This window comes from Ooceraea biroi, chromosome 11 (assembly GCF_003672135.1).
Source record: "Ooceraea biroi isolate clonal line C1 chromosome 11, Obir_v5.4, whole genome shotgun sequence".
Classification (NCBI taxonomy): domain Eukaryota; kingdom Metazoa; phylum Arthropoda; class Insecta; order Hymenoptera; family Formicidae; genus Ooceraea; species Ooceraea biroi.
Window position 1 is genome coordinate 9,757,894 of NC_039516.1, and position 102,643 is coordinate 9,860,536.

Consider the following 102,643-nt stretch of genomic DNA (forward strand, 5'->3'; position numbering starts at 1 on the left):
GATAGGATCGTGGTGACGGGATAAATATGAGATTAATCGACGTCGTATTTATGGCGATAAGATGCAAAGAGTCTCCAAACAGCGACTATTGTAAAAGATTCTAATGTACACTGATATCGGCGCTGCACATACGTGTATCCACAAAGTGAATGCTCTTGATCATCCTAGCCTTGATCTAAAGTATAATATTGTCATGGATAAGGTTGCGCTTATTCTGCGCCTACTCTGCGTCTCTTATTGTTTTCAATTGCTTTATAATTACCCTTGTAACACTTTATGGTTACTACGATAATTACCAATTCAAATCAGGAAGACAAGAAGATGCTTGAATGGGGCACAATTTCATGAGCAAGAATCAATGCTGGACCAATATTTCTATCATCTTGTAGCAAATGAAACCTGAACAACATTGTACGGATTGATTTACATTTAATTAAGGAAGAAAGTTCATTGCCTTATCTTTATCGCTTCCTACATGTTGCAATGTTAACAAAAATATATTATAAGCAAGTAGGTACATTTGATTAGCATTTAAATTAATAAACTTGATCTCAAATGTGAACTAGAAATAGCTCTCTCGAAAGCCTAAAATGTCACAAAACTGCACGAGCGTAAACAAGTGTGTAACTTTTGACATTTGCATAAGTCTACCATTCACCAGACATTGTCTTGTGCCTGCCTCAGCACAGCGCTGGCACAAGCTTCAAAGCAAGATCGGAAAAAGTAAAACAGAATTTGGTCACCTGCGCGCCGTCAGGAATCACAGTAGCTTGCTTCAACATTCTTCCAACGACACTAAAAGTTTCTGGCGCTCGGCAGATTCCGAGGCGGACATTACGACAACGTTTTCCCTCGAAGCACGTCGTCCCATCAAGATTTCCCCCGAAAAGACGAATCGTGTCAATACGATCGTTCGATATTCTCGGAGCTGGCTTGCGGATTACCATAGCCTGGCCTGGTCCTAATGGATCGACATTCTTCTTGCGCAACGAGACGCAAAGACCTTTAACGCCGCAGCTGCCTTCTGGTTCTCGACGCGACGCTCCAGGCTGGATAATTTATACGGCTGTCGGTTTCACTGGGCCTTGACACCTACGACAACGACGGACGCCTCGACATGCTTGCAAATTGTCGTTAGAAAAATTCCTGCCAAGCGTGATTCCCGAGTAACGCGAGCGTCAAACTCGGTCCCTCGAAGCATTTGTTTATCGCGTTTCTCGTGAACGATATTATTTTATTGCCCCGCTTTAAGAGCGTTAACTAAAGTGATCTTTTTTAATTGGAGCGTGACGATCAGGGTGCGACATAGTCGAACGAAAATTTATTCCGACTTGCGAAACGACGGCTTAACGCTGTTCCGTGGTTCCCAGTGTGCGGCGATTATTAGAAGCATGCATTATAGGGTAAGAAAGATCGTGCTTTAAGGAACAAGAGAATACTTTATGCTCAACAAGTGAATTCCGAGTCGAGGAGAGATCAGCGACTTCACGAGGATGATAGTAAAAGTTGAGCGCGCTGAAGATGTGGAGCCTGCGAGGAGATATCGCTTCGCCGAGTGTAGGAGGAAGCGAAGATGCTGCAGCGGCTTATGCAATGGCCCCAATAAAGATTATCGATCCTTTCGAGCGCGTTTCGCTCTTGGTATTCCCGCGGCGGTGTAGCGGAATCGCGCTCCGCTAGTTTTGTCGCCTCTGAAAAAAGACGAGCTTGTCGAGGAAGAGACACTGTTTCACGGTCTCGTGGTCCGCTTCCTTCCTCATCTTGTCACCGTTCTGCGGAGGATTGTTCCGGCTCGCGACCGACTTCGTATTCCTAATGTAATGTAAGAACCGCCTTTTTGATGTACCTCGCCATGATTCAGATGAAACTGCATATTGTGAAAACATTCGTGCTAACCCGAATGCTCCCAGAAACCTTCGTGAAGACTCTATATTGGCGAGTCCTTGAAAAGTCTCGGAAGAAATTCAAGAAGTGGAGAAACGAAACGCACCACATGGATAACATGAAATTGCATCAGCAACGTTGACCTTACGTCACGATGAGGAAAGTTTTTAGGGTCATCCAACAGCAGTGGCAGATAATGGATGAAGAAATGATCTAAGAAAACTCACAAATAATACAGTACATTGCCGAAGCAGTGGACTCTCATGGGGTACCATGGTTTCCAGCTTGGGAACCTCGGCTGACCGAGATTGCCAGCGTTTACTTGAAACCCTGACGCGAATGTGAGGCAATACGCGAGCAACACGGGACCTCGCATCTCGATACACCTTGCAGAAGCGGTGTTACCGCTGGTGCTTCGCAAAGTTGGGTCAGACATCGAGCTGGGCCGCCGGGCGAACGTGCAGCCAATCAGCCCACCAGTCAGTCGGCCAGCGAGTCAACCCAACCGGGACCTCTCGGGTCCCCGATGGCCCCCGATCTGTAGATCGAGTGTAGACCGAGCCGAGTCGAGAGTCGAGTTCGACTACGCGGTGTCCACTTTTCATAGGCTGGTGGGGTGCTCTCCAGGTGGCCGTGGTGGGTGGCGGTATAAGTAGAGGCCTGCCTTCGCCACCGTTCTCATACCCTCACCACGTCCTTCGGCTACCTCTTACTTTTACTTAGTGCCCCTTTTTCCACTTTTTTTCCTCTTTCTCTCTCTCTTCCTGTCGCTGTCTGTCTGGCGCGCGAGCGCGCGCTCTCTTTCTCTCTCTCTTTCCCTCCGCCTGTCTCGGTGCATTCGCCTGGCCATACGTACATTCGTGCGTTCGTTCATTCGTCCCAACCATCTCGCGCCTCGTCGGCGAAACCGCGTCACGGAGCTGGACGGAGGTCACGTCGACCGGATCACGTACAACGCCACGTCCCGGGGATATCGGCCCACCCGGTGATCACATCAGCGACAGCACGACCAGATCCCTCTGCGCGCGGCTGGAGGACGAGTGTCGGTCGCGGACGGTCGAGAAGAGGGCAGAGATGGTCGCGAGTGTCCGGTGATGATATACATATATATACATAAGAACACGTAGAACGCCGGTAGTATTCGCAGCTCAAGAAAGAGAGAGTACGTATCGATATATCGTCGAGTGTGCCGATATACGGAGCGTACATATCAATTCCGTCAAGAGGAAGTTCTGTACGAGATTCTTCAGCTAAGCAGCTGTTCGCGTATCACGAAGCAAGCAGGACAAGGAAGAGCGAGCGGGACGAGCAAAAGGACTGTGTACAGTGCAGACATGTGGCTGAGAAGCGTACTTCTGTGAGTACTCCAGTCGCATTTCCGGTTAATCCTCCACGCGTCTCGGACATCCTGTCTGACAACGAGAGAGCGTTCTCCACTTGCGGTAAACGCGTGTGAGAGTCGGAAATCTTCGTGGGATCAGATTTATCTCTAGAAAATTAATAACGTAATTGGCTGATCATTTGGAAAGGAAAGTTGCTTCGGCTCCTGGTCATCCTGGACACGCGAGAGTAATTTGATAGGATATTGTGTGCTCAAAGACGCTTTGTTACTCTTCTAAGTAGATACGAATATTTAATTAATAGTATAAATAATTTTTTATGTTAAATTTCGGGTTGTATTTTTATAGTATAATTTTGCAACATTACTTTTGCGAAAGAAGAGCACTTTGCAACTGGTTTCCTCTCGGAAAACGAACGGTGAGCATGCTAATTTATCGCGCGCAATTTTGATTATCTTCTAATATAAAGTTTTATGTTAATGAGGGTTCGAGAGTACGATAGTTAAGATATGCTAATGTATCTGGGAGATCAATCTCATACACACACGCATATATAACACTTGAAAATCTTCATCAATCTTCTACGTCAGTTCTCGCAGCTTACAGGAACAGCATAAAAAATCTCGTCGGCTCTTACAAAATTGTGATTAATGATTATAAATAATTATCGATTCGAAAGAAAGTCTTTTCATGGGCAGGAGATATTACGCTTCTGAGTTACGAAAATTATCGTAGCGAGAGGTACACGCAATCCGCGACTCACTCTCTTAGACGCCGACTATTCGGAGTTTCATTGAGGAGAGGATGTGCATGATTTATTCGAGAGAAACCACCAGATAATTTATCCTCAATTTCAAACTGTTGATCAAAAAATAAAAATTAATCCAGTTGAATCTGCAACGACTGTATCTACTGAAAATTCTTCAAAACGAGATTTTTTATCGCGAGATGTAATGAGTGGATAATGAGAAATGACTGTACGCACTTTGGATTCACATTACTTTCAAGTTTGGCGAGAGCGTCGCAAATACAGAAATTCACTGCGCTTTTCTCAGTGAAGCACGTCATTAGTTGCATTCTGATTTCATAGTACCGTTTGTAACAAGCCTCCATTGTTCGCCGGTAGAGAGAAGAAAGCTGTAACGCGCGATATGTGCGAGAAGTACTTCTAATAATATCCATTCCTCTAAATAATGTATGTAACGTGAAATTTCATGTAATTAAATTATTGTATATTTTTATATAATGGATACGCTCGTACGTAATTCGAGACATCAGGCAGAACGGACTGCATGCGATAGAAAGTTCGGGTCAGTGGATTATTGCGCCTCTAAAAACTTCAATACTCGCATTTCAATTTCGTGGTACTATCTACGAGAAAAGATCACAAATGTGGCAATATTCCTGTCGAGGAAAACAAAGTTAGCCCACTTTCGCAAACGAAATTTGATTAGTAGCAAATTACTAATATTTTTCGATTAGCTTCATCTGATATTCGTACGAAAATCCGTTTTACGGTGAATTACAAACTATTTATGCACCTTGCGCTGCACGATATCATAGATGCTTTCAGCAATTAAACCGTTGCATGCATTTTTATCCGATCATAGATAACTATTTTTGCGCAAATCGAGATACTAAATAAGAGCGATGAAAGTTGATGGAAACTCTAAATCACTCTTTTTATTTTCATGATACCCAGCAGATTTATAGTGTAGCGGAGTGTAATGTAGTTTGTAGGCGGTATAAACAAAAAAAGTTTTACGCGTTGGTAATAGTCTTTTGCGGTAATGTTGTGACTTACGTAATGCCAATGCCTCGTGCCACTGGAGATACCTACGTATGCGGTGTGTTTATGCAGATACGCCTTTAAGCGAGACCGCTTTCTCCATATGGTTTCGCGAATAAATTCCTGCATTAAACCGCTATTTTCATTTTCTAAGATTGAGCTTTCATCCTTCCCGAGGTGTTCAAAACCATAATATTCACGGCAAATGATAATCTTCGTTGGTGGGTGCGCTCTTTCAGCGTACTTCGACAACCGGTCGAAGAATCCATATAAGTGAAAGATGGTTCGCCACCTGCGGAATCTCACACGTATCCGCATGAATATTTATGTGCGTATCCACCCAAGTGAAGCGTTTTTTCAAACTCCGTAATGAAGTAGAAAGCCGCAATTTCGAATTGCCGCGGAGAAAAATGCGAAACTGGAAAAACGTCCTCTGCAACCGCGGTCGAAAAATGCCACGACAGGCTCAAATGCTAGTCAATCAAATACAACCATTTACCAATCTTATATTTGACTCGCTCGCGAGCGCCGATCGCTACACCAACGAGGGAAAGAACGTGTCTTGTAATTCGTTCTACTTTAATTGCAAATGTATTCCGGTTGCAGATTATTCTCGTACCGGAAGATCGCTCGAACGGAACGGTCTGTGTCGGCGCACAGTTTCCTGTCTGTGGACTTATTTCTCTTTCACGAGCATAGCTCGGATTAATGACAGAATATCGAATTTACGTTGGCGTGTCGTGAAACCAAAACGTCCCGTGCGTGACCAAAAACTAGAGAGAGCAATTATGATGAAAAAGAGAGAGAAGCTGCGAGTCACGCGCGCGCGATGAAAAGCGCGATAAATCTCGTGAAACTTCCATGCGATTTTCAGAGAACGTGGTTTGGGAACTGCGCGCGCGTGCAGGAAATTTGCATATTTTTAACGTAAAAATGATAATGTGGCGAGTCAGTTTAATTGACGATACAAAGCTGGCGTGATATTAAAATGCATGAATCATCCTAACAGTTCTGCAATACCCGAACATATTTGGCGTTACGTCAGGGAGACCACTTTTCGAAATGTCAATCCAGTGATCACACAATACCCTTGTCGTATTTTACTCAAAGAAAAGAAAACGCTGGGGCATTTGTGCTAATTTCAGAAGCGGCTCTCCTTCGTGTATGGAGGAAATTGATCGTAACCGATCGTCCTTGCGAATGCAACGTCGGGAATTCTCGAACAATTCTCATTGTCTCGTTATTCTTTCTCCGACCTCGTTTAAAACATGTTCACTCTTTTTAAACGAAAGAAACCTTCGTCACGTGAAATTTCAAAGATCTGTTTAAAACTAGTGGCATTCTTTTCACTGCGCATTTAAATAAACGACGAATAACTAACACTTTCTAAGCAAACAAATTTCCGTCTTCGCAATACCGCTACAAACAAGAATATTGCTACGTTAAGAGTTCACTAACTTTGGAGGCGTTTACTATCTCTCGCAACAACCAATTTTGACAACCTTGAAAAAAATTGAGAACGAGGTCGCACAGTGGAGGCTTGTCGTTAAACGACCTTGGTTTTTGCAATCAAATTAGTAACGAAATTCTTGGAAACATCAAAATACTTCTTTTTGGTCAATTACAATAGCTTTCGCTTCAGGCAGCTAGATCTTTCATATGTGCGAGCATTAAGCTATATTCGTGTCTGTGCAAAATTGTGAAATTGTTTAGATATTGCTGATAAAAATCTTGTGATAGGTGAGTGCGTTTCGCGCTCGTGTGGGCGAACTTTAATTTTCGCGCAACGCACGCGATGAATCGAGCATCGAGTTCGGTCCAGAGAACCGGACGAGTTGGATGCAGCCTGCGATCCGAGGACCAGATGTGAACTTTCACCACGTCAAGCTTTGCATTAGCTATACGCATTCCGCCGTCGTTTACACATCCGCCTCCTTGCGTCTCACACGCCTTATCACTTTCGCTGATGCTGTCGTTATAGTGCACGAGATGAGATAACTCTCTCTTTCTTTCCCTCTCTGTCTCTCTTGGCATTAGCCGTGTATGAATTTGTACAATACAAGGCAGATATGGCGCGAAAATTAGCAGTAAAATGATATCAATGTAAAGAAATATTTGAATATTGTATATAGAATTATCAATTAATTATAGCAGAAATATTTTAAAAGTCATTCTTCCGACTTTCCTCACGTATTACTATTCTATTATATTTTATTGAATAACATCAAATAGCTATATAAATGGTTTTGATATTAAATTTATATAAAAGTTTTGTGAAACTTTGCAGAATATGCGGCGTCATTGCATGCACGCTAGCCGGTAGTCCATCAAATAATGCGCAGATATCTGGCGACAGTTTGATTCGAGCAAAAAATATTGCAATAACGACATATCAGCCTCCCCGAGCAGTTCCTATTGAAGGTATTTATAATTAATTTAAATGAACATGTAAAAATCATGTATCAACTCGTTAAGTTTAATTAATCAAGCACAAAATACTTAACTTAACATTTAGCAAATTAAGAAAAATTCATATCTTTTTACGAATTTCTGAAATATGTAAAACTTAAACTTAAATGAGTTTTATAAATTTTCGAAATTGTAAGCAAAAGTACGCATAATTTGAACTTCCAGAATTTGTGACATCACATAAATTGCCAGAGAACGTGGCAAGACCATTGGATGAAGATGATGAAGAATACATCGAGGAGAAGAAAGTTGTGTTTAAAGATAACAGGTACACTAAGAAAGCCACTCAGAGATTCGAAAATGTCGAGAAAAAGATCATTCTCGAGCCCATCCGACGTTTAGACTCAGATGAGGAGGAAGATTTGGACAGACTCGCTCCTAGAAGACAAGCACGAGTGGAACTCGAGAATTTCAGCGACACTGGAAAACTTGTGCAGGAGGAGCAAATAAAGAAGATTGACTCCAAAAAACCTCGGCCGAGCGAACAGGATGAAGTTATTCCGGGAGTCTACGTCAGGTAGAACATTCTTGCGGCTCATTTGATCTCGCGAATCCTTCCCCATAAATAAAGTGCATGTTCATATAAATTTGTGACAAAAGATTAACAGACATTAAATAACAATGTGATATTTTTAGTGCGGAATATCCAACAACCATGCTACCGATTTTGACAACTCCGCGTGAAGCACGTGGTAAAGACAGTTCCTTTGACTTTGTTCCTGTGAACATTATTCGCGAAGACAGCAAGGATGGTTTCGCGCGTTTTTCCGATGCAAATTTTGGTGACTTGAGCGACGTGAGTTTGGTACCAGCTGGTACAAATTCTCGTATTCAGGTATATATCAAATTATTAATATTACTAAATCAAATATATATTTTCATATTTACACTTAATAATAATATAATAATTTTAATCGCGTCTCTTGAGAAATATTTCTATATAAGATCATTAAGTATAAAATGATTGACTATATTTAAAAAAATAGAGTTTTGCTTTATGGAGTTTTCCAACTAGTGTTATCTACTGCTCAATAAAATTAATTAAACCACAACTTGATTTCTTTTATTGTGCGATAGGTGAAGAAGGGACCGAACGGCAAGGACTACGAATATGAGTACTTATATTATTACTATGATGAGGAGGATGAAGGCAAACCGAGTTCGGCTGGTTCAGCTGTAACGAATTCTTACGACATTCCTTCCAGAACAACTGCCGTGCCGAGAAGAGCAGGCACCGCTAGCAATAGGAGCAAGTATAGCACCGTCGAGAGATCGACCGTAGAACCTAGCAATAACGAGGTCATACCGAATAGAAACGGTAACAGAGGCAGACAACTGGTCGAAACCGAAGACGTCTCCGAGGAAAGACTACCCGCAAATACTCGTTTCCCACCAAGGTATTCATTACGACATCAATATGTAGTCTTTAACAATAAAGCACTTCATAGAAAGATAACATCCTCAATACAATTTTTTCTCTGTGAAGTAATTTGTTTTAATTCTTATGCACTTTTTCAAATTTCAAACATTGTAACGTGTATTTAATATCCGTATCTAAATGCAGTTAATATGGTTTGCTGGTTAACAGATCGCGATCGAATCACAACACGGGTACAACAGAACCTTCGCGAGCTCGTAGCAACCGACCGCGTCCAAGCCTGGACCTAGTCGATTCCAGCAGTTTCCGAACTCATCAGGAGGGCCCTGAGTTTCCGCAAACTTTGCCAAAAGGTCCGGTTAGATTCCTGGGCGTTACTCCTAACGAGGACAACGAAGAGAAACCATTGACCAGAAGCCGTGGAAGACCACAGCGAGTTCAAGAACCCGCTCCGGTCGAAGAAGTAGTTGACGACTCACCAACACCTACCATTAGAAGGCGCCCGGTCGCCACGGGAACATCTGAAGTAATTATAGGCTACCGAGTAAAATTATTAATTTCATTAATTGTTTCATTTTTGAGACAATTAAATTTATAATTTAGAAATTATTCCACTTTTTAAATTTCATGATACGTTTCGATTAAATTGATGTCAAAACCAAGAATTGTCTCTTTTGATAATGAAACATAGTTACTTTAATTTGCAAGCACCTATTTCATTAGGCTCTCATTATGAAGAATTATTATATCAATTAAAATCGTTTTTTTCTTTTCTTTCTTTTCGGTGTATCTTCGAAGTTACGGAAATATTCTCTGATAGGAAAATCTGAAGTCAAAAGAATAAATTTTCAGATCGGAGCAGAACTGAGCAGAGGTCAACCATTACGCTCCAGCGAGGAGGACGACGAAAGAGAGATCATCGCGCCAGAGAGATCCGGCAACAAGCGCATATCTTTAGAAGACAAGACGCAAGAATCCGGCGAGACGGAAGCTGCGATCTCTTCCAGCACTCTCGCTGACACCACCGACAATCCAACGACAGAGTATCCAGTTATGGACAAAGTCGCCCTGGATCTTTACGCGTTCTTACAACAAGGACAGAGCAACCTGATAGACGCGTTCAGTAGCGAGGCTGATGGAACTGGCGACAGCACGACACTTGCTGATGACGAAATCACGACTGACTTGACGACAATGGAACTTGCTACTACATTGGTCACCGAATCCAGCAGCACGTCGACGACGACGACGACGACGACGACGACGACGACCGAACCAACGACCACTACAACCACTACCACAGAACCACCGACCACTACCACTCAGGCAACTGTGGGAAGAGGGAAATTCCGACGACCTGGAATTGGTGGTCCGGCTATCTCGAGGAATCGGTATGTTCTAAGAGATTTACTTATTTCTTTACTCTTGCTTCTGTGTGATAAATTTCGAATCTCTAAAACCTCCTTCTGAATTTTTCAATCTTAAATTTTCAATCATATACAGGGTGTTTCCTAAGTAAGTAGACAAACTTAAGGAGGATATTCCTTGGCTTATTTTAAGAAGAAAAGGTCATATAAACATATGTCCTAAACTGGTTTGTTTTCCAAAAAAAGTACATCACTGTTTTCGTTCACTTTTCGGATAGCGTGCTTTTGCAGTACGAGTCAACAGCGGTGGGGATGGAGTGGGGATGGTCTCGCGGCGCCGCAAGTGAACACTCGTTTCAGACTGCGCCGCGCGGCCGCCGCGAGACCATCCCCACTCCATCCCCACCGCTGTTGACTCGTACTGCAAAAGCACGCTATCCGGCATCACTGCTATCACGTTATCTTTGACGCAAACTTTATTAGTTCCTATTAAGTTTAGTAATTTTATTAATTATGGTAAATTACACAACGCCGAAATGGCAGATATGCATTTCGTATACGGTCTTGCTAATGGAAACGCTCGTCAAGCAAGACGTATTTACAATGACAGATACTTTTTTTTGGAAAACAAAGCAGTTTAGGACATATGTTTATAAGACCTTTTCTTCTTAAAATAAGCCAAGGAATATCCTCCTTAAGTTTGTCTACTTAGGAAACACCCTGTATATCGTGAAATCATTGAAGCGAACATATTGAGTCTCCTCACGAGTATCAAATAGAAAAAATATTCAGAAACCTATATTAACTTCTGATTTCTTCCGGACGTGATCTTTTACTATAGAATTCTCGCTTGCTTTCTCTATAAACAGTACTAATTCTACGATTTCATTTCCTTCGACAGCTTCAAGACCAACGGCGGTGCCAGCACGACCACCGAAGCGCCGGAACCGACGCAGCGGACCCGCGGCCGTTTCGGTAGTGGCGGTTCGAATGGAAGCGGATTCAAGCGACCACGACCAGGCGGCGGCCACAAACCGATTGAAGAGGATACCGTGCAGAAGGAGAGTGCCAGCTCGGTGAACGCGGCACCCGGTCGCGGGAGATTCCGCGCGCCCACCGGCAGCAGGTCAGCCATCTCGACGACGACGTCGGCGCCGTCGAACGGTGGTTCAGCAAACGGCGCCGCGGCGGCACGACCGACCTTCAGCAAATTGAATATTAACCGGAGACGCGGACGACCGACTACTGCTGCACCGGGCGATGAGCCCCACGAAGCAGCACACTCCGAGGCCGGACAGGCAGCTGCTCAGACCGCACCGGAAACCGCCCCGAAATCCGCCGTTCGGGCGAGACTTCCTAGTGCACCAGCGATCAGACCAGGTGCCATCCGACCGGGTGCCAGGGTCAACCTGAGGCAGAAACCGGGTCAGACAACGACCACGACCGAGGCGCCTGATGAATCCGCCGAGGAGCCGGCTGGAGAGGGAACGGAGGAAGAAACGCACGAGGTTGGTGCAGGAATGATTTGCACTTGCATTCTTAGTAATTCCGAATGTATCTCTGAGTCGTCTCTGTGTGTGTCAAAGCTTAGGATTTCTCTTTGAAGAATGTTGTCAATCTGCCAATGTGTTCTTGCTTGTAAATATTCGAAAATTTTTATTCGTACACGTATTTTAGAATACTTGTGAGAAAAATATTGACAGTAATAGTATGAGTGCAAACGAATGTAAAATATATTAATTGACTATAATAATTATATTCATTATTGTGATTCAGTGTCCAGAAATATTTAATTAAAGCTATTAGATGAAAAAAGAAATCAAAAATTATTAGTCGAGTAATTCACATTTCTGAATTATTTTCAAGACATTATTCAGTCCACGTATAGGTGCATATAAATTACACGATCGCGCAAATACCGATCGACACGCGACTCCACGTGTCAAAGGTAAGGTCAAATCTGAAACTCCGTTTCGAATACGTGTGTGCAAGACGACTGAGCGAGATTAGGCACGAGGACACCGTGATGTCACTCGACGGAGTTCTCTCCAAGTTTACTTTCACTGGATGGCCTTTCAAAATGTCATCGAGACAGGCCAGTAGAAGACGGAGCACGACCGCTTTTCACCTTTCGAGTTCACATGAATAACGGATGCTGAGTACCACCGTGATAAGCGCGCGAGAAAACAAACTGAAGATCACGAGAAAAAGAAAGAAAAATTAAGCTTGCACTTGAAGACGTCACATTTCGATAAAAGAAACAATTATAATGATCTGCATAGCAGATCTCGATAATATCTCAATAGCTGCAAATCACGAATGTACAAATGATTCGATTTTGGACAATTCCTTCACGAAACTTATAATGTCAGAGATGACATCATTTATTCGCGGCGCGTTCAAACTAAACTTCTCCCATATTTCCAAGATACAATTTACTCGGTGATTAACCATTCAATTAACAATCCCTTGTTCTCCAGGCACCAGCGGAGACCAGCCCACCGACACGAGCGACCACATCAAACCCTCTGAACAAGCTGCGCAATCGTAACCGTCTGCAGGTGCACCCGAAGACGACAACGAAGACCCCGTTACCACCAGCGATCAGGAGATCGCCGCTGCTACCACGACGCAAGGTGACCGAGGCACCAGCGACCCAATCGAGCCAGGAGGATACCGACGCCTCCGAAGAGGAGACCGCCGCATCCGGTGAGACGGAGGTCACCGAAGCGATTTCCGCCGAGACCAGCACCGCGGCCAGCACGAAGCACGAGGAGACGCGGGGCCTGAGCGGCCTCCTGGCACCCCGACGCAGGATACCAGCGAGACGTCCGGGTCAGATAGTCGCGCGGGAGTAAAGGACGCCAAGATCAGATGCCCCTCCGAGGATTCCGAGAGCGATTCCCGCGACTGACGAGACGCGGGGTAGTTTTGCGTGTTCCATTTTGCTTCCTCGAGGCGCACCAGACATCCTCGGAGGCAGATCTCGCGTGTCTCCCAAAAAAGGTTTTCGCGTATTCAAACTTGTTCAGCCGACAAAGCGGCATCTCGCGCGTTACGACGAAAATGGCAGGTGTACATAGTGTCCCTCAAGAGGATGGCTCTTCTTGAGGGAAGTCTTAAGTTTATGATACTGCTCTGCGTTCCCGAACATGCGTCGATACGACTTCCGTCCATCACGGTGTAATTAAAGTAGAATGACGACATCGTGTGATAGCGTGCACGATGACGTGGTAATAACGGTTTGGGACGAAGGGTTGGTCTTGGGATACCTTCTGGAGCATTATTAGAATGTCATGCTACCTGACAGCTCTGCGAGATATCCTCAGGCTATCCACAGAATCTTTTCAGTACCCGTTTAGCTATCACCGGCATTAGATCTGATGCGTAGAAGATAATGGTAATAAATGTGTACGATATCTGTATCAGTGTTTTCCGATCAATGTTGAGCGTGATGATATTATACTGTTTTACGTTACTTATATGATGTTAATTCCGTCAAGCTTGTACTTTGCTAAATTACATCGTTCTCTCAACTTATCGTTGAATGAATATCTGGAAAACATTGATGTCAACTATCATTTTATCCTAAGAAGTCATTAGACGATTGTTTCTGTCTTATCGTTTACTTAGATTACTTGTAAAGTGATAGTTTAGGTAAAGTGCACATAGGCAACGCGTAGATGTTCTCAACATTGATACGATTTGATCATTACGTCGGCCGATGCGTTTATCACGTTATACCAATCTGTAACCACGGTGTATCATCTTCGCATCGGGAATCACAATCATAATATAGTAATGAGACGAGTGAGTCCCTCGGTATACTGCGACGATCGTAACTGTATCGTATATTTAATTTGGCGGATTTTTTATTTAATTTTATTAGCGCTTGCGAGAAGTTATCAAAGTACTATCTCTAACGTGATGCATATATGTGTAATGTCCTCCTCCCACGAGGGACATACTTCTAGGACTATCGCGTGCGTAATGTGCAAGGGTACTTTTTGTAATTACAACGTTCCAAGATACACTGTAAATACTACAATTAAACATGTGTAAAGTAAATTATGCGTTATCTTCTTCCTTTAGTTTTATCCCACCAAAAACGTATAATATTTGCACAATGTAATGTGCATTGCATAAAATTGCCTTTATGTTAAACTGATATATTTTCTTATCGAAAGAGAGTTGGCAGACGTCAAAATAAAGAGAAATATTAGGGGTGTGATTTAGTTTTGAGGGTTTTTTTTGCTCAAAAACGCATGTATTTAAATATGATAATGAATGAATACCTTAATCAAAATATTTTCCTTCGTTTTCTATAACTTTTTCCCATCTTTCTGGCAAGAGATGGATTCCACCACGATAAAATCACTCTTCTTTTCAGTTGATCCATTCGTCGACGAATTTTCGCACTTCTTCCAAATTATCAAAGTGTGTATCCTCTAAAGCGTGTTGCATCGACCGGAACAAATAATAATCGCATGGAGCAATGTCCGGAGAATACGCGGGGTGCGGTAAGACTTCCCATTCGAGCTCTAATAGTGTTTGTTTCACTGATAACGCAACGTGAGGTCGAGCGTTGTCACGAAGAAGAATCACTTTCCGTCGTTTACTCGCAATTGGTGGTCGTTTTTGGTTCAATGCTTGCTTCAACTTGTACAATTGGTGTCGATAACGATCAGCCGTGACAGTCTCATGCGGATTTAACAGCTCATAGTACACTATCCCACCAAATACAGAGCATTACTTTTCAACCGTGAATATTGCGTCTCGGAGTGGATGTTGATGGTTCGCCTGGATCCACCCATGATTTTCTGCGTTTCGGATTATCAAAATAGATCCACTTTTCATCCCCAGTAACAATCCGAGACAAAAGACTCTTCTTTTTTGCCTGGCGATCAACGAAATGCAAATGTTCAACCGGTTCGCAATGGCACTTTCCGATAATTCATGTCGAACCCATTTCCCTTCTTTCTGAATTTTTCCCATTTCATGTAAATGTTTCGTAACTGTTGTACGATCAACATTTAATGCTCTGGCAAGTTCTGAAGTGGATTCTGTTGGATTTTCGTGCAATAATGCTTGCAAATCTGCATTTTCAAGCTTTCTTGGTTGTCCCGAGCGTTCTTTGTCCTTCACATCAGTATCACCACTTTTAAAGCGTCTAAACCAGTATTCACACGTCTTAATTGATGGGGCAGAATCACCATAAGTTTCCACAAGAATTCTATAACCGTCAGCCGCAGTTTTCTTTTGATTAAAAAACAAAAGCGACGCATGTCGAAAATGCTCTTTCGGAAGTTGCATTTTTACGATGATATAAACACGACTGTTATTGCATCTATTGCTATAATGCTACTAAATGTCATGGATAATGTCAACACTGTAAGAAACAACAGTTATCGGAAACAGCTATTGGAACAAACTGACACTACAGCCATCTGTTGCAAAACCCTCAAAACTAAATCACACTCCTAATAATTGATTCATGTACCTAACCATGTGTCTCTTGATTTTTGTTTTTTAATATGAAAAATAAGATTCAAGACCGCATAATTATGGCTGTGAAGGAAAGCTATATAAAGTGTATAGGATTTTTGTCTTTTTGAGATACAAGTGTAAAAGATATCTAGTTCTTTCATTGAGAATCAGTGCGATTTACAAATTACTTCATGCATTATTGCTACTCTACAAACGAAAGAATTCAGCACTCACCAATGCGCGATGAAATCCTATAGAATCCATCACAGCCACTGATGAAATTGGCCATCGGTAATTCCTTCAGCTGGGAATCTCTCGTCATGTGCATTTCTCATCGGTTGCTCTTCAGTTTTCACTTGTTTTTATATTTTGCACTTTTTACTTTACTCTTTACACTTTATACTTTGTACATGCATTCGCGACGCGATACTATTGTTAACGATATTTAAAGAATATTTATGTCGGCACAAAATTCACTTCACTTTATTCACAGGCGGCGTGCGATGATTCCACGATGAACTGCTCCACATTATGATAGCGAAGCTAATTTGCGGACATTGCTTCGCAATATATTTGCGAAGATTGCACGGCTTATTTTAAAACGTAATTTAAATTTAATAAAATAATTAATTTATAATAATTTATATATTTATTTATAACAATTAAAGAATTTAAATTTAATTAAACATGTTTTATGTCTTTCTCAAAATGTATAATAATTTATAACGCGATTTTGAAATCTTGTAATATGTAGGCGAGCAAAATATAATCGCGCCTTTCAATGCAATAAATGGGATATCAAGATAAAAGATTATATAGTAAAATTGAATAATTAATTATAATTATGATTACAAAATTTGCTCCAATGAACGCGAATAAAATAATTTTTAAAAAACTCTAATCCGATTTTTCTTTGACCGCGTGTCTCTAATCACGAATAATGGCGAATACGTATATATAATTAATGAGAAACAAAATATAATTGCATCATAACGCGAGTAAATATTCGTGAAATTTATATAACTTAGAAAATTAGGCGCCTTTGTTTCGCGAATTTGAAATACCATCCTTTTCGATAGTATTTGGACAACGATGCACGGCAAAAGATAAAATTATTCAGTAATATGATATAAATAAATAATATATACATATATTTTAAAGATAATACTTAATTAAATAACCGAAGAATCTTTTTCATTAAGGAAACATGTAATTTATAAGTTAGACTTAAGGACGAATAAGTTATGATTTATATAATTCTTCAATCAATAATTCACATATGCATGCACAAAACTACGTGTCTACTTCTATATGTATTATAAAATATTGTAAATCACACTGATTATTGCGAAAACACCGTAATTCACCATCATATACAAACTATTTTTACTTTAATTGTTTCAATTACTCACCCTACGATGCTTTGGCATTACCCGATGCAACAACCTCTTGCTCCTTTTAATTCTTGATGGCACCCGCGAAAAAATGACACTCCTCAATTTCGCAATCATATTCCTTTACAAATTTCAATATAAAATTAATTTATTAAGTTATTGTCTTATTCATATTTTTATTGCATCGAATTATATAAATATATGTGCAAAAATGTATAATTAATAATAATGGAAGCTAACGAAATATTTGAAATCGCGCGCACGTCTACGTCGAGAATAAATTTAATTAAATTAATGTGCTCGAGAAGAATAAACATCTGCTTGTATGCATCACATTTTCGAATAACACTTGGAATATGAAATTTAATTTAATTATCAATTAATAATATCTTATAGAGAATATTACTTGTGTCGATATTCGTCAACGAACAATAGAATATTGCGCGATCTTGAGTCGAAGGTTGTTTTTGTTTAATAAGACGCCGGTAATTTCAAGGATACACAACATTGATATGTGTGTACAATATATAAAATTCTCATTTAAAATTATATAATTTTACGGTTGTATTTGTCCAATACAATGCGAAAAATGAGCTCCACACACTAAAGTGCATACATAATCGCGCCCGTTAATAGCTCGCAGTAATATTTTAATACGAAATATTTATATCAATTTAATGAATATAAATGTGATGTTTCTCGACGGCGAAGAAATTAAAAAGATTTATCGATTTACCTTCGAGCCGATCCTGCTTGGCCTGAACTGGATTTTTCGGTGCCGTGAATTTGCAATCTTCGCAGGATCTAGAAACAGAAAATATTTCTCTTTCTATTATATTTTTATGCAATTGTTAGATTAATTATACAACGTGTATAATTCTTACATTCGCATGCGCGAGTAACGCGATACCACGTAGAAATGATCGCGACAAAAGCGTATCGGCCATTACGCGAAAGGGTTAGGAACGCGACTCGATATTCGCGAGCTTTTATCTTTATAATATTTAATAGAATCGCGGCGCTAATTATCACAACGGGTTCGCGAAATCCACGCGCGTGCAATTTCGACTCTAATAGTTCAAACGTAAAGCCTAGCGCATCAAAAAATGGATATAAAAATGGATTACAAAGTACCTAATGCGATTTGTATGTGGCGCGGAGCACAGTGAAGTTGCCGCGGTCACGTGATCATGCGCGGGACAATGAGAGAGCGAGAAATGAAATAACGAGAGAAATCGCATAACGTATTAATTTTATTTTATCTTTTAATGCAAAAACTAGACTTTGGTGGAATCTTAAAAAATTTCCTAGTGAAAAATGTACGTTCATAAATAGCTGCATCGCCTCAACATGTTTATACGAGCAGTTATTCGTGAGAATTAATTAATCGCGCGCGTTAATAGCTCGCGGCTATTTTAATACGAAATATTTGTGTTCGTTTAATGAACATAAATGTGATGTTTCTCGACGGCGAAGAAATTAAAAAGATTTATCGATTTCCCTTCGAGCCGATCCTGCTTGGCCTGAACTGGATTTTTCGGTGCCGTGAATTTGCAATCTTCGCAGGATCTAGAAACAGAAAATATTTCTCTTTCTATTATATTCTTATGCAATTGTTAGATTAATTATACAACGTGTATAATTCTTACATTCGCATGCGCGAGTAACGCGATACCACGTAGAAATGATCGCGACAAAAGCGTATCGGCCATTACGCGAAAGGGTTAGGAACGCGACTCGATATTCGCGAGCTTATATCTTTATAATATTTAATAGAATCGCGGCGCTAATTATCACAACGGGTTCGCGAAATTCACGCGCGTGCAATTTCGACTCTAATAGTTCAAACGTAAAGCCTAGCGCGTCAAAAAATGGATATAAAAATGGATTACAAAGTACCTAATGCGATTTGTACGTGGCGCGGAACACAGTGAAGTTGCCGCGGTCACGTGATCATGCGCGGGACAGTGAGAGAGCGAGAAATGAAATAACGAGAGAAATCGCATAACGTATTAATTTTATTTTATCTTTTAATGCAAAAACTAGACTTTGGTGGAATCTTAAAAAATTTCCTAGTGAAAAATGTACGTTCATAAATAGCTGCATCGCCTCAACATGTTTATACGAGCAGTTATTCGTGAGAATTAATTAATCGCGCGCGTTAATAGCTCGCGGCTATTTTAATACGAAATATTTGTGTTCGTTTAATGAACATAAATGTGATGTTTCTCGACGGCGAAGAAATTAAAAAGATTTATCGATTTCCCTTCGAGCCGATCCTGCTTGGCCTGAACTGGATTTTTCGGTGCCGTGAATTTGCAATCTTCGCAGGATCTAGAAACAGAAAATATTTCTCTTTCTATTATATTTTTATGCAATTGTTAGATTAATTATACAACGTGTATAATTCTTACATTCGCATGCGCGAGTAACGCGATACCACGTAGAAATGATCGCGACAAAAGCGTATCGGCCATTACGCGAAAGGGTTAGGAACGCGACTCGATATTCGCGAGCTTATATCTTTATAATATCTAATAGAATCGCGGCGCTAATTATCACAACGGGTTCGCGAAATTCACGCGCGTGCAATTTCGACTCTAATAGTCCAAACATAAAGCTTAGCGCGTCAAAAAACGTTATAAAAATGTATTACAAAATACCTGCGATATGTATGTCGCGCGAAAAGCAGTGAAATTGCCGCGGTCACGTGATCACGCGCGCCAAGAAACTACTCTAGTCATGAAACATAATTTAGCGTTTAACGACTTTAAAACTTGTTATCAAAATATTTTCAAAGTTCAAAATAAGTTCAAAATAACAAGTTTTAAAATAGCTATTTCAAGGATGTACAAATATATGCTATTTAACATTTTGAAATTGTAATTTTCTTTTATCAGTTTTTTTCTTATTTTGACGAGACGCTACTCTTTGTACAGATAATGAATTAATCGTAAATTCAGTATGATATTTTATATAAAGATATTTATAACAATTTATTCTTTAACATGTAGTGGTGAGCTGCTTCTTTAAACTTGACAACTCCATCATATACATAAATTTTCGTAAAAACTTAATATACATGCACGTGTAATATCCACTTACGTAAATTACGAACCGTAATAATGAAAATTGCCCGACTTAAAACGATCAGGAGATGTTGCTGCTTCAACCATATTTTCGCATTCCCACCGAATAAAGTATTCACGCAATTCCATGTCATCAAAAGCAAAAATTCATTATGATATTATACTTGCAACGAAGCCTGATATTAGAGAAATAAATTGGGGAAGTATTACTACGTACGCATGTACGTACATAAAATCGAATCGATGAATGCTTCATCGACTACAATAAGTTTTGTGCTATTGTACTACATTGTTCACGTATACATGTATCTCATATAGGTATATCGTAATTAGAGATGTATAATAAGACTATATTTATATCCAGATTTTCAATAAAGAAACAAGGTTTACAACTATTTACAATTATTAAATTTATTAATACAACTACAATAGTAAATTACTCGGTTCAAGTATAATCCATTGCTTAGGCTCTCAGGATCGTTGTAAAATATTGAATGCTGAATACGAAGTTTTCAGAATCTGAAAGAAAATTCTAATATACAATCAGACACATTAAATTAAAGCAAGAGATTACTATGAGATGATAATTTTTTTCAATAGAATAAATTGTCAAAATTTTCAAAGCTTTAGTATGCAATAAATCACGATACATTCTTATAATTATAAAACCAAGAATGTACATATACTTCAAATTCTATATCATAATTTAAATATCAGTACTAACATTACTGTAAGATTCGAGAGAAAAAGTAATCAAAAAACTGCTGGTAAATTTTATAGGCATTGAACTACGTTTCATTATCATTAGGAGATCTCTTTTTTCGCTGATTGATAGTAAGGTCCAGTTCATTTCATACACTGCGTTTCCTATACTCGTACTCTGCCAGCATGACCAAAAAGAAAATTTGCAAAAGTTAAAATTAGTTATATACATAATATTAACCGTTTTATATATTCACACTACGCAAATTTCAAAAAGCATACACACACATATTCCAAATATATTACATTTATATTATGCTTCTATGAATAATTGTTAACTTTTTATTTTTCATTTCTATCGTAAGTTTCATTTTTACAAGGAAACGTTTCAAAAGTAGAAATACATTAGCTTATTGGAAATGGATACTATAAATAACTTTACCTTAGTTATCACTTCGTTTCCGGACCAGCAATAAATGAAAATTTGTACAGACATACAAAAAGTGTAAACTATCAATGTCGCAGCTTCTGATCCTTTAATCATCGACATATAATATACGCTTGTACATAGTATTAGTATACTCGCGAAGAATTGGCAGAAAAGTACCTGACTGAATATTCTATTCAACGTTTTGGCATAGCTGTATTAATGTAACATATTTACAATAATTATTACATATACATATAAAAACTTTTACACATAGAAAAGAGAGCAAGCGTATGCATAACTAACTTAAAAATACAGAGGTGATGGTTTATGTATCCCGATATGTTCATCTCTTCTTCCGTATCCAATGATTTATGCGGGAGATATTCTCGATATCCCGACGTTTTATTAATCACTAATCTGCGAAGACGATTTTCGAAAATTTCAAGCTGGATGCACGTTTGCAAAAAGAGCCCGAACATTAGAGTCTCCGTGCCGACATTGATGATGGTACAATAAATTATAGATATGATTTGAAGGATCGAAGTAATCCAGAACATCGAAGGCTCATCAGAGTCATACGGCAGCCACACTCTGTATGGTAACTGACCTTCCATAACATTTAGCACTGATCTGATTGTAACGCCCGTAACGGAGCACGTCGCTAAAAGTGAATACTTGATCGAAATGGATCTGTAAATACAAAATTTTATTTAATGACAGTTTTTTATTATAGTCAAATAGAGCGCAGTAATTGTAAAGAACTTCTTATATGAAATTATAAATATTTTAAAAATTCTTCACACAAAATTTATTAGATTGTTTTTTGTATAAAAGATAATGTCTTTTACCAAATTTAATTATTACAATAATTAGCATATTTTTGTGATAATACGTACTCACCTAATAAACTCATTACATTTAGTTTGTATTACTAACTCAGTTTCGTTCCGAGGTTTGCATGGATCCTTCAGCAATATTTGCACCAAGTCAATGATCGTATTTCGACGTAGCACGGCAACGGTTGCCTTAGAACAAACAGCAACGACGGTCATAAACATTAGAGAATTGGTAGCAAAATCATCCAAATTGTCGACAATAAAAAGAAGATCCATGAATTGAGTTAGCATCAGAAAATATAGATGCACTATCGTGATAGAGGTATACACATTATATAACAGTTTAGCACCAGTCGATGACCACTCGATGGGTCGCCATACACCACCCAAGGTGTGCATGAAAAAATTTAGAGACAGTATCTGCATGTTCAGTACTCGAAAATAGCTTAGTGAAATATTTCACAAAGATATAAGCACTTTTCCACACCGAATCGAATACTTATAAAAATATTTATCAAAATACTTCAGACACTTGGAATGTGCTAGACATATTAAGTAATTGTTATGAATTATATACTTAAACAGAAGTGTACTTTAAGTAAAATTTTAAGAAAACTTTAACAAATGTGGTGAAATTTCTTAATATTTTTAATAGAATTAGTTCTAATAATGATTTTCACGAATGTTATTTTCATATCTCATATTTAATATTAAATGCAATGGTTTAATTGTACATAACTTTTTATTTATCTAATACAAAATTGCATGTAATATTTAATTAAAAGTTAACTTCATTCAAATACAACGCGAATGATACATATTAATTAAAAAGATCAGTCTAGATATCTGTTATAAATTTTTTTCAAAATATTATTTCCCGTATTTTTCCCTATAATATTATGAAGTTAATCTACATGTTAACATGAATATAACTTGGTCCGATGTCGGGAAGATAATTGAATTGCAAATGTAGTCGGATAGATACGTATTACGTCGAAGTATGTGAGAGCTTGCTTGTTTCAACTTTGCAATCCCCAACCCCTTAATTACGGTTCCTAATAATTCATCGAGGAATCCATCATTATAAATTTTTACAATATACGGTATTTTCTGCTTATATGAGTACTGTAATTATAAAAGTCGCCCTATTTGTAACAACTACAGGGATGAAGCTCCTTCACGTTCAAACATATTGTCACGTTCCCACCGAATGAAACATTTACGCGGTTTCATGTCATCCGAAGCAAACTTGATTGCGATATTGTACTTGCCTATCTTACTGCAGAAAGTATAAGATAATTTAGCCAGGGGAATGAAATGACATAATTAGATATTTTCCAAGTTAACTGTTTGTTGCCAAGCATAAAGGGGGAAAATGCAAGGAGTATACAACTAAGAATTAGGGACAATAATTAGTTAATTGTATTAATTATAGCGTGCATGTAGCATTCCGCGGACGATACGTGTCCAAGAAACGTTTGGAAGATATAATTCAAGGAAATATTACTCTCTGCATGGAACCGGATCGACGATTCAAAAGACTTCATCGACTGGAAGAAGGTTTGTGCTATTGTAATACATTGTTCGCGTAAGTACAGTTCTACCATACTCGTTTATCGTAATCAAAGGCGTATAAGAAATCTATATATTCATACTAGATTATAATAACGAAACTAGGTTTTATATTTACAATTACTAAATTTATTAACAACTACAATATTATATTACTTGGTTCAAACACAATCGATTGCTGGGAATCTCAGGATTGTTGTAAAACATTAAACGCAGAATATGACGTTTTCAGAATCTGAAAGAAAATTTTAATAAAAAATCAAGCACATTAAATTAAAGCAAGAGGTTACTATGAACAGATTAATAATAATCTACAACACAATAAATTATTATGAAAATTTTTGGTGCTCTTTAAATCACGTGCGCTTTAAATCACGATACAGTCTCATAAAACAAATATGTAATATTTGTGCATAAAATGCACATTTTATATCATAATTTGAGTAACAATACTAACACTACTGTAAGCTTCAAGAGAGAAAGTAATCAAAAAGCTGCTGGTAAATTTTATAGGAATTGCACTACGTTTCATTATCATTAAGAGATCCCTTTTTTCACTGATTGATAGTAAAGTCCAGTTCATTTCATATATTGCGTTTCCTATACTCGTACTCTGTCAACGTGGCCAAAAATTAAATTTGCAAAAATTACAATTAGTTATATATATGTATAATATTGAGCGTTTCCATACCACACAAATGTAATTCCAAAAGCGCGCGCGCACACACACACATTCCAAATATATTATATTCATATTAGGCTTATGTGAATAATTGTTAAATTTTTGTTTTTTATTTCTATCGTAAATTTTGTTTTTCAAGGAAATGTTTCAAGAATAGAAATACATTAATTTACAAAGTTAGTTAGTTTATATAGTTTACAAAGCATATTGGATACTACAAATAATTTTACCTTAAGTATTACTTCGTTTCCAGACCAGCAATAAACGAAGATTTGTACAAACATGCAAACGGTGTAAGCCGGCAATGTTGCAGCTTCGGATCCCGAAATGTGTGTCGACATGTAATATACGCTTGTACATAGTACCAGTATACTCCCAAAGAATTGGAAGAAGAGTACCTGGTTGAATATACTGTTTAATGTTTTGGCATAGCTGTAACATACAATAATATTAAATGAAAATTGTTGCACATGAAAAGAAAGAGAGAGGGAAAGAGAAAAAATACTATGGATAACTAACTGGAAAATACTAAGGTGATGGCGTATGTATCCCGCTATGATCGTCTCTTTTCCATCCGATGATGCACGCGAGAAATATTCTCGGTATCCTGCTGTCTTGTTAATGATTAATTTGTGAAGACGGCTTTCAAAAATTTCAAGCTGGACGCACGTTTGCAAAAAGAGCCCGAAGATTAGAGTCTCCGTGCCGACATTGATAATGGTGGCGAAAATCAAAGTTATGATTTGGTGGATCGAAGTGATCCAGAACATCAAAGACTCATCAGAATCATACGGCAGCCACACTCTGTAAGGTAAGTGGCCTTGCAAAACATTTAGCAGTGATCGGATTGTAAAACTCGTGATAGAACCCGTCGCTAAAAGTGAATATTTGATCGAAGAGGATCTGCAAATGCAAAATTCTATTTTACGATACTTGTTATTGTGGTAAAATCGAGCGGAACAATCTTAAAGAATAATTCTTTCGTCAAATTATAAATATTTTAAATATTCTCTGTACATGCAAAAATGATTAAACTATTTTTTGTGCAAATTAGATAAGTTTTTCATCAAAACCAATTATTGCAAAAATTAGCACATTTTTATAATAACACATACTTACCTGATAAACTCATCAAATTTTGCTTGTATTGCTAACTCAGCTTCGTTTCGAGGTTTACATGGATCCTTCAGCAATATTTGCACCAAGTCAATGATCTCACTTCGACGTACTACGGCGACGGTGGCCTTACAGCAAACACCAACGATAGTCATAAACATTAGAGAATTGGTGGCAAAATCATCCAAATTGTCAACGATAAGAACAATATCCATGAATTGAGTCAGCATCAAAAAATATAAAGGCACTATCGTGATAAAGGTAAACACATTGTATAAGAGCTTAGCACCAGTCGATGACCACTCGATGGGCCGCCATACACCACCCACAGTGTATATAAAAAAATTTAGAGACAGTATCTGCATGTCCAATACTCGAAAAAAACTTGTTGAAACATTGCACAAATACATAAGCATTTCTCCACACATATTAAATATTTATAAAAATACTTCAGATATTTCGAATATCTTAGATATATTAATTAATTGTTGCAAATTATAAGCAGACGTTTTAAGTATAAGAAAAATTTTAGAAAAAATTTTAGTGAACCCGGCGAAATATATTGACATTTTCAATAAAATTTGTGCTGTTAGTAATAATATTCATCAGTATTATTCTGTACCTCACATTTAATGTCGAATTGTTTAATTGTATATAACTTTTTATTTATCTAGTACAAAATTGCATATAATATTTATATAAATGATTACAAATCGACTGAATTCATGTAACACAACGTAAATGATATATATTAAGTAAAAAGGTAAGTTTAGCTATCTGTTATAAATTTTTTCAAAATATTATTTCCCGTATTTTTCTCTACTAATATCATAAAATTAATCTACATGTTATCATGAATATGACTTGTTTCGATATTGAGAAGATAATTGAATTGCAAATATAGTCAGATACGTATTACGTTGAAGTATGTTGGAGCTCGCTGGTTTCAACTTTGCAATCCCCTACTCTTAATTACGGCCATTAATAATTCATCGCGGAGTCCTTCATTACGGAGTTTTACAATGCACGATATTTTCTACTTATATGAATACCGTAATTATAAAAGTTGCCCCGTTTGTAACGTTTGCATATAGGGATACAGCTGCTTCACGTTCAAACATATTGTCACGTTCCCAGCGAATGAAATATTTACGGGCTTGTATGTCATCAGCAGCAAAAACTGAATGCAACATTGTACTTGTCACAAAGTCTTCGTTGCGTAAAAGTAGAAAATATTATCGTGGCGAAAGAGGTAACATAATATAATTACACGTTCTACGAGTTAAACGTCCGCATGGTTGCTTATAAAGTATGAATAAAGAAAAATACGACGAGTCGCGTACCTCTGACAATGAGTTGTTGACGTTAAGCATTAATTAGTTAATTGTATTGATCGCTCAGTGCACCTGGGACGTGCGGACGTGCGGTAGATATCAAGGGAAGAATATCTTTCAATTTCGATTAATGATGGAATCAAAATAAAGTATGGACTTACAGAAACGTGGGAGGGTTTGCAGGATCGCAGGTAACGCAAGTCTTTGCTATGCCGAGGGAGCACTCGGAGTATGCGGACGACATGAGCCTTTGTAGTATGAAGCTAAAGTATTTATAGTATGCGGAACGTTTGCAGGAACTCTTGTAAGTCTTACACACGATCTGCCTCATTGTTACGCGTGACACTTGACTTGATTGCATCCCTTGATGTGGACACAAAAATGCGCACGCCATAACGTATGGATAGGAGTGTGTCCTTTTCGCAAACTTCATAAAATTGGTCATTTGCGGAAGCTGTTAAAAAAACGCATAAGTGTTAATACGTTTTTTATATTATCAATTATGTTTGAGGATGAGCGGAATGAATATAGTTTTGAAGAGAATTTTAGTAAAATCCTAATTTCTCACGAAATAATCTCAGTCCTTCGCAAGGACTCAGTACATCCGGTATTTGTCTGAGCAGGGGAAAATATTTTTCTCTAATGTTCGGCAAACATCGGTCGAAGCGGCTCGCGTTGCCATATATGGGCATGTCGAATCGTCGTTCGAGCAACTCGGGCGAATAACAAGATTTGGAAGACAAAATGAAGAAAATACTGCGGCAAAAACCGAATCAGTTGTCTCACGATTCTAGTCGAAGAAAGTCTTCTTCTCTAGCTCGTAATTTTCTCTTTGTTCGGTTCACCTCACGAGTGCCGTGTAACCGAGTCTCGTTCGACCGACCATTCGACGCCTGGTTTTACTAAATCGGGTTCTCTGCGTTAACCACTATTAAACTGAGACGATAAATACATATTCAATTTCACTGAATCGCAACCTTTACTTTCTTTGGTGTGTTGTGTCTAATCCTGCCGTCAAATCCTTATCGAAGACTTCCGAGTCTCGTGTGCACGATTCTCGCGCTCAGCGCTGGGCGTAGTCAGTGAATCTCGAACAAATTAGTAGGAATTAATATTTAATTATAGTGTATATACTGAATTGCTAATTAACATATAAATTATACGGATATATTGATACGTGTAACATTAATATTAATATATATTAATAATATATTGATATTAATTTTAAGTTAATTTAATTAATATTAATTGAATATAAATATTGATATAAATTAATATTCATGTATTTTTATATACAGGGTGTCCCATTTTATATTTGTCAGTAAAATATTTCGATACGACGTCGTTTCAGAGAAAAATGTTTCAGACAAAAGTTATATGGCTTCGAGGGGGCAAGATGATGATATTCTCAATTAAATTGTAGATGGCGCCACTTCCGAGATTTCATTATGGCGGCCATTTTTTTAAATGGAAGTCGATTTTTCTCTCTAAGTAAAAGTTGTAGCTGACAATGAGGCGAATACAACGGTTTTTTGTTTTTTGAAATTGGACCATTTTTCAGTGAGTTACAGCGTTCCAAAGTATACTGTTTTATAATTTAAGTATACACATAAACCAATCGAAATATTTTAATGACAAATATAAAATGGGACACCCTGTATATATATATTTAAAAGAAGAAACTAATAAATATACAATTTTAGTCTGTAATCGCAAATGTAGCACGGGCACGCACCAAATGAAGACTTTACCCATAACGAGATGGAGTAGAGGTTATAAAACTAAACACTGTTGTCAGCACGAATCAGCCCGTGCACGCTTGAGTTTTCAACGTTTACTCTCCTATCTTTCTCTATCTGCCAAACTACAAATTCGTCTGAAACAAACCTTCGCAAATCCTCCTGAAACAATGGCTACTTCTCGTCTTCTCGATTATTTCCTTATCATTGATATCAATAATGCAGAATGCGGCTTGACCGACTCATCTCGTCTCATCGCCCGCGAGTACTGCGTGGTGCCGCGTGAGGGGGCGCGCGCGTCTCCGCCGAGCTCGGGGCGCGGATGGGGGAAGACGGAGCAAAGATGGTGAAACGCGGAGCGCTCGTGGAGTTTTAACGCAGCGATGTCCAAATTCCCAGTGAACAATCGCGCGCACGGCGGTCAATATGTGAGCGGGCAGTAATCGCGTGCGATCAGCGGGTGCGAGACAAGCGCGCGTTGGGACCCGTCGTGGCACGGCAGCCGTGGAGGATCGTAGACGCGAAGGTAATAATGCGGAACGCGCATGACGCGCTTTGTTTATGAAGATCAGCTGTGCTGGCGAACGGTCGTCGCGTCACCGTCCGTCGTCGTCGCGGCCGCGAGCAGCGGACGACGCTGGCTATTCTCGTCGGATAAAGGTCGACCGCGCGCGGCGGCGGCGGCGGCGGAACAAAGCGCGGGGCATCGCGCTCGCGCTAAAGTGCGCCGCGTCCGTCGCCCGTGCGAGCGGGGTAAAAAGTCACGTCCGGGCGAACGTGCGTTACCTGCTCGGAAACCGCGATAAAGAAGGGAAAGAGGAGACGGGCCCTGGACGTCGACTGTGACGAATTCAGTGACTGCACACACATCCCCCCCCCCCTCCTGCTCTTTTGTGCATCCTCGGGAGGATGCTCTTCTCTTTCTCCGTCTTCTCGCATTCCGCGTGCGACCACGTTGTGCGGCTGTTTGTCGTCCCTGTGCGAGGGAAGTCTTTAAGATTCGCGTGCATCCGGGGCTTTCTGGTCCCGCGAGAAACGTGCTTGCGAATTTTACGTTATAGGTACGCGCGATTGATGTGCCTGCGGGAGAAACAGGCGAAACAAGTGTGTCTAAAATATTAATAATAATAATTAGAGATCGAGGAGTCAAGAGCGAAACGTACGATTTGATGAGCAATCGCTTGGGCAATCGGTTAATCCTGCGATAAGGTATGAGCAACGATGAAAGGAATTTTCGTAATAAGTTTGCTGATAAAGGAACGTTCAAAGAAAAAAGCGTGTACTTAGGCTACACTTAAGCACGCGACAGCGTGCTGTCGCTTGTTTAATCCTATTTTAATTGCACGCAACGAACGATAACGCAGTTGAATGTGTGTCATCTGGAAAGATAAGCTGTTTACTACGCGCCGAAGGCTATCAGTCGATCATCAAAACATTTCGTGAGTGCATTGGTACATGGCAGTACCTGAAAACTCCCGTTCCGTTTTCTCGACACTTTTTTTCTCCGGACGCGCGTTCGACTCGACGGTGAAAAATGTGCCGCGGTCGAAAACCGCAGCGTGGACTTTCTGCGCCCTGATCCGGCGACTCGCTTGGTCGTTCTAGATGCTTGCGGAGCAACCATCAACCGGTAGCTAAATAAACTTAATGACATGAAAGAATGAAACGAGAAACTGTTATTACCTGTGTGGAGCCGAGCCGACGAGCGCAAACGGTAAGGCTCGACCGACCGGCCAAGTTCTCTGCCGTTGCAACACATTGCTTGCGTGCACAGTGTTTTAGCACCAATATATTGTTGTTAATGTCGCATAGGAGTCTGCGAGATTTCAGAGTAGAATCACATCCTCTCAGGAGGATGATGCCGAGAGATGTAGTGGCTTCTGCACGTGTCTTTTGTATTGTGTCGTCCAACGGTGTTCTTTTCATTTTATCACCTGCATTATCAGAGAGATTAATTTCTGATCAAATCGCGTTTTGATTCATCCGAGAGAAACGACTCACAATGTAGTCTCAGCAATTTTTGGTCCGCACCAATCGCGTTACACTGGTTTCTCGCCAATATGGAAACCGTTTGTCGCGTCCAAGGGGATCCACCTGTAAGCCTGAACATAGAGAATAAGTTTGGAGATCTATTATTAGCAGTAAAATAACGCGGAATGCGGAGTGCCAGACAAAAGACTGCATGCTTACATCCAGATTATAAACGTTAGCGTAGTCACTGTTGCGATCTGCTTCCTGCACACGCTTAATCCACGCACTTTTATTTAAGTTGCGCGATTGTTCTTCAGTTACGTCGTCATTAGCGCACGTTACGCTTAATCCTGTAATTGAATTCGCACTCGAATACCCGCTCTAACGTATTTGCACTTCGTTTGATCGTTCAATAAACGTTCCTTTTTTTAACGATGTATGATTATGCTCGGTACGCTTTCACGTGATCCGTTCGCAGATGACGACGGTACTGGACGGTAACTATCAACGGATGCCTCAAGGGCAGCAGGAGGAATACGGGGATGAGGAGGACGAGCGCGAAGAGACACCTCAGGAGTCGGGCGTCATAATCCACGTGGTGCCGGAGGGAAACAAGGCACGATGGAATCACATCGAGGACTTGGACTCGTTCTTCACGCGCATGTACCGCTATCACCAGCAGCACGGCTTCGTCTGCATAATTCTCCAGGACGCGTTGGAGTTAGGGCAATTCTTTTTCGTAGTCACGTTCGTCACCTTTCTCTTTAACTGCATCGATTACAACAAGTTCTACGAGTAAGTGTTTGCACCCCGCGAATTAAGGCTGACCGCACCGTCGATGAATTTAACTGTTATGCTTTCAGCAATGGACACGCTAACAATGCCAGTGCGATAATGTGCGGCAGTTTCGGTGAATGCCTCGCGTTGATATCTCCATGGTATTGGTGCCTTCTTGTAGTCGCGGCGTTGTTTTTTATCCTGCAAATGTTTAAAGTTTTATACCACGTCTCGCAGTACTGGGAAATCAAAATGTTCTTCAACACAGCGCTCAAGATAGCCGACAAGGAGCTGGACAATTTCACGTGGCACGAGGTCCAGAAACGAGTGATAGAAGTGCAGAAAGAGCAGGAGATGTGCATCCACAAGAGGGAACTTACAGAGCTTGATATATACCACAGGATATTGAGACACAAAAATTACATGGTGGCGATGATCAATAAGTCTCTTCTGCCTGTGCGACTAAAATTCCCCATTATAGGAGAAGTCATCTTCCTGACACGTGGACTGAAATACAATATAGAATTATTGTTGTTTTGTAAGTATAAAACTTTAAAACTTTAAATGGTAAGTAAACTTAAAAGCAGCCGCTAGATCACTGGTCACTCACCTTCAGGGGGACCATGGTCGCCGTTCGAGAACAATTGGCATCTGAAGGAGGACTACAAGAAGTTGAACAAGAGGCAGGAGCTCGCACGATCACTGTCCAAGTCCATCCTGTGGGTCGGCATCGCCAATTTCGTCCTTTGTTTCCTCATCCTTCTCTGGCAGGTTCTTTATACGTTTTTCAATTACGCCGAGGTGAGTTCAAGTCGCACGTTTCCATTAAATGAATCACATGAGAATCTTCAGCGCAATCGAAATGGCGATTAAATGAATTGTCGACAGACCATCAAACGAGAACCGAGTTTTCTCGCGATGCGAACGTGGTCGCTGTACGGCCGTTTGTACCTGCGTCACTTCAACGAACTTGATCACGAGCTGAACGCGCGTCTCAGCCGCGCATACCGTCCCGCCTCCAAGTACATGAGCAGCTTCACGTCGCCGGTAGTGATAATCGTTGCAAAGCACATCGCCTTCATCGCCGGCAGTTTGCTGGCAGTGTTGCTGCTCATCACGCTCATCTACGAGCCGAGCTTCTCGATGGAACGCCTGATCGCATACATGACTCTGTTGGGCCTTGTCGCAGCAGCCGCCAAGCAATTCGTACCTGACGAGAACATGGTCTGGTGCCCCGAGACTCTGCTGACCGCCGTGCTCGCACACACGCACTATAGGCCGGACAGCTGGCGTGGCACGGCACACACGCAGATTACTAGGGCTCAAGTGGCGCAGCTGTTCCAGTATCGCGCGGTACATCTTCTGGAGGAGCTGGTCTCCCCGTTCATCACCACGTACATCCTGTGCTTCCGCATGAGATACCGCGCCCTAGAGATCGTAGACTTCTTTCGCAACTTCACCATTGAAGTCGCCGGAGTCGGCGACGTCTGCAGCTTCGCTCAGATGGACGTGCGCAGGCACGGCAATCCCATGTGGCAGACTGTCGCGCACAGTCCCACAGTCTCACCGCTACCGCTAGACGATCGTAGCTCTGGATACGACAATCAGTACGGCATCGACGATCCGAACAAATTCCACGTGCCGATGTCGAATCACTACACTCAGGCGGAGGATGGCAAGACCGAGTTGTCCCTTATACACTTCACCTTGACGAATCCCGAGTGGAAGCCACCGTCTCATGCGGAGAGCTTTGTAACCGCGTTGAGAGAGAGGGCCAAGAAAGAAGTGAACGCGGTTCCTGACCCTGATAACAATCCCCTGATCGCCAGCTTAAATAGCCTATCCGGTCTTGGCGTACGTATTTGCTTCTTTCTCCTTCTTTCAAAAAAAACATGGCACTAATTGGTACGTTTACATGTTGCAGTATAACGAGCATGTGTCAAAAATCATCCGCAGCACGATAAACCAAGTGAGCGTACCTAGTATGAGTAACATCTTCACGAATCAACCGGGCACGTCGACTACTCGGTCGATTAGCGATTCGCAATCTAGATCCCAGTCCAAGTCCAGGTGTCGAGGTCTGTCCAAAACGGAAGGTCCGTTGCACAACGAGAGGGGATTCTTGTACGATCTGCAGCAAGGCATATCGAATCAGTCGCTGGGCGCCTCCGTATTCGGATCGGGTCACAGTTGTGTCGTTGAGATGAACGCGGAACAGTATGTACCCGCGGAGCTGACTGCTGCCGATATGTCTTTGTCTACATTGTACCTGCATGAACTTCATCATAGACAAGTAAGTAAGTCGCTCGAAGAGAGCGCAGGCAACCTCGACGAAGGCGTTCGGATACATCAAAATTACGATTATAAAATTTAAATATAAAATTATAAAATATATAATATAAAATTCTGCTTGATATTCAGGTAAGGAGGAGAGGTTATCAGGAGATGGCAACGAGAAGTATATGGCAGCGAAGTCCGGTTCAGGAGCTGGCGGCGCTTCCCGAGGTCAGGCAAGAGCGAGTGCCGCTCTTGCTGCATCAAGACTCCTCTTTAAGGAAACCTAGGGAATCCTAACGTTACGTTTGAGGATTCACTTGTGTGGGGTCCGATTCTCTCGCGCAATAATCGTCATTTATTTAAACGGAATAAAGTGATTTTTATCTTTCTTATCGTGACGAATTCATGAATGAATTATTTTACGAGCGCATCCGAGAGGCCGGAATCGTCTGAACGCTCTCTCGGTGTTGTGTAGAGATCATTACGTCTTCTCGAAATATTTTTACTATTAAACGATACGGGGAGAGAGAGAGCGTACATGTATACTTCTTCTCTCTTTCTCTCTTTCTCCCACTTATTTTTTCCGCGTGTGGCCAACGATCTAACAATGCCTATACTTAATGTCAAGGGCCTATTCTGAAAGCTTACATTTTATACGTACGGTATCCAGGATAAACGTTACTGTAATATTCTTTTCTTTTTCCTCTGTTCTCTTCTTGTGACGTAATTGCAGACTCTACATGTATAGGAGACACGATTGATTTAGCCAATTGATTGATTTGGTCCGTAACGGACTTTGTTATTCGAGAGAGATGCAGCATATGTCAAAAGCACAGATTACTAGCAATTAGGATATTCCAAATGTAAGTAAGGTAACGAACGTAATGTCCTTCGATGGAGAATTAACAGAAGAGGAAAGACAAGGCAGGGAAGGAATTTTACGTTTGTCAGAGACGAGACGCGTAATTTACTATGCTCGATAATTTTAATCACCTCCCAATGCCACGATTCTCTAGTCATACGAAATTAATGTCGCGCCGTAATACACTTCTTTTTTTTAGATGAAGTGGGTTCTATTTATTCTCAATGTTTTATTTTTATTACTATTAGCTAAACACTTTGCACACAACGGCGGCTGAATATTGATGGCTAGGGTAACTCGTAGAATCACGTGTACATAAGATCGCGATATTTTCAGTAATGCCGCGACAGGTATAACGGGTCAAGAGAGACGAGAGCGTTTTCTTGTCCCTTGATGCAACGGAGGTTGTTACGAAGTACATTTAAGGCAGATTTAGATTGTTCTCTACTTATTCTTTATTTATACGCAATATTTAGTAACTTAATGCGGAATCGATGATTTTTAAATGAATTAACGTATAACAAGTAACATAAATACTTCAATAAAAAGATACGGTTTGCTAAATCTTATATCGATGTGATTCTCGTGAAACGAGAAAACTAGTGCAGTAAGAAACATCTGTAATTATACCATCGTAACGGAAATAAATACATTTCATAATAACTTCTGTTTAATAGCATTCACTGATTTCTTGACTGAATGCAGCATCAATCATATATCAAAGTCAACGAATGCAAGTTTCTTAAACATAATCGGTACGTAAAAGAGAATGGCGTGGTCTTTCAACTATTACATGAAATGGAGAGTTTTTGTTTTGTTAACAATCGATCATCGCGGCAAAGAAGTGACTGTCTGCAAAATACGTGGAGATATGAATGCTTACCGAGGACTGGACGTTGTATCGACGACTCCGAAGTTGGTGGACGTCTCGAAGTATAATCTGCGATGTAACCGCAATATCAGCGAGAAAATGACGAAGAAAGACTTCATCTACGACATTCGTACGCCTGTACAAACCGTGAGAAAGGTACCCCTTCTCCATACTAATTCTGGAAAGTCTCTGCGACTTGAGTGATCTACGATACTCAGAAAGTGAAAAAAAGCTAATTTCTAATCAATTTCTAATAAATATGCCAAATATACGTTTTTCCTTGTCTCAAAGTAAAATTACAATTCGCAGTTCGAGATACAGAAACGACCGATTATACTTCCCTTGCAATTGCGACGAAAACAGAGCGTTGACACAAAAATGCCGCAGTACTCTGTGATTTCCGAAAAGGTGGATAACGGTGGTGGCGGCGACGCGACTTTTGTAAGTAGATAATGTATATAAAAGTTCAAAGTTCCTCCTGTAATTATTTCTTCGCATTTTTTTCACATTTAATTTAGCAGATCCTTTTTCCAATTTGTGACTCTGTCCAAGTTTAAATAGTAATTTGTAAAATTAAAAAAAACGGGTACATTTTATCAAAACTATATAACACATTATACATATAAAACTCAGAAGACTACAAGTATTAAATATACATTAGCAAAATTGTGATTTTTAGACTAGATTGATCGAAAACAAAGAAAAATGCTTTTAAAGAATAGAGTTTTGTTAAATTTCGATTGAAATACTAAACAAATGTGTCAAACTTTAGTAAAGATAAGAGATAATGTTTCATCACCACTGTACTTTTTCCAGATGATAAACCGACGCACTTTAGGATACGAATGTAATTCCTGTCACGAGCCAATAGCCACTTTGTTCTCCCTATCGACTCACGTCAAGTCCCACTGTCAGAGATACTGCAAGATATGTTATTGGATTCTGCGTGCAAATGAGACAATGGACCAGCACATCGGCAATTACCATCGCATTGAGCCGTGTATCAACAGTTCTCCAATGTCTCAGGATATCGTTTGAGAACATCTGCACTCCGAAACCGATCTAAGTAAAAGACAAAGTATAAAATAAACAAAATTTACGGCACGAAGACATCGTTATGCTTGATTTTTCTTCACGACGACGTATGCGTAACGCTCCCCCGTTTTATTTCACCCCTGCAGCCGAAATGTATTATTTCGTAATGGTCGTGCGAGAGACCATCATCGAGCGCGTAAAACTCTACATCGAAGCAATAAAAGGAACGAAGAGCCGGATTTTTCAGCTCACATCAGGGATCGGCATCAACGATATTTTCAGTAATATTTTCAGCTTTGATTAACAATTATTTTGATAATCAGTAATCAACTTTGAGAAATTTATTATTAATTGATTAATCAGTAATCAAGATAAGCAATTTTTCAATTTCTCGGTTAATCAGTAATCAAAAAGAACAATTACTCGATTAATCAGTAATCAAAATAAACAATTTTTCAATTACTCCAGTAATCAGTAATCAAAGTGAAAAATTTTTTAATTATTCGATTAATCAGTAATTATAGTATAAAATATTTTTGTTACTTGATTAATCAGCAATCAGAACGTAATAATTTTAATTACTTGATTAATCAGTAATCAGACCGAAAACTTTTTCAATTATTTCATCACTCAGTAATCAGTGTCAGATGTTCCTTGATTATTTAGTTGATTTTTTTCTGGATTATTTTCTTGATTATTTAAGTAATTATCAGCGTACAGCACCAATTCCATACAGAAAAAAATGAAATTAACGCAATATTTCACTATTTAAATTATTTTTTTATCAGTCATAAAAAATCTTACTTCAACTAATTTTATTAGAAAAATATTGCGTTGAATTAATTTTTTTCTGTATATAATTGCTGCTGTACGCTGATGACTAAAATAATCAAGATACTTAAATAATCAAGAAAATAATCCAGAAAAAAATCAACTAAATAATCAAGGAACATCTGACACTGATTACTGAGTGATGAAATAATTGAAAAATTTTTCGGTCTGATTACTGATTAATCAAGTAACAAAAATATTTTATACTATAATTACTGATTAATCGAATAATTAAAAAATTTTTCACTTTGATTACTGATTACTGGAATAATTGAAAAATTGTTTATTTTGATTACTGATTAATCGAGTAATTGAGAAATTGTTCTTTTTGATTACTGATTAACCGAGCAATTTAAAAATTGCTTATCTTGATTACTGATTAATCAATTAATCGGGAATTATTTTTTCCTGTTAAATAAATAATTAAATTAACGACTTTTGCGCCCACAATGCGTCCATAATTCAAATATTGTTGACGAAACTATTAATGTAATCTACACATGGTTTGATAAGGACCAGAAACCTTAGTCGAAACGTCACATTAATAAATAAAGTGAGCTTGCCAATCAATGGTCGAATAATCTTTCATTGTTCATATTAAACATTGGCGAAGAACATTTAATATTGAAATAATTAAATACTCAAGTAATATTAATTTATTATTAATATTTTGCCGATCCCTGGCTCACGTTACTCCTCCGCAAGCCATATATTATTTATTACTCGTGCCTCTGACGACTGTAAACGGCGCTGTTCTGAAGAGACGCGATTGTTAGCTCTCCGGGTGAATAAACATGAAGGAAATTTACGGCAGGCAGAAGGTTGTTTCCGAAGAAGTAATCCGGAAATAATTTTTACTCACTTGAATAAATCATTCGAGCAGGACAATCAGCGACAAATCAGTTCGTGCACGCGCGTTTCAGGCGCGAATTCTTTTGAGACACACGAGTCTTTCGGAAGCAAAAATGAGCGGATCTTTTATATCAAGGTTTCTATATCTTTAATATGAGCGATGACGTGCATCCAGAAAAGAGACAACATCCAGCGTCTGACGGTCATACTTTTATTCATTAGCCTCATGCGCTCTCTATCTGAATCCAGGTAGAATCCAAATAAAATATACAGATTTGCGATCCTCCCTCAGCCGTAGTTGTCTCCGTCTTCCTTGACGTTTAATAGCTCCGGCTCTACAACCCTCAGGGTAGCCTCAATATTCTCGCAGCAATTACTGCAGACAATCCTTTGTCCGCGCACTGAAAGGTCCTTTGCCAGGAGCTTGATATTCTACAAAGGCGAACGGAATTATGTTAATTACAACATCAAAGATAAAGAACAGCCAGTTTGCAAAATGTTTCACGAAGAAGACAGATTAAATAAATTATTAACACTCTTAAGAAATTTAGATGATAATTACCAAATTAAAGTGGAGTTCTTTTATACACAGTGCACACCATGGTCTAGCAATTATTATGTATGTTATTTCGAAAACCAAGTTTTTAATGAATGGTCAAGAAAGTTAGATATGCCGGTGAAGTTAACTGAAACTTTTAAGATCTTAAACAATCGTAATCTTGCTTGCTTACTTTATTGAATGTAGCGGTGCACGTTGTTAATAAATTAAGTTACATGTTAATAATTCTGTAACTCAAATTATTTATTTAACATTTTTAGCAACATCGAAGCCAACCAGGAGGATCAATGTGAAATCTTCTTATTCCAACGGAATACGAAAGGAGATAGGAAAATGCATGGCTGTTTGCTGGCAAGTTTTTCTGAGTCTAAATCTAAAAGAGCATCTTACATTGATATCGACGGCGGACGAAAGCTTATTACCTACCTTGGCGACCGTAACGTCGATCCTTTTCAGGTTCTTACAATCGAGTATCACGTTACACTCGCTTTCTCCGGAAAGCTTCATTATGTTAGCACGTAAACGCTCCGCCGCCGGAAAAGCTACCGCTTCTTCGGGTACGACGACTATCACGGTCTCTCCTTCGATCTGTGTCCGAGGAAAAGAAAACAAAATGTAATCCGCTTAAGTCGACGTTACTAAGCATTGTGCAGTAAGAAAACATTACGGGCAATCGGTGAAGACATATATTTTCGCCAGAAATTCAAAGGATACGTTTCAATGAGAAACTTGCATACTAAAGTCGGCGCGTTCGCGATCGGGAAGATTTTTATTTAAACATGACATTTATTTTTCGTAAATTTCCGGATCTTATTTATTATGTACGTGTCACAATATTTTTAAAAAAAGAGCATAATAATAATTTGAGCTGCGTGCAAGACTTTTAAAAGTCTTAGATAGTTCCGAGTTTAAAACATGCAATAAAGTAAAAGTGTTCAAAGGTAAATTTGTCATTTGAGAGAAGAAGAAGGAATACCGCAAGGGGTATATCGATTTCATTGGTTCACGCGGTAACCAGCATGGAAGATTAATCTGACAGGAGATGATAGGTCTCAGTTACGTCTAAACGATAACGGCACGATCAAATTGGATTAAACTGGAAATATATCATCCGCGATTGAAGAAGATAGCACCATTTGCACGTCGCAATATCTGTTGAATATATTTTCTCTTTCTCAAAGAATTTATTAAGAGGATGAAGACTTTTTTATCTTTTAGATTTTATCCATCAACTCGTGAAGCTAATGGTCTTCTACTTCTATTAAATTATCTAAAGTTTGAAATAAACCGGAAAAACGTCGCATGCTGTCATGTAACTCAAGAGAGGAAGTGCAATACGTTTGAAAGCGAGTTGCAGTGAATTTTTTAACGGATGGGATATGCACGTATTGAGAATTTTTGAAAAGCGATATTTCCAATACTAAAATGAAAGAGTCAAGTAATCATATAATCAATCCATGTCGTTAACATACCTGTTCAATTTTCGTGCGAATGGAAGGCCGTGCTGAGAAATATAATAACGCTATAAGATTGATAACGATGCCTATTAAAATACCCGCCTCTAGGCCGAGGAAGACGCATGGGACCAATGTCAGCAACATCACAAAGAAGTCGACTTCTATAAAAATATGAAAATACATATCATATTACTTTCCGTATTCGTTTTTTTTTAAGAGTAAAGCAAAAAGAGAACATAAATTTAATTTGGTAAAATGTTATAAAGCTTTCATTTTATCTTGTGAGATGGGTATAACTGCGAATTAGAAGTTAATAGAATTGTAAGTAGCGTCAAAATTCCTTTTAAATATAAATTTTTCATATAAGCAATATATATTTAACAGATTTGATTTTTCATTTGCTACATTAAATTCGGAGAGATTTAACGCGAAAAGCAGTCGTCATTCCGTCATTCCTGTTTATTTCCTGTCATTATTCATTTTGATTAATTTAAAGACAGATCCGCATTATTGCAGCTGTATCCGCCAGGCGACGTTTATTTTACATATTTATTAGTATTTTCCACCGTCGAAGGCCGAGTACGGATTTATCTCGACAAAGTTATATTGCGGTAAAAAAAACATCTAGCTTTCAGCCGCAGACACGACTACGCTAAAGTACGGGAAGGAGGATCAAGCTTTAAATTAAAAGCTTCGAATTAAAAGACGTGCGCAAATATGGTAACACAGTTCCACTATCTTACTCGCTCTAAATGATCATAAAATCCACTTCAAATATCATTAAAAACTTAAACGGCAATCAAAGTATCAATCGATCGTTCGCAGCAATTGTATAGCAAATTTTCGATGTTTTTGCACGTTTCACCAGCGTATCGCAAAGCAATATTAATCTTCCGTCCAAACACGTTCCGGTACCACCGGATGCATGGATGAATAAATCCACTATGGATGGATGGATGGAACTCAGATAAGGACCAGGCGGTCAAAAGTTCGCATGGACGTCACTGTGCTGTCGCTTTGACAATAAATGCTACCAAAGACACGCTCAAGCATTATTGTTTCACGGGGGCTTTCACAAATACATTACGAGTGCATCCGGAGTGTGGGTGGCACTCTTATGTTGGCTTCTTTTGTACAGCGCACACCATCGATAATACCAGCGTGAAGGCTCAAGAGAAAGGAAAAGAGAAAGAAAAAGAGAGAAAAGATGTTTGGAACTTACTTCTGGCGCGCCACAGCAGGGCGTACGTCGGGAAATCGAGCATGTAGTACATGGCGCATATGATGAGACCAGCCAGCGTCGCCTTTGGTATGAAGTAGAAGGTGGAAGTCAAGAGACCGACTGCCAGCAGCACCAGACTGCCTGGAAAAGGCACCGTAATTAAGGAACGCTCCGGGAAAAAGAAACGTCGCTGCGCTGCCCTCGTGTCTCGCTGAAAAATGAAGCCATTTCTCCGTGCGCCTTTCAACCCTCGCAGAGAGACCGACTGCCTATTTCGAACCGCACAAACGATCCAAATTATTTTTAGACTCTTTAGATAAAGCTTTTCTAAAATTAAAATTAAACTTTTCTAAAAAAAAGTAAGTCGCGTCTTGAGAATTACATTAAACTGACGAGAATTATCGTATATGAAGCTATTGGGTTGGCCAAAAAGTAATTGCGTTTTTTTTATATAAATAAAAGGCGAATTTTTCATGGGAAACAAAAACTTTATTAAACAATATATTGTCCATTTTGTTTGATTATCTTTTGCCATTTTTCAGGCAACTTCATGATTCCGCGCTCAAAAAAGTTCTTATCTTTTTCAGCAAAAAACAATTCCAACAACGATTTCATATCCTCATCAGCAGTCAAGGTTTTACCATTCAAGGCGTTTTGCAAAGAACGAAACGAATGGTAATCTGATGGTGCCAGGTCTGCCGAATATGGTGGATGTGGTAACATCATGGTAACACATCCCATCCAAGCTGCAACAATTTTTCACGAGTGACCAAACTTGTACGTGGTCTAGCGTTATCATGGTGAAACACAACACCTTTGCGATTCACCAATTCTCGACGTTTCTGTTTGATGGCATCATTCAATTTATCCAGTTGACGACAGTATACGTCTGAATTAATGGTTTGATTCCTTGCAAGCAGCTCAAAATACACAATACCTTTAAAGTCCCACCAGACTGACAGCATAATCTTTCTTTGGTGAATATCTGCTTTTCAAGTGCTTTCAGCAGGTTCATCACGCTTGCTCCACCATCTTTTTCGTTTGACGTTGTTGTAGACGATCCATTTTTCGTCGCCTGTTATCATACGTTTCAAAAATCGATCATTTTCCTCACGTTTCAAAAGAGAATCGCAGATGTCAATACGCTCAGTGAGATGAATTTCTTTGAGCTCATGTGGCACCCAAATATCGAGCTTACTAATGTATCCAAGTCGTTTTAAATGGTTTTTAACACTCGATTTCGATATGTTAAGATTCTCAGCAATCTCTCGTGTCGTTAAACGCCGATTGGAATCGATCAGTGCCTTTATTTTGTCATCAATTTCGATTGGCCTTCCTAAGCGTGGTGCATCTTTCACATTAAAATCTCGAGATCGAAATTTAGTAAACCAATTTTGACACTGCCGCAGTTTTAAAGCATCTTCGCCATATACATCAGATAACTTTTTATGAGCTTGCACAGCGTTTTTCCCTTTTCGGAAGTAATAAAACAAAATATGACGAAAATGTTCTTTTTGATTTTCCATTTTGAAATCGACGGCAAAGAAACAATTGTTAACGAAATCGTGTACTTTCTTTTTCTAAAACAAGCTTGAACTGTGAGTTGTTAACCTACATAATGAATTTGCGGTTTAGAATGAAGTTAGTTACATTTCAAGACATGTATGTCCATCTATTAGAAAAAAACGCAATTACTTTTTGGCCAACCCAATATAATCTCATTTTCTAATAAGGAGGATCTCTAAATAATCCCTGAACAAAACAACTGTAATTGCAATTGAGCGATTCAAGTTCTGGGACGTATGCGAGGGCGATGCCATTTGCGCACGACGAAACAATTGCATTTAAAGCACGTCAGTGCGGGGGATAGTGGAACTTTAGCATTTGCCGCTCACGCACCTGTGAATATTCCTCCGAGCTGAGTTTTGACACCTGACGCGTGATTGACGGCCGTTCGTGTGAAGGATCCAGTGACCGGCATCGAGCGGACGAACGATCCGAAAATGTTGCAGAATCCTAGAGCGATCATCTCCTGCGTAGCGTCCAGGAATTTGCCCTTCGCTGAAACAACCCCGACTCTATCACCCCTCATCAAGCGAATCGCTCACCGTCTCTTCGTTAGCCTTCCGGAATAACAATGCGTCGCGCGAGAACAAAAGCTAGCTCGACAGAGCTTTTGTAATAGCAGTTGGAAGCGTTCGTTTTAAAATGAGAAAAAAGCACATCCCACGTATCACAGGCGCAATTTTCCTGTTTTCGCGCCATGCTGAGTCTTTGCCAACTAATCTTGTGAAAGAGCGATACGAGAATCTAATAATTGAAATCCAATTACCGAAGGCTTTCGCGATGGCGATGTGCTCGATAGTAGACACGACCGGTATCGTGAACAGTTTCGTCTCCATCGCAGTGGCCATGTCCAGGAAATTGTACGTGCGGTTTTCGACGGTCATGGAGAACGGGGGTAGCGCGAACGGTGGCAAACCTTGACCCATTGCTCCTGAAAACGGTTGGTTGAAATGATTGAAAATAACTACTTTATTATTAGTGCGGTCTACTATATATTTTAAAGTGTGGAAAATGTATCTCGATCGTGATGCACGCAAAACATAAAAATGAAAAAAGTGCGTGTGCCTTATGCGTACTCTGCATGAAAGCGAATTGCTTTGCGATCCGGAAGTACTAAGAGAATTACTATCATCGAGCAACGACAATGTTCCAAAGAATAAAAATTTTTAATGAAATTAATTTTCAAGAGAACTCAGTATCTTTAAACAATTCACGAGATTTCGGTTCTTGATTTCGAATTTCGAGTTTGCAAAAACCGATTATCGAAGGTGCGAAATCCAATGATTAATTAACCGTAAAATTTACTGTCACGGATTTATTCCGCACGCGTTCAACAATATAATACAGTGAATCTCGCAAACTCGACTGTATAAATTAAAAATTGCTAAGAAGATATGGTCGAATACAAAATAATCGATTAAAACTATGAAGGTGTGATTAAGTATTGCATTTAACAGCCAAAGTTGGTGTAAGCTGAATAATACTACTTATAAAATCAATATTAGGCAAATAATTTACGTAACGTACTCACCCGTTAGCTTGAAAGGCTCTTGCTCGTTAATATAAAAAATGTATGCCATAACGGTACCAGTAATTACGACTAATGCATTGCGTGACAGAACAATGAACCATCCTGTTTTTTGTAAAATTGTTCCTGTACGCCGCCCAGGTATATTCTGTTGAGGAAAAGAAACATAAAATATTTTATATACAATCACGGAATCATCATCTTTAATTTTTGCAATACGTATATACGATTAATAATTTAATTGGTAAAATGCTTAATGCGAAAAATTAAATAATAAATCGACTTCAGTGAAATTACATAAAATTGGATAATAGAATGGCGGTTGATCGAATTTTCGTTAGAGAAAAATTGACTTTGCATAAAAAGCAGCAAGTTGGATTGAAGTCTTTATAGTACATAATAAAATTTGTTCTTCGCTGAAACATATAATCAAATTTGCAGTATTCTTGAAGTCAAATATACGCTTCTATTCTAAGTTAGAACGCTTGAACAAACTGTACCATTGACTTGCGACAAAATAACGTGATTACTGCGTTGTTTATACGAAGCAAACGATTGCATTGAGTAAAGCGAAATGTCGAATGGCGCTTCAAAACTGAATGCTGGACTTCTGCACTGTTGAAGAGAGCTTTGCCCTGTATATGTACCTTCAAGAGAACTAACACGATGATTGTCCCAATGCCTAGCAATGTGTCTTCGTACCGGATCTTCTTGAGGTTACTGAAAATCGCTATTACAGCTTCCAAGAAATTCTCGCTTCTACCAGGAATACCCAGGAGCGATTTGAATTGGGATGATGCTATGTTAATCGCTGCGGCTGTAGTAAATCCGGTGATCACCGGGAGTGATATGAAGTCTAACAAAAAACCTTCCAAAACCAGGGAAGATAGTATAATAGTCAATAATAACATAATAATGTAGATGCAATGTTAATATATAATAACATTATATCGTTTAAATATTTATATTCGATGATTTCTTAGTTATATATCCTTTCTATAATAAAAAAAGATATTTATTTAATTAAAATATAAAAATAATTAATCATTTTTAATATTAAAGAGATAGCGTACCTAAGTGAAAAATTCCTAGGAGCGCAATGATGCATCCTTTCAGGAAGGCCATGAGTATAGCCATGTCAGCACCATATTTTTTGACCAACGGATAAACCATGGTGGCCATAATGGCTGTTGGACCAATAGTGATGTTTTCGCAAGAACCGAAAACGACATATATAAAAGATGCCATAAATGCCGCGTACAGTCCATACTATAAGATGACAACATGTGATAGAGAGTCTAACAGATATAGATAAAATAGATATCGATAGTTTATTGATTATAATATATATGAAATATCTAAAATCATCTTAAATCAAATGGAAAGACAGAGAGACAGTAAGAGAGGGAAAGAGAAAGAGAGTTGAAAATCGTGCTTCCGCAATCCGTTTCTCTCAGAAATTCTGAGAGAACATCTGATCTCTCTGATGTCGATGGTGCCGGTTATTTCTATGTGTGCTTCGAGGTAGATGCAAGATGTCTGCGGTCAGTTTTGACCTTTACCTCAGGATTTAGGCCAGCGACGACACCATAAGCGATGCCTTGCGGCACTGCGGTGAGGCCGACCGTGATACCGGCCAATGCATCCTGCAGAAGCCACGAGATGTGATATCGCGGCAACCAGCTAAGGACCGGCAGTCTGCGAGCGAGATAGTTCCGGCATTTAACGTTCCTGTACCACTTGACCACTGAAAGCAAATCCCCGATCTTATTTCCTCGCGATACCAGTGATACCAGCGCAGCTGTGCTCGTGACATCGCTAGAACTAACAAGTCGATCGGGTGTGATTCTCATGCCGTTTTCTCTTCTTTAAAATCTTCTTATGAGGTTTTCGAAGTTGTCTTTAAATGTATATAATTAGCGTTTACAAATTTAATTTGTTTCCTTTTTCTATTTTGTCGTATTTTATTATTGGTATTACATGAAGAATAATCGAAGAGCTAAATGAACAACAATTATAAGAGAAAAACAAAACTTATACAGACGAAAGTTTTTTAAAAATAATAATAAAAAAAAATATTTTGTGACTTGCTAATATTCTATTTAATTATAGCTGCTTACATCATCTACGTGTAGGCAAAAGAATGATCGTAAAGGAAAATTAGTGTTACCGACGATTTACAAAAGAACTTTTTTGTCGCAGCTTCACACTAGTGGACTGACATTGCTTAGATTTTTATGGCTTCAATTTTCGTCCAGATTGCGTGCTTGCAACATATTATCGTCGTCCATTTAGCACTTCAATTGAGACCTTAATACAAGGAAACAGCTGGGCCAACACGAATCTCTCGAGGCTCGCTTCGGAATACTTTCGAAATCTGCACGTGCAGAACACGTGAGCGCGTCAGTGTGAGTTTGTGTAATCCACTTTTTACGGGAAAAGATGCAGGTGAGGGGGATGAAGAAAATTAAATCGTCCCATTCGCGATCTCTCCTTCTTCGACACGACCTGGATTCCTTGCTTACTCACTTTTGCGCTATAAATCGCTCCGCTCCGGTCCGTCCCGACCTGCCGCTCTTGCGCGCAGAAAAATTGTGTACGTGAAAAATGTGTCGATTCTGCACAACTCGTTCGGAATGGATGATAAACAACTTCTCTGCCAGTTACTGGAGGCCGTCGTCAAGCGCTGACAACGATTAACTCTCTCGAGGCCATAATGGTATCGCACGATACAGCTGACAACATGACTGTTGCTCGAATCTGTTAAATCGAAAATACTTGATAATTTCCTTGGGAACGATTAATCGCGAATTCCAAAAATCTCTTATTACATTCGCCAATTTAAATTACAGATTGGACAGCAGACATGTGTGCTTTGCTCAAATAATTTGAGTGCGCTCTTGCAATCGTCTAGACTAGACTGAAAAAGAATAAAGGTGCGATTTCATGCTGTCGCTCGTCGCTCATTTTTAGCGTCAAAACAGATCACGTGATCAAAATGGACCATTGTCCAGCGTTAATTGTGATCACGTGACCTGATTTGACGCTAAAAATGAGCGACAGCATGAAATCGCACCTTTACGCTGTATCATTATAACGGCATTATGTAAACAGCTCGCGTTATCACTAGACATTGACTCTCGCGACATAAAAAGAGCTTAGTATCTTACGAATCGATCGTTCATGACCGGTGATACGAGCGCAGAGAGCGTTGAAATCGGTTGAATCATCGGACTCGCATCAGTCACAACGAAATCACTTAAAAACATTCAAGTCCAGTCGAGTTTTAGTCTCTTCGTTCCAGTTTTTCTAAGTTAAATCGTCATTTCTCTCCGTCTTAAGCGTAAGGTACCATCGTGCAGATTAACGTGTCGCAACTGCCAAGAAATTTCACAATATCTCACAAGCTTATAATCAACTGATACCAGCGGATTAAAATCCGGCAGGCCACGTGACTCCCTCCAGAAGTACGAAATTAAGTACTGAGGGGACCAGGTACACCCACGCGATCTCAGAAATCGTAGAAATCGCCGAATTCAATTGCAATCGATGAGACTAACTACAGCACTTGTGAAACGAGTTACTGGTGCCAGCTACGCACAAGACGCACTCGCCGCACTTGCCCGAACTCTCGCTCACAAATTGCGATGTTAACCGGATCGACTCGAATCTCGGACCCTGGCCGAGAGGTCTGACTGAGTCGGGAGTTACAATTAGTCTGTAGTAACTGGTTACACACTGCCGAGTGTTCGCCGAAGTTGTTGCGCCGTTGCAAAACAGCGACCGGGCACAACAGCCGGTTATGGGAACCCGTGAGATTGCGGGCACTCGAGAGAACGTCGACTCCGCTTCTCCTTCCGGCTTGGCTCCAACTCTGAACGGAGAGCGTACTCTCGGTCGGTCGTCTCAGATAGAGAGACACAGAGGGAGAAGGGGACACCCGCTATATTAAGGGGGGAGCCTGCTTTAGAACGTTGAAAATAAGGTATAATTTTACGAATTTTTTTGGAGAAACTATACAGCGGATCATTATAAAACTTTGATGCATTTATTAGTACATGTTTAAAGATAAAAAAATTATTTTTTTATTTGAATATATCGCCTGTAGAGGTCGTCCTGGAGGCATCTTAGTGCAGCCGGCATTGTAAATTGGTGAGCATTCTCCCGCCTCCAAATTTCATCCAAACTGAAAAATTGAAATATTTTCTCGTTATTTATGAATTCCCATCGTCGATGAACCTTTAATATTCATAAAAACATTAAGTTAAACAATTATTTTTGCATGAAAAAGTTCAAAAACTTTGCCTAAAAATCGTACTTTTGTGTTCTAAGCTCCACCATTTTGGCACTTTTCAACTTTTTTCTTCTCTCTTTGGTTCATCGACGATGGGAATTCATAAATAACGAGAAGATATTTCAATTTTTCAGTTTAGACGAAATTCGGAGGCAGGAGAATGCTCACCAATTTGCAATGCCGGCGACGCGGCTGCACTAAGATTTCTCCAGGACGACCTCTACAAGCGATATATTCAAATCAAAAAATAATTTTTTTATCTTTAAACATGTACTAATAAATGCATCAAAGTTTCATAATGATCCGCTGTATAGTTTCTCCAAAAACAATTCGTAAAATATACCTTATTTTCAGCGTTCTAAAGCAGGCTCCCCCCTTAAGCGGAACTCACACTAGACTTGGCTACGCGGCCACAACGAGATTGCCATATTTTGATTACTTATCATGTAATAGCCAGCCGCGCCGGTGTGATGCAAACGTAATCCGTTTCCGGTGTAACTACTGCGTTATCTGTCTGCATCTCGCGTGATAGTTTTGGATTTTAGTCGGAGAGTAAACCGAGCTTACAACGCGCTACGCGGCTCGCAACTGCAAGTAGGGCAATTAGAGGCGTGTTGAAACTTATTATTGGTACTCTCCGCCTCCCTTAAAGATAAAACGAACGACGTAATTTCAAGGAACTTACGCACTTAGATAAGCAGTTGCGTATTTTTGTATTTTATTACTGTGTTGTATTTTATGCCGTCCTGCACTTGTTCTTGGTAGCGTTTAGTAGTTTTCATTTGTCAAATTTGCTCTTTTACTGGCTTTACATGTTTACTTATTTATTTAATTCCTCGTTTAAAAAGATCATTTCTACGTTCAAATATAAATATATTACGATAAAGAAAACACATCAGCTATTGTGAAACGCATTTTGTCGCACATTTGACACCGAAAATCAAAATTATAATTTTATCAAACAAAATTATCGATATCTCGATTTCTGTACTTTGAAGCTCTCGCAAAGGGCTCTCGATCTTTTTCCTCTCTCTTTCTCCCTTTCTTTCTCACAGCTGTGCTCCTATTATTCCGCCCCGATCCTCACTTATGGCGAAACAAAATGTAAAACGGTTCATCGACAATTTTAACATGGCAGAAAAACTCCGGCGAAAAATTCGGATTCCATAAATCGTGCGCGAGTGCCGGTTCTCTCTTACGGGAGCGATGTGACAATAAATCGTAGTTTGCCACCTCGGTCGAGTGTCGTCCCGAGCCATCCCATAGAAGAACGCGCGGTAAGAGGACTCTCGATTTTCTTTCCATGGTTGCTTCTCCTCCGCGACGACGCGACGGACGCGTCGCGACGCCACCAAGGGACCAAAGAGACGTGCACCAAAGGGGCCGCGGATGCAACGCCTGCGCGACGCCGTTTGTTCAGGGGGTGAGTGGAGGGTGCGTTCGCGGGGCGCCAGCGATGAATGAGCCGGCGGCGATTCTTCTCAGTGCCGCGTGAAACGGCGAAGTCCTCTCTTCGTCGCGACGTTGTCCCGCGTGCAGACGCGACGACATCCACTCCTTCGGCACACCATCAACCTCGACACCCCGGGACGTCCGCGAATTGTCTCGGAACGACAAACGCGAATCCTTCGTCGGTCGATTCGCTCGCACGCGACGTCCCGCTCGATGAAAGTTCGAGGACGCTCGAACCGTTGAATCATGCGCGCGATCATCTGCGAAATCGCTGGAAATATACAGTAATCTATTGCGTAACGCAGGTATAAATCGCGATTCCGTCATTCTGCAGTCAGATTCGCGCGGTCATCATTGGGATCTTCGTTTAGCAAGCGTGATCTTCTCTCTATGGACCGCTCGCTCATACATTTTATCCTTTTTGAAATTATCAAAAATTTCGCGAAATATCATGAAACTACAAGCTGTAATTTATTTGTTTATGTTGCTTGATTCATATGATCGCAATAAAATTTTTAACTAACGGATGATACTTGTCAGCTGACTCGTCGCCGCAATTCTGCGATGGATCGATGGAAGTATGTCTCACTCGAACGTGCGGGAACTTTGGAACTCAAATCTGACTCATCAATCATGTTATCCAGTATATCACATAATTTCTAGTTGATGGATGGACACTTCGATATTTATTGGTTGATCCATTTGAATATGCTATCTTGAAAACATTTCTTGATGTATCGCTCTCTTCGAGATTAACGTAATTTCACATGATATTAATATTATTTTTCAGTGCGTTAACAAAGTACATGCAATGTACATACCTTTATAATATTTATCAATCAGTTATGCATCCGACTTATCTAATCAATCGCCTCGTTGATAAGCAAAGAACTGCATGGTCAATTAATTAATGATTCGCTGACGCTTTCGTAATCTTGAAAATTCAATATTAAAAATTTTTAATACTTCTTTACTTACTCGTGCAAGTTTTGATAAGTTAATGATATATCATCATTTCCCATTGTCCCCGAGCATGTACAACAAAAACGTACAAGAATTGCGAAATCTCATCGCGGCATTTGCACACAAGCATGCAATTTGACGCGTACAAGTTGCCATTTCGCAGTCACAGTTTTGCTAAAAGAGGGAAAACATGTCGCAGATAAATCTCCCCCACATCACTGAAAATTAATGTGGACATTTTGACAGTACAACGGTACTGGCTGGCTCGCGAGTAACAAAGACTTCAAGCAGTGCAGTTGAGAGACATCAACCTCGACATAGCGATACCCTACAAGTTACGTAAAAAGTTTTAACAAAAGTGATAAAAAAGAAAAGAGAAGATGTCCCAGCATCTGCCGATCGAGAGACTCGAATCACGGACGTTGCGCCACGTGCTACATCGTTGAATGTAATACGCGCTATTCGCATAAATCTCATGGAGAACGCCGCTCATGGTCCCCGTCCCGTTTTACCGCACGGTAAATACAACACGTTGTAAAACTTGGTCGTTACGAACTTCCGGTGATCGCGAGGTCGATCGTGTTGGCGGATACAAAGTGCACAGAAGAGGGACGTCCGACATCCTTCTGGAGCTCGCAGGAATGATCGCGACCGAAGGACGATACGCGTAACAATGGACGCGTAATAAATGGTTTACGGTGTAATTTTATATCCACCCGCTGATCGTCCTCGTGTGCGTTTCCTGCGACGAAGAATCGCCGCGTGATTGCGGAGCACCGAAGAAGAGACCGCGAAGAAACGGTGAACGTGCTAGCGGACGCGGAGTTCATGTCGCAACTGAGACACGTTTAACGACTATCGCAACGACAATAATGATACACCGATTGGCGGAAACAATTAACGCGGCACGCAATTAAAGCATTGCTGCAGCGCGCGCATTAATGAAAACACGCGCCGGCGTTCCGACAAATTCGACGAATTCCGAGACGGTAAATAGGACTGCCGTCGAGAAGGAACGAGAAGATTTTAATCTTGACGAGCTTACCTCGTTCTCGCCACCCTTTGTCGGCAGAAGAAAATTCATTAAGCTGGCTGCGTCCGTCATTATTCCGCATCCGCGTCGCAGCATCCGCGGCGAATTAGCGAGCGGAACGGTGGTAACTGCAATCGTTGCACCGCATCTCTCTGGCTCTACTTCCCACGTTTCCGCGACCTCTCGAGAAAGCCCGCCATGAGCATTCTGATGTATGTTCTCCAGAACGAGTCTCGGGACTATCCGTCGGGGGTGACTGCGGGACAGAACGCTGCAATGACACGCGCGGAGGTCGACTTCATCGGCCAGGACACGACGAGGTGAGTGGGAGAGACTCCTCGAGCCGTAATTAATTTAATTTGTAATTGGAATTAATAAGACACTCTTTGAGAGATCAGGCATTTTGTAATAAAATAATAATTTGTATAGTTATTACTGCGCGCTATATAACACAAGGTAACTCTTGCGAAATATCGTCTCGCACGTGACAGATAAAAGACCTAATATGTATCGAGGATATTCTGCAAAAGAGATTGTTCGTTCTATCTTGATTTTGTACTGATTTTCGTGAGAGTGAACATGCATGTGAGTGTGCATGAGGAGGCAGAAATATAAAAATGTTGTTATACGTATTCTCGGCACCAAAGGTAATGTTATTTTATAGGTATAACCACCATCGTGTCATATCCGAGTTGTTCGCGGTTTAGATACACTATACGGTGCAGCGTTGTGATTATTTTTTGATATTTCCGTTATGTTCCAGTAAAATTCATCGGGTACAGGAGACTGTGACATCACAAATATCCACGTTATAAAATTTCATTTGTACGAGCCAGTGGCGTATGACTTTTGCCATCGATAGTCGGCGATACATAGACTAGAAATAGCTGTAAACAAGAGTAGTGGTTCTCTCTTCAATATTCGTCATATCATATTTCCCAATATAATAAAAACGGACGTAAAAATCTTTGTCATATCTGTTTTATTGCAATTAAAAAAAAATGCGAACTCTCTGAGTAAAGAGAACAGCTTTTCCACCTTTATTAATTTACCCTATTTAACTTGTATTTATTAGAGAAATTAAATGAAAAGCAAAAATGCGTTCAATTAAAAATTCCACCGTTTCATAATAAAGTGACGATTCAATTCGCAAACAATTCGTATGCGTACGCGATCGCTGCATAATTGTTTCAATTAGACACGAGGTCCATTCATAATTAGCTGTGATTTTGTTCCGCCGAACAGGGATACGTGTCATTCGGAGGCGAAATTTGGAGTAAGTTACGCAACGGGCGAGAATGTTTTCAGACGGAATTTATGGTGATCGTTACGGGGCCTTAGGGATCATAATTTGCGTATAGAATGGAATTATCAGATTCTGAAATTTGTAATGCCATTCGCAGGTTCTGCGGGCGGGTAAGGTATGTAATTCAAAAACTGGGGCAGAGGAATGCTTAAGACAGTCACATATATTTCAGTTTAATCTCACAGTATCAAAATAATTATCGTTACATCTATTCTCCCACGGCCGTTACGAGACTCTTGCAGAATTACGGCGCATTACCTCCATTCATTTCTTTCTCGCGATTGTAAATAAAAATGATTTCCCGAAATAGGCGTGGTGAATATTAGCTTAATATGTTTATTCCAAGAACGGCAATTATGCGTTATGTTAATTGTTATGCTTTACAAAGAAGGAAGTAGAATATTTTTCATAGCTTTTATAATTTTCCGCATTGACTTGGAAATTTTTGCAGGATAATTTGAACTTAATAAGCCGTTTATACAAATTTCTACGAATTTTTCGATCAATCTTACGAGAACATTGTACAATGCCAATCATTCGATAGTTTTTAACGTTAAACATGCAAATAATTAATTTTTTAATTAAAAAGTAAATTTCTTTTTGAGTATAATATGGTTTTAATTCAAAAATATTTTAATGTAAAGATATTAAATCTTTAGACTGCTGTATTGCTTATAGCTTATAGATTTCTCACAATTATTTATACATTCGTTGCTGCAGTTGTGATCGGATTTCTTTCATAAATAAATTTTCATAAAACCGTCCACTCGTGCGTGTCTGATCCGATATATCTTCGTCTATTAAAAACCGGTCATGCTTTTTTTCAACTAAAATCCGGATTTAATTGCAGTCAACCGCGAGATATGGTTAGCCAATAGTATTCAAACTTTTGCTTCTTCATCATCCATTTTTTATCAGCTTTAAAGCTCTTCCGCGGAATAATTTTTGCATACTGCAGAAAAACCAATTGAATGTAGCAGTAATTTATATATGCAAGCTTTTATGAAAACGTAAAACTTAAATTTTACCACACATATTTGTTTCTTTGTTTCTCTAATTTATTTATTACTTATTTGTTGTATAGTTAAACAATTTAAGCTATCAAAAACTGTTGTCATTTTATATGATTAGTCGTTTCCAAATAACTGCGCATTTCTGCTTTACTTTCTTTTTTCATCTTCATGTTAGAAATTATCATGTGTAATATACAACATGTGAGTGATACGCGTCTCGTTACCTACCCGGAGTTTATCGAGTTTCTCTTGCGTAAGCTGTAAGATAACTTTCGACGTTTAGGATTCCATCGAATGTGACACATCCGTTAAAACGTCTGATACGCCGTCATTATTTTTTTGTCTACGCACCGGATATCTCGGAAATTTTCTTTTCGACACAACACTGACAGGCGATACGGATATATGTATAAGTTACCAAAAGAAAGAACAGTACCAATGTCTCTTCAATTTTAACTCTTGACTGATAAACGCTAAATTAAGATCAGTATTATCTCCCTATAGACTAAACCGTAAATTTTCGCAATAGAATTAAATTTATTGATAATGTATAAACGTGTTAAAAAACGCACTTATGTGTCAGTGACGTTCTCATGGGATTATAAAATATTCTCCGGATTATGAAGTATAGTCAACTATAAACTTGGTGATATTATATCGCGGATGCCTCAAGAAAATAAATCCCACTAACAAGATTTTAATCTTAAGCATATTTAGAGTAAGGTATCCACAATGAAAATTTTATCCTAGATGAAAGCTCGAGGATCCAGGCAAGAGCCGAAGGATTTAACGGCCTAAAAATATACGCACATAAAAAGTAAATATTCAAAAATCTCGAAGTCCGAGAATAATAAGATTTGCGAAATCCGGAAGGTCCGAGCATCTATTAATCAGAAAAATTAAATGCTGTTTAGCAAATCAAATTAATTCGCTTGTGAAAAAGTGTTGCCTCTGTTGAAATGTAAAGCAGACATTTTAATAACAAAGAAAGTAAAAGAGGAAAAAGTAACATACCTGGTTTTATCAAAGGAAAATGGATCTCTCTTTTTCTTGCAACACATTTATCGAATCAAGAGAAATAAACATTACTACGAAATAACAGAATCTCAATACTTTTCATCTCTCTTCAAATCCCGCTATTTTCCTGTCACTTATCATATTTCTTCGATATAATTATTCCAATCAAATTCTGATTAAGACTTCAAGCACTCATTTCTTCAGATTAAAACTACCGTTAAAAAAGATGAGTTGCAAATTGCTACCAAGGTATTATGCAATGACGTATTAATTTCAATGGAGAAGTAGTTGATTGCTCTTGAACCTCGTGCAGCATACAATTTCTTTGTGGTTTCTCTGATTGTTTGCGATGCAGGAATCATTCAAATGGTAATCCGCTGCATCGCGCAACTGTTTTAACCCATTCTGCACAGAACACTTTACTTCTTCCGCAATAAATATGTACCTTGCCAAAACGGTTAAGTTTAGAATTATAATCACTACGGCTAATACGCTCCAGCGCGACGTTTCTCGATCCCGTTCGCGTTCAGGCTCTCGCTCCGCTTTTCCGCCAGATGAAATTTAATCACGCTACATTTTCGTGGAACAATTAGAATTCAAATACTGGGACGCTACACTGATTATCCCGACAGCGCGACCCGCAATTAATTCCGCGTGTCCTTCGGATCATTTTGACAATCACGTTGCCAGCACGGTTCTCACATGCGATCCATGCAGCGGCACGTTCTCGATCTCGCATCCCGCATCCCGTGATCGTGAAATTTCGAAGGTGACACGTCGCCGGATATCCGACTGCATGCAAATCGACGACGATTGGTTTTGCCTCTGATATTCACGATGTGCATCTGGCACCCTTGCGTGGTTAGTGATAAAGACTTGTCGTTTAATGTAGAATGTTTATCCGTTTATATATATTTCATTTTAGAAAAGGAACATTCGCATAAATAAGTAGAACCAAACATTGAGAAAATACGAAGACTGAAATTTATTAATTTGAGATAAGACGATTTCTCTAAAATTTTAAAGAATTCTATTCCTTTCTCTGTTCGCGATTTAAGAGAAATATCTGTTTGCAGTTTGCAAATTTCCTTCTGGAATTGTAGATTCTTCAATTTTATGTGAATGTTCCTTTTCTAAAATGAAATATATAAAAACGGATAAACGTTCTGCATTAAACGACAAGTCTTTATCTTCATTGATGCAAACAAACATCTCAAACATCAATGTCGACATACCGACACTTGTAGACTCACATGAACGATTCAGAAGATCTGATTCATAATTGTTTAAGGGGGGAGCCTGCTTTAGAACGCTGAAAATAAGGTATATTTTACGAATTGTTTTTGGAGAAACTATACAGCGGATCATTATAAAACTTTGATGCATTTATTAGTTAATGTTTAAAGATAAAAAAATTATTTTTTGATTTGAATATATCGCTTGTAGAGGTCGTCCTGGAGAAATCTTAGTGCAGCCGCGTCGCCGGCATTGCAAATTGGTGAGCATTCTCCTGCCTCCAAATTTCGTCTAAACTGAAAAATTGAAATATCTTCTCGTTATTTATGAATTCCCATCGTCGATGAACCAAAGAGAGAAGAAAAAAGTTGAAAAGTGCCAAAATGGTGGAGCTTAGAACACAAAAGTACGATTTTTAGGCAAAGTTTTTGAACTTTTTCATGCAAAAATAATTGTTTAACTTAATGTTTTTATGAATATTAAAGGTTCATCGACGATGGGAATTCATAAATAACAAGAAAATATTTCAATTTTTCAGTTTGGATGAAATTTGGAGGCGGGAGAATGCTCACCAATTTACAATGCCGGCTGCACTAAGATGCCTCCAGGACGACCTCTACAGGCGATATATTCAAATAAAAAAATAATTTTTTTTATCTTTAAACATGTACTAATAAATGCATCAAAGTTTTATAATGATCCGCTGTATAGTTTCTCCAAAAAAAATTCGTAAAATTATACCTTATTTTCAACGTTCTAAAGCAGGCTCCCCCCCTTAATAGTATGTATTTCCAATTACAAAAATAAAGTTAAATGTCGTTCTTCTTCAGTGGAATGTAGGCCTATTGGGGATACCACTTTAAAAAAACGCGTCGGCAATAGTACCTCATGGGTGACGTGGAAAGCTATTGTCGCGTTGTATAATATAAATATATTGATAGCATATATAAAAATAAAAACATAAAACATATTTCGATAAGAATAGATTAGTAATTAGGAAGCGCGTCCAGCGCAAGTACCAGCCAACATATGACTGATGTGACACTCCTGCGCCCGAGCGCCGCGACCGTCACTTGGTGGATTCGCCGGTGGTGCAGAGAGGCAAGGGGATAAAAGTAGGCGTTGCTTTTGAAAATCGCCTCGAAAGTGGAAGTAATTCCGACCACTGATCTATACCATATCTATATTAAGACACGAAGGAAAGATGATAAGTCATTGGCCAGACGTGCGGTCGATTTAAACTCGATACTTTCTTAGCGGAAATAATAGATAACGAACGTACAAAAAAAGAGAAAATTCTTTGATGATTGAAAGTTTTATGTGCAGATAAAGAGGGTGATTAGCGTTGTTGACGATACATTTGCACTATGATGAGGGCGTGAATATGATAACGATGTGAGTTTACAAAGGTTCAACGCGCATTTCGTACTCGATATCGAATTTTAACGTAACCGACTATGGAATCAAGATCATGGCCAACGTAATTTACAACCAGAGTAGATTTATTACCCCATAAATTCCCCATTTTGCAAGTTGCAGTCACGAAATTAGGTTTACAAGCGTATCGATCAGGAAGAGTATAATGAGGGTGTCTGTAACGTGTCGATCGTGATCGCGGATGTCGAAAAGTTCTCCAAGTTCGCTCGTTACGATGTTTCAGAGATACGAGAACGATCGTGATTAATAAAATACCAGTACACAAACCGATTTTCTGCTCACCGAATTTCTCGGGGGAATGAGAGATCAACGTGAGGGAATCGCAATTCTGAGCGCGGTGTTACAACTTCTTCGTATCCAGGAGAACGAATCTGCCCATAGATTCTTGCCATCAGTCGGAATATGAAAAAATCAACAAAACCCGGCGTATTAAATAAATTGACAGTGATCAGCGTTGATATCGGAAGCCGCCTGTGCGTCTGTCAGATTGATTAAAGTCGTCCTAGAACGCAGTTGACTGTCACCGAAAATTGAAGCTTGACATCAGATCCTCTCTCTCTCTCTCTCTCTCTCTCTCTCTCTTTTTCTCTTTTTATTTCTTTATTTGTCGAAATCGGTTTCCCCGACTTCTAAAATCTATTTTCCGACTTCTTTTACTGCTTCTCCGGCAAATCTCTTCCGATACGAAGAACCTTCACCTGTTTGTGCGAAAGAACAGGATTTGCGGCACAATCCCGCAAAAGGATCAGAAGTGTAGCAGGTATGTAGGGATGTACACGCGAGATTGTTGATGAATGTTCCACAAGTTCTGGTTGGGCGACGGTAATGAAACCCACGAACTTTTCCGGCACGAGAATCGATTCGAGACCTGACTGGAAAACTCGGCTATCGCTTCAGGTCCAATCAGTCTAATCGCATCGCGATGTAGTTAAAAGGGTTGCTCCAGAGAAAGTGCTTCCTTTGAGCCATTCTTTAGTTTTAGAGAATAATGCACCCTCAAGTTCTCAACCTAACATGCGGGGAGAATAATCTGAAACAACTGACTGATTCCATCAGCGGATAATAAAAACCGCTCCGAGTGTTTTGCAAGGTTTTACATGTTTATGTTGGAACTTTAAATCATCCTGAAAGTTCTCTTTTATATTTCCGTTTTTACAAGTTTTTATAAGTAATAAAACTCGAAGTAGTGTAAATACGTGCAGTTCTGATAAAGAAGAGATAGGATAGTGCTTTCGGAACAAAGCAGAAGTAAAGAGAATTAACGGTAATTATGTACTTTAACGGACCCAGCCCCGATGACCTTGACCTTGCCATATGTTGTCAAGGTCACCCTCCTGAGTGACCTTGAAGAAGTTTTAGCCGTCGCTCGTTGTTTGTTAAAAAGTTATTAACAAAAATGTTTAATGAATAAAGCATAATTTTACGATACCATATACGTTTATGAAAGAGTATATTTGATGGAATTTTAGCTTTAAATCCGCCGGACTCCGTGGCGTGTACCAGGTGATCAAAATCTGCACGGTGGAATCTGTTACACTGGCCCCGGCGGGGGGGAGGGACTTTGCCCCTCCCCCCCCGCCCTCCCGCGAAGCGGGCCGAAAACGAGCGTATGTGTCCGGGGCTCCAGTTTCGGAAAATATAACCTAACCAGGTTAGGTTAGGTTAGGTTAAGTTAAAGCAGAGAATACTTTGTATTTAACTGTTTGTGCTTTTGGTTAAAGTGAAGAATACTTTGTACTTATATTAAAAGAAACTATTCTATATATTAACAATTCACTGCTTTAAATGAAGAAATGACTTTCCTTTCTTCGTTCATATACATATTCGTCGTTTATATCTTTCAATATTCAATATTCTTTCAAAATAACTACTATATTTTCGAAATTTCTTTTGTTAATAACTTTTTCATAAACAACGATCGACGATTAAAACCTAGTGCGGGTTATTCGGGAAGGTGACCTTTGTAACATATGTCAGTATCATGTTCTTGCTTCACGTGGACAGCTAAAAATTCGTGCGCAATCATTAAACTTTCTTTGTTTATAACTTTTTAACAAACAACGAGCGACGGCTAAAACTTCTTCAAGGTCACTCAGGAGGGTGACCTTGACAACATATGGCAAGGTCAAGGTCATCGGGGCTGGGTCCGTTAAAGTACATAATTACCAAGATTTCTTTACGTTCGAATCCGAACGAGTTTACTGCTTGCCGAAAGTCGACGATGAGAAATCTAGATATTCGGCGATACGAATGAGACCACTTATTCCGATATTGAATATCGACAGTGGTGATGTGTTGTTTTGTTGGACGTGCGTTCGTGAATTTTTTGCGCAAGGTGACGGAAAGCTGAGGCTGACAAGTGGTGACAAGTTTGACGACTGAAAACGGGAGTGAATCGGGCAGGAATTCCGAAAAATGAAACTCTTGATTACTTCGGACCGTGAGAAAATAAAGAGAGATGTGATCGTGGAAATTGACCTCTGTGAAATCGATTCCTTTCGATTCCTGACTCTTCTGTCCCCGCACCGACGAACGTAAGATAAAGGGCATAAAAATATTTCTTATTGCGCCCGCACTCGCGCAAACATCGCAATTTGCTTTACGTATCTAATAATCAAGAGAACGCGAATGTAAAGCTCTTCTCCGGAAAAGTCTGCAAAAATATAAATATAAAGACCGCAATTATTAATTAAAATTTATATTGATATTATATTAATTAATATATTATATTAATAAATTATATTTCGATAATATAAATCAAGGAAATTCATATTTGAGTTTCTGTATGGTTTTTTGCGTGAAATATTCACACAAACTTGAACTTTAATTTAATCAATGGAAACGATAATAATGTAATACGTAATTATACCCTTTCACTAAAAAGACATATAATTTCAAAACGTGAACAAACGTAAGCAAATATTATATATCCGCAATTCACAGGTCGGAAATAATTGAGTTCCATTTTCGGGTAATAAATTCAAGCTGACGTCGAACCGTTCGTGCTGTCTGGATCGTCACGCCGTGATATAAACTAATTACCTGTGAATTCATTCAGAAATTACATGGAGGTGAACGGATTGCATTAATTAAATTCGTCCTATTAGCTTCCACAAATCGTGCGAGAGCCTGCGGCGAACGGAACGGAACGGTAGAATACCAATGAATCGTCATGTAGCAAGTTATAATAGCCACGTAGCAACTGTACAAATATTTACATCCACTGCATCAGCGAACCAATTTCTCATCGACACAATGCACCTGCCTACATAGGGGTAACACCTACGTAACCGGCTGAAAAAGAGGTCTATTTTTGGGAATTTTTTTTTATTTACTGAATCGTGCTGTTAAAAAATGGGTTTGATAACTTTATGAGGCATGTCAAAAAGTACAAAAAATAATTTTTTCATAATTAAATTTTACAAAATGGTGGATCTGCAGCAGCATGAAGGAGACAGTCGATTTGGCAAGGTGGTCCGTGGCTAGCAGCATAAATGCCGTAATTTTTGGTCTAGAACAAACAAACAATTCTTTTCATTTTCTTTACTCCAATACCTAGAGGAATACGTAGCCGTTTTTGAAAATATTGATTTTTGATAAAATGGCGGAGTTTTAAAAAGAAATCCATTTTTTCACAAAAAACGTCGAGTAAAATCAGCTGTAACTAAAAACATTTTTAACTTATCAAAAAAATCCTACATATTTCTGTAGAAAATTGTATTTTTTAGGTACTGTTAAAATGTGAAGTAAATTGGTTAAAAATTGTTTGAGTTTTACTGCTAGCCAACTTTAAAAATGCTGTTTTGAGAAAAACGCGTTTAAAGTTTCGAATGTTGATATTTTTAGATTAACTATTGAAATTTTTTACTTGTAGTGAATTTACCTTTAGTCTGCGATCCCAGGACCATAAAGTTGCCCTTCAACAGTAAGATTTTCATCCTCTTCGTCTTTTTTCGCAGATTTTAAACTCGAGTGAGCCTCTTTCGCTGCATCGCTGAGTGAGCGATCGGAGAGCTTGATGCTTTTTGAAGTATATACTTTCTTTCTTTTGTCACTTTTTACACGAAACTTTACAAAATAATTATTAAACAACGGTATTTAAATTATACAGTAAAAATCAAGGAGATGCTCAATGCGCGTCCGACTAGCGTCTTGTCAACAGCTGTAGTGCGAGAGTTATACTAATACATCTGAAAGAAATAGAGTACTCACAACATCAATACGCTTATTCGACAGCTTAGAATCGTCACAGATACCTGCAGGTAAAAATATTTGTACCCTACGAACCCAAATGTTTCGGAGTGCCGCGCGCTTTGGAAGCACTGTGGTGAGGCGCTTGGCGCGAGAGCCTATAACTTTGGGAAAAAAAGTTTTATCGCCATAAAACCACTTGCACTTCATTTTTAAGACCTTAAAGTGTATTTTAAAAGAAAAAAAATTATTTTTTGAAAATTTTACATAGGTGTTACCCCTTAAAGCAAAAGTATTCATCACCGTTAATGAAGCGGCGATCTTCATACTCTAAACCCATCGGAGATAAAAACTTCTGATGACGTAAAGCGTCTCTTGCGTAAGTTTGCGGGATGACTTAATCGCAAAATGCAGCTGCACTACTTTCTTACTTTTTTCCTTCTATGAAAGATAAAGATTTTAATTGTGTGTTATGTCAAAGTAGTCTCGCATGAAAATAGTGTGCATAGAGGCCATTATTTTTATCTTTTTCTTACTTACATCTTACTTAACTATATCTGCATGGAGAATATGACATCAAGCTTTATGGCGTATTGAGGAAGGATTTTGGAATCCTCGCAATACTCATTCTTTTATGATGCTCTTAATATCATAAAATCAAATTTCGATGAAAATTTGTCCTTCCTTTTACGAAAGCCCCAAAATTATGTCTCGACGTGCTGCAATCGAATTGAAGAATTTTTTTCATTTTCCTGCTGTTTAAGCTTCCTGGAAAACTTCATTAGTAACATGAACTATGCACCCAAGGATTAATAATTCTTGCATACGTACACAGAAAAAAAGTAAGTGTCACATCAAAACTTATATACTTGTATATACGCAACAATATTTATAATCTTCGTAAAAGAATTTAATAATCTTGAATTTCAACTATATTATAATCTTATTTCAATATTATAGTTGTCACCTGAAGAATACAATATAATTATTTTCTCGACTAGAAAATGCGTCAAATAATAACGGAATAAGATCGTGGGCGTGGAGGTAAGAGACGTATTTTCACGTTGACGGGATTATATCTTATATCTATTATTTATTATATGCACAATTATCACACTCTACCAAATTGTTAACCTCCACGCGAAGACAGCCGCGTGATGGTAATCTAAACTGAACATAACGCGCAACGCGAAAACAGTTTGAAAATATGTTATTTTCTATTTAACATTGTTTCCTTTCTATTCAAGAAAATTATTCTTAAATAATAAAAATATATTTTTCTTGATTGAACTATACAAAATTGCTTTATTCAAAAATTGTTTTCTTCGTTTAACGTGATATAATTTCATTATTTCATTTTAGTTGAAATTCAAGATTATTAAATTCTTTTACGAAGATTATAAATTATTGCGTATATACAAGTATATAAGTTTTGATGTGACACTTACTTTTTTTCTGTGTAGGTAGCCGCGTAGGTGGCTGATTTGTGGTGGATATTACACACGGAATACACAGAGGTACAAACAAGATGAATCAGTCTCCGTAGGATTTCAGTGGGTTATGTTTCTGGCGGCTTAATTTGCTGCTTTTGAGGGCACTGGCTTGAGAGGGTGAAACATCCAAGATTTTTTGATGTTCCTCTTTTCAAGAGAATGTTTCATCAAGCAGTTAATTTATTCGCCGAATATTTACTTGATGAAATTTCTACAGACATTTTGCGAAAATAATTCATCAATGAGAATTATAAACTGTAAACGACCACAAAATGAAAATTTGAAATATGTTTATTCATTACAAAAGCTTTATGAACACGTCGATATGAAAATGTAGAAAGTTTCTTTCAATTTATATTTCATTACATTTTAGATTTTACAATTTATATTTCATTAGAAGAAAATAGACAAAAATAATAGATGCATATTCTTTTTATTTGCTTTATCTATATTTAGCTGTATATCGCTTTTCATAAATGCGCTTATTTTCTATTTTCATTATATGACTTGCCAATAATCGTTCGAAACAACAAGACGAACGATTTTTTTCAACGAAAGCGAGCGAACGAATAGAAAGCGAATCTGCCCTCCGCGCAGCATCCAGATGGATTTAGCGGGTACATCGAACTCGCGCGGGGAAGAAGTCGCGTCAACGGGGGTGAAACGTGGTTAAACGCGACGGGGGACACGGGCTTAACGTGAAGAACAAAGCCCTTTCGCGCGTTACGGGGAAAAAGCTAATACCGACGTCCACTAACGGTTGCGGACAGGTGGGTTATCATTATCATCCTACACACAGCTCGACCGTGGAGGAAGAATAACGATGCATGGAACACCACCGGGCTAGGCAAACCTCACCCCTGATGGCGTACAAACATGCACCGCTCTTAATAGTGATAAAATATCGCGAACTTAGGCAGAGAAAGAGAGACGTGTGGGCGGGAATAATCCGTTTATGCGGATCTCATCGCTACTTAGACTCGAGACTAATGCAGTCAAGTAAATGAACGTGTAATTTTCCTATGTGTGTGTTGCACGGTATTTCTTATAGTCTCTAATTTAATCAATTTAATCATTTTAGGAAAAATCAAGCCGCCCCGTTTCTCATCTCACCGCCTCTCAGAGAACTCTCTTCTTCTTCTTTTTTTTAATTTTTTTTCTCGTGATGAGATATGCCGAATGTGTGCGTGTGTGTGTCATACCGTGATTTGCATTATTTGATTACACATGGGAGATTCCTGCGAATTTGCATTGCGCGAGGATTTATATTTCTTATCTGCTTTACGCGCGCCAAATGTGAAAGCTACGTTTCACGTTTTGAAACGCATTTTATTATGATTATCATGTGCTGTTGGAAGCATTTCTCGGGATTATTGCGCTTCAGGTGTTAAAACAGCACGTTTTATATTCTGCAAGATAATAATTTGCTTATTTACAAATAGTGAAAAACGAAGCTAAATAGGTATTTTACTGCAGCTTGCTGTTTACGTTCCAGCCACCGGGAATATGTCCAGAATTATATGCGTGTAGCTAAAAAATAGAAGAGTCCTAAAATCACCCGCGAAAAACAAGGTACTTAGAACTTTATAACAGTGCAAAGTACAAAATATAATACAAAATTGCGAGTTTTTAATATGCAGAGCAGTAAGCAAATCTTATTCTATCAATATCAAAATTATCTTATTATATCAAGCGATCTGAAGCTGACTATTCTTTAGAAGATTGTTGAGTTATGTACCGAAAATTTGAAAATTTTTTTTAAATATTAAATATAATATTAAAAATTAATATTAAAAATACATAATGTCTTATGAAATCAGAAATTTCTCTCTGTTAAAAACTATTACTGAACTTATAGGTTTTGATGATTATTTAAACGTGGTGGAAGTTCTGGTCACTGGTCGAATTTGTCGGGATTTAGAGGATATATTTCCGTGATGAGAGATTTACGAAACTGAGATCTTTAATCGACTTTATTCTATAATGCCTGAGAATATTGAGCAATTGATATAGATATCATTGAACATCGCGACAAATGGATTCTCGTGATAAACAAGAAAAAAAAGAAAGATAGTGTAGGCTCTGAAAAGAAAGATGCATGTGTATGTGTGAGCGATTTCGGAGCAAACGAGCTAATAAACTGATTCAAATCATCTCCTAGAAAACCGTTTAATGAGTATACAAGTGACAGAAAAATGCGCAACTGAAACAGAAGATAATAAACAGAAAAAAATAACATAATTATATAAAACATGAGCATTTATCCAAACACTCTCTGTGAAAAAATCCTCAATCAGAAATGTATGAAAACGTTCAAAAGACTCACCGAAGGGATAAGGGTTAAAACCGTCATCAGGAAGAATGACAGTAAATCTCTCCCAAGTCTCTTGCATTTATCGTAAAACTGATTTCGTGAGAGCTTGTAATAAAAAGTTCAACGATAAGGGGTAATCAATTTGACGATCGTTTCGCAGAAGCTACGATGAGAAAATTATGGATGTTCCATCAATGGAATGTAATCGGATTTTGGCTCACTGATGTTACACGCGAGTACGAGAGTTTAATGAAAATGTAATATGAGGATATAATACATCGCGCACACACGATTATAAAAATTGAGGATAAAATGAAGTACATAAAATCATCCTTTGAACGGTGTTATCGTTACGATAAATTGATCAGTGATACAGTAAGATCTAACTATAAAACAACCTCAATTATTTCGCAATCATTTTAGAATCAAGGAAGTAACTTCCTCATGTAACCGCATTCGCTAACGATTAGAGTGCCCATCGATTAAGCGCGTCACGCGACATTAAGAAGATTAATAAAATATTTTAATATTTCGATCGATGCTTTCACTTGCAAGCAGACAATGATAATGCAGTATCTTTTAATAGTTTATCTTGTTTAAGATATCGCAATCACGTATCTTTTTAATATAATATTATTCTTAATTTTAATCAGCTTAACATCGAGTTCCGCAAAATAACATTGTATTTCTGCGTGTGCAATCTTATCAAGTTCTTACAGATCGCTACGTGACGATCATGCTCTTCACCACGGATTTTCCCGACAGATTTTACATACTCACGTGATTACATTAGTCTTTTTTTCACAGCTAGGATCACTCAACAAATCGCGTTACGTATTATTCGCGATTCTTTTTTTTGTTAAAATGATCCCTTAGATGCCAAACCTGATACTGTCCATAAGCGCAACCCCCAACGCATTCGCGATATATGTATAGGGTAACTTAGGGTATGATGGCCATAGTTTTTTTAAATGCAAAAAACATACATTTATTTCTGTTATTTTTTAATGGCGTTTGGTATATTATTTCACTAAAGCTTAAAGTATGTAATACTATCGAAATTAAAGAGAAAATAATTACTAGAACTTTTATATTATCAAAATATTACAACATAAGCATCGGCCATCTTACCTGACTTTTAGGGAAAAGATGGCCATACATATATTTTCACATATTTAATCTTATTTTGACAATATTTATTTGACAATATATTTATTTTATAATATATATTTGACAACTAAACTATTATACATAAATAAATAAAACGTATAATGTTTTAACAGTTAACCATACATATAATTTCACATATTTAGTTTTATGTTGACAATATTTCTTTGACAATATATATTTGACAACTGAACTCTTACACATAAATAAACAAAACGCATAATGTTTTAACAGATAAATAAACAAAAAGAAGTTAACAATTAAAATACGTTAACTTATCTTGAAAAAAGTGGGCCATCTTACCCAAACTGTGAGGGAAAGATAGCCATAGTATTTATAAATAAATAATGATAACGTAAATACAAATTATAACTCAAATTACAAGTTACATACCTTTATTATGTATCTAATGTTGATTACGACAGCTTAACTATAATTTATTTCACATTACAGCAGCTTTTACTAGACACATGAAAAACTATGCAGGTAATCGAAAATTAAAATGTTAGATATTATTCATAATATTGTTATTTCGATTAGTGTACGTATATTAACTACTGTAAATATTAATTATCTTTGAGATTGAGTACCAAAATGCACTATTTAACAATTATTGTAAAAATTACAGCCATTGGCCATCTTTTCCGTATGGCCATCATACCCTAAGTTACCCTACGTCTTGAGGTGTATTCAAAGATATCATTGGCAGGAGTGAAAAGAAGCTTAGATCGCTATTATATCACGTTACATCGCACAGGCGGCTTTATTACCTACGAAAGAATAAGAGGAAAAATAAGAAAAGGAAGACAAAAGGGGGTAAAAGAGAGAGAGAAAAAGAAAAAGTATGCAATATCAAGAGTCTTGACTCAAAGCTCTTATATCAATAAATCATGTCCTCAAGTAACAGCAACATTCGCTTTCTGCGATTCGTGGAATTTTTATTTGACTTCCGTTGAAGATATTCACGGTGAATCCGGAGAATTTGATCGCATAAAAATATCAACGCTGCGCTTACATCATATTGAAATGCACGCATTCTGACGAGCGGAAAACCGGATCTCTCAGAGAGACACTTGCATCTTCCCTGTAAAAAGCTCCACGACTGAAATTCTTCTCTCTACACTAGCTGGCGCTTATTCCTCGCGCGCTTCGCGCGCTCGTAAAGCATAAAGAACGTATTTTTTTACGACGCGCACATTTTTAGAAGTTGCAAGACGATTGCACGACGATTTAGCCTATATTATTCAGGAAGATCTAAGCTATCCACCAGTGAAAGATTTTTTCAAATCGGTTTAGTAGTTTCTGAGGTTACCCCGAACAATGGAACAAACAAACTTTACTTCTATATATTAGTATGATTTATCCGTATCGGTATCCGCCACTCGTCGACCCAGCGGACATCCGGAACGAACTCGCGTGGAAGTACTCCCGAATCCACTGGTGAATCTTTCGAGTATCAGAAGGCATCGATCTTCGTCCATCGACTTTTGTTTAATCTGACTTGACCGAGGACGAACGAAATTAATGAACGTCTGTGTTGCTGCAGCCAGTGCTATCGTTTAATTATAAATTAGATTTTCAACGAGACGCGAGGTTCTCTCGAAATTAAGCTTCATGGGACTTCGTCGCTCGTTTGTATTCTTGCAGCTCGACGCGACGACAAATAACCGAGCGAACGCGGCGATATTGCCCGGAGTAATTGACGTCGTTGATGGTGGACGACGAGCAATTTTCTGTACGCGAGAGTGCAGTTTTTCCACCCGCGTCGTTAGCAGGATCAACGATACAATAATCGCCCGCAGAGGTGAAGAACGCTGCACGAGAAGGAAAATGGATGTCACGATGCTGGAGCACAGTTTGTAATCCCGGTAATCTCAACAGCCGCAAGGCCAAAGCGAATTATATTCACGGTAAAACATGGCGTTGACAGAACGCGCACCATCCTGATCCCCGTGTCTGCGGATAACGAGAACTGAAATTTCAAAATAATTCTCTTTCCGAAACTACCCTCTTTCGCGCCCGCGTGCACAATGACCACGAAAGTCTCCCCGATTTTCCTTCCGTCCGCGGACCCGCCGACCGACTCCAAATTGTTCAAGCGCTGACAAAAGGGAATCAAAGATTGCGTACTCGATATGGATAATAATGAACGATGACACAAAGACTGTGCGAAGCGCATTCGAGTGGCGACGCGATCCGCAAATTAACAAACGCAAGCGCTCACGTAAATGAATTAACGAAAACAAGTCGCAACAACAAGTGCGCAGTACGTTTCGCTTTAGTTTTCGTTCTCGAAATCCTCGTTCACCCTCTTTGAGAGCCATCAGGCGGTCTGCGCGAGCTGCATAATTAAGTTAGTCATTACCGCGCCCTGCTCGACGACTCGCAAATTGCGCGCGCGGAAAAGAGGATAGTCGAGTCCGTATAATTTGATATGTATACGTATGTGTCCCGCTAGCGGATTCCATCGGAACGTCTTCGTTCCCGGGAGTTGAAACGCTCGGCGAAATGCGGGAGCACGAGCGAAGGGAGAATGTAGATAATCCGTGCGCTGAATTCTGATTGCGATCGGTGAAAAAAATCTCGTGTCCGGAAAATGGCGAAAAATGGAAAGCGAGATCTGTCGATTTGTATCATCACGGTTAAATTCCAGAAATCGGGATCAATTCGAGGACTAGTACTTCTCGTTCGTTATTCGTGCGGATGTTACACGCGCTCAAACATGCGGGAATACGCGTATGCGTTTCATTATTGGAGCCGGTTGCACCTCTTCATGGAGTCGCTAGCATACGTACGATCCTCATGATATTCGGCACATCCGCAAGCTCGTGTCCGGAAGAGATAATCCCATTTCCGGTAGGCGGATCTACGCTGATTCCGCGCCGAATCCGCATCGCAGGATCAAATTTGCGTTTGCTATACAGGGTGATTCGTATAAAGTGACCGATTTAATTATTAGTGAAATTTGAAGACATGAAAAAAGAGTTTATACCGATATGTTCAGTACAAAGGGGGACACCATTTATGAGTGGAGGCGTTGAGGACATTTCAAAGTCAACTTCTTTTTTTTAATGGGATGCTGTATTTTTTATTTTATAGGATAGTAGCCCTTTTTAATATAAATTTAATGATACATTACATAAAAACATTCACGGTCAATCAAGGCCAAAAATACATGATAAAATAAAATTCAAATGTATGATCTGTATTTCTGTTCTTCACAATAAATGTTCAAAGTTTTGACCTTGAACTCGACGACACAGATGAATTGTCTTGCTCGTGATATAATCCGTAATATTGAACGAGCACTATGTCTATGTCGATCTGGATATCGTTCATTTAATACTCTTGCAGTTTCAGCCGCATTTTTTCCACATTCACCAAAAGTTATCAAAATGTCTACAATTTGTGAATTATTGTAATTAGCCATTACGTTCAGTGCTACGACTAATCTCATACTAAGGCTGCGTTCGCTTTGGCACTCACAACGTTTGTAAGCATCACTTGTCCTTACAATCTTCGTAATAAATAACATTATGATAGCAGTTTCCAAAGAAAACACAGCTCATAAACATAGACCTAGACATACTGAGAGCCAAAGCGAACGACAAACGGATATACAGATCATACATTTGAATTTTATTTTATCATGTATTTTTGGCCTTGATTGACCTTGAATGTTTTTATGTAATGTATCATTGAATTTATATTAAAAAGGGCTACTATCCTATAAAATAAAAACTACAGCATCCCATTAAAAAAAAGAAGTTGACTTTGAAATGTCCTCAACGCCTCCACTCATAAAATAATCGTATCCGTTATATGGTGTCCCCCTTTGTACTGAACATATCGGTATAAACTCTTTTTTCATATGTCTTCACATTTCACTAATAATTAAATCGGTCACTTTATACGAATCACCCTGTATCTCCGGTTACATTTGCGATGTAACATCAAGCTCGTAATAAACACGAAACAATAGTCGTATATCGTTACGTTGACGTTGCTATTCGCATATCAGTTTTACGCATACGCGTAAGAACGCGTATGATGCCAAGAAGTAAAGAACGAATAAATGAGTTTGGCGAATATGCATGCAGAATGGCGCAGCCCGACCCGTTTCAGCGTATTTTATCACAGTTCCGAGATTATCTTTTTACAAGAAATGTATACCATGACGGAAAAATAAAGAAAGATTAAGAAGAAAACCATTATCCCTCTGGTACCGACCCTTTGTTCCGAGTTGGAACCAAAAAATGCTTAACATGGTTACTATTAAAACGATGGGATTATTATACTTATTCATGCATTCATATGCATTCATGGAAGTATACAATTATTGCGTTATGCGCATTAATACAAAGAGAAAGGAGAATTAAATTACCAGGAAAAGATTGTTATAATTTGGACAATGATAAATAAGAAGGAATACTATTCCGCTCTTTAATTTTTGAAATGTTCCCAGGAACTTTTATCTTTCTCTCTCTTTCTCCAACTGCTGATCTACATGTATAAAAACATTAGAAATGTGCAAAGTAACTTATATAGAAACTAAATATCACTCTTATATTTTTGAGACATTTAAATTAAGAAACTTGAGACTCGAAATTTAGAACAATAAAACCATAAAAAGCATGACATTGGAAATACATACAAGGTTTCTATATCATACTCTATACATTCGTCGGTCACGGAATCATAGATAGAAACTGACTCGGCAGGTCAGGGACTCTTCGTTTGTCCGTCCATCCGCGTAATTGGCACAACTTAATTCAACAGTATCAATCGTAGCCGAATGCAACGAGATCCTGGCTCTGCTGCAATGTGCGCCATTGGGCCGTAAAAATTCGGGATTTCTGTCGACACGTGTCACACATGCGGCATACATGTCAATCGTACAGCCGCGATCTCTCGCAGCTTGTCGGCTGTGTATCTTGTCACAGTTTTACTTGTATTTCACAAAATTTTGTCAGCGAAACGACGTGTGTGTGCGTGTGTCGAAATATCGCGCGCAAAGTTCGGGATTCCGTAAAGCGTTTTATTCTCCAAACCATTGCGCGCGCAAAGGGAAGGGATATCCATAAATCCACGCGAACTCTCGCCCTTTTCGATACGCACGGCTGAAATTTTCGTCGCTCGTGCGAAATGTGCACGCACACTCATAAGAGGTCAGAGGTCATAATCGACTTATTCGCTGCGCGAATTCGAGCGTACGAGGACGTGAAAAGGGCCAGCACGTGTCTACCTCTCGTTCATACATGTCCAATTTATTTTTGACGTTACACTTTACTTTTTACGTAAGTCTTGCTCGCGTGCAGCCATCACGCGGGATGTCGGGGATAATCGTAGCGATGCGCAATATTGTTGTGATAATAATTAAATGATTGCGTGACACGTTTGTTGCGTGACATTTACGTTATGCTACATTTAACGCTTAATGCAATTACCATTAAAAAGAAAATAATATGACAAATTTTTCAATTCCCGTTCCTATCGAGAAACGGGACGTTTGTTCTCCGCGAGGTAGAATAATTGGCCGCACCTTTATTGTCTCGCCTTGCGTGCTTTTAAACGAACGTTGAATCCATTTAAAACACCCTAGAGGGACACCGAACAACATTTGCATTTGCATTTATTCATTTGACAAGTGCTGTTATCGCGATTAATCGGCGTAGTAATTGAAGTCAAGATCGAAAAAAGAGAATGATGCACGCGTTTTATTCCTTTACTGCGCGTTAAATCGGCTCCGTCTTGAAAATGATATTTTATTCCGCCGTATTAGCATAAAGGGGGGGGGGATATTCCTTCCACGTAAATTCGACTTTCCGGATCTCTCTCTAACCATCTTCACCCCCGCTGAATCATCAGACTATGTTCCTCAGCCTGATGTGCGTATGTTTTTTTTTACTTTCTTCTTTTCTCTTTGAAGCGGTGAAACGTTATGACCCTATTACTCTCACACCCGTTTTACTCTGGCGCCTTTCCTTCGCAAGGAGTAGAATCCACCATGGGAAATTTTCGAAGTGAAGTTTACTTTGTGCAAACCTCATTTTTCACTGATATACACGCACACGCACACGCACGTGTACCGTGCACGAAAATTTCCGTCCCCACAAGTACCACGTGTCCGGTGTTCGCGTCGCCATGTTCGTTTCAACCCCCTTAAACCACATAAAGTTTTAGCCTGATACTTTCGACGTGGCAACCGCCACTCGACTTTCCGCTACTCGGAGTTCGTGAATCATGAATTTGACAGTAGTTTACTGTAAACCCCGAAGGGAAACGAGAGATGTGATGAGCGATTGTCGAGCGATTGTCGAGCGATAACGAACACACGTCTTTCCTTCCTTTCGACTTTTTCGAATACGTGCTCGAGTGCGGCTGGGTAACAGATAAACTGCTTTTTTGTTCTCTTTTTTCGTAAATAACTGCAATAGACTGCTTGGTCTCTGACTTTGGTTACCGCGTAGAAACTGGAAAAACTTTACAATAGCTTATCGCAGTTACAAGCTTATTTATTTCTGTCGCAGACTTCTCGGCGAGCGGAACACTGTCACTTACGAGATCAGCAACAACGAAACTTATCTGAACAACGAAAGCCTCTTTTACAACGAGTCACTGAATGAGGACTACATCTTCGACAGGCCCGATGTGAAAGTAATCTTCATCACTTTGTACACCATCGTATTCGTCTGCTGTTTTTTCGGTAAGTCGCTCAACGCTTTTATGCGTCTTATAATTATTACATCTTGCACCAGTGCGATAATTTCTACATGTTAACTCCCCGTTAAAACATTTTTCTTCACAAGAGCGTTTCTCCTCGTGATACAATTACTTATGCTTTTGTCACAGTTGATAACTGATATTAATGGAGGAAAATTGATAAGCAACGACCTTTGATTGTCGTAGAAATCAGAAAGAAGCACATAGAAATTTCTATATTGTATCAAAATCGATTTCTACAGTTCGCGCGTATCGTTGAAGGGTCAATTTCGTTAATTTTCGGCTAAGTTTAATCGATATCTATCTTGGGAAAGCTTACGAGAACTTACGGGTACTCGGAGGGTTCGTTCGCAGGAAGTTCGCGAATCCCTTTTTGCCTAACGAGACGCGCACGTGGAACTCGTATGTCGTTGTCGAGGTAACTTCATTTTCTCGGGTGGCGTTACACGAACAACCACCACCGCGGATTATCATGGAACCGCTATTAGATAGCCGGTCGCTTCCATTCGTGTGCGTAATCCATGCGTGGTATTAACGAAGAGATGACTCGCTTATCAGGGAAGGTCCGCAATTCATCGATCCTGATCAGATAAATCAGAATCAGTGCATTTGGGGGACTCGCGTTAAATGTGGCTGGACCACGCCGCCGTCCAGTTATATTTTCGCAATGTCGGGGGTTAGTGGAGTGCACTCTCCCAAGAATTTAACCTGGCGCATCGAAATAACGCCGACAATTCAATCCTCCTAGAAGCTAAGTTCGGTTTTATACGTAATCCGAGTTCTAAACTTTCGGATTTTATTCTCTCATTTGCTTTAATCTTTAACATTTTTTATTTCCCAATTAAATAAGAACGAGAGAGAGAGGGGGGGGAGAGATTTGTCGATTATAAAACAGAAGGAATGTTTACAAAACTTCGTTCAACAAACTTCATTAATGCAAACGAATTTGATAAACACTAACAAAGCAACATCTCCCTTTTAGTGGAATTTACAGCGAAGTTTACACGTGACGTTCAGCGCTCCTTTCTGGCCGTTTAAGCACCCCATAAAGCGCATAGAGCAGCTCGTTAGAAATAGGGCAGCAGCAAAGTTGCACGAAAAGTCGATCCTTCGAACGGCGATTTCTTTCTGAAATTTATGTTCCCAATAAATGCCAGCGTGTTCGATCGCGGTTTCGGATTGCTCGAACGGAAGATAAATTTTAACAAGGCGCAGGAAATATTTATCCCCGCGGTGTAATAACATGGAACCTCAGAACCCGAATATCTTCCTCTCTCATGTAAAGCCATCGGAAACATTTTCAGAAGCTATCAAAATCAACGCGAAATACTTGAGACGCGATCGTATTTGTTGAACTAGCTTGTTAAGCTAACTTGTTACGTTGGCACGATCGCTTTAACGCACAATCGGCCAAGATTCGCGTTCGGGAACATTGTTTCTTTAGCTTAAGGAAGAAATTAAGAAAGTGCAATTTAATTAAAATATCCCAGACTGGAGAGGGTAGAAGCATTCGCGTTAACCAATGGAAAGAGGTTGCCGCCGGCAATATTTCCCGAACGTGCGGTTTCGAAAACCGCAGGAATTCCGGACACGTGTATATCGTACGCTGTCTAGGATGTGCACCCACCATTAAACGCCTATCGAATTCTGGACAGACAGCATCTTCAGAATCCATTTGTTACCCATGATTATCCCAGATTATTCTCGGATTCCAATTATTTCAAGTCCAGCGTGTGCCTGGACGTACTTGGACTACTACCTTGTACATATTCTGCCGGAAATGCAAAAACTCGTAGATGGTGCGGTAAATCCGTGACGGGAACCGCGCGAGAATTCCGCGCGCACGCGATCCGTGTGCTGCACGCTGAAATTTCAATTTGTTTTTCTCCCTCGTTCACATACTCTTTTTATCCCGACAGCGCACTCCCTATCGGTTTCTCTGACTTCTTTGTATATTGCAAATCGCACGATTACGAATGAAACGAACTAGCAAATCGAGGCCGCTCGGCCCGAAATGAATTTTCTAGGAAATATCGTATTCGGCCACTTCTGCCTGTAATAAATCAGTGCAATTTATTAATCGCAATTTGTTCGTTATCTAAAATAAATAGTTAATGTAAATATGCGAGATTAACTTGAACTGTAACAAACAGTTTTCCGGGAAGTGATAACGAATAGAAAAATGTCAAAAATATGTAAAAGGTACGAGATACAAAATATTCAATAATTTTTCGAAATGGAATGTATGATATATTTTTTTCATTGAACATTGAAATATATTAATTATACCAATTCAATTAAAATATATTAACTGCAAAAAATGTTGGATATCAAAAAAAAAGATTCAAGATGGACTTGCCATAATTTCTGATACGTTTGCATTCACATTAATAATAAACGAAAGTTCATGGAATTATTGGTGCACTTGTGCAGATTTATTACACAAACCACCATATGGGATTTCCTTCAAAAATATGTGATTTGGCATCAGCGGAAACCAGGAAACCGACATAAAAGCGAGTATTAACCTAATTGGAAACTCGTAAATCCAAGTCGCCAATAATTGTGTAGTGACCAACAAGCTGTGCGGTTTGGTCTGCATTACGGTGTGCGTGAAACGACGTTCAACCGTGAATATGGCAAACCTCAATGTAAATAGGACGAAAAAATCATAAAAACAGAAAAGGAAGAGAGAGAGAGAGAAATGGTATGTTGCAAATTATAAATTATAATTATTGAGACGTATAAAAAATCATTTATTAAAGAAGTACGATGCTTTGGACTGCACAAAGTAGGCAGAAAGGAAGATGTTAGAAAATTAATTTGAATATAGCAAATATATATATAATGTAATATTAAAAACGTAAAAGTGCCTGTTTTGTGGCTTCTAAGTATCCTAGGACGACCGTATCGATTGCGCGGCGACGAAACGCCAATTCATTATACATGCTTACCTAATGCTCTTTCAAGTTACTTAATTTATGAGAAGGAAATAAAAACGATGGCAGGCACAGGCAGGAAAAGAAACAGAAAGTGAGAGAGATCTATTTAAACGCGACTGGTTTTACTTTGTATTGCCGAAAGCATTCGCAATCCAGCTACTTTGAGCTTCTATTTATTTTTAAGGTACCACTTGCAAAACCACTCGTTAGTTTTTCTCGAGGTTTCTATCGAGGCTTTTATTTCGTTGTAAATGATACGTTTTGCGAAGAAAGGTAGAAGATGCACGCCGAGTACTTCAAGAAAATATATTATTGGGTTGGCCAAAAAGTAATTGCGTTTTTTTTTTATATAAATAAAAGGCGAATTTTTCATGGGAAACAAAAACTTTATTAAACAATATATTGTCCATTTTGTTTGATTATCTTTTGCCATTTTTCAGGCAACTTCATGATTCCGCGCTCGAAAAAGTTCTTATCTTTTTCAGCAAAAAACAATTACAAGAACGATTTGATATCCTCATCAGCAGTAAAGGTTTTACCATTCAAGGCGTTTTGCAAAGAACGAAACAAATGGTAATCTGATGGTGCCAGGTCTGCCGAATATGGTGGATGTGGTAACATCATGGTAACACATCCCATCCAAGCTGCAACAATTTTTGACGAGTGACCAAACTTGTACGTGGTCTAGCGTTATCATGGTGAAACACAACACCTTTGCGATTCACCAATTCTCGACGTTTCTGTTTGATGGCATCATTCAATTTATCCAGTTGACGACAGTATACGTCTGAATTAATGGTTTGATTCCTTGCAAGCAGCTCAAAATACACAATACCTTTAAAGTCCCACCAGACTGACAGCATAATCTTTCTTTGGTGAATATCTGCTTTTCAAGTGCTTTCAGCAGGTTCATCACGCTTGCTCCACCATCTTTTTCGTTTGACGTTGTTGTAGACGATCCATTTTTCGTCGCCTGTTATCATACGTTTCAAAAATCGATCATTTTCCTCACGTTTCAAAAGAGAATCGCAGATGTCAATACGCTCAGTGAGATGAATTTCTTTGAGCTCATGTGGTACCCAAATATCGAGCTTACTAATGTATCCAAGTCGTTTTAAATGGTTTTCAACACTCGATTTCGATATGTTAAGATTCTCAGCAATCTCTCGTGTCGTTAAACGCCGATTGGAATCGATCAGTGCCTTTATTTTGTCATCATCAATTTCGATTGGCCTTCCTAAGCGTGGTGCATCTTTCACATTAAAATCTCGAGATCGAAATTTAGTAAACCAATTTTGACACTGCCGCAGTTTTAAAGCATCTTCGCCATATACATCAGATAACTTTTTATGAGCTTGCACAGCGTTTTTCCCTTTTCGGAAGTAATAAAACAAAATATGACGAAAATGTTCTTTTTGATTTTCCATTTTGAAATCGACGGCAAACAAACAATTGTTAACGAAATCGTGTACTTTCTTTTTGTAAAACAAGCTTGAACTGTGAGTTGTTAACCTACATAATGAATTTGTGGTTTAGAATGAAGTTAGTTACATTTCAAGACATGTATGTCTATCTATTGGAAAAAAACGCAATTACTTTTTGGCCAACCCAATAGATTGATCCCGCAAGTATTTTAAAGAAACGTCTTCAAGTTATCAAAAAGTCAATCATTCAGAAGCAGAGTTGATCATTGTAATCACTTAAGTGTTAAGTAATAAGTATTTTTGTTACAACATTGCTATTCTACGTTAACATATTATTAATCTGTAATCGTTTATATCATAGAGAAAGAAACTTTACGCCGGAAACGTCCGTTTAATCTGTAAGAACCATTTAATCTGACCGTACGGAAGTCTGCATTTCACCCTGCTTTGATCGTGGAACCCGCACGCCACCCCCATGATACTTTCCATTTGCACGATTCTTGCGAACGGAAAATCTGCGTACGGAATATCGTAAAGCTCGTTCCGCGGGATTCGGATCGCTAAACATCAAGGGAGAAGCCGACATTTGACTGCAATTTCTCCGGCAGTTGTAACGCCACGCCGGAGGCAATAAAATTAGCAGCCGGGGAAGTTCGCTCCCCGGACGCGGTAATAATCTATTTTATCTCCGGCGGATTTGATCTCACGCTCTCATCCACGATTTCGGACATGGAATCCGGGTAGTCCATGTAGTCCACGGGAATCTACAGACTAATTGTAAGGGCAGTCTAGGGGAATCTACTTTCGCCGTTAAATATGAGATATATTAAATATGTCCGATATAACGATTGTGTTGTCTCGCGCGGGCGATTCAGTAGAAAGAACCGAATATAAGCCTCACGTAGGGGTAACGTGCTGCCGTCCGGCAGCAGACAATGTGCCCGCCTGAAACTTAGTTGCTTGAGAAGCAGGAGAGATCCGAAAACCTATTCGTGCGAGATTCCTTTGAAGTTGAAATTCGTACGTCAAATAAGACATAAAATCGTCTTTTGCATTTATTTAAGTAGCTACTGCTTAAAAAAGTAAGAAATTATTTGTGTAATTAGAGTCACTTTCTGTTGCGATGATTATACGTAGTTACGTTTTCGAATATCTGTCTTGAGTTTTAATGAGATTGAGATTGATGTGCAGTGTAATCGTGATGGAATTTGCATTTTTCTTAATTTTATAGACATGTTTTGGATGCACTCTGTAATTTTTCATATAATTGTCTTTTGCTTCTACAGACGCGGATATGTCCTTGGGATCCATAGCGTGATTCCGCGATCCATGATTCGTAAAATGTGTGTAAGACTTAAGACGAAACTTATATAATTTTGTCCTAACGATGAGAGAGGATGTGATTGAAGGGCAAATCGGATTAGCTCAGAACTTCCGTCTCTGAGAATGCATAGGGATGAAGGATACACAAGCAACCACTTCCTAAGAGTTAGTAAAGCGAGTTGAAGTGAATAAGTTAGTGAACAAGTTCCTGATATAAAATCCGATGTATCGATAAAGTCTCGGAAAAATTAAATCCACAAACGTTTAATCGAGACTCACAATTACGAGAGAAAAAACCGATAATAATTTTGGAGAGAAATTAATCAGGCAAATTTATGTTTCGTTCGTTAAACAAAATTGTCATAAGTAATGCACAGTAAATTCTATTATCCGCTAATTAACAAGCGCGCAAATAAATATAATAATAATTATAAAATATATTGGTTTATATGAACGCAATAGCATTACTCATTAACTCTTATGATTACTTTTTCGGAAAGAGTTTTAATAGAATTTTCTCTCAACATTAATTATATCGAAATTTCATTGTAATATACATCCTGCTGTCATCAAAATGAAATTTTACTAATAAATATGAAAACTTTATCCTAACGTTACCGTTACGAAAATTCGGTGACTTATTTAATATTGGTCATAAAATTAGCCTATTACGTCAAAAAACTGATCATATCATATACAGGGTGAGGCACCTAAAACAGGCCACCTGATCAATCTCGGCTGTTATTGGTGATAGAAAAAAATGTGTCAGACCAAACTTGCATGGTTTCGAGGGACACATAATTTGTTCTAAATAGTTTTTTATTAGGTGGACGCGTAGAGGTCATATGAAGGTCAACTTCGTTTTTTTAAATGGTATGATATGTTTTTTTACATACCATCTAGTAGAGCGTTTGAAGATGCGCACATTGATCTACGAGTCAAAATCATTCAAGGTCACTGAAGGCTAAAATCTCTAAGTGCTAGAACTTTTTCATTTCTGAGTTTACGGTATTTTCAATAGCAGAGAACTCTAGGCAGTAAATTATTTTCCCTTGCAGTTAGCCTTTAGTGACCTTGAATGATTTTGACCCGTAGATCAATGTGCATCTTCAAACGCTCTACTAGATGGTACGTAAAAAACCATATACCATTTAAAATAAACGAAGTTGACCTTCATATGACCTCTACGCGTCCACCTAATAAAAAACTATTTAGAACAAATTATGTGTCCCTCGAAACCATGCAAGTTTGGTCTGACACATTTTTTTCTATCACCAATAACAGCCGAGATATTCAGGTGGCCTGTTTTAGGTGCCTCACCCTGTATAGTGTAACATGTCTTGGCGATGTAATCAAAACTCGTAGCGATTGTTAAGGATCTTTCTGCGTTGGGCATTACATTGTTCGTGTGTTTTGATTCATCATGATGCTGAGAGAAAAAAGCTTGCTTTCTTACGAATATTATTACAATTGATTGTCATCCCAGAACATAGGGATGCCTGAGCTAATTCCTCTCTCCGTTGCTCAACTCCGTCATTTATTTTCCGCCAGGAATAAAAAGAAAATCTCCTTGCATTATTAACGTCCATCATTAGAACGCCGTCTCGAGACAGCTTTATCTTACGATCAATTTTTTTAATCAATTTTCTTCACTGTCATTCAAACACTCGAGAAACTTTCGTTGCTGGTGTTGTCCAATCAACCAACTTGAACTGCAATTTTTATATAATAATGATATTCCGTGAGTGATAAAATGCATTTACACACTGCGGTGTATAATACTTGTGTAAAATTGCTAAATTACATAAACCCGAAAAGCGAAGAGACCATTTTTAGCTAATTAGGCGAGAATGACTCATCGTGTTCCTCTAATGAAAAAGACGTAGAGCTTCCAGTCCTTCTTCTTCTCTCACTTTGCTGTTATACCTCGACGGAAACTTTACGATAACGCGCGTTCTCCTTTTATCTCCCAAGAGAAAGATATTCCACTCGTACTCAACTCTCTGCTTTAAACGTAGCCGATCACGTACTGGAGCGCACACTCTCGTACACTAAGTATTATTTTTAATCCAACTCGACTCTCTTACACGTTTTTCCTTCGCCCAGTGTCGTGTTTCGCGAGAACCTTCGTTTAATCGGATGTTCTCGTGAACGTTCTCTAAATGGTTTCACCCTACGTACTCGGAATACTTACGATGAAACGTAATGGTAGCATCGTATAGAAATCCGCCGTGCATGTGATTAGAATATTAAAAATTTGCAGATAGTAAAAATAACACAATAAAATAAATTGCTATAAATAAATATAAATTTTGTGATTCAGCTGTCTCAGAGAGGAGATCCAATCGATTTCCAAGTTCACGTTACCACCGTTGTCTTCACCATCGTCTAGAGTCTGTCTACCGTGTCGCTCGTAATGTTAGATCGCGAGGAAATTCCAGTCGTCTCGAGTTCGCTTGAACAGCTTGTGAGAAAGAAGCGAATCCGGGATATCTACGACCTTACGGGAAAACCGTGTCACGTGTCACTGCCATCACGTTCTGCTGACCACGCAGCTCCTCCTGGGATTTCTGATATGGGCTACGTAGTTTAAGCACTGGATATTTAATCCTTTCAGTTACTATACAAGCGACTGCGACTTTCTTCCCACTTCCCTTTTCGAACAATTGATTCTGTCTCTGTGTTCCTCTTTCGTTTTTAGCCGAGATTGGAAGTGATAAAATGCAAAACTGATGGATTTCGCTATTTGGTCATCGAAAGCATGGAATTGCGAGCGGTGTCACATGAAATCGCACGAAAAGGATGGAATAATGCAATTTATACATCGTACAACAGCGAAGTAGTAATTTGCAAATGAAGCAGCAATTTGCAAATGAATCAAGGCTACTGAATCGAGGAGAATAATTAAAACTGTAATATCGATGACTCGTACCGATGCAACGAGCAATTACGCTTAATATTTATATAATCCGTCTCGCAAGTACTTTGCATCCAAATTGTTTAAAAGACCGACCTATTATAACGATCCTATTATAGCGGCAATTTCTCGCAAAGTTCTTAGTATAAATGTACCCCAGCGTACTCATAAATAATAAAGCGCCTAAGCCGGAGAGACGACTTTTGTTTCTGGGCAGATGACAAAGCATGACAATGATCGCTCGCCGCTATTTCTTCACGAATGCAAACAAGATTATACTAGCGGATCTTGGGATCTCTCGCAGCACAACTATCTTCATATATCATGACTGTTTAAAAATCCGATTTAATTTCTCGATTTTGTTTGAATATGTGAAAGTTCATATACATCAAGTGATGTATAGAAGGCAGCAGATCAGGTCCCGGAATCAGCAGATTTTTAAACTGCACTGTTTAGAACCTGAAGACCTCTTACATTTTAATTCATAATTAATTTAATTTAATTAATTCGACTTAATTGTCACAGTACACCGCATGTTTATATATTGGGTCGTCCGGAAAGTTCGTGCCGATTTTGAAGGAAAATTCAAAGGCAACATTTTTTTATGTCGATAAATATTTATTGACTTATGTATGCACCGTTTTGTTTCACAACCTTTTCCATCTTTCACGCAACTGGAAGATTCCATTCTCCCAGAACTTCTTAGGTTTCTCGGCGAAAACTCCTCAAGGTGGTTTTTTATGTCGATCAAAGAGTTGAAGTTCTTGCCGCTAAGAGAATTTTGCAAAGACCTAAATAAGTGAAAGTCTGAAGGTGTAATGTCTGGTGAATACGGTGGGTGAGGTAACACATCCCAGCCAAACTCTAACAATTTTTGTCGGATAGTCAAAGAAACATAAGGTCTGGCATTGTCCTGATGGAACACGACGTCCTTCCTATTAGCTAATTCTGGACGTTTTTCCTGAATCGCTGTCTTTAATTCGTCCAGTTGCGAGCAGTACTTATCTGCATTTATCGTTTGGTTGTATGGTAGGAGCTCATAATATAGGATTCCTTTCCAATCCCACCAGACACAGAGCATGACTTTTTTTGGATGAAGGCCGGCTTTCGGAGTGGTTAATGCTGGTTCATTTCGCTTACCCCAGGATCTTTTTCGTTCTACATTGTTGTAAATCATCCATTTTTCGTCACCCGTCACTAATTGCTTCAAAAATGGTACGTTTTCGTTGCGTTTGTACAGCGAGTCGCAGATGGAAATGCGATCCATTAAATTTTTTCGGCCAAATTATGCGGAACCCATACATCATAGCGACTTACGTAACCAAGCTTCACTACATGATCGCGGACAGTGGTTTTCGATATTTTCAGTATCTCTGCTAATTCACGTGTCGTGTAGCGCGGGTTATTCTCGATCAGTGTCTTGATTTGGTCATCATCAGTAGTAGAGGGACTGCCCGAGCGTTCTTGGTCTTTAAGGTTAAAATCACCAGCTCTAAACTTAGCGAACCACTTACGTACGGTTCTTTCAGCTAAAGCGCCTTCTCCGTAAACAGAACATATCGAATTTGTTGCTTGTGAGGCATTTTTGCCTTTCCGGTAATAGAAAAGCATCAAGTGTCTAAAATGTTCTTTGTTTTCTTCCATCTTGAAAAGAGTACAAAACTGACACGAATCAATTTATCTGAAACAACTTTTTTCCTAAAGATGCGTTGAAATGTCACCTTTAAGCATATGTATATAAATCGTATGTTTTCAATAACATTGATATATTCAGACATGTTCCAACGCCATCTATTAAAAATCGGCACGAACTTTCCGGACGACCCAATAAATTTAATTTAATTTCTCAAATTAACTAATTTTTTTTATCTTTTGCATGGTTGATCCAACTCTATGTCATTACAAGTACACAGTTTCATTACACTGGAGAAAAAGGAAGATAACAAATGTATCATATGAAACGCAAGAGATTTCTCTACCTTCAACTAAATCCGCTCTTGCTGAAATTTCGTTGATGGTATCGCATCGCATTCATGAAAATGTAAATTGACCCGCCCGCGCCGGAAGGTGCATAAACGCTCCAGAGACGGATATCTATCGCACACAGCGGATGAAAGTTTTACTGAACAAGTAACAATGCACACACGAGTTCTGTGCAATATGCTGCTATTATGGAGGTACAAGGAGAGCCGAATACTCTGCGTTTTTATATGATCCTGCGTAGTGGTCTATCGATCGTGAGGTATACGAGGTGTACACAGCTCGTTTTTAATTGACAGACTTCCCCGAACCTATCTAGAGTCGATCTTCCTCAGTGAAAATGTCTAGAGATGTCATCGCTCGTCGCAACCCTTCAACTTTTAGTATTACATAACATCTTTACGACATTGAATCTGAAATTAAAATATCTCTTCTTCAAGTACCTTAAATATCTTGGCATTAACTGGAGAACACGATTTTCTCGTCCTTCTATATCAGAGAGGTAAGTTTACAAAAAACCTTTTTTCAATAATTTTTATAAATCACAAATTATTAGAGCTCTCACATTTCCAAGAGAAAATCAACTTCATCGTCGAGATCCAACATCGTCACGAAGCCTAACAGCAGAATTGATCTGTGAATTTCTGAACGAATTCCGGAACACTCCGTGCACATTATATCATACGTTGATATATCTGACGAGAGCACATATATGACATAGTTCGCGATCACTGCAGAGGATGCAGTGGTACCTGCTATCGAGGAAAATCAATTGCTCGAAAGAAACAATTTACGTCGTTGTGTACTACCATGTCAGTGAAGGAAGCTCGCATTGAACTAAAAAATAGGTGATCTACCAGATGAAAGACACTTATCTTCACTTACTAGACAAGTGCAACAAACGGACACGCACACGTCTGAATTCTCCGTCGCGGATTCGAGCTGACAAATTGATAGTAGAACCTCCATTCACTGACTTTTTAATTTAACTATGTTCCTTGCGAGAGTTCGGAAAGGGCGCAAATATCATGTTGATCCTGATCGCGAGGTGAGTTTGCGTTGGAGGATTCGAAAAGTAGATTCCTCTTCCAGTCTTCCGATCTTTCCTCGATGGTAATTGTGTTGATCTTAAATATTAACGAGTCAATGTATTTGATGTCTTGACCGAGACTGAGAAAATGTACTTTAAAATGAAGTAGACATTTTCAGACGCGAATAAGATGACGCAACTTTGCAGACTTCGATCGTTTTGATTCAGTACTTTGGCAATCTGAAATATTTGATTATTGACACGTTTTACTGACACTGAACGTACAACTATTCTTTCGTTTCCAGAAATTGAGACTTTACAGAGATTTCAAAGAACTCAGAGTTGCTTAGTTCTATCACCATACACACGTATGGCACCTAAGTTTTCAGCATACGAAGAAGCTATTATGCGTAATACGCAAGAGACAATGAGGCAATGAGATTACAAAGCCACGACATTTCCGAGGAAAGACAAAACTGTCGCACACAAGACACAAATTTCTTTAGACCGTACTTCCACCGTACCATATTCCCCTAAAACTTTTTTAATTTGCAGTTTTTCCTGCGCCCTGCATTCTCCGTGATTTCCACCGCAGAAGTGAAACATCATTCAGGATAAAAGACTATACGAACTTAAAGTATAATACTTTTAAAGTATACTACTTTTTTTCATTATCTCAAAATTTTTCCATATTGCAAAAGTTAATTAGTATCTTTTTTAACTAGTATCAATATTCGAAAAATTTAACATGAATATTTGAATAGCGAAAATATATAGATATATTTTCCATTAAATTAAATTTCATCAACATTATAACACAAAATTTACACGTATGTCAGATTATAACATTATATGTATAACAAATTTAATTAATATCTGTTTATTTATTCAGCTTACCAGCTTTGATTCATCATTGAACCGGACAGCGTTTACTGGTGTTACGCTTTTATCAGAGCTGTTTTATCACGGTAATCAGCTTTTCGTTTAATTCGTTTCCCGAAAATTTGTGTTCTGTCGGCTACAGTCGTGCTCTGGCAACAATTCTCATGACTGATGACTTGATTATTCGCAATTTTTCCGACGAAACGGAGTGAACAGATCTTGCTGTGTGGATGCCCCGGGGAATAAGTGTTATAGATTAAATAATTGCAGCGCGCCCAGAGAGATACGCGAGAAGGATCGAACAGAGAGGAGAACGGTTAAAATCAACTTCGTATTGTCTCTCAGCGAGCGTTTTCTGTCTCAAGTGATTTTACGACAGAGTCATGTAAATTGCCCGATTGCTTCACCGGAATTTCTCCGGCCCGCGGCGGATATAAAATGAAGTAAATTCCCGATTAAGTCGATTCCCGATTAATATCACGAGCATAGAACAAAGTTCCGGACGCTATCGGAAACGGCTCATGTGACTATAAGTTTATCGCCAAGATTAGTTCGAGGGAAATAATTTCGCCGCGTCGCATAAAAGCAATTTCAAGATCGTTCGAAATAATCTCAGTGTTCGTGACACTTCTTTCATCGCTCGTCGATCTCTACATGCATGGTAGATGATGTTTTGTTAGTACGCTTTTATTATTGCAATGCAAATTAATTTTTTACTGATATAATTTTACCGCAGCACGTACGATTTGTATTTCGTTTGAATCGAGCTATTAAAAAGGATTTCGTGACATGATTTCGTTTGTCTTCGTGGATCTTTATTTAGTCTTCAACTTTTTTCTTTTCTTTTTAGCTCTTTTTCATCAATTTAGCAAATACTTTGCTACATCGGGTTATCGACCACGAATAAATTTGCAACTCGCCGATGGCCACCAGGCAAATGGCCATGATTTCCATAAAGCGCCGACGAAATACTTTGATTGATTTGCATTCCGACGCGTCATGAGGCCCGATACGAAACGGAGAAATGGCGGAAATAGTGAACGCACAGATAGAACAAAAGAAAAATTGATATCAATCAAACATCAATATATGTATAGCTCGATGAACCATCCACGGATGAAGATTCCATATAACTTCGTCGAAAAATCAAAGTGCATACACGACGGCCGTACCTCAAAAATTGGGCAATCGTACTGCGATGTTGGTTGACAGGATGGCGAGTACACGACCCAGATTGGCGAGCTACGAATTTGGATTATCACTTTTCGCCAGGAAATCCATTTTTGCGATTACGTTTAATCGTCACGTTGACATTGCGTCGCGCGATATTGGATTGGTCGTGATTCATCGATTATTACGCCGGCATCCGTTAGCTTTGGCGTCGAATTTCACGCTCTCTGTTTTTTATCGCGTTTTTATCGTTCTCTTGTTTTTATCGAAAGCGACTGCTAGCTGTTGCACCCCACGCCGACTCGCTTTTACCGGGAATTAATCCTTAATGGCGAGATATGAATCCACGGAAGATGATCGTGCGAATAGTGCACTGGACGAAAGGTAACTTTCAGTTTCCAACTTACTCTGCTTCCTTAACTTCCTGATATAATGAAGTATGGGTCAAAGGGTTGAAATCAGCGGCGATTATATCGTAATTCCTTGCCAAATATGCGAATTTATCCTTCCGCCATCCAAATGATCAAACGCTTCGTCAAATATGCGCATTTATCCTTCCGCCATCCAAATGATCAAACGCTTCGTTCAAGTAGCTCAAGTGATATCAGACCCGGTGGCTTGAAGAGGGACGCAATTAAATTTAATGAATCGCCTTTGCTACAAATTTCCTTTATCTGTACATTCTTATGTCGCATATCAGCAGCGTAAATAAAAATCAGAGGGACAGTGAAATCTCTAAAATAACGACGAATATCAAGTAGCGACTTACGAAGTGGACATTCGGAGAAATTCAGATTCGGCAAATTGGAGAACGATTTACGATGCGAGCACATAAACATTCTCTGCATTCTCAAGAGCGCACGTTGTTGCATTCGAAGTTGTAAGTAAGACACTGTTCTAAATTCATAAAAGAGTCATTAAAGTTTAAAGTTTAAGGTATGCCAGACAGACCGGATGATGCCTTCTATATTTAATCGGCGTGTTAATCTTCATTCAATTGCACTCCCCCAATTATGTTGTATTATACGCGCGCGCGCGTTCCGTGCGTGCTCTCGAGAAGACGGAGTGGATTCACTGCTCGGGGGTCGAGTAGAGAGAGGACTAGTTAACCAGCCGGGGCAAACCAAACGTTGGAGTTTATGCAAATAAGCCATCCCCTTAGTGGATCTATCTCTCTCTCTCTCTTTCTCTCCTCGGCAGCTAGTCAATTGCTTTCGAGGTCCCCGTACAGATCCAACACGGATATCACAATTCTACCATAATTAGAGGACTTATACTCGTCATCGAACGCCCGGAGAACTCTGAATGCTCGAATGTCTGATCTGACAGCGATCTAGAGCGAGAACGACAGACGCAACAGTCGTAAGTGACATAATTTAGTCGCGGCATACGAATGACGTTAATTAAGTTAATAAGAATCTTAAATTCGATTCGTCTTCTAATTCCGTTTATCCGTCGTGAGGATATTTACTCAGCGTCACGAGGAAACTTCGCCTCGTCGGAACAGACTTTGAAGCGCGTTTTAATCATTCCGAGAGGTATCTAGCGTTACCTATTAAATGAGAAGCTCGTGGCAAAAATAGGCGAGGAGAACTAAACGTTGCATATTCATGGAATAATTGCTCATAACGGGAAACGTATTCATCTCTGTGTTTGAGATGTCTATGCTGGAATTGATCAAAAGCGATATTCTTTTAAAGTGAGGAGACGAGTATGAAGGAAAAATTGCACACTCTTCATCTGCAGATCTAATTGGCAGTGGATTATTCATACGAACTCTTGCAAAACGACCAAGATGTTGAGTCAGAATCTACAAATTGATCAAATGTAATAATTCCAGTTATTTTTCATGAGCCAAGACATCGATTTGCGATGAATTAAGCGTCGATGAAAGAATGCAGACTTGCCGATGACGTCTCTTGTTCCGCTGTTTGTATTGGCATCCGGTTGAAACCCGAGGCAATGAGATGCAATCATTGTCGGCGGATAGGCGCTGAAGCGCGTCCGGATGCTGCGAGGAATGTCCTATTTAACAGAGAAGACGGGTTGGTATTCTCTGGCGTCTGACTGGGATTGTGTTAGTGATATCTTGCGGAATGGGGCACCCGTCTGTAATTTCCGATAGAGAATCCACGGACGGAGTAACTAGCAGATTCCTTGTCCGAACAAGAGAAAATGAGACCGAGTCTTTCAGTTGACTCTAATGTGTATTATTCGCCACGTGTTATCACGGATAACACGTGGCGAATTAATTTTATCTTCCATCACGTTGCATATAACGCGTGCTCGGTCATTTAATACGTCGAATAATCCACGTTTTATCAATTAATGGAGATAAAAGCATTTTGCGTTAAATCTTTAATCGTTTATATATAAATCGCATGTGTGACTCGAAATTGATAAAAATACTAATTGCAGATTTTGTTCTGATTAAAGAATAAAATTTAATCAGCTCGCTGTTTTTCGGGTAGAAAAACTCGTTTTTACTTGGAGCTTGGAAGAAATGCGATTTAAATTAATCTGTATGACGTAGCAACTGCGAGTAATCCTCATTTTCCATTCGCATATGATACGAGTAATCCGCATTCGAGAGAAATATGCAAAAGTCTTGGAACCTCTACGTCTTAATTAGCGTGGATTTACATATGCGCCAGCAGTGGCGTTACATTATATAAATTCAAAAGACAGTTATACCTTTATACGAAACCTAATTCTTAAATTACGTGAATAATTATGCGGAACATGAGTTACAAAACTGAGAAACTGCGAAATATGAAGCTTGAAGTAATGCCGAAGAGATTGGAATATCGTCATCTTCATGCGTCTCGAAAATTACACCGTCAGGATAAAATTATTATCAAGATGAGAAATCTGTCACTCCGCACAATGACTTCTATGTTAATGCTGCGTCCAACAGTGATATCGCTATCAACAGGTGTGAACTGCACTTTGCTCGATGCCGGTGAAGCTCGGATCGCAGAACGTTTTTCACGCGAAGGAAACTTCATGGACCTCCATGGTCCCCGGATAAATCATCGCCGCGCACTTCGCGTGAAATACATCGCGCCGGAACTTCCTTTCGCCGGAAGAACCCGCAAGTGCTCGTAGCTATCTGCTTCATTGCACCGCCGTATGTTCATCGAAATATTTCACGCCACTCTGCATTTGCATTTGCGCGGTTCTTAAGTAATTTATAGTTATCTAAAATTTCTCTTTAGAGAGAAAATGTTTAAAATTGATCTTTCTTATAATTTCCGCGAAAGAGCTATCGCTTTATCATTTTAATCAGTACTTAATATTTCTGATAATAATTCTGTGCGATTTTTCGCAGGAATTTTTTTACCGGCAGCTTTTATAAATGTGTAACAAAGTTGAAGAAATTTCCGATCTTTTATCGCAAATTGCCATGAAATGCACGGCCGGCGCGTGCAAAAAACGGACATCATATTTTGTGGTTTCTCGCGAGGTGCACATCAGTTCCAGCGAAATGCAGTGGAAACATCAAGTACACGCGTTTTCCTTCGTTTTCCTTCTATGTGTGAGATTTATTTGGACGTTCCGCAGTTGCCTCAGTGAAATTACGCGCGCAACTGGTTTCAGGCGGAATTCACGTCAGGCAACCTTGCACGTGGCTAGACGGTGGAAATGCATTTCTCAAACTACCTTCTCGGATAACTATCGACGTGGAAAACACGCATGTCATACGCACCGTAGAAGCCCGCGAAAATCAACTTCATCAACACATTGCATGCTTTTCATGGACACGCGATATCTTCCGGCGCAAAAGTACTTTCTTGCGCACAATGTCACACAATTTTAACTGTTCTCCACCGAAGACTTGAACATAACATCGATACAATAGTGACGTGAGTCTTGCTGAAAATTCCGCTTAACGTTAACTCAGCATATAGATCCGCGCCTCGAATCGCGTGCTTGCATAATTCATTACGGTTGCAAATGATTTCGCATTCTTGTTGTAACGGGAACCTATTATCTTGCCAGTAACATTGTGATGCCAGGAATATAAATGGCAGTTATACTCGCCCGTTCACCAACCGTAATTCTACGAGGAGTAACAATAAGCAAGATAAAATAGCGTTCATCACGAGGCGTAAGCCGAAACCGATTAACGGAGAGAGTAATCCTTGCTTACTCCTCGAGAGACACCGAACTGTCACCAAACTGTCACGTTTCGTTTACTCCCCGGTCTCACGCAGAAATCATCTCCGGGAAATAAAACGCGAGTATTTCATTTTGCACTTGGCGACGAGACAACGGGAAGTAGAATCAGCTCTCGCGCCGGTGTTCTCTCCGTTACGCTGAAACATCAAAAATTGCTTCGCCACAGAAATCCTCTGCGTTGTTCTTCCGGAGCTGCCAGCAGCTGTGTTCGCGGAGATACGTGAATAAATAAATTTCCCGCGCGCGAGGAACTCGCGAGAAAAAGAAAGAAGGAGGAAGGAAATCGCGTTATCAGGCACGGAAATGCTCGAAGCTCTTCCGCGGGGCCGCAGGAACCGCTTACGTGCACGTACGAGGGAATCAGCAGGACACTAAGAGCCTCGGCGTGAAATACGACAGGAAAATTTGCTCCCCGCGTAATTTCGCGCGGACGCTGAAATACCGCGTCTCCGATAATACGGTGTGATCCCGCCTCGCTTCGCGAGAAGATTCACGAAGAAAAGAGGACAGAGAGGAACACCGTGGATACGAATGCCCGTAAATTGACGACGCCTCGTAACTTTGTCCGCGTTTCTTGATTAAACAGCGGCGGTCGCATCCGGCTGTGACGAGATATCCCGGAAGTTTCCCTGCGAACATCACGATCGTTTCAATCGCTCTCTAGTATCGCTGTTTCGCTGGTCGTTACCCCGGAACGGACGACTCAATTAAAGTTTTTCTCCTCTATCTAGCAGATAAATCGAAGAAAACTTCTCGTAAGCAGACATTGTCCACCGCGTGAAATCCATTAACCGAACTTGTTGCGAAATGAAGGCCACTTGTCTGAAACCGGAGGATCGATATCGGCTTACGAATGTGCTCGAGCCTGACAGCCGAACTCGAAATCGCGGATTTGCGGATTTGAACAACCAATCTCGCTTTGCGTTGTGGCTGCAAACAAAGAAAATATAAAAGCCGTGCAAGTTAAATATGTGCTATCCACTAAAACCGCCGGAACGCGCAGCGTTGATTGAAAAACTTGTCAAAAAGTGCAATCGCCGAAAGTCGGAGCAGCGGTCGGAACGAGCGAGGAGGCACTTACTGAAGCGCGAAGTTCAAACGAGCAGAAGGGTGGATTCAACGATGGATTCAAATTAATCGATAATTCGGGTAAGCCTGGATAGACTCGAGATTGCGATACGACTTCGGAGTGATTTGTGCTTCTGATCAACTTTAAGCAACGTATACCCCGAGCGCAACGACGCGGCTAACTGTTGTTCGTAAAAGTTATTCTGTTCATCTTATTAAATATTTTTTTCTTTTTGTTTTACCTTGAGAGACTCTGTTACTTGCGCTGCGCGAACGTTCGATATTAAAACTGATGCATTGAAAGAGGCACTTGACGATATTGGCGATTATTACATTTTTTTCGCGCGCAACAGCAGCTAAAAATGATACAGCACGTATAATCGAGCGAGGACAAAGGATCGTAAGGATGCGATTCTGAAGTTTTTATGACAAAGAGAGAATATATTATACAGTAGCAAGAGAGATCGATCGGAGCATCCCCGCGTACTTTGATGCGCCTACGAGGCACAAAATTGCAATAAATATTCATTGATCAGCCAGTGGTTGTTAATGGACAATACGAAACCTGAAACCTCATGTGGCAGATAATCCAATTATAGTATCTTGTCGAATAAACTGAATAATGTAATGTGATAAAAGGAGAATGAAGATGTATGAAATTACGTGCTCCGTTGTGTCTATCGGATCTCTCGAAACTAATTTTGGCGATATTTTAACAGCTATTTTCATACATTCATGAAATGAGAGTAAAATTAAAAGTTAAAGTTAAAATTAAAAGTTGTGATACACCAAATTTATCAAACGATTTTTTTACCTTTACAGGTGTTTAAAAAGAAGCCTCACGTCAAAGTACTTTCTCACGTTGATTTTATTTTAATTGCCAACGATATTGAAAAGCAAAATTAAAGAACTTCAGCGAAAATAAGCCAAGTGAGCAGATCGACGAACAAAGGGAAACAACTCTAGAACTCTTTGTCATGTAGCACCGATAAATTACAACATCGAAAGTTGCGGAGTCGAAAAATGCGCAATATTAATTTACAGAAGCAGTAATTACTTTGCGTAATTACAACAGAAAAAAACTTCTTTCAATGTGACTGTGAGTGATAGATAATTCCCGTGAAAAATTTGTCGATCAACTTTACGTAACGCTATTGATGTTTTGAACATGACATATTGAAAATTCGTCGCAGTAATGTAAATTTCGATCATGTATAATGAAATTAAGATTTATTTCCTAAATTACGCTAAATCAATAAAATTATTAATTACGCTAATATCGATAAAATATCAATTATATCAATTATGTAACTTATACTATTATTTGTATTATATCACATAAAATTATATATGATATTAATATATTATACATAATATTAATTATGTAAAACTCTAAAAGCTATAAACATATCGAGATAGTTTCTGAATTATAAATGAAAATTGAAAATTCATCATGGATTAGGATTTACTGATAAACGTAATGTACTGATAAACGAGCAATGATATACGAGCAATAATCTCTCAAAATCTCATTCTGATTTAATTTCAGATCAATGTTACTTCGAGGTTGGGATTCAGGTTCAGATGCAAAAATTTTTTACTCGTCATTACCAACGTACTGTCCGAATCGTCAACGAGACCGAGCAATTCATCTCGACTCGCAGTCACCGATCAGAATTTCATGCACGGACCTATCCAAACAACCCCTTTCAGACCTGCATAATATGAGTCGTGAATTGGCGTCTCTCTTCGTGGCCTGGGACTCGATTAATTTCCCTTGCGTCGCCGACTTGTGATTTGTGCCTTCGTTTCTGATAGTCGACCAGTCGACTCTGTTTAGAGCGGCAAGTACATATTACGAGAAAACGTGCCGCTGTAAAACATTTTATTGCACCCGTTATCTCCTGTCCTATATCGAGCTACAGAATATCCTCGATAACATGAATTTCGTCGGGAAATCAATGTTGAAAGTCGACATCGCCACTGAAATTCGACGATCTCATTAATCAACATCAGAGATATCTGTTTCTCCGAATGCTGCGAATTCATCCGAAATAATCGTAATGCAGTTACACGGCTGCATTTAATTGAAGCTCATCTCACAAATTATAGCGCTCATTGTCTCGATTCTCCGATAATACGATGTGAATAATACGATCCGGTCCGGCGGACCGATTTTTCGACCGATCAAAGTCAGCCTTTCCGTCTCTCAGGTACTACTTTGCAGGGGAATATGATCCCCCATTTACATATTCAAAGAATGATGCAGCCGCACACTCAAAGATTCATTTCCGAAAGCATGTTCTCTCTCTCTGGCTCTCCCTCTCTCTTTCTTTGCCTCAGTTTCTTCGTCAGCGAACGAGACACGCGGATTCTTTGAAAAATAAATTTCCCGACGCTCTTTTTCTCGCGTCATTAATTTCGCCAACCACCCACGTTATTGATCCGTAAATTTTCGACGTGACGACGCATTGATGATCCCGGACGCCTCCTGTGTCCACCATCGCGTTGTGCTTTATTTTTCAAACCCATGATCAGAAGAGATGCAACAATTCCGTCACTCTGTTCGCCATTTCGATGCTTGTCGAGCACGATAATTTGAAAAATTTATTACTGGGTTTCCTTTTTTTTATCACCGACTATTATTTACGACGGACACGCTCGGAAAGGGCTGTCTTCGGATCCTCGGATATATCAATAATGCTTAATCGCAGAAACATGGAAATGTATTCTCATCTCTCTGTGTAGAATCTCTTTTGTAGATTCTATTTGAAATAAAATCGCCGATCAGATTTATAACAGAAAAGGCTAACCATTTCATTATCAATACCGATAGAATCAGGAAATCTACGCCTAAAGGCCGTTCAGCAAATCGAGGACACTCTGATCGAGAAAAATGCTCGCTGACTCGCGAATAAAGATCTTTGTAATTGCTCCTTGATCTGAATCGTGCGCCATGCGTCTTCCTCAGTCGTGATAATAAGAAGTCTCTGACAAAAGAGATGAGCCTTTCAGGAGCAGTCATTCTTACATTTTACGTCGGGATAAAGCTCGTGATCCTCATATGATGAAAAAGTAAGTATAAAAATGAGTAAAAAAAGTATATGACAAGTTGGCAGAACGGGGTTGAAAGACGATGCCAGATGAATACGCCTTCAAGATCGCTATTGAGATTAAATCGCTCATCGCAGCTTCGAGCTCGATAATATGCTCAATAATATTCTCGCATCTAAGACGACTTAAAAGCGTTGTGTGTAAATCGCGAGCAAACTGTAATAGTAAAAGTGATCAGCACACCATTCGTCATAAACATTTTATTAAAGTATTAAACGATTGTACTAAGCGCACTATTGTAAAACACTACTCCTTTCACATGCTTTTGGTGCCACGTTTTCCTGCACGAGTCCCATAAATCCCACATAAATCCCCTCGTGATGCTGGACAAGTGTTTTACCGTATAAGTGAAAGAGAAAAACGACGCGAGACTAGAAGAAAGACGTTCCTACTTTCGTCCCCAAGCTACGGCACGTCCGATTGCCGCCTAAATTCCCACGGGGTTGCGAATCACGTCAATTCAAATAGTGGCGAATCGGTCACACGGCGAAGATACGTCCCGGGGCACGGGATTTGAAATTAAAATGTACGGATACGAATGACACCCTCGTTATCGAGCAAGATCGCATGTCATAGCGGGAGTGAAACGCGAATTTTGTGCGACGTCAATTTGCGACTCGGATAAGTTGTGCCGGATATTATCTCTCGCTGCGAGTCACCCCGACGGCCGCCAATCATCCCTCTATCGTTCCTCAAGCATTCGTTACCGACTCTAATCGTCTTATCCTGCGGAATCTCACGGAAGAATCTCCGGAGAAAAATAAGAGAGATTAAAATGCCATCACGTGGGGGATGAAAGGTGGAGAATGAGCGCGAAGAACGGAGTCGAATACGAAAGTCGAATCGTCCACTTCCTCTCTTTCCGATATATAATTCTCTTCGCGACTGCATCGACCCTTTTCACTTGAATCGACATGGTTCTTGCGCCCTTCCATAATGAGCTAGATCAATTCAAATCCTCTGATGAAAACTGATTCGAATTCTCTTCGAAAAGAGAATTGAAAGATTTTTTCCTTCTTAGACAAAAGAGATGCATGTCTCTAATTTGTCAATTCTTGTTATTTAGAAAATAGGAAGGCTGCGGATATGCTTCCGTCAGATTACCATGTATAAAAACAACGATATTCACGATAACGATCTTCTCAACTCGACTTGTGCCATCTCATTTTCCGTATTTCATACAGACTCTATGACTTCATGAGCTTATCTAAGAGGAGCAACCGGAATCGTATAACTCGGCTGCTTCTACAGCAGCTTCGAGTGCACTGCAACAGGAACAAAGGACGACGTAAAGAAATGCACGAAGAAGTGGAACGTGGTGCGGCTGTCGTTATTTCCCGCAACGAGACCTGGTTGTGAAATGCAAGACGTATTAGAACTCTGTAGTATTGGGATTGCCGTAAAATATAAGTCCCCAAAAAATATACCGAGAAATTTCAAGATCGCGGTGATGTTATTATATATTATACATGGCAGGAGATCGTTAAATCTCATCAGCGGAATTAATGTCGCTAAAAGCCGTGAAAGCTATTACACTAGAGCATTTTTCGCTTAATGATATTATTACGTTACCGTGCGTTTTTTGATAGCGGTTAATCCATTATTGGGAAATTATTAGAATGCCGAAGCATGATAATGCATTGTTAAAGAGCGTTCTATTACACTTCAAACTTGATTTAGTCAGAAGTCATTGATTTAATGCCGTGTAAGTTGCTTGTACCAAATTGTATTGAAACAAAATGACAAGAAAACGAAGAAGTCATGACAACGGATAATTGGGATTCAAATTTACTTTGGAATTCTCTTCCCAAAGTAGTGATGCGTGCACAATAAACAGAACTCGAAGAGAATATCGTAGATGATTTGTTACACGACACTCGATCAAAGAAGCTGAAATCTTATTATTTCGTATTCCGATATCGCGCTGTTTCTATTTTATTCTTCCTTTTTTACCGAAACTGTCGAGTTTCTGCAAATATCAAAGATATTACAGCGATTTAGTTCTTGTTTTCCAGAGGAGAAGCGTAGTATGAGAGTTCGATTCAGAGACAGAAGTAATCGGTTTATCAACTGAAAGATTATATTGAAAATACAAACGCAGCGAGATTCGTTACAACGGATTTTACAACTACTGCAAAATCGTGAATGAGAATCATTTCAGAGATCAGCTTCTTAAGAGTTTTTGCGGATTAAGGGGGGAGCCTGCTTTAGAACGCTGAAAATAAGGTATATTTTACGAATTGTTTTTGGAGAAACTATTCAGCGGATCATTATAAAACTTTGATGCATTTATTAGTACATGTTTAAAGATAAAAAAAATTATTTTTTTATTTGAATATATCGCTTGTAGAGGTCGTCCTGGAGAAATCTTAGTGCAGCCGCGTCGCCGGCATTGCAAATTGGTGAGCATTCTCCTGCCTCCAAATTTCGTCTAAACTGAAAAATCGAAATATGTTCTCGTTATTTATGAATTCCCATCGTCGATGAACCAAAGAGAGAAGAAAAAAGTTGAAAAGTGCCAAAATGGTGGAGCTTAGAACACAAAAGTACGATTTTTAGGCAAAGTTTTTGAACTTTTTCATGCAAAAATAATTGTTTAACTTAATGTTTTTATGAATATTAAAGGTTCATCGACGATGGGAATTCATAAATAACAAGAAAATATTTCAATTTTTCAGTTTGGATGAAATTTGGAGGCAGGAGAATGCTCACCAATTTATAATGCCGGCTGCACTAAGATGCCTCCAGGACGACCTCTACAGGCGATATATTCAAATCAAAAAATAATTTTTTTTATCTTTAAACATGTACTAATAAATGCATCAAAGTTTTATAATGATCCGCTGTATAGTTTGTCCAAAAAAATTCGTAAAATTATACCTTATTTTCAACGTTCTAAAGCAGGCTCCCCTCTTAAGTTGAGACCATCTCCGGCACATTGCCAAAGGAAAATTCCCTATTTGCTTGGTAGTGTGTGTGCCTATAATCTCTCTATGCCTACAAAGTATGTGTTTCTCCGATGTGTAGGACAATCCAGATTTATCGCTACAAAATGGTAAAACAGATCTGAGTTCGATTGTACATCATACATTTATTGTTAACCGAAATGGCGCGCTGACGCACAGAAAAATCTCAAGAAGAATTTTCGCAAGATGATCGATGTTTAATCAATTTTCCCATCAATAATGAACTCAGGCCTTGACTCGAGTGAAAACTGCACGTGAAAATAATATTTATAATAATAGTCCCAATTTTTGCATTTCATCAGTAAACGAGAGAGAACGAGGGCTCTCATTCGTATAGTATTTATTATATTGTAGTAACACGCAATCCTCGCATGTTCTAGGTAATCTGATGGTGATCTTTGTGGTGACGTTCTCCCGACGGTTGCGCAGCATCACAAACTTCTTCTTGGCGAATCTGGCGGTCGCGGATTTCTGCGTAGGCATATTCTGCGTGTACCAGACGCTCACCAATTACCTGATGAACAGCTGGCAGCTGGGCGACTTCCTCTGCAAGGTGTACATGTTCGTGCACGCGCTCTCCTACACCGCCAGCATCTTGATTCTCGTGGTGGTGTGCACCGAGCGTTACCTGGCGATCGTGCATCCCATCAAGTGCCGGTCCATGCTGACCAGGAGCCGCCTCAGGATAGTGATAGGCATGGTGTGGATCCTGGCGGCCGTGTACGCTTCGCCCAGGTTCGTCTACGTCGAGACCATCAGCAACCGCCTGAACAACGGCGATGTCGACATCATCTGCATAGCCAACATCAAGAAACACAATAAGAATGTCTTAGACGCAGTGAACCTCGTCTTCCTCTACTTGCTGCCGCTGTTTCTCATGTCCTGCTTGTACACCAGGATCGCCGTTGGCCTGTGGCGAAGCAGTGCTACTCTCGGGGGACCCGGTCTGGTAGCCAGGGCCAGAAACGGCAGAATTCACCACGTGCACACGTCCAGCAAAAACGTGTTGCGAGCGAGACGCGGCGTTATCAGGTATCTCTTTCCGTTATCTCTATTTCTGTCAGCGCAGATTATTGATGCCCTCGACTTCCGTTCATTGACCATAAACGACTATCCATTTGAACTATCGTTCGAGAAACGCGATTCCTTTGCTACCATGGTCGATGAGACCGATCGAGCGACGATGCTCTGGCTCATCGAGGCATTTAATGCCGCGCAAATCGGAAAATGATTAGAATAGCATATAAATATCGCGTCATGCGTGTATCGCAATGATCTCGTTGTCTTCCAGGATGTTGATCGCGGTGGTGATGATGTTCGCCGTGTGTAACTTCCCGCAGCAGGCGCGCATCATCTGGCGGCATTGGGGCTCAAGCTACGAAAGCACGTCGGACTTCAGCACCCTGCTGACAGTATCGACCTTCCTGATCTCGTACATGAACTCCTGCATGAATCCGCTGCTGTACGCCTTCCTGTCGCGCAACTTCCGCAAGGGGATGCGCGAGCTCTTGCGCTGCCGGACCGCACGCCGTGGCGGCGCCCTGGCGATGGTGTGTGCCAGTGGTGACCACAACCGTAACGAGAATGGCACTCACCTGGCTCACAGCTCAGTTGTACGACTCAGTTCCATTCAGAACAGCCCGATAACCACGCACACCATTATGCAACAGAGCGCTTACGGCAAGAGCGCCTAGTGAACCACTCGATCCACCATGGAAGCGGATCACGAAATACCTTCACATTTCAGAATCTTCCAGAAAGTGATTAAGAGGACTACTGAAGAGGATATCAGGACGATCTCCTTCTCGGGAAGACGATCTGGCCTCCGTGACAGTTTCTCAGCGTGGGTTTACTTCGCGGATAAAGAGCTTCATTGTTTTAGAGAAACCCTGCCTGCCTGTCTTTCGGAATTCCTGAATTCACGATCGAGGAATTCATGAGTGCGAGGAGTGGATCTAAAAATGCCCTGTGCACGAACGTTGTATTCAACGTGAACGTTTTCATATGAAACTAACTCTTTCCTCGAGCGTGCGGACTGTCTTTATTCTGCTCTAGAATCTTGAGCGTCAAAATGATCTCTAGAATATCTGGGAAGTTCCGGTACGATGATAGACCCGTCGGAAGGCTATTTAGTTCGGAAATCAGCTCCTCGAATCTCAAATTCTGATTCCTCTCAAAAGGGATGTATAGAACTCGCAGCTCAATTTCTTACTGGCGCGTGATACTGTAACCGTAATTCCGGCTCACAGGGGTCGCGGGAATTGCCACATTTCGGGAACAAGATGCCTCGATAGCGATAGTTTTCACCTCACAGCTGAATGAGCGAGGAGTGTGTGTATGTGCGAGTTTCGATCGCGGTCGAATAGCATCGATGCAATTTTGTCAGCGCGTGTGTGCGCGTGTAGGTGTACGGTGTATGACTGAATACGGAGAGCTTAATCGAAACTTATTCAGAGCGCATTACGCGCTCCCATTCTTTGTGCCTCGGCGCATAAACAATACGGGCAGAGGCTATTGTGAGTCCTGTCTCTGTGTTCGCTCGGTTGAACGTTGCACCCGAAGTGACAACAAGAAACTGCATTATGCAACCGAGATATGCATTCGATCGATATCTGCATTCATACGTACGTTAGAATAAGTCCGAGCTTGAGTCAAATCCTGAAGAATTTCTTCGTGAAACGTTTTCTGCTCCGATCTGACCTCAATTATTGCATACTATAATAAATGTTGCAAATGATGACACAATTTCTTCATCATCTTTCCTTCAATTTCTCGATCCTTAAATTATGAACGATCGATAATACCGAATTAATCGCCAGCAAATCCCTGACAAAAAATTTGCTCGAATAACGCGCCAGTCATCAGACAAATTGAGCGAAAAGCTTGAAAGCTTGTCGAAAGTGTGCGAGATAAAAGAATTGAATGTCACGTGTGAATGAGTATCGTGAGATATCAAAGACTTATTATTGGATTATATGTCATGTAATTAGCAAACAATAAAGAAGATTGTAAGAAGAAGCTGTAATACTTATTACAAGCACATTTTACACTGTTCTGCTCTTGTTACAGATTACCTTATTTTATGATAACACGAACATCGTTGGAGAACGAAGAGCGATCGTCAGGAATCTTCGTTTGAACAAATGTCGATTTCCTTAACGAACCGACAGTTTTTGAACAAAAAGTGAGTCCAATTGGCAAAAATATACCTCTCGCAGCATCGAAGATCCATTTATGTTGGCAGGGACATTAATTCGTACGACGCGAGGACGGAGATGCGATCTGCGCTTCGATTCCGTTGGGAAAGATAATGCGCCCGAAGTCGGCTGCGCAACACTTTCATTCGGAACGAACGAAGAGGATGTCCGGTGGTTCTGTAGCATCCTATACTCGCTAATCTCGCCTCGTCGAAAGCTCTACATTACGGAATGCGTTTACGCGCTCTGGTCGCGGTATACATGTGCGAAGCTCGCGACTTAAGGGGGGAGCCTGCTTTAGAACGCTGAAAATAAGGTATATTTTACGAATTGTTTTTGGAGAAACTATACAGCGGATCATTATAAAACTTTGATGCATTTATTAGTACATGT

General features: G+C 39.4%; 6 protein-coding genes and 2 long non-coding RNA genes across 25 annotated transcripts; 5 read left to right on the forward strand and 3 right to left on the reverse strand.

Moving 5' to 3' along the window:
* Positions 1-3,044: 3,044 nt before the first annotated feature.
* Positions 3,045-14,295, forward strand: LOC113562950 (mucin-5AC-like). The gene is made up of 9 exons (XM_026973798.1): positions 3,045-3,241; positions 7,301-7,434; positions 7,648-7,999; positions 8,119-8,317; positions 8,560-8,879; positions 9,071-9,386; positions 9,713-10,251; positions 11,129-11,735; positions 12,708-14,295. The coding sequence occupies exons 1-9, from the start codon at positions 3,219-3,221 to the stop codon at positions 13,083-13,085; spliced, it is 2,868 nt and encodes a 955-aa protein (XP_026829599.1). The 5' UTR covers positions 3,045-3,218; the 3' UTR covers positions 13,086-14,295.
* A 6,287-nt stretch (positions 14,296-20,582) lies between these two features.
* LOC105278794 (odorant receptor 42b) lies at positions 20,583-28,044 on the reverse strand. 3 transcript variants are annotated; one of them, XM_026973730.1, is made up of 10 exons: positions 27,847-28,044; positions 27,031-27,323; positions 25,539-26,715; positions 24,939-25,322; positions 24,650-24,851; positions 22,230-22,354; positions 21,633-22,019; positions 21,342-21,540; positions 20,922-21,077; positions 20,583-20,716 (listed from the first exon to the last, which is right to left on the reverse strand). In XM_026973730.1, exons 3-10 carry the CDS (start codon positions 25,961-25,963, stop codon positions 20,669-20,671), a joined length of 1,926 nt encoding a protein of 641 aa, XP_026829531.1. In that variant the 5' UTR covers positions 25,964-26,715; positions 27,031-27,323; positions 27,847-28,044; the 3' UTR covers positions 20,583-20,668. The 3 variants fall into 3 exon arrangements, with proteins under 3 accessions (XP_026829531.1, XP_019887006.1, XP_019887005.1); XM_020031447.2 differs by lacking the exons at positions 27,031-27,323; positions 27,847-28,044 and having other exon boundaries at positions 25,539-25,919; positions 26,381-26,467; XM_020031446.2 differs by lacking the exons at positions 27,031-27,323; positions 27,847-28,044 and having other exon boundaries at positions 25,539-25,919; positions 26,158-26,193.
* Positions 26,775-27,839, forward strand: LOC113562930. Its single transcript, XR_003407258.1, has 2 exons — positions 26,775-26,844; positions 26,937-27,839. It is a non-coding gene; the product is annotated as an uncharacterized LOC113562930 (long non-coding RNA).
* An 873-nt stretch (positions 28,045-28,917) lies between the features above and the next one.
* LOC105278778 (autophagy-related protein 9A) lies at positions 28,918-35,155 on the forward strand. 4 transcript variants are annotated; one of them, XM_020031435.2, is made up of 8 exons: positions 28,918-29,134; positions 29,973-30,322; positions 31,058-31,374; positions 31,443-31,894; positions 31,973-32,157; positions 32,245-33,210; positions 33,281-33,649; positions 33,778-35,155. In XM_020031435.2, exons 2-8 carry the CDS (start codon positions 30,269-30,271, stop codon positions 33,928-33,930), a joined length of 2,496 nt encoding a protein of 831 aa, XP_019886994.1. In that variant the 5' UTR covers positions 28,918-29,134; positions 29,973-30,268; the 3' UTR covers positions 33,931-35,155. The 4 variants fall into 4 exon arrangements, with proteins under 4 accessions (XP_019886994.1, XP_011336414.1, XP_011336415.1 ...); XM_011338112.3 differs by having other exon boundaries at positions 30,214-30,322; XM_011338113.3 differs by lacking the exon at positions 29,973-30,322.
* Positions 35,156-35,168: 13 nt separating this feature from the next.
* On the forward strand, positions 35,169-39,058 carry LOC105278779. Of its 3 annotated transcripts, none has more exons than XM_011338118.2 (4): positions 35,169-35,250; positions 35,338-35,522; positions 35,676-35,807; positions 36,183-36,474. In XM_011338118.2, the coding sequence occupies exons 2-4, from the start codon at positions 35,367-35,369 to the stop codon at positions 36,402-36,404; spliced, it is 510 nt and encodes a 169-aa protein (XP_011336420.1). In that variant the 5' UTR covers positions 35,169-35,250; positions 35,338-35,366; the 3' UTR covers positions 36,405-36,474. The 3 variants fall into 3 exon arrangements, with proteins under 3 accessions (XP_011336420.1, XP_019886995.1, XP_011336419.1); XM_020031436.1 differs by adding an exon at positions 38,904-39,058 and having other exon boundaries at positions 35,244-35,522; positions 36,183-36,432; XM_011338117.1 differs by having other exon boundaries at positions 35,244-35,522.
* LOC105278775 (sodium-independent sulfate anion transporter) lies at positions 38,273-48,346 on the reverse strand. 4 transcript variants are annotated; one of them, XM_011338097.3, is made up of 13 exons: positions 47,587-48,346; positions 47,248-47,336; positions 46,946-47,176; positions 45,979-46,163; positions 45,490-45,685; positions 45,064-45,284; positions 44,420-44,564; positions 43,655-43,819; positions 43,222-43,383; positions 41,323-41,463; positions 40,116-40,261; positions 39,070-39,231; positions 38,273-38,516 (listed from the first exon to the last, which is right to left on the reverse strand). In XM_011338097.3, coding segments are annotated over exons 3-13 (1,668 nt in total). In that variant the 5' UTR covers positions 46,947-47,176; positions 47,248-47,336; positions 47,587-48,346; the 3' UTR covers positions 38,273-38,372. The 4 variants fall into 4 exon arrangements, with proteins under 4 accessions (XP_011336399.1, XP_011336401.1, XP_011336398.1 ...); XM_011338099.3 differs by lacking the exon at positions 47,248-47,336 and having other exon boundaries at positions 48,156-48,346; XM_011338096.3 differs by lacking the exon at positions 47,248-47,336.
* A 742-nt stretch (positions 48,347-49,088) lies between these two features.
* LOC105278776 (trissin receptor) lies at positions 49,089-102,071 on the forward strand. 8 transcript variants are annotated; one of them, XM_011338107.3, is made up of 6 exons: positions 49,089-50,467; positions 50,703-50,740; positions 51,289-52,478; positions 73,863-74,038; positions 99,434-100,085; positions 100,345-102,071. In XM_011338107.3, exons 3-6 carry the CDS (start codon positions 52,357-52,359, stop codon positions 100,745-100,747), a joined length of 1,353 nt encoding a protein of 450 aa, XP_011336409.1. In that variant the 5' UTR covers positions 49,089-50,467; positions 50,703-50,740; positions 51,289-52,356; the 3' UTR covers positions 100,748-102,071. The 8 variants fall into 8 exon arrangements, with proteins under 8 accessions (XP_011336409.1, XP_011336411.1, XP_011336413.1 ...); XM_011338109.3 differs by having other exon boundaries at positions 51,325-52,478; XM_011338111.3 differs by having other exon boundaries at positions 51,372-52,478.
* Positions 50,015-51,233, reverse strand: LOC109610932. The gene is made up of 2 exons (XR_002193238.1): positions 51,141-51,233; positions 50,015-51,053 (listed from the first exon to the last, which is right to left on the reverse strand). It is a non-coding gene; the product is annotated as an uncharacterized LOC109610932 (long non-coding RNA).
* Positions 102,072-102,643: the final 572 nt, after the last annotated feature.

Bases quoted from the DNA above. Each gene is read 5' to 3' on its own strand.
- LOC113562950 (XM_026973798.1), top strand. From the start codon at position 3,219: ATGTGGCTGAGAAGCGTACTTCT. The intron at 7,435-7,647 runs GTATTTATAATT...TTGAACTTCCAG, and splicing joins CCGAGCAGTTCCTATTGAAG to AATTTGTGACATCACATAAA. The intron at 11,736-12,707 runs GTTGGTGCAGGA...CTTGTTCTCCAG, and splicing joins CGGAGGAAGAAACGCACGAG to GCACCAGCGGAGACCAGCCC.
- LOC105278779 (XM_020031436.1), top strand. From the start codon at position 35,265: ATGGCGTGGTCTTTCAACTATTACATGAAATGGAGAGTTTTTGTTTTG. The intron at 35,523-35,675 runs GTACCCCTTCTC...TACAATTCGCAG, and splicing joins CTGTACAAACCGTGAGAAAG to TTCGAGATACAGAAACGACC. The intron at 35,808-36,182 runs GTAAGTAGATAA...TACTTTTTCCAG, and splicing joins GTGGCGGCGACGCGACTTTT to ATGATAAACCGACGCACTTT.
- LOC105278775 (XM_011338099.3), bottom strand. The intron at 45,285-45,489 runs GTACGCTATCTC...TGGTTTTGGAAG, and splicing joins CCTAGGAATTTTTCACTTAG to GTTTTTTGTTAGACTTCATA. The intron at 39,232-40,115 runs GTATGTTAACGA...CCTCGGACACAG, and splicing joins TTCGCACGAAAATTGAACAG to ATCGAAGGAGAGACCGTGAT.
- LOC105278794 (XM_026973730.1), bottom strand. From the start codon at position 25,963: ATGTGTGGAGAAATGCTTATGTATTTGTGCAATGTTTCAACAAGTTTT. The intron at 22,355-24,649 runs GTAAAATTATTT...GTTTGTTCTAAG, and splicing joins GAAACGAAGTAATACTTAAG to GCAACCGTTGCCGTGCTACG. The intron at 21,078-21,341 runs GTAAAGTTATTT...TCATGCTGGCAG, and splicing joins GAAACGAAGTGATAACTAAG to AGTACGAGTATAGGAAACGC.
- LOC105278778 (XM_020031435.2), top strand. From the start codon at position 30,269: ATGAAACGAGAAACTGTTATTACCTGTGTGGAGCCGAGCCGACGAGCG. The intron at 30,323-31,057 runs GTAAGGCTCGAC...ATCCGTTCGCAG, and splicing joins CGAGCCGACGAGCGCAAACG to ATGACGACGGTACTGGACGG. The intron at 33,650-33,777 runs GTAAGTAAGTCG...CTTGATATTCAG, and splicing joins ATGAACTTCATCATAGACAA to GTAAGGAGGAGAGGTTATCA.
- LOC105278776 (XM_026973679.1), top strand. From the start codon at position 52,357: ATGAGCATTCTGATGTATGTTCTCCAGAACGAGTCTCGGGACTATCCG. The intron at 74,039-99,433 runs GTAAGTCGCTCA...CGCATGTTCTAG, and splicing joins ATTCGTCTGCTGTTTTTTCG to GTAATCTGATGGTGATCTTT. The intron at 100,086-100,344 runs GTATCTCTTTCC...GTTGTCTTCCAG, and splicing joins GCGAGACGCGGCGTTATCAG to GATGTTGATCGCGGTGGTGA.